The sequence below is a fragment of the Mustelus asterias genome, chromosome 9 (genome assembly GCF_964213995.1).
Source record: "Mustelus asterias chromosome 9, sMusAst1.hap1.1, whole genome shotgun sequence".
Taxonomy (NCBI): domain Eukaryota; kingdom Metazoa; phylum Chordata; class Chondrichthyes; order Carcharhiniformes; family Triakidae; genus Mustelus; species Mustelus asterias.
The window spans coordinates 75,167,116-75,311,294 of NC_135809.1; the positions used below are offsets into that span (position 1 = coordinate 75,167,116).

General features: G+C 48.1%; 1 protein-coding gene across 1 annotated transcript; it reads left to right on the plus strand.

Annotated features, from left to right (window-relative positions):
- The first annotated feature begins 5,084 nt into the window (after window positions 1-5,084).
- Window positions 5,085-116,360, plus strand: LOC144499250 (high choriolytic enzyme 1-like). Its single transcript, XM_078221366.1, has 5 exons — window positions 5,085-5,188; window positions 17,022-17,200; window positions 76,852-76,933; window positions 112,964-113,088; window positions 116,326-116,360. The coding sequence occupies exons 1-5, from the start codon at window positions 5,085-5,087 to the stop codon at window positions 116,358-116,360; spliced, it is 525 nt and encodes a 174-aa protein (XP_078077492.1).
- The last annotated feature ends 27,819 nt before the right edge of the window (window positions 116,361-144,179 follow it).

The window sequence follows — 144,179 nt, forward strand, 5'->3', positions numbered from 1 at the left end:
TGACCACCTCTTCCGCAAGAGAAAATAGAATACAGTTGGCCAGATAAAGAGCAGCCCTGCCGCACACCTCTCTCGTAGCAAACAGGCACCATCAGGGACCCATTAACCTTAACAAAACACTTTGCGGCAGTGTACAGTAATCGGATCCAGGTGACAAAGTGCGTCCCGAACCCAAATGCCTGCAGAGTCCCTAGGAGATACTCGTGATCCACCCTGTTGAACGCCTTCTCTTGTTCAAGCAACAGGAAGGCGCTTGACAGACCAGCTCTCTGGGAATGGTGGATGAGGTCCCAGACCAGATGAAGATTACTGTGGCTGTTCCTACATGGTCCGGGACCATGTAGGACTGATCGGGGTGGATAAAATGGTCCAGCACAGTGCCAAGGTGAGATGACATTGCGTTGACAATGACTTACAGTCCATACGGAGGAGGGAGACTGGGCGCCAGTATTTGAGGTGGCAGAGATCCCCTTTCTTGGGCAGCAGGACATCACAAAGGGGAATCTCCCTGGTAACAATATTCTTCCCCCGGACCGTTGCATAGTTGTTCCCAGGATGCCCCAGAATACCCTGAAGAATTCCACTGTCAGCCTGTCTAGCCCCAGGGCCTTTCCCATTGAGAGATTGTTGACCGAGGGTGCTGGTCAGCTTCTCCAGGTGGATAGGAGCTTGAGGCCTACTGGCGCCCTCTGGGCCAACCTGCGGCAGGTCCTCCCACAAATCTCTATGGGCATCCTCGCTGGATGGATCTAGAGGGAAAAGTGTAACCATTTTGGGCAAGAGCCCTGATGTCCTCTGGATCTGAGAAAAGGGATCCGTCACGGCTAGCAGCGTAAGGAGCTGCTGACGGATCCCATGTCTATTTTCCAACAAGTGGAAGAAACGAGAGCCGCGGTCCAGGTCCGCATGGATCCAGATCTGTAACCTTACGTATGCATCCTTTTCACTGCACACCAACCACAGGTTCTCACTGGGCTGACCAGGTTGAAAACGGAATGAGATCCACCCACACCAGGTGGTGATCCGAGCATGGCACCTGCTGTACAGGGGCTGATGGAATGCCAGACACTTATGCCTTTGAAATGTTAAGGTGGTTGAATCTGGATGCTCCAGCTCCAGGTCCCACAAAAGTGAAGGCTCTGGAGCCAGGATAGAGATGTCTCCACGCGTCCACCAAGTTGAGGGATCCGATCAGGTCCCGCAACTTCACCATCGCCGGTGTGCAGTTCAAGGGGCTGGTGCAGTCCCGGGCCTCAAGGATGCAGTTGAAATCTCCCCCCCCCCCCCCCCCCCCCCGCACCCACCCCCCCAGCCACCCCCCCCTTTCCCCCCCCCCCCCCCACCACTCCCAACCCCAGACGATGCATTCACCCATATCGATGGTGCCAAGGTGAGTGGACACTTGTGGAAAGCCATTTGCTGCAGCCCAGCATTTGGAGCGTAGACATTTACAAAGTGAAACAACACTCCCCCCTCGTGAACAGCAATCGGCCTGGCACTGACTCCTTGACCCCCAAGATCTCTGGCTGAAAATGTGGGGCCAACAACATGGCCACCCCACTAGAATTAGGTGCTAGGTGGCTCAAGTAGAACCCCTTTGCCACTCCGGAGGCCATGTGGCTTTGTCTCCCGGACTGGTGTGGGTTTCTTGCAGAGGGCACGCTGCATACTTCCTGTCCTGGAGGACCGAGAAGTTCTGGAACCTGCCATTGTGCCTCACTGCCGCCATTGATGTTGAGGCTGTCTATGGATTCCTTCATGTCAAAAGCATGGTGCAACCAACACCACTTTCGAGTGCTGGAGGGAGAGGGGGTGCAAGGCGCGCCCTTCCACTCCCTCAGGAATCCTGCGAGGAACCCTTCAAGCAGCGCTGCTCATTATGGTCCGTGTTCAGTGCCACGTTTGAGCAGCATTGAGCTTGAGTAGTTTGAGTTTGCAGCACCAGATCCAACCAGCAGGGCTAGCTGGACCCTGTCCTGGCGACTGCAATATTCAATTAAAAATTCCCAGAGTTCCCCGGGGAATGAGTACCAACTTGATGGTGAGCATGAATAAGTCCACTGCCTCGCTGCTAATGACTCCAAATTGTCCTCCATTGTCCTCTGCCAGGCAGTCACCGTCCAGATCTGATTCCCCTGCCACAGTGCATACAACAGGTGGCACGGATCCACCAATTGGCCCTAGCTCCACCTCATTTCCACTCCCAGGATCGATGGAGGAGGGGTCCTCTTTGGGCTCCACCCTGATCATTGGGTCACAGGCTGGCAGCGGCTCAGAACCCCACTCAGCCCCAGACTTCAGATTACCCTGGGTCTCTGGAGAAAACTCCAATTCCGTGACAGGGATGCCCATGCTAGAAGATGGAGATGGAGGACCCTCCTTGCCACCACCACCCAAAGGTCCAAATAATTTTAGGAATGAGTCATAGAGTCATCGAGGTTTACAGCGAGGAAACAGGTCCTTCGGCCCAACTTGTCCATGCCAACCTTTTCTTTAGCCACTAAGCTAGTCCCAATTGTCCGCGTTTGGCTCATATCCCTCTATACCCATCTTACCCATGTAACTGTCTAAATGCTTTATAAAAGATAAAATTGTACCTGCCTCTATAATTACCTCGAGCAGTTTGTGAAAAAATTTCCCCTCTGGACCCTTTTGTATCTCTCCCCTCTCACCTTAAACTTATGTCCTCTAGTTTTAAGCTCCCCTACTTTTGGGAAAAGATCATAGAATCATGATGACTATCTAGCTGATCTCTGCCCCTCATTATTTTATGTACCTCAATAAGATCACCCCTCAACCTTCTACGCTGCAGGGAAAAAAGTCCCAGTCTATCCAACTCTCCTTATAACTCAAACCATCAAGTCCCGGTAGCAGCTGAGTAAATCTTTTCTTCACTCTTTCTGGTTCAGTAATATCCTTTCTATTATAGGGTGACCAGAACTGTACACAGTATTCCAAGTGTGGCCTTACTAATGTCTTGTACAACTTCAACAAGACGTCCCAACTCCTGTATTCAATATTCTGAACAATGAAACCAAGCATGCCGAATGCCTTCTTCACCACCCTGTCCACCTGTGGCTCCACTTTCAAGGAGTTTTGAGCCTGTACCCTTCGATCTCTTTGTTCTCTAACTCTCCCCAGTGCCCTACCATTAGCTGAGTAAGTCCTGCCCTTGTTCAATGTACCAAAATGCACCTGAATTAAACTCCATCTGCCATTCATCAGTTCACTGGCCCAATTGATCAAGATCCAATAACCATCTTCATTATCCACAATGCCACCAATCTTGGTGTCATCTGCAAACTTACTAACCATGCCTCCTAAATTCTCATCCAAATCATTAATATAAATGACAAATAACAGTGGACCCAGAACCAACCGATCCCTGAGGCACACCACTGGCCACAGGCCTCCAGTTTGAAAATCAACCCTCTACAACTAACATCTGTCTTCTGTCATCAAGCCAATTTTGTATCCATTCGGCTACCTCACCCTGGATCCCGTAAGATTTAACCTTATGCAACAACCTACTATGCGGTACCTTGTCAAAGGGCTTGCTAAAGTACATGTAGACAACACCAACTACACTGCCCTCATCTACCTTCTTGGTTACCCCTTCAAAAAACACAATCAAATTTGTGAGACATGATTTTCCACTCACAAAGCCATGCTGACTGTCCCTAATCAGTCCTTGCCTCTCTAAATGCCTGTAGATCTGTGTTTCAGAATACCTTCTAACAACTTACCCGCTACTGACATTAGGCTCACTGGCCTGTAGTTCCCAGGCTTTTTCCTGCAGCCCTTCTGAAACCAAGGCACGACATTTGCCACCCTCCAATCTTCAGGCATCTCACCTGTGGCTGTCGATGATTCAAAAATCTCTGATAGGGGACCCACAATTTCCTCCCTGGGATGCACTTCATCAGGTCCTGGGATTTATCTACCTTGATGCGCTTTAAGACTTCCAGCACTTCCTTCTCTGTAATATGTACATTCCTCAAGACATCACTATTTATTTCCCCAAGTTCCCTTACATCCATGTCTTTCTCAATAGTAAATACTGATGAGAAATATTCATTTAGGATCTCACCCATCTCTTGTGAATCCGCAAATAGATGACCTTCCTGAACCTTAGGAGGCCTTACTCTCCCTAGTTATTCTTTTGGCCTTTATGTATTTGTAGAAGCTCTTTGGATTCTCCTTTGCCTTATCTATCAAAGCAACCTCGTGTCCCCTTTTTGCCCTCCTGATTTCTCTCTTAACTTTATTCTGACCACCTTTATACTCTTCAAGGGATCCACTTGATCCCAGCTGCCTATGCATATCATATGCCTCCTTCTTCTTCTTGACCAGGGCCGCAATATCCCGGGTCATCCAGGGTTCCCTACTTCCCACAGTCTGAAAGACACGCTGGTTACGTGCATTGCCCGAGCAGGTGCTGGAGTGTGGTGACTAGGGGAATTTCACAGTAACTTCATTGCAGTGTTAATGTAAGCCTTACTTGTGACTAATAAATCAGGTGTGGTGCCACAGGCCTGGCTGCTGGTCTTTTAGGGCAAACCAAATTAACCAACTTAGAAGAACTCAGGGACAAAGGAAAAAGGGCAGTTCCCCAAAAGGAGGGGGAAAAGCCCGAACGGAACAGAAGTGCAAAGGAAACTTAAAACATCAAATCATAATATGATTCTCGGGGTTTATAATGCACCCCAACCCCTGTGGTGCCCAACGGGCGCGGAAGGACAGGCCTGGCTGCTGCTGGTATTTTCCCCTGGGTTAACAGGCCTTCCAATTAAGTCATCATTTGATGTCAATTATTCAATAGAAGTCACTGCTATATAAAAGGACCACAGGTGGCACTGTTGGTTGATGGAGAATTGTGTGTGGAGTTGGATCAAAGAAATAAAGGTATTTTATGAAGAAGCAGAACTTGTGTCCCTTTTACAGCAACCGAGAAGCTCAAATAATGGTAGCAGAAGATGATTATTGGTTCCAAGTAAAGGGCTGCAAGTTACAACTTTTTCAGATAAAAAGGACGACTTCATTCAAATTTGAAGTCAACAAAGGAGTAAGTAGGAGGCAACAAAATGGCTGAACACAGAATAAAAATGTCAGGATATGACTATCACCATTATTTTCAGAAACTGAACCTTATGACCAATGGAGATGTGAAGTCACCAGGTGAACTATGGTAACTGCTTTGGGAAAAAGGAAACAAGATATGGCATTGGCTATTTCTTTACCATATGGAAGTAAAATCAGACGCAAAGTGTTTTCCGAATTGGAGTTGGAACATTTGAACTCGGAAGAAGGTCTGGATAATTTATTAAACTTCATAGATAAGATTCATCAAAAGGATGACTTATTAAGTGTGTATGAAGCCTGGTCAGAATTTGATAGATTTCTGAAATCAGATGATATTTCTATTGAAGAGTATATGATGGAATTTAGTAGACTATAGAAGGCTGCAAAAACACCACCTGGGATTTCCACAGTCCCTGTTGCCATTTAAGCTACTGGACTGTGCTAAAGTTACCAATATGGATAGGTCCTGGTTTTGACAGGAGTTAATTTGCAGATAATCATACCTTATTTGATAAAATGTCAGAGGCCTCAAAAAACTTTTTGTGGAAACATTCTATTCCTATGGCTTTTATGATACAAATGGGTCAGTCAGTGATAAAACAGAATGTAGAAGATACACTGTTGACAGGATGGTGAGATCATATGGGCACAAGCAGGCTATGAGAGTATGGCAGAAGATTGGGACCCAGAAATTGAGGACAGAAACCCCTTTAATACCTATAACTGGAGGAGGATATGGAGAATGGTAACAGGAAAATTAAATGCCCAGGGTATGATAAATTGGTATTTTCAATGTGACTTTAAATTTCGTTATGCTTTCAACTGTCTGAAATGGATTTAATAGAGCGTTTGAAGCTACAATGACCTGAAAGAATCAGAAGAGGAAAGAGCTCATGACCAGAAAGAATGAATTGTCCTATTAGTGAAAAGTTTTACTCCTGTAATGAGATTTGGTTGCAGAGTCCTTTAATTGTGCTGTATTAGACAGTGGCTGCACGAGACGTGGGGAGACCCATGTGTGGAATTGACTGGTTAAAATGTTACCTGGACTCTTCAAATGCTGAAAATCGGATCAAGGTTAAAGAATTTGAAAGTTACACAAGTTTCGGGTTTGGGGATGATAATACCCTGAAGTCACTGAAATCCCTTGCAATGTTGCCGGAGTGAATCATTTCATTAGCACAGATGTTGTGTCAAGCGATACCTTTGCTTCTGAGTAAACTCTTGATTAAGAAAGCACACATGAAACTGGATATGGGAAATGATAAGGCAAGTTTTTGGAAAAACGGTGGACTTACAATTTACACAGTCGGAACACTATTGTATTCCGTTAATGACAAATAATTTTTCAGATAAAAAAGTTAAGGAAGTCTTATTAGTATCTGGAAATGGGATTTTAGCTGATAAAAAGCTCATTGTGTTGAAGCTGTATTGGCAATTTGCACACCCCTCTCCTTGGAGGCTGCAAAATTTATTAAAGAATGCAGGGGTAAGGGATGAAGACTTTACTAAGCTGATATAACAGGTCAGTGACTACTGTGAGGTTTGTAGGAAGTACAGAAGGACACTATCATGACTGATGGTATCTCTACCCTTGGCCAGAGATTTTAACAACATTGTAGCCATGGACCTTAAGATCTGGGATAAAACAAACAATATATTTATTTTGCACTTTGTAAATTATAGACCAGTTTTAGTCAATCAACCATTGTATGTAGTAAAGAAAATTCTGGATCAGATCATGGAAAAATGGACAGGGATAGGATTGGGGCCACTGGCAAAGTTCCTTACCGACAATGGGGGGGCGGGGGGGGCGGAAATTGCTAATGATGAGTTTAGGGATGTGTGAAAACATGAGTATCATAGTCATGAATATGGCTGTGGAAAGCCCATTTAGTAATGGGGTGTGAGAGAAACTATGTGGTAATAGATGCTCCGGAAAATTTTGGCACATAGACCAAATTTCAGGTTGAATTCAGCCTTCGCATGTACATGCAAAGATTTTGTTGCAGATGGGTCGGGGCTATAGCTGCTATCAATTAGTATTTGGTAGAAATCCTAAAATTCCATCTATTTTGAATGACCAGCCTCCAGCTTGAAGGGACTACAATTAGCTCTACCTTTGCTGAGCAGTTAAATGCTTTGCCTATAAGTAGAAGAGCATTTTTGGAAGAGAAGTCTCTGAAAGAATTCACAGAGCTTTAAGGCACAATGTATGGCCATCAAACACTGTTTTTCAGCAAGGAGACGTAGTATACTATAAGAGAGACAATTTTAATGATTGGAAAGGCCCAGGGAAGGTTATAGGCATAGATGGCATAAAAATTGTTTTGCAACATGGTAATCAGACTGTTAGGATACATTCATCAAGGATATAGGTTGCAGATTACAAACTTGTGAATTTAACAAGAGTAGATGAACATGATGAGGAACCAGGGTCATCTGATACTCATGTGTTACAGACCTATGAGGACCAATTCATGGAAATCGACAGGATACCTGTAGAGGAATGCAATATTTCTGATGAACTAGAACTAGCCATTCGTCTGAAAGGCCAACTGGCAAAAGTTGGTTTAAAAGTAATATACTTGTCTGAAGGGTCCAGTCAATGGAAGGATGCAACTGTCATTAGTAGAGCAGGGAAGGCCACTGGAAAGTATAAACACTGATTTAAATTTACAGAATACAGGGGAGGCCATCAAGACCATGGATTGGGAACACAAAGTTCAAAAATGGAGGGCACAGAAACATAGTGCCAGTTTCGATAGTAAGTCTGATAGTGAACATCCAGGCATTTCTCCTGGGTCAGGTGGATGAAGACCTGGTGCCAGAAGGAATACATGTGTCTTAGGGAGGCTTCTTTTAGGCTGAGCGGGCTGGGGACCACGGTAGCACAGTGGTTAGCACTGCTGCTTCACAGCTCCAGGGTCCCGGGTTCGATTCCCGGCTCGGGTCACTGTCTGTGTGGAGTTTGCACATTCTCCTCGTGTCTGCGTGGGTTTCCTCCGGGTGCTCCGGTTTCCTCCCACAGTCCAAAGATGTGCGGGTTAGGTTGATTGGCCAGGTTAAAAATTGCCCCTTAGAGTCCTGGGATGTGTAGGTTAGAGGGATTAGCGGGTAAATATGTGGGGTGGGATTGTGGTCGGTGCAGACTCGATGGGCCGAATGGCCTCCTTCTACACTGTAGGGTTTCTATGATTCTATGACCACCTTGGACCTCACCTCCCCCAGCCAAAAGAGGGGGGAGGGGAGGAGGATCTCTATGGGAATTGTGGTAAACCACTGTTAGCTTATTGTGTGTGCGACATGCCCCTGCCGGCACTGCCTGGGACTCCTCCCCCTGCTGGTCCAGGTATAAAGGTGACTACTCCCCACCCCCTGCCTCTGTCTCTGGACCAGTTCATCAGCATAGGTGTGCTCCAAGTCTTTTGCGAATAAAAGCCTATTTGTTCTTGCATACAAACTAGTATTTGCTTGATAGTGCATCAATTTTATTAGCAAAGGTTTTGGTATGGAGCAGATACTAAAACCCGATAGACTAGAATTGGATCCTCAAGCTGTAGGAGCCTCTAACAGCTTTGATCACTGGCTGCGATGTTTCGAAACTTTCCTCTCCGCCTCTGCCTCTGTCGTCCGGACCGAAACCGACAAGCTACACGTGCTGCATGCCGGGGTAAGCGATCAAGTATTCTCGATGATTAGAGATGCTGAAACTTACAAGGACACGATCGAACTTTTAAAAGGCCAGTACAACAAACAGTCTAATGAAATCTACGCCAGATATCTTCTGGCTACTCGCAGACAACAGACAGGAGAATCGGGCGATCAATTCCTGCGTGCGTTGCGAGCACTTGGCAGGGCCTGCAACTGCAAGGCCATAACAGCCGCCCAAAACACTGGGGACTTAATCAGAGATGCCTATGTCACGGTATCAGGTCAAACTATATCCGACAACGACTGCTGGAACAGGGTGGGCTGGACCTACAAAAGACTGTGGCGCTTGCCGACTCATTAGAGGTGGCCTTCCGTAATCTTGAGGCCTACACCCCCGACCACGGGGGCGCATCATGGACACCGCGTTCGCCGCCACCTCTGTACTCAGGAGGGCTGCAGGCCTACACCACGCCATATCCCACCAATGACCTGACCGCTGTGGCAGTCTCCGGACGCCCGAAGTGCTACTTCTGCGGCCTGGGGAAGCACCCCCGACAACGCTGCCCGGCGAAGGATGCGATCTGCTCCGGGTGTGGAAAGAAGGGCCATTACACGAAGGTATGCAGGGCGAAATCGGCCTCCAAGCCCAGTAGTGCCGCGTGCGACCCGCAGGGGCCGCCATCTTGGGTGCCGGTAGCTGCGTGCGAGCTGCCATCTTGGATGCCCTCAGCTGCGTGTGAGCCGTGCGGGCCGCCATCTTGGACGCCGTCAGCCGTGTCACAAAATCCAACTGTGGCTTCGGTTATGCTGGACCAATCCAGGCCTCGCTGCCTCGCCAGGTCCATGATGGACATCGAGGTAACCGGTCGCACTACAAACTGTTTATTTGACTGTGGGAGTATGGACAGCTTTATTCACCCTAACAGTGAGTCGCTACGCCCTCTTCAGTACTGCCAGTGAAGCAAACGATCTCCATGGTTTCAAAGTCCCACTCGGTGGATGTCCTTGGGTACTGAGTGGCGACCCTGACTGTACGGGGCACAGTGTACAAAAACTTCAGGCTCCTCGTGCTGCCACAACTCTGTGCTGTCGTACTCCTGGGGCTAGATTTCCTGTGTCACCTTAAGAGCGTCACCATGGAGAATAATGGGCCTTTTCCCCCGCTCTCCGTTTGCAATCAGCAGTTCTTAGATCGCCCACCGCGCACCACCTGCAGCCTCTCGACCCTTAAAGTCACCCCCCCGTCACTGTTTGAAAATCTCACACCCGATTGCAAGCCTATCGCCACCAAGAACAGATGGTACAGTGCTGGAGACAGAGCTTTTATCAGGTCCGAAGTGCAACAGCTCCTAGGGTAGGGGATCATTGAGGCCAGTACCAGCCCCTGGAGAGCCCAAGTAGTAGTTGTTAAGACTGGGGAGAAACATCGCATGGTCATTGACTACAGTCAGACCATTAACCGATAACCACAGCTGGACACGTACCCCCTTCCCCACATATCTGACATGGTTAATCAGATTGCGCAATATCGGGTGTTCTCCACCATCTACTTAAAATCTGCATACCACCAGCTCCCTATCCACCCGGAAGACCACCAAAATACTGCCTTTGAGGCGGATGGCCGCCTCTATCACTTCCTTAGGGTCCCCTTCGGCGTCACCAATGGGGTTTCGGTTTTCCAGCGTGAGATGGACCGAATGGTAGACCAGAACGGGCTGCGGGCCACCTTCCCGTACCTGGATAACGTCACCATCTGCGGCCATGATCAGTAGGACCACGATGCCAACCTCCAAAAATTCCTCAACACCGCCACACTCCTAAATCTGACCTATAATAAGGAGAAGTGCGTATTCCGCACACACCGCCTCGCCATCCTTGGTTGTGTTGTGGAAAACGGGGTCATCGGTCCCGATCCCGACCGCATGCGTCCCCTCCTGGAACTCCCCCTCCCCACCAGCCTCAAAGCACTGAGGAGATGCCTGGCCTTCTCGTATTACGCCCAGTGGGTCCCCAATTATGCGGATAAAGCCCGTCCACTCATCAGATTCACCTCTTTTCCCCTGACGGCAGAGGCCCGCCTGGCCTTCGACTGCATCAAAGCAGACATCGTGAAGGCCACGATGCACGCTGTAGACGAATCCATCCCGTTCCAGGTGGAGAGCGATGTGTCGGACCCCCTGGTCGAAAGGGTCCAACTCCTCCACGCCAACCCCCAGTACGCCTATGTGGCGTACCCCAACGGGCGGGAGGACACTGAATCTATTTGAGACCTGGCACCCGCAGGTGCCCCAGGGACCACTACGACCCACAACCCCACACCCCTCAACTCTGTATACAGCATGCCTGAGCCCCAGGAGCCACCACCACGCACCCGACAATCGGAAAGGACTACAGACGACTTGAGCGACTATGGCCTGGCGCCTGAACCAACACCACGGATACTGGAACCGACACCACAACCGGCACTACGGCGGTCGCAGCAGCAGATCAAGCCCCCAGAGAGACTAAATTTGTAATTCTGTAAATATTGTTCCACCCACCTCACCCCTGCCGGACCCCTTTTTAAAAGCAGGGGGTGAATGTGGTAAACCACTGGTGCATGCGCGTGCGGCCCTGCTCCCCCCCTGTCCAGGTATAAAGGTCTCTGGACCAGTCTTTGCTTGATAGTGCATCAGGAATGAAGGACGGGGCATTGAATATTATAAACCTTTGGGTGGTGGCCCCCGAGGATCCATCGCCAGGAAGGTCCCACCCACTGTGAGCCTTTTTGAGGGCAAGTTGGACTGCAGTCAGCCTTCAAAGTAGATGGCTTTCCTGTGCATCTTTGAGGCCACTACTATGGCCGAGGGGCCGACAACCCCAGACATTGCCTTTATGCAGGTCTCTATGTTCATGGTTGGGTGGGTGTAGCATTTAACCCCCAAGCATTTGGTCAAAAGTCTAAAATGTGATTGGGCTGTGGGAGTGGCGGGGACTCGGAAACTTGGAGGGCCCCGCCAATGCTGTAGATGATGCCATTGCCATTGGGTTGTACGACACCCATCCCAGGTACGTGTTTTGGAAAAGGTGGGGTATATGGAGCAGGGGTTCCCTCCCCAGATGGTAGGTCACCTGGTGGGCAGAGAGGGACAGATGGAGGAGCAGGATGGAGGATGAGGGGTGGGACACCAAGGTGGACAAGTGCCCCAGGTCAGTGGGGGAGGGGGGGGATTGCTTGAGGGGACTGGTACAATGTTCCTTGGTCAGCAGACAGCAGGGGTGAGAGGACTTAGGATCAGGAACAGGGGCAGGTGACTGAGGATCCAGTGACTCCGACAGTTCAGAACTCGCATGTCATTTGAACAACAGTCGGACAGCATGTGTTGCCTCAGGCTCCAACTCTGCAAGGAGATAGTGTGGCACCTGTGCCATCTCCTGCAAGACTTGACACCTCAGGACATAGGGGGATACCCATACCCTGTGGTGGTGACGCTCACGGCATCTCTGAACCTTTATGCCACCGGGTCCTTCCTGGCTGCCAGTGGGGATCTCTGTGGGATCTTGCAGTTCTCTATCCACAAGTGTGAGAGAGGTGATGGAAGTAAAAGCAAAATACTGCGGATGCTGTAATTTGAAACAAAAACAGAAAATGCTACAAAATCTCAGCAGGTCTGAGAGCATCTGTCGAGAGAGAATAGAGCCAAAGTTTTGAGACTAGATGACCCTTCGTCAGAGATGACGGAGACCCTGGGCAGTACATCAGTTTCAACCTGGGCCATGCCCAGGAAGTCCAGGCTGTAGAATTTGTTGCCATTGCGGGGATGCTCAATGTGCAGGAGGCCGTTGACTGCACACACGTTGCCCTGGGGTCCCCTGACCAGAACTCTGTGGTTCATCAACAGAAAGGCATTTCACTCACTAAATGTGCACCTGGTGTGTAACCACTGGATGGATATCACGCAGGTGTGCGCCTGACACCCTGCAGCATATATGATAGCTTTATACTGTGGAGCTCTGACATCCCCGAAGCATTTGAGGCACAGCCCAAGCTGCAGGGATGGCTCATGGGGGACACGGGATACCCACTGAGGACTTGGCTGATGACACCAGTGCAGTGGCCAATGACTGAGGCGGAGATGCATTATAATGAGACCCATGCTGCCACCCAATCAATCATTGAACAGTGCATTGGCTCCTCAAGATGCACTTCCTGTGCCTGGATCATTCTGGTAGGGCTCTGCAGCACCCTGTAAAAATGTCCTGCATAGTGGTTGTCTACTGTATGTTACACAACCTGCAGCAGTAGTGGACTCGCCAACATTAAGGGCATTTAAATGGTCATTGGATGAACATATGGATGATATTGGAATAGTATAGGTTAGATGGACTTTAGATTGGTTTCACTGGTCAGCGCAACATCGAGGACCGAAGGGCCTGTAGCGCTGTAATGTTCTAACTTGTCACAGCAACGGGGAGACTTTGTAGAGGAGGAGGTGGAGGGTGGCCAGCTCGGGGCGCTGGGGAGGAGGTGGCCTTGGAGGAGGATGACGACCATCTGGGCCATGTAGCACAGGTGACGAGGTCCAGCATTCCAGGGCAATGAGGGATGGCTTTGAGCGCCTCGATTGTAAGTGCAGTGATGGGCAAATAACACGCATCTAGATTTGGGGATCACAGTAGTGGTGTGCCAAGAGCCCTCCCCCTGCGCACAATGATATTCACATTTCTCCGGCTAAGGTCAGGGTATGGTCATCCCTGCTAGAGGATAATCTGAGACATTCGTCACAACTGGGGGAGTGCAAATACATTTATTTTTCTCAAGTGTGCAATAACTCAGTGTTTATACTTGTGCTCATGAAACCTAACTGTGCCAAATTCCCTCAACCTAGGTGATACACTTTCTCCCGTGCCATCTTGGTGATCCTTCAACTTTCTAACTTTAAGTGGCCTACCACTATGTCTAGGTGTGCTCCAGGATGTACATTAGAGGTGGAGGTGGTCAGCTGCATTCCATGGCCTGTGATGCCCTTGCCAGCTGTCTCCTGCAGGCCTGGGGCCGGGAGGGCCTCCACCGGTTTTCTGGTGTGACAGATGTATCCATTCCATCCTGTTCATCCCGTTGCCCTTGAGATGCACTGGAATCAGGAAGGGGGGAGTCAGAAGGTGTAGTGACAGCTGCAGTCTCCTGGGTGGAAAGCCCGGCACGGGCTGCAGTCCTTCTTCCTTCCTTGGGGTGCCAATGGGCCCCTGGGTTGCTTCATGGGATGGCGGTGCTTCTGGGCTGAGCTCAAAGCTCTGGCCCTGCCAGTCCTTGAGGCCCACCTGCATACGCACCATGGTGGGTGAACCCCTTCAGATGGCCCTATGCACCTAGGGCCACATGTCAATGGCAGCAGTAAGTCCCCTCTGAGACTGAGCCACCTTCTGCAGTCCCTCATCTATGCCCCACTGAGTGGGCCATGCTCTCAAGGCCATAACCCACTGTGTTTCAGTGCTGTCCCGCTGGGTCTCCGGCAATCTCTCAAGCCTCTCAACCATGGGCTGCAGAGTCTCAATTAAGCTGCCCAGTGGCCTGCTGTGACTCAGCCGCAGCCCTCTGGGACTTCACCGCAGCTTGCTGCAGCTCTGCCATGGGTTTGGACCCTACCACTCATGGCAATTATTTCTGCTCCAGGCTTTCCACTGCAGACACCACCCTTGCAGTGTTGACCTGGCTACCATGGAATACCAGCAATAACTGCTCCCCCTGAAAGCCCTGGGACTCCTCCCAACAACCTCGCAGTTGCTATAGTGATGCCGACACTCCTTTCTGCATTCCCCAGCTCTGTTGCCACATCTCCAACAGCTGAGGGAGAACTAATCACAGAGGCCAAACATCTGGCATTGGGCTAGTTCAGTCCTTGCCTCCGGTAGGCCTCTGCACGCCAGAGAAACTGGGGCTGGCCTTGGAGGTTTCCTCGTGCCCTTCCTCTGAGGAATCTTACAAGCTGTCATGAGTTTCCACAGGAGCAGTGGGAAGGTGCGATGCCTAGACTGGCCTGATGCGTCGGAGTAGTTTCCTGCAACACAGAACACAAGGGTGAATGCGAGGAAGGGACAGGAACCTGGGCTGCATGCAACTTGAGATATCTCAAAGATTTGGAGGATTGGCAAGTGCTCACATCTGTGACGCAGCCCCACCTGGCTGTCACCAATGGTGCAGTCGTCATCCTCGCTCAAAGATTGAGTGTCGTCTCCTCGATAGCTGTTATTACTCTTAGTTCTGGTAGACCATCCCTGCCCGCCCCTGACTTCTGCTGCTCCCATTTACTTTGGGCATTCTTTGCCTGTCGGGACTGAAGGAGGCATGTAAAGGCTGATGGCTGGAAGCATGTAGAGTGTCAGGGGTTGGCCCTCTGAGGGCAGAGGTTGTATGGAGGATGGGAGGTGGAGGTAGTTGCTAGGGGTCAGGAGCTCGAAGCAATGGGACCCTCCTGATGAGTCCCCTGTCATGAACCCTTCCATGGCCAACCTTGCATGCTCCCCACTTTGCTGGTCTCCTCACGTCCGGTCTTCACTGAAGAAGACCAGCTGTGATTCTTGCCAGTGTGAAGACTGACGGGTGAAGAAGTAAGTTTAAATAAGCTGAGACGATGCCGTCCAGGACTTGTTAATGACATGCAAAGCATATTTAAATTGGCTTTGCGCCCTTTCTGGGCGGTCTTGCTCGAAAAACAGGGCCAAGAAGATACATGTGGGGCCTTCATGGCAGGCGTGAATGGATTTTTAGCCTCATGTAATTTTACCAGTTTGCCATGCCAATTGACTGGCATGACGAGCCAGTAAGATCATGCCCAGTAAGTATGAGGGATGAGTTGGCTCAGGTAGATTGGGAAACTACATAATAATAAAAAAGCTATGGCTCATGCATAAGCTATGGTTTGGCTGGCACAGTGGTTAGCACTGCTACCTCAGCGTCAGGGACCTGGGTTCGATTCCCGGCTTTGGTGACTGTGTGGAGTCTGCAGGTTCTCCCTGTGCTTGTGTAGGTTTCCTCCCACAGTCCAAAGATGTGCGGGTTAGGTGGATTGGTCATGCTTAAATTTCCCCTTAGTGTCAAGGGGACTAGCTAGTGTAAATGCATGGAGTTATGGGGATAGAGTCTGGGATTGTGATCAGGGCAGGCTTGATTGGCTGAATGGCCTCCTTCTGCGCTGTAGGATTCTATAAAGAATTAATAATGATTTACAATAATTCATCCCCTAATGTTCATCCAACGCCCTCCTAACTCTGCCTTCCCATCCCTCACAACATGCACCACTCCCTCTACCCCTAATTTCCCATGTATCTCACTCCTTTGCCTACCCTCCTCAGCTTTCTCCACAACACCCATCTTTCCACCCCCCACTCAGTCCCCAATTTGTATCCTTCAAACCGCATTTCTGAACCCACCTACACCCTTAACTTCTACCCTCTCCAACCCCATCCCTTATTCAATAGCTCACCCAGCCCCATCTCACCCTTTATCCACTTCATGCTTTTACTGTTTAAGGTAAATGATCTGCTATTTAAGATGGAAAAGAGGAGAATTGTTTTCTCTTAGATGGTCATGAATCTTTGGAACTCTCTTCTCCAGAAAGCAGAGGAAACAGAGTAATTGAATATTTTTAAAGGCAGAGGTAGATAGATTATTGACTAACAAGGGAAGTAAAAGTTATTGGGATAGGCTGAAATGTGGAGTTAGTCCACAATCAAAATAGGCAATTATCTTATTAAATGGTGGAGCAGGCTTGAGCGATCAAATCACCTACTCCTATCTCTAATTAATATGTTCATATACTTGGACATAAGAAAGGAATTCTATTCTAGTGACGAGCATCGCAATAGACAAATGTGGATGAAACTTGCATTCACTGGGGGAAAGGCCTGTGCATTATTTATAAACAGCACTTGGACAGATATCCAGTCCCTACAAGCCAGTCCCTGAATGGCAAGTCCCCTGCCCACCACTGATTGTTTGTCCGGTGACAGAATGAGACCCTCATTTGGCCATGAAGGCCTTCCTGCCCTGAGCTTGATTAGGGGTGTGGTGGGGTTCCTGTCCTGCACCAGCACCCCCACCTGCTTCCACATTAAATTTCGCCCAGCCAAAGCAGTTGATATATTGAAGTGGATTGAATGTGCTGCTGTTTGAACAGTTTAAGTGTAGGATGAAGGACATGTGGTATGAATGTGGAAATGCGTGTTTCCTCCAGATTTTAATATATATTGTTTTAATTTCTCCTGTAGGAAAATGTTTTTATATTTTTAACTCTTTACTTTCTTAGGTGTTATTCATATGTAGGATACAGAAAAAATGCACGGACATTATCACTGAAAATTCCAGGCTGTCTACATTTTGGTTTAGTAGCACATGAATTTCTACATGCAATTGGTTTTCAGCATGAGCACTCCAGGAGTGACCGTGACAAATATATCAAGATCATACCAGAAAATATTAAAGGAGGTAAGAAAATTGAAAATAACCATTTGATTATCAATATATTACTGACATTTTCATTTATTTTATGTATATTGAGTTCAATTTCTTTTAAATCACTTGTAACTGTTGAATACTGGTAGCTGCTTCCTGGTTGACTGTTCTTCTGACAATTGAACCTCATAAATCTATAATGAATAGTGAGAAATCTTAAATTGTGTGAGGCTCAGAATTAAATTTATTCTTGACAGTTCAGAATTAGAGGGCTTGAAATGCAATTGGACAGGCTTTTTCTATAATTATTTAATGGAGTAAATGAACAGAAGGTTTTTCTTGAGGTTTTGAAATGAGAATTTAGCCTGATACAACATACATTTTTAAGTATAGTATTTAGAAATGGCATAGAAATCCTTTTGATATGCATAGTCTGACATATTTGACCAGAATTGTATTCTCAGTACAGTGCATACAAATAGTATCGAGAGAGATGGATAACAATCTGAAACAGCAGCAGATAGAGACAAGCCTCATTGGTGCAGGGGGCTTCTTCGTTACTTGACTAGTTTGGTAGTTGAATAATTTTGGACAACTTAAGTGGGCAACATTTACCCAAAGGAGGGTGCTTCCCCCAAAATAATATTACACTATATGAAACAATAATCTGCTAAAGGAGTGAGACCGTTACAGGAAAATAATGGTAAAATGGTACTGGTGTCAGATTCATGAAAATAGAAAGCCTTATTTGCAGTCATGACTTGGACTCTGCACAATATGCTGCTTCATTGGTGACACAATGAAAGATATTATAGAACACGTTGAAACGTCTCTGGAAAGCAAAAAAAGTCTTGCATTTCTAGGTCTTCAAGTATTGGAGGGAGCTCTGGAACAAGGAAAGACAATACTGAAATGTTAATCTGAACCTTGATGTAATTGGCACTTATAATGTTGCTATGAGTTTATGGAAAAGTGGAAAGAATTTAAACTGGTATAAAAGAGATGGTGGACATTTAAATTTGATGTGACTGGAGCAAGATTAGTAACGCTGTTAAAGCAGAATTGAATCATTTAGCTGAAATAATGAGAACTATCAAAGGAGAAAGAAAAAGGTTGTGAGATGGTATGATGTTTTATAAATACTTGTGGAAAGAAAAAGGGAAATGAAAAAAACTGACAAAACATAAAATGCAAAGGATCAATTTTCTTAAAAAATTTGTGTCTCTCGGTGGCACAGTGGTTAGCACTGCTGCGTCATCGCATCAGGGACCCGGGTTCGATTCCGGCCTTGGGCGACTGTGTGGAGTTTACACGTTCTCCCCATGTCTCCGTTTCCTCCTACAGTCCAAACACATGCAGGTTAGTGGATTGACCATTGTCCCTTAGTGTCCCAAGATGTGTAGATTAGGGGGAATGGTAGGGTAAATATGTGGGGATAGGATTTGGGTGTGATGCTGTACTGAAGGGTCGGTTTAGACTTGATGGGCCGAATGACCACCTCTATTCTGTAGGGATTCTATGATACTTCTCCAGTTCTGTGTTATAATGTAACCGATGATAACATTACAATCTGTTACAATGTAACTAATGGTAACATGCTGTGAATAGACAATGTAACCAATGGCAGAGCGGAGGAGGTTGAGGGGAGACTTAATAGAGGTTTATAAAATGATGAAGGGGATAGATAGAGTGAACGTTCAAAGACTATTTCCTCGGGTGGATGGAGCTATTACAAGGGGGCATAACTATAGGGTTCATGGTGGGAGATATAGGAAGGATATCAGAGGTAGGTTCTTTACGCAGAGAGTGGTTGGGGTGTGGAATGGACTGCCTGCAGTGATAGTGGAGCCAGACACTTTAGGAACATTTAAGCGGTTATTGGATAGGCAGATGGAGCACACCAGGATGATAGGGAGTGGGATAGCTTGATCTTAGTTTCAGATAAAGCTCGGCACAACATCGTGGGCCGAAGGGCCAGTTCTGTGTTGTACTGTTCTATGTTCTATATGGTGGTCAGCTGACATGGTATAAATAGAAAGCAGATGGGGATTGTGGGAGCTTGTGTGGTCCAAGTGTTGTGTAATGAAGTTTCCTAATTAAACCTTTCTTCTTTGATTTACTTTGTGAAGTTAGTTCTTTTATTGCTTGCAACTGAAGACCCTGACTGCCGGATGAACATTGGTAGCAGAGGATAACCATCAAAGCTTGGTGCTTGTTTTGTAAGGCTTGAAGAGGTGCTATAAACTCGGGACATGGCCATGGCAGAAGGTAAAAGCAAACTTGCGTTGTATGATTGCCCCCCTGTCTTTTTGGATGCTGAACCATACTGGCAATGGAAGGTAGAAGTGGAAATGTGGACCCTTGTTACTACAATACCAAGGAGAAAGCAACACATGGCCTTAGCTTTGTCACTTCCAGCTAGAAGTAAGATGAGGAGCAAATTGCTTTCTGACTGGACTTCAGATGCCCTAAATAAAGAAGAAGGGTTACAGCTCTTGTTGCAATATCTAGATAAGTTTTATCAAAAAGGAGTTTTTGGAGAATTGTGAAGGGTGGGTGATTAGAAGACCAGAAAACCAGTCCGTAGAGGAATATATCAAGGAATTCGATAAGAGCTGTAACTGGCTAATTAACTTTAATATGGAGATTCTAGATGTGGTATTGGCTTTTAAATTGTTGGACTGTCTGTCTCAGATGGATAATCTTCTGGTAATGACTGGAGTACAATTTAAGGGAACAGAGCCCCTTTTTGATCGAATGGACAAAAAGATTATTATTTTGAAACTTCATAAGCGGTTTGACCATCCAGCACCACAGAGACTGAAAGCACTGCTTCAGGATGTAGGTGTGCTGGATAATGGCTATAATGATTTCATAAAGCAAATATCAGCTCGATGTGAGATTTGTACAAAATATAGGATGCCTCCATGTCCAGTCGTGAGTCTACCATTGACTCAGGATTTCAATGATGTAGTGGCGATGGATTTGGGATAACGACAAAGGCATCTATTTACTACACTTCGAGAACATGGCCACCCGATTCAGCATATCTACAGTGATTTATAGCAAAGACAAAAAGACTATTGTGGACAAAATTATGACTTACTGGATTGGAACAGGGTTGGGGGCACCATCTATATTGACGGACAACAGGGGTGAATTTACGAGTGACGAGTTCCAAGATGTGTGAATGGGGGTTATAGTCTGTATCAATTGGTATATGGGAGGAACCCAAAATTATCATCAGTATTGACATATGCTCCTCCAGCATTAGTAGGAACAAGCATAGCTCCAATTTTTTCTTCATATCTGAATGCCATGCATGCAGGGAGAAAGGCCTTCATTAAGGTTGAGGTTTCAGAACAGATACAATGAGCTCGAAGGCATCACATAAAACCGTCAGTAGTATATTTTGAAAAAGGTGATATGATCCACTTTAAAAGAGTGGATAGGGGCAGGTAACCAGACAATGCAAGTCCATCTTTGAGAGTAGTGGGATTTGATTATAAATTTGGAGCATCTGAACAATATGTAGAAATACAAAAAGCACTTTGTACCTCACATGCACATACCTTGAGCGACTGTGATGATCAGACAGCTAGCTATAGATGAGATGAAATCTGATCAGCTAAGTAACGGTGGAGGCAGGAGATGAAGCCAATACTTCAAAGGTTCAGTTACCCAAAGTGGGTACAGTGGTATCATATATACCAAAGGTCAAGTGTGTGGAGGGATGCCACTAATTGGAACAGCAGGAAAATATACACACTGGCTCAATGTCCAAGAGCAAGGGCAAAAAGTGAAAGCTAGAGATTGGGGAAAATGGGGTGGAAAGATGGAAGCCAAAGAAGCAAGATTTAAGTTCTGAGGATGAGCCAGTGAGCACTTGTGAACCCAGGAATAGGTTACAAATCTGTGACCGAAGTTACATTAGCAAAGAACAGGTCTGAGTAGTAGACCTGACAGACGGACACAGCTGTAGAGGTCGGAGTTTAATAGGGAAGGCTAGGAATCATAGAACATAGGACAGTACAGCACAGAACAGGCCCTTCGGCCCACGATGTTGTGCCGAGCTTTGTCTGAAACCCAGATCAAGCTATTTACTCCCTATCATCCCGAAGTACTCCATGTGCCTATCCAATAGCTTCTTAAATGTTCCTAAAGTTTCTGATTCCACTATCCCTGCAGGCAGTCCATTCCACACCCCAACCACTCTGAGTAAAACAACCTACCTCGGACATCCTTCCTATATCTCCCACCATGAACCCTATAGTTATGCCCCCTAGTTACCGCTCCATTCACCCGAGGAAATAGTCTTTGAACGTTCACTCTATCTATCCCCCTCATCATCTTATAAACCTCTATCAAGTCTCCTCTCAACCTCCTCCGCTCTAAAGAGAAAAGCCCAAGTTCCCTCAACCTTTCCTCATAAGACCTACCTTCCAACCCAGGCAGCATCCTGGTAAATCTCCTTTGCACTCTTTCCAGTGTCTCCACATCCTTCTTGTAGTGAGGTGACCAGAACTGCACACAATATTCCAAATGTGGTCTCACCAAGATCCTGTACAGTTGCAGCATAACCCCACGGCTCTTAAACTCCAACCCCCTGTTAATGAACGCCAACACACTATAGGCCTTCTTCACGGCTCTATCCACTTGAGTGGCAACCTTCAGAGATCTATGGATATGAACCCCAAGATCTCTCTGTTCCTCCACATTCTTCAGAACCCTACCTTTGACCCTGTAATCCACATTTAAATTTGTCCTACCAAAATGAATCACCTCGCATTTGTCAGGGTTAAACTCCATTTGCCATTTTTCAGCCCAGCTCTGCATCCTATCTATATCTCTTTGCAGCCTACAACAGCCCTCCACCTCATCCACTACTCCACCAATCTTGGTGTCATCAGCAAATTTACTGATCCACCCTTCAGCCCCCTCCTCCAAGTCATTTATAAAAATGACAAATAGCAGAGGACCAAGCACTGATCCCTGTGGCACTCTGCTGGTAACCGGTTTCCAGTCCGAAAATTTTCCATCCACCACCACCCTCTGTCTTCTGTTAGATAGCCAGTTACCTATCCAATCGGCCAAACTTCCCTCTATCCCACACATCCTTACTTTCTCCATAAGCCGACCGTGGGGGACTTTATCAAACGCCTTACTAAAATCCATGTATATGACGTCAACTGCACTACCTTCATCTACACACTTAGTTACCTCCTCAAAAAATTCTATCAAATTTGTGAGGCAAGACTTGCCCTTCACAAATCCGTGCTGACTAACCTGGATTAAGCTGCATCTTTCTAAATGGTCGTAAATCCTATCCCTAAGGACCTTTTCCATCAACTTACCGACCACCGAAGTAAGACTAACCGGCCTCTAATTACCAGGGTCATTTCTATTCCCTTTCTTAAACAGAGGAACCACATTCGCCACTCTCCAGTCCTCTGGCACCACCCCTGTGGACAGTGAGGACGCAAAGATCAATGCCAAAGGCTCTGCTATCTCATCCTTTGCCTCCCAAAGAATCCTAGGATATATTTCATCAGGCCCAGGGGACTTATCAACTTTCAGTTTATTCAAAATTGCTAGTACATCTTCCCTCCGAACATCTACTTCCTCCAGCCTATCAGCCTGTGACACCATCTCTTCCTCAAAAACATGGCCCCTCTCCTTGGTGAACACCGAAGAAAAGTATTCATTTATCACCTCTCCTATCTCTTCTGACTCCATGCACAAATTCCCACTGCCGTCCTTGACCGGCCCCAGCCTCACCCTGGTCATTCTTTTATTCCTCAAGAGTAAAAAGCCTTGGTTTTCCTTGATCCGACCCGCCAAGGACTTCTCATGCCCCCTCCTAGCTCTCCTAAGCCCCTTTTTCAGCTCATTTCTTGCTAGCTTGTAACCCTCCATCGAGCCAACTGAACCTTGTTTTCTCAACCTAACATACGCTTCCTTCTTCCTCTTGACGAGACATTCCACCTCTTTTGTGAACCATGGTTCCCTCACTCGGCCATTTCCTCTCTGCCTGGCAGGGACATACCTATCAAGGACACGCAGTTACCCTTCAATTTCGAATCCTTGTTCTTTCCCAGTGCACTCTGAGGAAGGGGAAAAAGGGTTCAGTGTTCTATTGGAGCAATTCTTTTTCTTTGTAGCAGTAAGTTTTATATGGAGGGGATGGAAATGAAGGCAGTGCAATGTACCTCCTGCAGAATGTTTGAGGTGAGGGACACCGTCAGTGTCCCTGCTGATTACACCTGTGGGAGGTGCACCCATCTGCAACTCCTCCAAGACCGCGTTAGGGAGCTGGAGCTGAAGTTGGATGAGCTTAGGGTCATCAGGGAGGCAGAGAGGGCCATAGACACAAGCTTCAGGGATATAGTTGCTCCAGGGAATGAAAATAGATGGGTGACAGTGAGAGGGGCTGGGAGGAAGCAGTCGGTGCGGGGATCCCCTGTGGTCGTTCCCCTTAGCAACAAGTATTCCACTTTGGATACAGGTGAGGAGGGCGACCTACCAGTGGTAAGCCGCAGTGATCAGATCGCCAGTGCTGAGTCCGTCCCTGTGGCTCAGAAGGGAAAGGGGGAGAGCGGTAGAGCTATAGTTATTGGGGACTCTTTTGTTAGAGGGATAGATAGGAGGTTCTGTGGCAACAAGAGAGACTCACGGATGGTATGTTGCCTCCCGGATGCCAGGGTCCGTGACATCTCCGACCGTGTCTTCAGGATTCTAAAGGGGGAGGGGGAACAGTCACGAGTCGTGGTGTACGTCGGCACCAAAGACATAGGTGTGGTGAACCATCGTTGGTTCCCACTGGATAGTACTGAGCCAGGGTCTGGCCAGTACTACAAGGATGTACATATGTTACTGTTGGGTTGTGCTACTTGTTGCTGTTGGGGTTAGGGTGGGGTTGTTACACCTTTGTACTGTAGTGTTGTGGTACATCCCAGTCGGGCTCTGCCTCCTGGGAGAGGTATAAAGGTCCCTGCTCTGGCTGGGACCCCTCAGTCTGGGATCATGTAGATAATTATTGGCTGCTTCATTACAGTAAATAAAAGCCTTTATTTCCCGAGCATCTAGCCTCGTGTTTGATAACGCGCATCAATAGGTAAGAGAGGGGACGGGGATTTAAAACTGCAGGAAGTGCACCCAATTACAGCTCCTTACAGACCGCATGGGTAGGTTGGAGCAGCAGCTGGATGCACTTAGGAGCACGAAGGAGGCGGAAAGCATCATAGATAGGAGCTTTAGAGGCATGGTCACACCGAAGGTTCAGGCAGATAGATGGATGACCGCCAGAAGGGGTAGGCAGTCAGTGCAGGAGTCCTCTGTGGTCATCCCCCTTTCTAACAAGTATATCATTTTGGATACGGTTGGGGGAGATGGGTTATCAGGGGATACCAGCAGCAGCAGCCAAAGCAGTGGTACCATGGCTGACTCTGTTATTAAGCAGGGAGGGACAAAGAGCACTAGAGCAATAGTTATAGGGGATTCTATAGTTAGTGGTGCAGATAGGTGTTTCTGTGGACATGAAAGAGACTCCAGGATGGTATGTTGCGTTCCTGGTGCCAGGGTCCGGGATATCTCTGAATGGACAGAAAGCATTCTGAAAGGAGAGGGTGAACAGCCAGAGGTCATGGTACATATTGGTACTAACGACATAGGCAGGAAGAGTGATGAGGTCCTGCAGCAGCAGTTTAGGGAGTTAGGTAGAAAGTTAAAAAGCAGGACCTCTCGGGTTGTAATCTCAGGATTACTCCCTGTGCCACGTGCTAGTGAGGCTAGGAATAGGAAGATAGTGCAGCTCAACACGTGGCTAAACAGCTGGTGTAGGAAGGAGGGTTTCAGGTATCTAGACCATTGGGGCCTCTTCCGGGGCAGATGGGACCTGTACAAGAAGGACGGGTTGCATCTAAACTGGAAGGGCACAAATATTCTGGCTGGGAGGTTTGCTAGTGTCACATGGGAGGATTTAAACTAGTTTGGCAGGGGGGTGGGAACCAAAGCAAAGGTGAATTAGCTGAAAGGGAACCAGAGAGTAGGGCCAGCAAGACTCAGAGAAACAGCAGGCAGGGTGGGATTGCTATTCAGAGAGGGTGTGGTGGACTGAAGTGCATTTGTTTCAATGCAAGAAGTGTAACAGGTAAGGCAGATGAATTTAGAGCTTTTGGATTAGTACTAGGAACTACGGTGTTGTTGCCATTACAGAGATTTGGTTAAGGGAAGGACAGAATTGGCAGCTTAACATTCCAGGATACAGATGTTTCAGGCGGGATAGAGGGGGATGTAAAAGGGGTGGGGGAGTTGCACTACTGGTTAAAGAGAATATCACAGCTGTACTCCGGGAGGACACCTCGGAGGGTTCATACAGTGAGGCAATATGGGTAGAACTCAGGAATAGGAAAGCTGTAGTCACAATGTTGGGGGCTTACTATAGGCCACCCAACTGCCAGCGGGAGATTGAGGAACAGATATGTCGGCAGATTTTGGCAAAGTGTAAAAGTAACAGGGTTGTTGTGGTGGGAGATTTTAATTTCCCCTATATTGACTGGGACTCACTTAGTGCGAGGGGTGTGGATGGGGCAGAGTTTGTAAGGAACATCCAGGAGGGCTTCCTGAAACACTATGGAGATAATCCAACTGGGGAAGGGGCCACACTGGACCTGGTATTGGGGAATGAGCCCAGCCAGGTGGTCGATGTTTCAGTAGGGGAGCAGTTTGGGAACAGTGACCACAATTCAGTAAGCTTTAAGGTACTGATGGATAAAGGTAAGTGTAGTCCTCAAGTAAGGTGCTAAACTGGGGGAAGGCTAATTACAACAATATTAGGCAGGAACTGAAGAATGTAGATTGGGGGCAGATGTTTGAGGGCAAATCAACATCTGGCATGTGGGAGGCTTTCAAGTATAAGTTGATAGGGATTCAGGACCGGCACATTCCTGTAAGGATGAAGGATAAGTATGGGAAGTTTTGGGAACCTTGGATAACGAGAGATATTGTGAGCCTAGTCAAAGAGAAAAAGGAAGCGGTTGTCAAAGCTAGGAGGCTGGGAACGCATGAAGCAAGTGTGGAATACAAGGAAAGTAGAAAGAAACTTAAGCAAGGAGTAAGAAGGGCTAAAAGTGGTCATGAAAAAGCATTGGCCAGCAAGATTAAGGAAAATCCCAAGGCTTTTTATACATATATAAAGAGCAAGAGGGTAGCCAGGGAGAGGGTTGGCCCACTCGACGACAAGGGAAGGAATCTATGCATGGAGCCAGAGGAAATGGGCGAGGTATTAAATGAGTACTTTGCATCAGTATTCACCAAAGAGAAGGACTTGGTGGATGATGAGTCTGGGAAAGGATGTGTAGATAGTTTGTGTCATATTGAGATCAAAAAGGAGGTGGTATTGGGGTTCTTGAGAAACATTAAGGTAGACAAGTCCCCAGGGCCTGATGGGATATACCCCAAAATGCTGAGAGGCAAGGGAGGAAATTGCTGGGGCCTTGAGAGAAATCTTTGTATCCTCACTGGCTACAGGGGAGGTACAGTAAGAAGTTTAACAACACCAGGTTAAAGTCCAACAGGTTTATTTGGTAGCAAAAGCCACAAGCTTTCTGAGCCTTAACTCCTTCAGGTGAGTGGGAATTCTTTTCACAAACAGGGCATATGAAGACACAAACTCAATTTACAGAATAATGGTTGGAATGTGAATACTTACAGCTAATCAAGTCTTCAAGGTACAATGTGAGTGGAGAGAGCATGAAGACAGGTTAAAGAGATGTGTATTGTCTCCAGACAGGACAGCCAGTGAGACTCTGCAAGTCCAGGCAAGCTGTGGGGATTACAGATAGTGTGACATGAACCCAATATCCCGGTTGAGGCCGTCCTCATGTGTGCGGAACTTGGCTATCAGTTTCTGCTCAGCGACTCTGCGCCGTCGTGTGTCGTGAAGGCCGCCTTGAAGAACGCTTACCCGAATATCGGAGGCCGAATGCCCGTGCCTGCTGAAGTGCTCCCCAACAGGAAGAGAACAGTCTTGCCTGGTGATTGTCGAGCGGTGTTCATTCATCCGTTGTCGCAGCGTCTGCATGGTTTCTCCAATGTACCATGCCTCGGGATATCCTTTCCTGCAGCGTATCAGGTAGACAATGTTGGCCGAGTTGCAAGAGTATGTACCGTGTGCCTGGTGGATGGTGTTCTCACGTGAGATGATGGCATCTGTGTCGATGATCCGGCACGTCTTGCAGAGGTTGCTGTGGCAGGGTTGTGTGGTGTCGTGGTCACTGTTCTCCTGAAGGCTGGGTAGTTTGCTGCGGACAATGGTCTGAGGTTGTGCGGTTGTTTGAAGGCAAGAAGTGGGGGTGTGGGGATGGCGTTGGCGAGATGTTCGTCGTCTTCAATGATATGTTGAAGGCTCCGGAGGAGATGTCGTAGCTTCTCCGCTCCGGGGAAGTACTGGACGACGAATGGTACTCTGTCCACCGTGTCCCGTGTTTATCTTCTGAGGAGGTCGGTGCAGTTTTTCACGTGAGCCTTCAGGAGAACAGTGACCAGGACACCACACAACCCTGCCACAGCAACCTCTGCAAGACGTGCTGGATCATCGACACAGATGCCACCATCTCACGTGAGAACACCATCTACCAGGTACATGGTACATACTCTTGCAACTCGGCCAACGTTGTCTACCTGATAGGCTGCAGGAAAGGATGTCCCGAGGCATGGTACATTGGGGAAACCATGCAGACGCTGCGGCAACGGATGAATGAAAACCGCTCGACAGTCACCAGGCAAGACTTCTCTTCCTGTTGGGGAGCACTTCAGCGGTCACGGGCATTCGGCCTCTGATATTCGGGTAAGCGTTCTCCAAGGCGGCCTTCACGACACACGACGGTGCAGAGTCGCTGAGCAGAAACTGATAGCCAAGTTCCGCACACATGTGGACGGCCTCAACCCGGATATTGGGTTCATGTCAGACTATCTGTAATCCCCACAGCTTGCCTGGACTTGCAGAGTCTCACTGGCTGTCCTGTCTGGAGACAATACACATCTCTTTAACCTGTCTCAATGCTCTCTCCACTCACATTGTTTGTACCTTTAAGACTTGATTAGCTGTAAGTATTTGCATTCCAACCATTATTCTGTAAATTGAGTTTGTATCTTTATAAGCCCTGTTTGTGAACAGAATTCCCACTCACCTGAAGAAGGAGCTTAAGGCTCCGAAAGCTTGTGGCTTTTGCTACCAAATAAACCTGTTGGACTTTAACCTGGTGTTGTTAAACATCTTACTGTGTTTACCCCAGTCCAACACCGGCATCTCCACATCATGACTACAAGGGAGGTCCCAGAGGATTGGAGAATAGCCAATGTTGTTCCTTTGTTTAAGAAGGGGAGCAAGAATAATCCAGGTAATTACAGGCTGGTGAGCCTTACATCAGTGGTAGGGAAATTATTGGAGAGGATTCTTTTGAGACAGGCTTTATTCCCACTTGGAAATAAGTGGACGTATTAGTGAGAGGCAACATGGTTTTGTGAATTGGAGGTCGTGTCTCACGAACTTGATCAAGTTTTTCGAGGAAGTGACGAAGATGATTGATGAGGGTAGGGCAGTGGATGTTGTCTACATGGACCTCAGTAAGGCCTTTGACAAGGTCCCTCATGGCAGACTGGTGCAGGAGGTGAAGTTGCATGGGATCAGAGGTGAGCTGGCAAGGTGGATACAAAACTGGCTCGGTCAAAGAAGAGAGAGGGTAGCAGTGGAAGGGTGCAATTCTGAATGGAGGGCTCGACAAGTGGTGTTCCTCAGGGATCAGTGCTGGGACCTTTGCTGTTTGTAATATGTATAAATGATTTGGAGGAAATGTAACCGGATTGGTTAGTAAGTTTGCGGACGACACAAAGGTTGGTGGATTTGTGGATAGCGATGAGGACCATCAGAGGATACAGCAGGATATAGATCAGTTGGAGACTTAGTTGAAGGTCTAATTACTGAGACTCAGTTGAAGGTCTAATACAGATAGAAAATATACAGTAAATGGCAGAACTCTTAAGAGTATTGATAGGCAAAGGGATCTAGGTGTACAGGTACACAGATCACTGAAAGTGGCAATGCAGGTGGAGAAGATAGTCAAGAAGACATATGGCATACTTGCCTTCATCGGCCGGGGTATTGAATTTAAAAATTGGCAAGTCATGTTGCAGCTTTATAGAACCTTAGTTAGGCTGCACTTGGAATATAGTGTTCAATTCTGGTCACCACACTACCAGAAGGATGTGGAGGCTTTGGAGAGGATACAGAAAAGATTTACCAGTATGTTGCCTGGTATGGAGAGCATTAGCTATGATGAGAGGTTGGAGAAACTTGGTTTGTTCTCACTGGAGCGACGGAGGTTAAGGGGAAACCTGATAGAAGTCTACAAGATTATGAGAGGCATGGACAGAGTGGATAGTCAGAAGCTTTTTCCCAGGATGGAAGAGTCAATTACTAGGGGGCATAGGTTTAAGGTGCGAGGGGCAAGGTTTAAAGGAGATGTACGAGGCAGATTTTTTACACAGAGTAGTGGGTGCCTGGAACTCGTTGCCGGGGGAGATAGTGGAAGCGGATATGGTAGTAAAGGGTGTCTTGACAAGTACATGAATAGGATGGGAATGGAGGGATATGGTCCCCAGAAGAGTAGGGGGTTTTAGTTAAATCGGGAAGCATGGTCAGTGCAGGCTTGGAGGGCCAAAGGGCCTGTTCCTGTGCTGTAATTTTCTTTGTTCTTTGGCAGTGTCTGTTGCTGGGCTGGGGGCAAGCCGATTTCCTTAACCTCTCCATCTGTCTCTTTCCTTCTCCAAATACCCCCCAACCCTTCAGATTGACGAGATGGCTTTTGCGATGCAACCAATTGACCTTATTGTTCTTTTGGTTGCTACTGGAGCTGAGGAGGAGGAGGAGCAGAAGGATGAATTGCGGGTGGATGAGACCCAGGCCTTACCACTTGCAGAGGGAGATGGCCATAGGAGGCAGGATGTGGCCACCATTCGACCAGAGGGGGGGTGCAGGAGAAGGAGGGAGCAGAGACCTCGGTAGCTCTGCATGTGAGTGTCCTTTGAACAACTGTCGGACACTGTGTGCCGCCGACGGCTCCAGTTCCGAAAGGAGACAGTGCAAACCTGTGCCATTTGTTGCAGGACCTGGCACCTTGGGGCGGGGTTGTTGCCCACTTTCGGTGGCTGTGAAATTGATGGCCACTTTAAACTTTTACGCCACCGGATCCTTCCAGACCCCCAGTGGAGATCTATGAAGTATTTCGCAGTCAGCTGTCCACAACTGTGTGAAGGAGGTCACGGATGCCCTGTATGCCTGGGCTGGCCAGTATCTCAAATTTTACCTGGACCAGGACCAGCAGGAAGCCTGGGCTGCAGCATTTGCAGCCATCGTGGGGATGCCAAATGTGTAGGGGGATATGGACTGCACACATGTTGCCCTCAAGGCCCTGGTTCAGAATCCACGATGATTCATGAATAGAAAGGACTTCCATTCCCTAAATGTGCAATTGGTGTGTGACCATAAGATGAATATCATGCACGTCTGTGCCAGACACCCTGGCAGCGTGCATGACAGCTTCATATTGGGGAGATCAGATATCCCAGAGGTCTTTGAGGAGGAGCCCAGGGTGCAGAAATGGCTTGTGGGGGACCTGGGATACCTGCTTTGGTCTTGGCTGATGACGCCTGTGGGGAGGCGGAGACTGATGCGGAGACCCAGTATAATAGGGTTCAATAGTGGAGAAGTGCATAAGGCTCCTCAAAATGCGGTTCAGGTGCCTGGACCGCTCTGGCGGGGCTCTGCAATACAACCCCCTGATTTCTTCCCACATTGTGGTGGCCTGCTGTGCCCTTCACAACCTGGTGCAGCAGAGAGGAGACCTGCTGGAGGAGGATGTGGAGGCCGACCAGCCAGGCATTGCTGGGGAGGAGGCCACCCAGCAGGATGAAGAAGAGGAGGACAATGCTGAGCAACACCACCCAGGCACTGGAGGCTGGCAGCAAGGATCGAGGGCGGTGAGGGAGGCCCTGAACTCACTTTACTCACTGGGGACCTGTTGCTGCATATGGGTTCCATTCCGCCCTCCCAAATTCCTACTATCTCCTGCAACAATGTAACACCATAGTGGTGGGCCCGGGCACGCTGTGTTAGTGAGTTTCTTTGGCAGGCAGGAGGGTGATGACTACTCGCTAAGCACCATTATGATGATGCCCTGGTGCAAACTAATCTGACTCCTACCTGAGCTCCATATGCACGATGGCACCTGGGCCCACGCTTGTGTAGTGGGTAAAGGATCAGTAAACCCCCATACAGAGCCTCGGAGCAGGTGGTGTGAGGGAATCTCTCATAGGCTCAGGGGATGCTATGCCTTCATTTTCTCAGTGACATAGCATTGAGGGACCTCCCCCACTGACATCAACATGAAGGGTCCCTTGGCAACTGTCAGGGTTAGAGCATTCCTGTTAGAGGCAAATCTGAGACAAATTAGTCTCAGGTGGGTGGTGAAAAAACATTTATTGCTGACGATAAAAGTGTCCAATTGATAAGTGCTAACATAAACATGTGAACAGGAAATGTTAAAGTGCTTAAATATCTAACTCGTGCTGCCCTTTACCCATGCCACCTTAGTGCTGCTACAACTTCTTAACCTTACATGGCCTAGTACTACGTTTTGGTGTCTCCCCAGAATGTACATTGGAGTTGGAGGGGGCCAGCTGCTTACCAGGCCCCATTGCCTGTGAAGCGCATGGCGGGCGTCCTCTGGAGGGCCTGGACCTTGAGGGCCCTGGGTGGCTTCCAGGTGTCTGGGATGTATCCATGACACCCTCTTCATCCCGCTGACCCTGAGATGTCCTGATGTCAGGAAGGGGGGAGTCAGAAGGTGTAGCCTCAACTGCAGTCTCCTGGCTGGAAGGCTCCGACATAGGCCTGAGCCCTTCCTCGTCCTTCGGGGTTCCTGTGGGCCCCTGGGTCACTCCATCGGTTGGCAATACTCCTGCAGTGAACTCCAGAAGCTCCAGCATCATCTGGAGGACAACCTGGGTTCTAGCCATGATGGTTGAGCCCTTTGCGATGGCCACTTGAGTCGGGGGCCATCTGTCAATGGCAACAGCAAGTGCCCTCTAGGACTGGGTCATGCTCTGCAGCCCCTCAGCCATGACCCCCTGTGACTGGTCCACGTTCTCAAGGGCTGCTGCAGCAGCCCGCTGTGTCTCTGCGCTGTCCCACTGGGTCTCCTGCAAGCTCTCGAGCCTCTCAGCCATGGGCCACAGAATCTCGAGAAGCCGATTGAGTCCTACACCTGTGGCCCACTGTGACTCAGCTGTGACCCTCTGGGATCCGCTGTGGCCTGCTATGACTCGGCCATTGCTTGGAACCTGCCACTCATGGTAAGGATTCCCTGCCCCAGGCTTTCCACCGTGGACACCTCCTTGCATTATTGGTCTGGGATCCACAAAAGACAGGCAATAGCTGGTCCACCTGTGATGCACTATCAATCAAGCAAAGACTAGTTTGTATGCAAGAACAAATAGGCTTTTATTAGCAAAAGACTTGGAGCACACCCATGCCGATGAACTGGTCCAGAGACTGAGGCAGGGGGTGGGGAGCAGTCACCTTTATACCTGGACCAGGGGGGGAGGAGTCCCAGGCAGGGCTGACAGGGGCATGTCACACACACACAGGCAATAAGCTAACAGTGGTTTACCACAACTTGAAAGCTTGGGACTCCTCCCAACAGCCTCGCAGTTTGTCCAGTGTGGCTGTCAGCCCGTCCTGCATTCCCTGGCTCCGTTGCTGCATCTCCAGAAGCTGAGGGAGAAGTGATCTCAGAGGCCCAGCATGTAGCCTGGGGCTAGCTGAGTCCTCGCCTTTGGCAGGCCTCAGCGTGCCAAAGGCCTCAGACGTTCCCTCCTTCACCCAATGTACATCAGCAAATGTGTTGTGCTCACCAGAGAGTTACCCAGATGCCTCAGCACTAACTGAACCCACTGATGAGAGTTTGAGGTGGAAGCTGATGCCAGAACTGTGCTGTTCTCTGAGGACTCTTCATTCGCTTCCTCTGAGGAGTCTTTGGAGCTGTCAGGGGCTGGATGGGCAGTGGCAGCAGTGGGGCTGTGATGCCTCATGGCCCTGGAGCATTCATTACCTCTTGCAACATAGGACAAGGTTAAATGCAAGGGAGGGAGAGGAATCTTGGATGCAAGAAACTTACTTGACATTTTTCTATTGAACATTGAACAAAGAAAATTACAGTACAGGAACAGGCACTTTGGCCCTCCAAACCTGCACCAATCATGCTGTCCATCTGAATTAAAACCCCCCACCCTTCCTGGGACCATATCCCTCCATTCCCATCCCATTCATGTATTTGGCAAGGCATCCCTTAAAAATCACTATCGTATCTGCTTCCACTATGTCCCCCACCAATGAGTTCCAGGTACCTACCACACTCTGTGTAAAAACACTCGCCTCGTACATCTCCTTTAAAACTTTCCCCTCACACATTAAACTATGCCCCTAGTAATTGACTCAAATTGAGTGGAGGATTGACAGGTGCTCACTTCTTGACTCCAGCCCAACCATGCTGTCACTGATGACCTGGATATCCTCCTCTCCCGAAAGCTCCAGCACCTGATCCTCAAAGGGGGCGAGGACTTGCCGTAGCTTCTCCGCTCCGGGGAAGTACTGGACAACGAAGGGTACTCTATCCACTGTGTCCCGTGTTACAAATCTCCTCCGGAGCCTTCAACATGTCATTGATGAAGACGAACATCTCGCCAAGGCCATCCCCACACCCCCACTTCTTGCCTTCAAACAACCGCACAACCTCAAACAGACCATTGTCCGCAGCAAACTACCCAGCCTTCAGGAGAACAGTGACCATGACACCACACAACCCTGCCACAGCAACCTCTGCAAGACGTGCCGGATCATCGACACAGATGCCATCATCTCACGTGAGAACACCATCCACCAGGTACACGGTACATACTCTTGCAACTCGGCCAACGTTGTCTACCTGATACGCTGCAAGAAAGGATGTCCCGAGGCATGGTACATTGGGGAAACTATGCAGACGCTGCGACAACGGATGAATGAACACCGCTCGACAATCACCAGGCAAGACTGTTCTCTTCCTGTTGGGGAGCACTTCAGCGGTCACGGGCATTCGGCCTCTGATATTCGGGTAAGCGTTCTCCAAGGCGGCCTTCGCGACACACGACGGCGCAGAGTCGCTGAGCAGAAACTGATAGCCAAGTTCCGCACACACGAGGACGGCCTCAACCGGGATATTGGGTTCATGTCACACTATCTGTAACCCCCACAGAGTTTCACTGGCTGTCTTGTCTGGAGACAATGCACGTCTTTTTAGCCTGTCTTGATGCTCTCTCCACTCACATTGTTTTGTTTCTTAAAGACTTGATTAGTTGTAAGTATTCGCATTCCAACCATTATTCATGTAAATTGAGTCTGTGTCTTTATATGCTCTGTTTGTGAACAGAATTCCCACTCGCCTGAAGAAGGGGCTTGCAGCTCAGAAAGCTTGTGTGGCTTTTGCTACCAAATAAACCTGTTGGACTTTAACCTGGTGTTGTTAAACTTCTTACTGTGTTTACCCCAGTCCAACGCCGGCATCTCCACATCGGGACAGAAGGAGCCAGGAAAAAAAATGATGGCGTGACTCCTGCAGAGGTGGGGTGATCTGGGGGTGATTTGGGGAAGATGCTAGATGGGGTTAAACACTCACCCTTGCTGCCCGGATGAGGTCATTGACCTTTTTCAGCACTGCTTCCCTGTTTTTTTGGCCAGTGCCATGGCACTAATAGAAACAGTCATTACCTCCCAAGCCACTTTCCCATCATTTCCCCTTGGATGACATCCTGCTGGGGGGAAGAGGGTGTCCTGCCTTGCCTTCTCACTTCCTTCAATATCCTTGGATGCATCTCATCTGGTCCCGGTGCCTTGTCAACAAGTACCAACAACCTATTCAACACTTCCTCCTTACCAATTTTGAATTCTTCTATAGATAGAATTTCCTTGTTTGCTGCCATGGTCTGGGTAACATCTACCTAATTGGTAAAGGTGGATGCAAGTATTATTTCAATACCTCATCCATGCCAACAACTTCCATGGGTAAATTCCCTTTTACATCCCTAATTTGATCTACTCCTCCTTTTACTAACCTTTTATGATTTATATGCCAAAAAAAGACTTTTGCATTCCTTTCCATGTTGACTGCCAGTCCTTTCTTACAATCACTCTTCGGTTCTCTGATGTACGTTTTTGTCTCTCCTCTGAATCTTCTGTATACCTCTTTGCTCTTAACTGTATTTTCTACCTGACAGTGTCATAAGTGCACTATTTCTCAATCTTAATTTCTATCTCTTTTTTTTAAATTTCTGGATTTGTTTGATAAAGGAAAAATACTGTGGATGCTGGAATCTGAAACAAAAAGAGAAAATGCTGGAGAAACTCAGGTCAGACAGCATCTGTGGAGAGAGAATAGAGTCAATGTTTTGAGTCTGGAAGGTTGGCTGTATTCTCTCTCTACAGATGCTGTCAGACCTGCTGAGTTTCTCCAGCATTTTCTGGATTTGTCCGCCCTACCTTTCCCTTGTCAGGGTATACAACCTGACTGTGTCTGGACCATTTCATTGTTCAGCAACAGCTTTTCCTGCCAACAGTTTGTCCCAATCTAACTGGCCCAGCTCTTTCTTGCCCTGTAGAAGTTGGCTCTCCCCCAGTTAACTATTACTACTCTGGAATGTTACCCTTTTCCATCATCATCTTAAACCTTATGATACAATGATCACTGTCTCTGATGTGTTGTCCCACTGACACTTGATCTGCTTGGCCCACCTCATTTCCAAGGACCAGGTTAACAGTGCATCCTTTCTTGCTGGACTGGGCACATACTGCTGCAGAAAACTTTCCTGAACACCATCTTTTCCTTGGAACAAAGAAGGCTGAGTTGATTGAGGAGTTCAAAATTATGAGGGGAAGAGATAGAGTGGGCAGGATAAAATTGCTTTCCTTGGTGGAGAGTTCTAGAACCAGAGGACATAAATTCAAGATAAGTGGCAAATGGTGTCGAGGGGACATGAGGAATAACCTTTTAATGCAGAGGTTAGTGAGAGTCTGGAATTTGCTGCGCCAGTTGGTAGTGGAGGCAGAGACCGTAAACTATTTTAAAAAGTACCTGAATCTGCACTTTAAACGCTGTATGATACAGGGCTATGGGCCAGGTGCAGGAAGGTGGGATCAGAAAGGGCACCTGGGTATCCTTTGGCTGGCATGGACAAGATAAACTAAATGGCCTCCTTCTGTGCTGTAACTTTTCTATGGTTTTAATCTCGGAACGTTTAGCCTCTCTGCCCTTTACACTACCACATCCCAGTCTATGTTAGGGTAAAGTCCCTCATTATAACGATTTTATAATGTTTCCATCTCTTTGTAATTTCCTTGCAAATTTGTTCTTCTACATCTTTTTCAGTCGTTGGCAGTCAATAAAATTGCACCCTGTTTTGTTCATTAGCTCTAGCCAAATTGATTCTGTCCTTGAACCCCCTTGGACATCCTCTTTTTCCAGCACTGAAATTCTCTCCTTAATCAATACAACCATCCTTCCTCCTTTCCTATCTTTTCTGAACACCATGTACCAAGGAAGATTTAACACCCAGGCCTGCCCTTCCTTGAGCCAGATCGCTGTTATCGCCACAACATCATATGTTCAAATGACAATCTGCACCTGAGCTCCCCACTCTTATTTATTATACTCCATGTATTCGCATACATGCACAGTAACACTGATTTAGTCATTGTTACTTTCTCACTTAATCTGATTTCACCTATTGACTTACTATTCTCTGTACTAGTGCTTTATGATCCTCCCAGTATTTTGAGCATTCAGGTATTCCTCGAATATTTTCTCTTGGTTCCCGTAAACCGGCATAGTTAGGTTAAAGCCCCCACAAAAGCACTAGCAAAACGCCCACAAGAAACGCAGTCCCAGTTCTGTTCAAGTGCAACCCATCTGGCTTGTACAGGTGCCAGCTCCCCCAGAGCCAGTCAGTGTTCTAGGAGTCTAATGCCCTCCCTCCTGTACCATTTTCCCAATCACTAATTCACCTGCCTTACCCCTCTATTTCTGTACTCAGTTGCATGAGGCACTGATAGTAATGTGGAGGTTACTACATTTGAGGTCCTGCTTGCTAATTTTCTACCTAGCTCCCTAAATTCTAATTGCAGGACTCCATCCCGACTTTTACTTAAGTTAGTGGTACCAATGTGAACCACATAACCCCTGGCTGTTAACCCTCCCCCTCGAATGTCCTGCAGCTGTGACATCCTTGGCCCTGGCATCAGGGAAGGAATATACCATCCTGGAGTCATATCTATGGCCTGTCTATTGCCCTACTTAATGAATCCCCTTTTACTTTTGCTCTCCCCTTCATCTTCCTCCCCTCATGTGCAGCTGAACCGCTCGTGGTGCCACAAACCGGGTTCTGACTGCACTCCTCTGAGGAACCAGTGCCCTCACCAACATCTAAAATGGAAAAAAATAATTTTAGGTCCCCTTTTTGTTGATTTGGTTTTCTTTAAAAGAGTATAAAGAGACACTCCCTATTTCATTATCTGAGGGTGCTCCTACTCAATTTTTGGTTTCACTTCAGTCTCATTTTCCTGATCTTTTACAACCAATTTGGAGGGGGCTGGTGGGATGGTAGAAGGATCTCCTTTTATGTCTGCTCCTAGGCCTTGCTAAATTGGTCCAAACAGCATATGGTTGAAGAGGTTCTCCAATCCAACTGTCTACGCTTCTTCCATGGCTCCGTTTGTGGCCAGGTGCCCCTGAAGAGCAATCTTGGTCAGAAATCATTGTTTTCCACAGTATAGTGGAAATTATATTGAGAGATCATGTGATAAACCTTTATTAAATCTAACATAGTTTGCTTTGGGTAATATTACTGAAATTTTACAGTTTCAGTAATCTGTAACATCTGTAAGGGATTGTTGCCTGAAAGGTATTTATTTGTCATTATGAGCAAGTAGGGTGTCTGTTACAAAGCAAAAATGTGGGTAAATGTACCCTGGCTAACCTTGACCAGTTTGCAGTAACCTTTTTTAACTCAGGTGCTTGCATGGTGAGATACAAAGGGGAAAAGGATTAGGTGAAGGTCCAACACAATTTTATCAAACACTTTATCAAGGAAAAACATGCAATCTCTTCACGGGACTCTTCAGAAAACAGTCTTAAATCTCTCAGTAAACAGTCTCAAATTTACACTAGCTTGTAACACACATGTCCAAGGATTTGCTACACCCTATCACTATATTTTAACTGTCTGTCTGAAAAGACTGGTAATACCTATTCAATAAGGCTGTTCCTCAGTCTTTGAGTGTTGGCAGATGTTTCATAGTCTGCAATTGTCAATTTGGGCTTTCCCCCTCGTCAAGGGCTGTTTTGGTCTTCAGTTCATCTCACCGGGGTGGTCTGCTGGATCTGATCAGCCTGTTGATGCTCACCACGAGGTACAAGGAGCTGGAGATGTGGTGCTGCTTGACTGCCAGTTGAAGGTGCTCTTTGGAGATGCCAATGAAGAATGTGAAAAAGTGCAGAGAGAGTGAGCTAAAGCTCTTCACACTGACAATACTGTGCCTTTACGAAATGTATTTTAGTTATGTTTCTGTTTTAACAGTCTGTTCTAGCCAGTGCTGATGGGTCTGGTATTGTTATGGCAAGTATTGTTACTGCACAGCAAAATTGCTCCTAATTGGTCGAATGTTTGTTTTAATGTTGTCCTGTTGTTTTTAGTTTTCCCCTGGGGTTTTGCAGAGTACGACTTGATTAAGTTGATTGACAGTAACGTCAGGTAACTAGGTGGAGCTAGGCTTACACAGAGAATTCAAGGGCAGTCTGCTGCTTGGAGTCTTTAGAGAGAGGTTTCTTTCTCTGTGTCTCTTTCTCTGGAGTTGGAGACTGCAATATGCTCGGAAATAAATCTCTTTCTCTGAGATTCTGCTGTTTGGGGTGGATGTTTGTTTGGAGGTGGTTGTATGAGCGTTAGAACACAGGTGTCCATTTGGATTTCTGTCCAGAGGTATAAAAAAGCTGGAAATCTAGCATCCATGTGAACATATCTATTTCTGATACTAACTGTTCTGAAGCAGGTGTTTATGTCTATGGGGTACTGCTCAAATTGGAGCAATAGAAATGGATAGTTGTTAAGCATTATACTTTGTCATGTTTAAGCACTTAAATTTGTAAAAGCTATGCTAATTCTTTTTGTTATATTCTAACTGTTCTTAAAAATAAAGTTTGTTTTGATAAAAGCTTCCTAGTGGGTCAATTGAATCATACCTGGAGTGGAATACCTTATGCTCATCTTATGTCAAAATCATAAAGGTTTGAGTCTAGGGTAACTCCATAACGTACCTTGGGGTTTCTGATCTGGTCTCTAACAACACTCTTCTCCAAGATTCTGTGATCTGTGCCCAATCATTGTCATATTATGCTTCTGGCCTCATATTGAGCTGGGTGCCACCAGGTCTGCATAGCATTCTTCTAACAAAGCTGGTTCACTGAAGGTGTAAACAAAGATTCATTCTAAAATAATATGGCTGTAGTACCTGACCAGGCAGTTCCACTGACAAGCCTGACTAGATTCAATGGGAAATTGAAGGCTTTGCTGCATGCAAACTGTTGTGAAAGCTGGCTGTTCCAGCTCTGCAGTTTGCAAATTACAGAGCCTGGCTGGGTTTAAACTTGGCTTCCACGTTTCAAATTTTTATCCATGCTCATGAAAAAAAATCAATATTTCTAAGGCAATCCTGGCGGTCATGGGTCACCTGACCACATGTATTTTAGGTGTAATGTATTGTAAGACTAATTTTTTATGTAACTGTAAACTTCTGTGCTTAAGTTTTCTTTTTTTCCTTGCAAATAATCCTTTTAGTTTTAATTTTTGAAATCCCAAGAGTGTTAGTGGACTTCTTGCTGCTGTGATCATCATTTTTCTTTTCGTTTTCAGAATGAGAAAAAGGGAATTGCCCTTTTTCCTGTTGCCATGTTTTCTTCTGAGATTTGGGGTGAAATTCTTCCAGTCTGCCTGTGGCGGGTTTGATGTCAGATCTACGTGCAGAATCTGGTGGGAGCCAAAAAGTCAGAAACCTACCAGCGTAAAATATGTTGCTATTCTCCTAATGGCGTGTCAGTCATTCTGCTGGCAGGTGGCACAAATGCAATTTGCATTCATTTGTGTCTCATGATGTTCACCGGTGTCCCATCAGGCTTTCCAATCTGGCGTGATGTCAGCAGAAAATCACGTTGGCATCAAACATGATTGATAAGGCTAGCGTGCACAAGAATATTTACTATTGATTTAAGAATATTGCGAGTTTGGACTGCCTCTTAATGAAATGTTGTGAGACAGATTGGTATGTGGTATAAGTGACTTAACCATCCAAAATAAGTTATTGGCAGAATTTAATTTGGACTTAAAAAGCCATTGAAATAGCCTTATCATTTGAGAATCCAGAAAAGGGGGCTCAGGAACTACAGAGGGCAAAAGGCAGCAATGTCCTCCAACTGGGAAGAGTGACTTCATGTAATCAGTCCTCAATGGAGAGTGCTTGTATAAATCAAGTGTTAAGGGTCAATTTCAATATAGGAACCCTAACGTCACCAACAGACAGGTTGTCACTGTCTTTCCTTGACTAAGAGTATTAGAGAAAGGACTCCAGAAAGGTCAGTTGTCAGATGATGGATTATTGAAAGCACTGTCAAAAGACACAGCCAAAGCAAAGTTTCAGGAACATGTGCTACCAGTTAAAAAGCCAAGGCCAGTACCTGAGCGTACAGTGCAGGTATCCCCCCTTCCAGAGACAGGGTCATTGGGACTGGATTGTATCATCACAACAAAAGTTATCACAACATGGTAGAATTACCGTTGAATGGCCATCCCTTGAAGATGGAGGTGTACGCGGGAGCTGCGGTCTCCATTATCTGAGAACAGGCATATAAGTCTCACGAATCTGGCATCTAATTTCTGAGTCTGGAAGATACAAAGACCAGACTAGTCACCTACATGGGGGGACCTTTACTAATGAAAGGTACTGCAATGACCCTATTAACTTATGGGCAGCAATCAGCTCGTCTCCCACTCATTGTTGTACGGGGGACACAGACCAAGCCTTATCGGGAAAAATTGGCTCCAGCAGATCCAACTGAACTGGTTGGAGATCTTCAGACTAGGTGTGGGGGGATTGTACAAAGCTATTTGTAAATACCCTGGAATTTTTCACCAGTGTCTGGAAAAAATAAAAGGGGTAAAGGCTAAGACCTCTGTTGACCCCGACGCTACACCTTTGTATTTTAGAGCAAGACCAATCCAATACTCCATGCTGAACAAGATTCAAACTGAACTAGGGCACCTTGAAAGTTTAGATATAATAAGGTTCATGCAGTTTGCAGAATTGCACAGTAGTCCCAGTTTTTAAACCCAACAAATCGGTTCGTGTTTGTGGGGACAACAAATTGGGTCACCCAATTCATAGGTACCATGCCATGAATTGAATATTTGTATGCTAGGTTAAGAGACAGCAAGTAAAATGGGCGGCACAGTGGCAGAGTAGTTAGCACTGCTGTTTCACAGCACCAGGGACCAGGGTTTGATTCCTGACTTGGGTCACTATCTGTGTGGAGTCTGCACATTCTCCCCTTGTCTGCTTGGGTTTCCTCCAGATGTGCTGGTTTCCTCCCACAGTCCAAAAGATGTGCTGGTCAGGTGCATTGGCCATGCTAAATTCTTCCTCAGTGTACTTGAACAGGTGCTGGAGTGTGGCGACTAGGGGATTTTCACAGTAACTTCGTTGCAGTGTTAATGTAAGCCTACTTGTGATAACAATGAATAAACTTTAACTTTTAAAAACATTCTTCAAGTTGGACATGAACCACACTATCTTTAACTTGAATTGGGCGAGAACTCCTGAAAATATGTGACGATAAACATACATAAGGGACTCGCTTACTCTTTGGGGTTTTGTCAGTGTATGCCATCTTCCCTGTGGTGAACCATCGTTGGTTACCACTGTGGGGTTATTCTAATGTTGTTGTTGGGCTAGGGTGTTCACACTGTGGGGTTGTTATAATGTTGTTGTTGGGCTAGGGTGTTTACACTGTGGGATTAATATACCTGTGGTGGTTGCTGTTGTGGCACATCCCAGTCGGGCCCCGCCTCCTGGGAGAGGTATAAGACCCTCTGCTCGGGCGGGACCCCTCCAGTCTGGAATGGTGTACTCGTGTTTAAATAGTTCCATTGTTAGACAATAAAAGCCTTCAATTACAGAAGCCTTGTGTCTCGTGCTCGATTGTCGTGCATCATTCCCAAAGAGCTTTGGAGAACCTCCTTCCAGGCCAATCAAGGTAACACTTTACTTAGATGATGTTTTGGTCACAGGGGCTTCAGAACAGGAACACTGACCAATTTAGAAGAAATCTTGCAGAGATTTTCTAGAGCGGGAGTTTGTTTGAAGAGGAAGAAATGGATTTTTCAAGTAGACGGCAAGGCATTATGTCCAATTGAGGATAAGATAAAGGCCATCAAGGAAGCACCAACCCCAAAGAAAACCAGGGAGATGAAAACTTTCCTGGATTAGTGAATTATGTTGGAAAGTTTATCCCGAACTTGGCTTACATGCTGTCCCCCTTGCACACCCTGCTACAAAAATACCAGTGATGGTCCTGGGAGGCTCCACTGGCAGAGGCTTTTTCTGAGGTTAAACGTTAGCTACTGTCATCTAACCCCCTACTGACCCATTTTGACTCTAAGAGAGACTTTCTATTGACTTCTATTGATGGTTCCCCATGTGGGGTTGGAACAGTGCTGTCAAATTGCTGGAAAGACGAAATGGAAAAGCCCATTGCATATGCCCCCAGGACCCCTTTAGATGTGGAATGAAGGTATTGAATGGTTGATGATCCTATCATCTGAAAACGTTCCATCAATTATTCTCTGTTAGATTTTTTTGTAGTTACTAACCATAAACCCTTACTGGGCCTTTTGAAAGAGGACAAGGTGTTGCAATGTTGGTGTTTGTAAAATTGTCTCTTAAAAAGGTGTTTTTTTTTTGGTGTATAAGAGACAGCTTTCAGCTCGAGAGAGACAGACAGCAACTGCTCTCTGCCAGCAACTGCTCTCAGCCACAGCTAAAAGCCTCATCTGAATAGAAAAGGTACTAAAAGAAGCCTGAGATTCCAGAAAGAAGACAGAAGATTCCAGAAGATACAACCAGATTTTATCTTGAGAGTGACTAAAAGAAAACAATTCTATATTTTTTGTTGATAAGTGGGAATTGTATTTATCTAAACAGCATTCCATTGGAGTAGTGTTTTATTCAGTTTGTTATTAGTTTAGTTAACCTGTTCACTGTTAGTTGGATAAATAAATTATTACTTGTTGATTTTACAGAGAGAGTGTCAGGTAGTTATTTTGATTTAACCACTAAAAGTTGCTGAAGAGCAGATCGTACTATTTTTCACACACTTTTAGCAGATTATAGAGCGAGGTACTTTGAGTGGTTAAGTGTTAATTATCAAAGAGGGAACCAACCTTCCCTTTATAACAGATTGTTGCAAAGTTGGTGTTGTAAAGCTGTCTGTTAAAAAGGTGGTGTTTTCTTTCTGTACTTAGATTTAAAAGAAAGAGATGCAGGTGCATGTGGAGTACACAGACTGAAACATTGTATCGAGAGGCTAGGCAATAGTGTTGCCAAGACAACGGGCTGTTTTGAATTTTAACCATTCAATTCAAACTAGGGATTTGAATAACAGCAGCCTATCCAATTTGAATTTGATGTTTTGGTAACCTGAGAACCAATCCTCTTGTGGGGATGTTGGTATGTCCTGAGGGGTATAAGAGGCAGCTCTCAGCTCGAGAGGGACAGACAGCAACTGCTCCCTGCCAGCAATTACTCTCTCTGCCACAGCCAAAAGCTTTTAGCTCAAAGCCTCACCTGAATAGAAAAGGTACCAAAAGAAGCCAGACATTCCAGATAGAAGATTCCAGAAGATAAAACCTGGTTGTATTTTGAGAGTGACTAAAAAATAATTCTATTTTTTTTGTTAAAAAGTGGGAATTGTGCTTATCTAAACAGCATTCCATTAGAATAGTGATTTATCTGGTTTGTTAATAATTTAGTTGACCTATTCACTATTAATTAGATAAATAAAGTGTTACTTACAGAGAGAGTCTCAGGTAATTATTTTGATTTAACCAATAGAAGTTGCCAAAGAGCAGATCATGCTGTTTCTCTTTTAACAGATTATAAAGTGAGGTACTTTTCTTTGAGTGGTTAAGTGTTTATCTCAGAGGGGATCAACTGCCCCTTTATAACAGATTGGGGAGCAACCCCCCAATGCATCCACTCAAATACAGTGTTAGGCTTTGTTATTGGCGACCTACGAATACATTCTAGAACACCGCCCTGGAACCCGGACAGCCAATGCTGATGCAGTGAGTCGCCTCCATTGCCCACAGGCTTGGCCCCTTTACCAGCATTGAAGGAGGTTGTGAAGACTCTGATTTTTCTAGAGACTTTGCTAGTGTCAGCAAGGCATATTAAGGTCTGGACCCAAAAAGATCCAACCTTACCTAAAATAAGGCACATGATTCTACATGGTAGATTTTAAGGACCACCCTGCGAAGAAATGAGACATTATCTTATTAAGAAAGATGAACTGAATGTTGAAGGCGAGATTATTCTTTGGGGGATCCTAAGTAATTGTTTCACCCCCAGGATGACACCAAATATTAATGGAACGACATAATGGCTACCTGGGAGTCTCAACAAAGAAAATGCTGGCTAGGAGTTTCATCTGGTGGCCTGGTCTTGATTCTGACATCACAAACTTGGTAAAGCGGTGTGACTTGTGCCAGGAAAATCAAAAACTCCCTCCCTCAGCCTCCCTACGCCCATGGGAGTGACCTGGCAGGCCATGGATGTGTGTACATGTAGACTTCGCAGGGCCCTTTATGGGTTCCATGTTTTTAATCATGGTCGACGCATACTCCAAGTGGCTGGAGGTGCACTCCATAAGTGCCACAACATTTCAGGCTACGATAAAGATATGACAAAACTTCAGTACACACAGAATACTGGAGATCCTGGTTTCTGATAACAACATGGCCTTCACCAGCAGTTTCCAGAACTTCGTGCTCTTCAATGGTATCCAATGGATTTTGACCTAGCAGCAGTAAAGCGATCATGATACATTTCCAGGTCAAGATGGTGACTGGCTTGGGAAGAACTTCAAGGTGGTGATGTTCCCATCCCTGCTGCTCTTGTCCTTATAGATGGTAGTGGTCATGGGTTTGGAAGGTACTATTTAAGAAGCCTTGGTATGTACCCATAGCGCATCTTGTGTCAGGTCACTGTGCTTTGGATGTGGAAGGAGTGAATGTTTGTGGATGGGGTGCCAACGCGACAGGTTGCTTCAAACTGGATGGTGACCAGCTTCTTGAATGTCCTTGTAGCTGCACTCTCCCAGGCAAGTGGAGAATATTCCATCATACTCAGGAGGTGAGTTAACGTGCTGCAGAACTCCTAATTTCTGTCCTGTTCTTGTAGCTAGGATATTTATGTAGCTAGTTTAGTTCAATTTCTGGTGAATGGTAAGCCCCAGGATGTTAGGATTCCCCCATGGATTCATGGTAATGCTTTTGAATGTCAAGGAGCGGTCGTCTTTCTGTAGCATGAATGTTACTTGCCACTTGTCAGCCCAAGCCTGGATATGGTCCAGGTCTCTCTGCATTAGGACATGGACTGCTTTGAAGCGTCCAGTGACTGGAGGGGCACAATGATTGTGAAACATGCAAGAAAAGCTACTGGCAGCTTTAAATATTAGTTAAGTGTTCAATGTGTAATGATGAGGTAACGTTTTATGTCTGAGTGGTAATATAATCTGTAATTTCACCAGCTGATCAAAGTTATATTGAACTGTTATAAAAAAGACTTTATAAAATCAAGAAATACACTGGATTACAATGACTGCCACACAGCACCTGATGTCTGCAATTACAAGTTGACCTTTTTCTGGAAAATTCTAACGAGAATTAGAGTTCCATCATACCCAGACCCCATCATGGAATTTCACACCTAAGCATGTCAAGAAGTACTTCCAAAGTATTTGCTGAAAAATACACTAGATCTAATATTTACATTTCTATAAAACTACCTCTCCAGTGGAGACAGAATATTTGCTCGAAAAATAGTTATAAGAAAGATGTTTTCCTGTCTCATCAAGATGAATAGTGAGTCAATTAGGGGTTAATGGCTGGGACATGACATAATCTAGTTACAACTGGCCATGAACCTTTATAACCACAGACAATCTGCTAAAGACAGAAGTAGTTAATATTCTGGAAAAACTGCCAATGAAACAGTAACAAGCTTCCTTCTCTCCTCTCTCAAGTCAACACCCCTTTGCTACTTGAAAACGAATGTGTCATCCTGTTTGAGAAGCCAAAATGACCAGAAACTTGCCAGTGAATAGATAACCCAAAATAATTTCAACATCTACAACTCATAACATCTAAGAAGCTCGCTATGCTAAATGGGCTGCAATGTTTAAAATCTACGCCTTAAAGAAAATCAATGGACACTTAACCATGTATTATTTTTCCTTTTCTTGTTTGACTTAAAGAACCCAATTCAAGTTTTGCCCATTTTCAGGCACAAAAAATTAATAAAGTTGGGCGTGAGGCGAGTAGCGCAATCTGCGTCCGCCTCCGCACAGGTTCCCCCTATACCAAGGCCCGAAAATGGCCGCGATGGGGACAACACCCGAAATGGGCGCGACGGCCATTTAAATGCATTTCCTTTACCACTGAGTTTGCCCATCCAGATTCAGCACAAAACAGACATGTTCTACAAAAGTCCGATTCCAGCGCTCCAGCTACCGAGGAGGTAAGTGCTGAGTGCCCAACGGTTCTCTCCTTGAGGTCGATAGCAGGGTGGGGGGGGGAAGATGGGTCCGATGGCTCTCTGCTTCAGATCGGTGGGGGGGTAGGGGGAAGAGGGGCTCCACTGTCACTCTGCCTGTGATCTGTGAGGCAGAAGGGGGTGTCCATTGCTACTCTGCCTGAGATCGGTGGGGGGGGAATGGGGAGTCTGCTGCTACTCTGCCTGTGATCAGTAAGGGAGAAGGGGGGTCCGCTGCCACTCTGCTTGAGATCAGTGGGGGGAAGGGGGAGGGGCCCGCGATCGGTCTGGGTGGTGGGTGGGTAGGGAGAAAAAGGGGGTCAGTAATGTTGTGGGGGTGGGGCAATGTCTGTGGGGGCCAGGGCATTATCCGGCCCAGGAGCAATGTGGCAGGGGAGACACATTCTATCACTTTTTTCTGCGCAGGTGCAGTTGGAGGCGCCGATCAGAGCTGCAGGGTTTTGGGCACGTTAAACCCCGCCCACAGGCTTCGACAGCATGATTCGGAATCGCTGATATTTTTTCAGGCAGAGTGTGTATGCGGGTGCCTGAAAATGGATCTAAAAGCCAGATCTGAAACACTCCCAGTTTCAAGTTCGCCCAGCACTTGGGGTCCTATTTTACCATTTTGATTCTAAGTCCCCTTATTTGTGAGACCTGTGTGTGTGAGCACCAGTGATTACATGAGGAGCAGAATGCAAGATGTTGACTGTAATTCTCCTGAATCTAAAGGGGTGGGGGCGGTGGGGGGGGTGCGTATTCAACAGCTCTGTTTGCTGATGGTGCGAATCCTGATTGCCTGCTGAATCGGGCATTGGAGCTAAAATTAGGATTCCTGTCGTGTGTGAGGGATATCGGGTCACCTCACTGATCCTGATTGGGTTCCCACCCAGAGTGGGCGGTGATCTATGCAAATCTGCTAATTGTAATACAATTAGGGAATTTGATAGCCCATTCACCATCCCCCTGCCATGCACCCTGTCCCTCAGCGGGATTGCATTGGGAGAGCTTTGCTGTTGGTCATGTGGACATGGTGTGCTGCATCCTGAGGGTCCAGGGGAGCTCCAGAAACCATGCAGAAAAGAGGGCATCCTCCCCTCACCACTCAAATCAAGGATCACCATCCCCCCACACCACCCAGGCAGAAAAAAGTCAACTTGTAATTGCAGACATCAGGTGATATGTGGCAGCCATTGTAATCCAGGGTGACCTAACCTGATCCCCCCCCCCCGCCCGCCAGCCCCTCAGCCTGCCTCTCCCCTCAGACCCCATGTCAGGCCCTCCTTCAGAAAATATGCCCTAACAGTGCCAATGGTGCACTATGCCCTGGCACTGACACCCTGGCCTGGTGCCTTGGGCCCTGAAGCCGGGGGGGGGGGGCGTCAAGGAGTAGCCCCTCTGCTACTGCCAAGCTGCAGAGGAAGGGTCTTCAAGGGTCTTGGAGTTGGCTGGGCTTGGCCTGGTTGTGAGACCAGGGATGGGGATCTCCTGTCTGTACTGCCCCTTATAGACCAGGCAGACCTGACAATCACCCCTGGAATGGATATCCCATGGACATCGGGGACCACCCCACCCCATGATTACTGACCCCCTTCCCCCCCCTCCCCCCACTCCTGGATTCCCTTACACAAGTTCCCCTCATCAATACCTCTGGCCCCGATTGCTGACTGGTTAATATGACCAGTTCCACCTATAGCACAGGAGGCTTTTGCATCCCAGCCCTGTGATCAACATCTTTATTCCTGCCTGTCAGCTGTGAACATTTTGAAGTGGCCAGGTCACTTTAATCTCCAGGCCTCCTGGCCATCTGGCAACCTTTAATATCTCTGCAGCAGTTTATGGAGTGGGCAATTCCCATTGTGCCAGTAGTCAAACCTGATGAGACCATACAAATATACAGAGACTACAAAGTAACAGTAAACCGGGCAGCAAAATTAGACAGCTACCCTATACTTAAAAAAGAAGACGTGTACAGAAACATACATCAAATTAAACACGAGTCATGCATACCAGCAGCTGAAACTGGCTTCCAGGGAACTTGTCACAATTAACACACATAAAAGCCTGTACCAGTATAACAGATTCCCATTTAGAGTCTCATCTGTTTGTGCAACTTTTCAATGCACAATGGAGAGCTTATTGCAAGCTTTACCTCAAGTAATTGCTTACTTGGATGTGTGCTAATCACAGGAGCCACAGAAGAGGAGCATCTAACTAACCTGGAGGAGGTTTTGAAAAGGTTCTGGAAACCTAGAGTAAGACTAAAGGAAGAGAAATGTACTTTGTGTGACAGTGAGGTGACTTATTTGGAGTTTAGAGTGGATACACAAGAATTGCATCTGATGGAAGATAAAGTTAGGGCCATGAAAGAAGCAGCAGCCCCAAAGAATATTCGAGCTAAAGCCCTTCCTTGGAATGGCAAATTGCTATGGGAGATTCATTTCAAACTTGTCTAGGATGCTGGCACCTCTACACCAAAAAAACCCCAAAGATACTGGAAGACGCAGAAAAAGAAGCCTTCAGACAACTGAAGCAAGTCCTACAGCCAACCTGCCTTTTAGTCCACTTCAATCATTCTAAACAAATCATTCTTATTTGTGATGCGGCTCCTTGAAACTGTTCTGTAATGTTGAATGACAGGTTAGAAAGGCTCATTGGCTTTGCATCAAGGAACCTAACTGATGCAGAGGAGACATACTCACAGATCAGGAAAGAGGCCATCATCTTCAGGATAACAAAATTCCACCATCATGTTTAGACTGTTTAGAGAAGATAAGGCAATCCCTCCATTGGCATCTGCAAGGATATGGCATTAGGCCTTCATGTTGGCCGCTTATGAATACACCTTCCAACATTGACCAGGGGCACATTTATCAAATGTAGACGGCTTGAGCTATTTCCTGTTGCCAGAAGGCATGCTGCCCCCAGAGTGCCACAAGAAATGATCTTAGCCTTGAATATACTTTATACATTACCTGTACCTGTGCATCAGATCAAATAATGCACTCAAAGAGATCTAATATTATCCAAAATAAAGCATATGATGCTTCATGGCTGGTGTTATAAAAGAGGGCGGAATTTTACGAGACTTTTTCTAAGTGTCCAGCTAGCGTGAAGATGGGAGAGTTTCTGATCCGTTTTTCGGGTTAGTTTTCACACCCAATCTAATGCACTCAGTCTTTGAAAATATGGGCTAGAGCGTTTCTAGCCGCTACAAGCAGTGGGTGGGGCCTAATTCACCAGACAGCCAGCAGCTCAGATCGGAGTCACAAACTGTGCATGCACAGGAAAAGTGAAAAAAACTCATCTGGCAGATACACCGGGCCAGATACAGCCTCCCCCTCCCTCCCATGGACATCGGGGACCACCCCACCCCAACATTACTGACCCCCTTGCTCCCCCACACTGCTGGAGTCCCTTGCACATGTCCCCGTCCTTAACCCTCCGGCCCTGATTGCTGACTGGTTAATTGTGACCAGTCCCGCCTACAGAGCGGGAGGCTTTTGGATCCTAGCGCTGGAAACTCCTATTTACAGAGGGGAGCATCTTGGGCATCCGGTGGCACAGTGATTAGCACTGCTGCCTCACAGCGCAGGGTCCCACATTCAATTCTGGCCTCTGGTCACTGTCTGTGTGGAGTTTGCACTTTCCGTGTCTGCATGGGTTTCCTCCAGGTGCTCCGGTTTCCCTCTACAGTCCAAAGGTGTGCAGGTTAGGTTGATTGGCCATACTAAATTGACCCTATTGTCAGGGAGATTAGCAGGGTAAATGCATGGGGTTACGGGAATAGGGCCTGGGTGGGATTGTGGGGTCGGTGCAGACCCAGTGGACCGAATGGCCTCATTCTGTACTGTAGGGATTCTATGATTCCATGACATGACCCTCCCTTTCCCCTGCCACTGATCATCACAGAGGCACAAATCCCCCCCACCTCCATCAGCACACCTGCAAGTGTTGACTTGGCTTCCCCTCCATGGTAACAAGACAAACTGCTTTAAACTCTCTGGAATGCTCTAACGGGTGAGTGACTTGCCCAAACTGTCTCCAGCTGATCTGCCCTAACAAGGGGCATCTTCATAAAAACCCCAAGGATGGACAGGCAGGCAGGCAGTGCAGGAAGAAATGGCCTCCAGGAACTCAGCGCCCCGTTTTTCAGATGCTGATCTTGCCAGGTTGCTGGAGGTGGTGGAGGCAAGGCGGGCCACCCTGTTCCCCTAGCAGGCGCTGTCCCAGGGGAAGGGATGAAAATAGTCTGGAAGGCTGTGGCTACGTGTGATAGTGCCAGGACACTGGTCAGGAGAACCGGAAAGCAGTGCTGCAGAAAACGGAATGACCTTATCCGGGCAGCAAGGTGAGTGTTTAATCTCATCTAGCATCTTCCCCCTAAATGACCCCCAGATTCCCCCATCCTTAGCACCCTGCATGTTTCAGCCACTGACCCCCAGGCACCTCCCTTCTCCCCTGCAAGAGTATCCCAACACTTGTCCTCTGAGGGCCACCCCCTGAATCCCTGCAGGACTCATGCCATCAGATTTTACATGACTCCTTCTGTCCACACAGGAGAAGAATGCCCATAATTGCAGGGAGAGGGCAAAGACAGGGGTGGTGTGCCTGAGATCTTGGTCCTCACACCCTTTGAGGAGCAGAACTGGAGCTTGCTGGAGAGAAGGTGATCCGCACCATTAGAGACAGCAAGGCTGGACTGGAGCATAGAAGTGAGCATCTGCCAATCCTTCATTTGTTGGAGAAATCTCAAGTAAGTTGCATGCAGCCCAGATTCCTCTCCCTCCCTTGCACTTAACCTTGTGTCCTGTGTGGCAGGAAGGGACCTGCGTCTGGGCCATCTGGTGGCCTCCACTGCTGCTCCCACCCATCCTGCCCCTGACAGCTCGGAAGACTCTTCGGAAGAAGCCAATGAACATAAGAATATAAGAACATAACATGAAGGGACCTCTGAGGCCGGCACCAGTTTTGCATTAGCTTCCACCTCGCAATTCACCATTCCAGAGACTCTCACATCAGTGGGTCAAGTTAGTACCGAGGCATCTGGTTCACTCTCTGGTGCACAAGACACATCTGCTGATGTACATAGGTGGAGGAGGGAATGTCCGAGGCCTCTGGCACGCAGGGGCCTGCCGGGGGTGAGGATTTAGTTGGAGAAGCAGCAACAGAGCCAGGGAATGCAGGAAGGGCTGATTGACTGGACCAACTGTGATGCTGTTGGGAGGAGTCCCAAAGCTTTCAGGCGGACTAGCTATTGCGTATCTTGCATGGTGCCCAGGCCAACACGGCAAGAGTGGCATCTGCGGTGGAAAGCCTGAGGCAGGAAATCCTCACCATGAGTGGCAGTGTCCAAACGAGGCCATGGCTGAATCACAGTAGGTGCAGTTGAGGGCCTCAACAGGCTTCTCGGGATTCTGCGGCCCATGGCTGAGAGGCTCAAGAGCTTGCAGGCGACCTGGCGGGATAGTGCCGAGACACAGTGAGCTATGGCAGCAGCCTTTGAGAACGTGGTCCAGTCACAAAGGGTCATGGCTGAGGGGCTGCAGAGTGTAGCCCAGTCTCAGAGGTCACTTGCTGCTGCCATTGATACGTGGCCCCTGACTCAGAGGGCTATTGAAGAGGGCTTGGCCACCACAGCAAGAACGCAGGTGGTCCTCCAGGACTGGCAGGGCCAGATGATGTCAGAGCTTCTGGAGCTCACTGCAGAAGCACCGCCATCCCATGGAGTGACCCAGGAGCCAACAGGAAACCCAAGGGAGGAGGAAGGGCTCGGGCTCAGGCCAGTGTCAGAGCCTTCCACCCAGGAGACGGCGGCTGTGGTGACAACTTCTGACTCCCCCCTTCCTGACACCAGGGCATCTCAGGGGCAGCAGGATGAAGAGGGCATCATGGATATGTCCCTTACACCTGGAAGCTGACCAGGATCCTCAAGGTCCAGGCCCTCCAGAGGGTGATCACCAAGGGCATCACAGGCCACGGGGCGCAGTAGGCAGCTGGCCACCTCCACCCCTGATGTACATCTTGCAGAGACACCGAGGTGTCGTGGTAAGCCAAGTAAAGTAAAGAATTGTAGTGGCACTAAAATGGCACAGGTGAAGGGCAACACGAAGTAGATAAAATATTTAGACACTTTAAAGTCTCATGTTCACATGTTTTTATACGATCACTTATTTTGAAAGCACATTTATTGGCACCGATAAATGTTATTTCACCCCACACCTGTGACTAATTTGTCTCTAATTAACCTCTATCAGGAATGCACTTACCCCGATATTCAACGGAATGACCCTGCATGTTGGTATTAGTGGGGGAGGCCCTTCAACGCAATACTACTGAGAAAATCAAGGCCCCCAATAATTCACTGGCTACAGTGGGGGGCATGCATTGGTAGCGACTTACACCATCTGCCATAGCATTCCCAGAATCCACAAGAGATTCCCTCCAACACCCCCCCCCCCCCACCCCGGGGCCCTGCATGGGGGTTTAGAGCTCCGTTCGCCACCACACACACATGGGCTCAGGTGCCAATGTGTATGCGGAGCTCAGGCAGGAGTTGCACTAGCGCACAGTGAGTCATCATCACTCTCCTACCTACCACAGAAACTCACTAACACAGCATACCCAGGCCCATCACCCTGGTGTTGCAATGTTGCAGGAGATTGTAGGACTCCAAGGGCAGGGAGGGGGGGAAGAATGGAACCCACGTGCGATGACACAGGCCCCTAGTGACCAAAGCATGTGGTGATCAAGGCCGCTCTTGCATGCCTGACCCTTGTTGCTGCCAGCCGTCCAACATCTGGGTGGTGTTGCTCGTAGTCCTCCTCTTCATTCTCCTCTTCTTTCTCTTCTTCGTCCTCATCCTGCTTGGTGGCCTCCTTCCCAGTGACGCCCAGCTGGTTGGCCTCCACGTCCTCCACCTCCAAAATGTCTTGATGCTGCGCCAGGTTATCTAAGGCACAGCACACCACCACAATGCAGGACGATATCAGGGGGCTATATTGGAGGGCCTTGCCAGAGCAGGAAAGGTATCTAAACCGCATTTTGAGGAGCACTATGCATTGCTCCATTATTGAACGGGTGGCAACGTGGCCCCACTATATTGGGTCTCCACATCAGTCTGAGGCCTCCGCACAGGCGTCATCAGCCAAGTCCGAAGCGGGTACTCCATGTCCCACACAGAGCCATCCCTGCACCCTGGGCTCCTCTTCAAAGATGCCATGCACACTGCCGGGGTGTCTGGTGCAGACATGCATGATATTCAGCCGATGGTCACACACCAATTGAACACTTATTGAATGGAAGCCCTTTCTGAACCATCGTGGATTCCTCATTGGGCCTTGAGGGCAATGTGTATCTATAGCCCCCTGCACAATGGGCATACCCATGATGGCTGTGAATCCTGCGGCCCGGGTTTCCTGCTGTGCCTGGTCCAGATCCAATTTAATATACTGGCCAGCCCGGGCATACAGGGCATCCGTGACCTCCTTGACACACTTGCAGATGGATGATTGTGAAATGCCACAAAGGTCTCTACTGCTGGTCTGGAAGGACCCAGTGGCGTAAAAGTTTAAAGTGGCCATCACTTTCACAGCCACTGGGAGTGCATGCCCCCCCATGCCCTGAGGTGCCAGATCCTGCAACAAGTGGCACAGGTGTTGCACTGTTTCCTTTCAGAGCTGGAGCTGCCAGCGGCACACGATGCCCAACAGTTTCTCAGAGGACACTTGGGTGCGGAACTGCCCGGGTCTCCGCTCATTCCTTCTCCTGACCCCCACCTCAGGGCGATTGTCAGCCACGCCCTGCCTCCGGTGGCTGACTCCCTCTACTCCTGTGAGTGGTAAGGCCTGGGCCTCTTCTGTTTGCAATTCATCCTTCTTCTTCTCCTCCTCAGCTCCAGCAGCAACCAAAAGAACAGCAAGATCAATGGGTTGCATTGCAAAAGCCATCTCATCAATCTGAAGACGGGAGGGGTGGAATTTGGGGAAGGGGAGAGACAGATGGAGAGGGTAACGAACACTACTTGCTACCAGCCCATCAACACACATTCCCTATACCCCTCACAAACATCCAGCAAAACACACTCCCCATATATCCCCACACAGACCCCGAGCAACCTACACTTGCCATACCCCCTCCACAGACACCCAGCAACACACACTCCCCATACACCCCCACAGATACCAGAATGGCACACAGCCGCCCCTGCTGCTTGACAAGTCCTGAGGCTGCAGCACTGCCCCAGCATATCCACCACCACCATCAGTGCTTGCTGCTGCCACCACTAGGACACAGAGTTGGTGCTAAGACCCGAGGTCAGTGCTCTGAGCCAGGTCCGTCCTCAGAGGCTGAAATCGGACCCTGGGAGTAACAGCAACACCCGACCCCCCCCAACACACTCACAGGCTCCCCTGACCCAAAACTCAACGTGGCACGGCACAGTTTGAAAGCAGGCGCCTGAATGTGACTTTTATACTTGAGGCCTTTTCCTGACCGATCCAGCTGCAGCAAACAACACCTTTAAGGCAGGTGAACCAGGACAATTGGGAGTGAAGCTCACTGTGTGAAGTTGTCTGTGTGGAGTTTGCACATTCTCCTTGTGTCTGTGTGGGTTTCCTCCCACAGTCCAAAGATGTGCGGGTTAGGTTGATTGGCCATGCTAAAATTGCCCTTAGTGTCCTGGGATGCGTAGGTTAGAGGGATTAGTGGGTAAATATGTAGGGATATGGGGATAGGGCCTGGGTGGGATTGTGGTCGCTGCAGACTCGATGGGCCGAATGGCCTCTTTCTGTGCTGTAGGGTTTATAAGATTTATTATAAGACTAATTACATTGTGATGAATGCAAAAAAATGCAAATTGGAATTTTGTCCATTTTGAACAGGGTCCCAATTGTGCTGATTCTTTTCTTGGTAAAATGGGAATGGGTGCAAAAACGGGTGCTATTTCTGCTAGTCGCATCACGCCCGATTTTATGACATTGTCCCACTGCAAAATGGGTGCGATGAGGTCGTAAAATTCTGCCCAGAATGTCTGAACAACTAAAAGCCTTTCAAACAAGGAAGGCTGAACTGAGCTGTGAAGATGTTGTCCTCTTGTGGGGAACAAGAGTGGTCCCCATGCCTGGCAGGAAGTTGGTACTTGAGGAATTACAAAGTGCTCACCCAGGTGTGTTCAAGATGAAAATGTTGGTTTGAAGCCACGTTTGATGACCTGGAGTAGATGCAGACATTGGGCAAAGTTTTACCAAAAGAAAATGGCGGAGAACAAAGAAGGAAGAAAAGTACAGAACAGGAATAGGCCCTTCCTTCCTCTAAGCCTGTGCCGATGATAATGCCCTAACTAAACTAAAAAAAAACCTCCTGCCCTCATTCAGTCCACATCCTTCTATTCCCTCCCTATTTATGTACCCATCCAGCTGCCTCCTAAATGTTGCTAATGTAAATGTGTCCACCATATCCTCTGGCAGCACATTCCAGGCACCCACCACTCTCTGCGTGAAAAACTTCCCCTGCACATCTCCCGTAAACTTTCTCTCAGCTTGAACCTGTGCCCTCTTGCAATTGACAATTACACTCTGGAAAAAAGCCTCTGAGTATCCACCCTCTCTATGCCTCTCATAATTTTGTAGACCTTTAGTCTTCACCTTTCTAATGAAAACAATCCTAGTTTATTCAACCTCTCCTCCTAGTCAACGCCCTCAAGACCAGGCAACATTCTCGCACTCTCTGCAAAGCTTCCATGTCCTTCTGGTAGTATGGTGACCAAAACTGCATGCAATACTCCAAATGCGGCCTGACCAAGGTTTTATATAGCTGCAACATGATTTCCCAACTCTTGCACTCAATACCCTGACTGTTGAGGGCAAGCATGCCACATGCCCTACTTAATCACCCTGGCCACCTGTGTGGCCACTTTTCGGGAACTTTGGACCTGCACGCCCAGATCCCTCTGTAGGTTAATGTTCCTTGGGTTTCTGCCATTTACAATATAATTCACATCTAAATTTGATCCTCCAAAATGCATTATCTTGCATTTGTCTGGAATAAACTCCATCTACCATTTCTGTGCCCGAGTCTCCAATCTACCTATATCCTGTTGTATCCTTTGACAATCTCCGGCACCATCAGCAACTCCACCAATCCTCGTGTCATTGCAAACCTACTAATCAGACCAACCATATTTTCCTTCAGATCATTGATATATACTACAAACAACAAAGGTCTCAGCACTGATCCCTGCGGAACACCATTAGCTATGGATCTCCATTCTGAAAAACACCCTCACACCGCGACTCTCTGGGCCCCATTGTACCATTTTAATTCTAAGTGCTGGGCGGACTTGAAACTGGGAGTGTTTCAGATCTGACTTTTAGAACCGTTCTCAGGCACCCCCATACGCACATTGCCTGAAAAAATAGCGGCGATTCTGAATGTTGCTGGGGCTTAACGTGCCCGAAGCACTGCAGCTCCGATCGGCGCATAGCAAAATGCTCCCCTGCCACATCGCTCCTAGGCCATATAATGCCCTGGCCCTCGCAGACATTGCCCCACCCCCCTGCTACCCAGACCGATCGCGGACCACCGGCCCCCCTTTCCCCCCATTGATCGCATGCAGAGTGGCAGCAGGCCCCCCTTCCCCCCCACTAATCACATGCAGAGTGTCAGCGGACACCCCCTTCCTCCCCACCGATCGCACACAGAGTGGCAGTGGACCCCCCTACCCCTGGCCTCCCGCCCCCCCATCAGAGAGCCATCTGACCCACTTCCCTTCCCCCACCAGAGAGTCATCTGACCCACCTCCCTCTCCCCACCAGAGAGCCATCTGACCCGCCTCCCTCCCCCCAACCAGAGAGTCAGCTGGCCCACCTCCCTGCCCCCACCAGAAAGCCATCTGACCCACCTCCCTGCCCCTACCAGAGAGCCATTTGAGCTGCCTCCCTGCCCCCACCAGAGAGCCATCTGACCCACCTCCCTCCCCCTTGCCAGAGAGCCATCTGACTGCCTCCCTCCCCCCACCAGAGAGCCATCTGAACCACCTCCCTGCCCCCACCAGAGAGCCATTTGAGCCGCCTCCCTGCCCTCACCAAAGAGCCATCTGACCAACCTCCCTCCCCCCCACCACCAGAGAGCCACCTGACCCGCCTCCCTTCCCCCCACCAGAGAGCCATCTGATCTGCCTCCCTCCCCTCCACCACCAATCTGAGTCAGAGAACTACCGGAAGCTCTGAACTTACCTCCTCAGAAGCTGGAGTGCCAGAATTGGAACTTTGTGGACCATGTCTGTTTCGCGCCGAATCTGGATGGGCAAACGTGGTGGTAAAGGGGGAAATGCCGGTAAGTTTGGGCATGCAGTCCATTAAGTCAATTTAAATGCATGCAAATGGCCGCTGTCGGGACCGCCCGTAAAGGGCGCCACGTCAATTTGAATGCATGCAAATGCCATTGGTAAAGGGGGAACGGGCACGGAGGAGGTCGCGGATCGCGCTACTTGCCTCACGCCCGACTTTACCAAGTTTTCGTGCCTGAAAATGGGCGCAACTTGATGGTAAAGTTGGACCCTTTGTCTTCTATGACCAAGCTAGTTCCGTGTCCATCTGGCCAGCCCATCCTGAATCCCATGTCATTTTAGTTTATGTACCAGTGTTGATTCCAGTGAAATAAAGTGATCCCCACCGAGGGCGCCAAATCTTATACCTCATGTTATAACTCAGGCAGAAACTCCATGGTGTTTTCTGAGCCTGGACTCTCAATTTTTGCCTTTGAATTTGGCATGGGTGGGTATAAGGTTTTCCACTCCAGGTATGATTCAAATGGCCCATGAGGAAGCTTTGAACAAGCAAAGTTTATTTAAGAACACAGTTAACATATAGTAAGAAAAGTTAGCACTACTTTTACCATTTACAGGAATCAACCATGATAAAGTAGAAATCTTAACAGACAACTATGATGTTCCGAGTCAAACAATATCCCACAAGCATGCACCACCTCTTTCTAGGCTTGGCACAAAAAAACAGGTGTGCTCATGTGATGCTGGATTTTGTAGCTTTTTAACACTTGTTGTGAATTGTTCCCTTGAGTTGATCAAAACTCTGAGGCTTCCCAGACCTGGAACTTTCAGCAAGTCTTCTGGAGAGAGAGAGACAGAAACACACTGGCTTCTTCCAATAGCTTCTAGCAGCAACTCACAGTCAACAGCTGTTCCAACTCCAGAGAGAGGGAAAAATAAGAGCTACTGCTTTCTGTCTCACAAACAAACAGCATTTGAGAAACTAAAACCTTGGATTTTTCTGTGGGAAATAACTGTCCCCAGGGCAGCATCATGCTCCATCCAACAATTCCAAAAGGACCATAAAACCTCAGGACACAGTATTAGTCCAGATTAAAAAATCTGGCATCATCAGCCATCTCACTAGTGGGTTGCCTTGTCCCTGAAGAGCCATCCCTTGAGCCACCCCACCTCTCTCTGTTAAAAACTGCTGGGATCTGAAAACTCCCCAGATGACCAGTGCCAAGCACTTGCATACCAGTGGTGAGCCACAGTGAGAGGATCTCCAGCACTGTGTCCGTCTCTGTGGCTCGGGAGGGTAAGGGAGAGAGCGGGAGGGCAATAGTTATTGGGGACTCGTTAGTTAGAGGGATAGATAGGAGGTTCTGTGGCAGCAAAAGAGACTCACGGATGGTATGTTGCCTACCGGATGCCAAGGTCCGTGACATCTCGGACTGTGTCTTCCGGATTCTTAAGGGGGAGGGAAACAGTCACAAGTCATGGTACACATTGGTACCAACGACATAGGTAAGAGAAGGGATGGGGATTTAAAACAGGAATTTCGGGAGCTGGGCTGGAAGCTGAGGGCCAAGACAAAACATGTGGTCATCTCTGGTATGTTGCCGATGCCACGTGATAGCAAGTTGAGGAACAGGGAGAGAGTGCAGTTAAACATGTGGTTGCAGGGATGGTGTAGGAGGGAGGGTTTCAGATACGTGGATAATTGGAACACATTCTGGGGAAGGTGGGACCTGTACAAACAGGACGAGGTGCACCTGAACCAGAGGGGCACCAATATCCTGGGAGGGAAATTTGATAGGGCTCTTCAGGGGGGTTTAAACTAATTTGTCAGGGGAGTGGGAAAAGGAGTTGTAGTCCAGAAGTCAGCGTTGAGGGTGGTGAGGTATTGGGGAAGGTATCAGGGTCAAGGGTGGGTACCGGTAGACAGGTAGGTAGGTTGAAGTGTGTCTACTTCAATGCAAGGAGCATCCGGAACAAGGTAGATGAACTTGGGGCGTGGACTGGTACTTGGGACTACGATGTTGTGGCCATTACGGAGACGTGGGTAGAACAAGGACAGGAATGGTTGTTGGACGTTCCGGGTTATAGATGTTTCAGTAAGTGTAGGGAAGCTGGTAAAAGAGGTGGAGGAGTGGCATTGTTAATCAAGGATAGTTTAACGGCTGCGGAAAGTGACCACAATTCGGTGTCTTTTGTTATTGCAATGGAGAGGGATAGGGCCGTACGGCAGGGCAAGGTTTACAATTGGGGGAGAGGTAATTATGATGCGATTAGGCAAGAATTAGGGGGCATAAGTTGGGAACAGAAACTGTCAGGGAAAGGCACTAATGAAAAGTGGAACTTTTTCAAGGAACGAATACTGGGTGTCCTTGATAGGTATGTCCCTGTCAGGCAGGGAGGAAATGGCCGAGTGAGGGAACCATGGTTCACGAAAGAGGTGGAATGTCTTGTGAAAAGGAAGAGGAAAGCTTATGTAGGGATGAGGAAACAAGGTTCAGATGGCTCGACTGAGGGTTACAAGTTAGCAAGGAACGAGCTGAAAAAGGGGCTTAGGAGAGCTAGGAGGGGGCATGAGAAGTCCTTGGCGGGTCGGATCAAGGAAAAACCCAAGACTTTTTACTCTTATGTGAGGAATAAAAGAATGACCAGGGTGAGGTTAGGGCCGGTCAAGGACAGTAGTGGGAACCTGTGTATGGAGTCAGTAGAGATAGGCGAGGTGATGAATGAATACTTTTCTTCAGTGTTCACCAAGGAGAGGGGCCATGTTTTTGAGGAAGAGAAGGTGTTTCAGGCTAATATGCTGGAGGCAATAGATGTTCGGAGGGAGGATGTCCTGGCAGTTTTGAATAAACTGAAGGTCGATAAGTCCCCTGGGCCGGATGAAATATATCCTAGGATTCTTTGGGAGGCAAGGGATGAGATTGCAGAGCCTTTGGCTTGATCTTTGGGTCCTCACTGTCCATGGGGATGGTGCCAGAAGACTGGAGAATGGCGAATGTTGTTCCTCTGTTTAAGAAAGGGAATAGAAATGACCCTGGTAATCATAGACCGGTTAGTCTTACTTCGGTGGTTGGTAAATTGATGGAAAAGGTCCTTATGGATGGGATTTACGACCATTTAGAAAGATGCGGATTAATCCGGGATAGTCAGCACGGATTCACGAAGGGGAAGTCGTGCCTCACAAATTTGACAGAATTTTTTGAGGAGGTAACTAAGTGTGTTGATGAAGGTAGGGCAGTTGATGTCATATACATGGATTTTAGTAAGGCGTTTGATAAGGTCCCCCATGGTCGGCTTATGATGAAAGTGAGGAGGTGTGGGATAGAGGGAAAGTTGGCCGATTGGATAGGTAACTGGCTGTCTGATCGAAGACAGAGGGTGGTGGTGGATGGAAAATTTTCGGATTGGAGGCAGGTTGCTAGCGGAGTGCCACAGGGATCAGTGCTTGGTCCTCTGCTCTTTGTGATTTTTATTAATGACTTAGAGGAGGGGGCTGAAGGGTGGATCAGTAAATTTGCTGATGACACCAAGATTGGTGGAGTAGTGGATGAGGTGGAGGGCTGTTGTAGGCTGCAAAGAGACATAGATAGGATGCAAAGCTGGGCTGAAAAATGGCAAATGGAGTTTAACCCTGATAAATGTGAGGTGATTCATTTTGGTAGGACTAATTTAAATGTGGATTACAGGGTCAAAGGTAGGGTTCTGAAGACTGTGGAGGAACAGAGAGATCTTGGGGTCCATATCCATAGATCTCTAAAGGTTGCCACTCAAGTGGATAGAGCTGTGAAGAAAGCCTATAGTGTGTTAGCTTTTATGAACAGGGGGTTGGAGTTTAAGAGCCGTGGGGTTATGCTGCAACTGTACAGGACCTTGGTGAGACCACATTTGCAATATTGTGTGCAGTTCTGGTCACCTCACTATAAGAAGGATGTGGAAGCGCTGGAAAGAGTGCAGAGGAGATTTACCAGGATGCTGCCTGGTTTGGAGGGTAGGTCTTTTGAGGAAAGGTTGAGGGAGCTAGGGCTGTTCTCTCTGGAGTGGAGGAGGCTGAGGAGAGACTTAATAGAGGTTTATAAAATGATGAAGGGGATAGATAGAGTGAACATTCAAAGACTATTTCCTCGGGTGGATGGAGCTATTACAAGGGGGCATAACTATAGGGTTTGTGGTGGGAGATATAGGAAGGATATCAGAGGTAGGTTCTTTACGCAGAGAGTTGTTGGGGTGTGGAATGGACTGCCTGCAGTGATAGTGGAGTCAGACACTTTAGGAACATTTAAGCGGTTATTGGATAGGCATATGGAGCACACCAGGATGATAGGGAGTGGGATAGCTTGATCTTGGTTTCAGATAAAGCTCGGCACAACATCGTGGGCTGAAGGGCCTGTTCTGTGCTGTACTGTTCTATGTCTATGTATGACAGCGTGGTCACGGCTGCTGCCCAAGAAATGGGCACAGACCTACATGAAGCGCATCGTGTGGACACAGACAAGCTGCACATTGAGGGAGTGAAATCCCATGGAGTCCATGAATGGTGACGCATGCAGCCCTGGAGCACCCAGGGTCACATGGTTGCAATCAATCAAACCTTGCACTGGGACAAGCCTGCTAAGCTGACAAAGCCCATCGTCCTGGCAACTTAGCTCGCCTAGTTCTGGTCCAAGTTAATCTACATGTGAGCCCTCGCATAAAGGATACCCTTTTGCCCGACCCCACTAAGGATGATACTCCCTCAGTTGCAATATGGACAGGGATTCAAAACAGGGGACATGGGAAGCGTCTGCCTACCAGTCTTCACAACCCCTTTAAAGGAAGTGGCACCCCAACCTGAAGGGAAGGTAAGGCCTGCAAGTGACTCCTCCTGATCCCTCTCCCCGAAATGGCGATTCTGGGACCCCCAAACACATCCCCGAGTTGAACTTATCTGTGTCCTCTGAGTTCTCTACAATGCCCCCTGAGCAGTGCATCATATGGAGAGTTCTGCCTTCCTGAGAGCTCATCTCCGAACTCCCCCTAAGAGGTGAAGATGCATAGTTCACACTTATGTAGACCTGTTGTATATAGCACCAACGTGATGTCTCACGGGCACCCGCTAAATATCCAGTGAGGGGAGATGTCCCGAGTGCATGCTTGCTAATGACATGCTAATGTATTAAAATGAGCTTTCTGCGGTCCCGCAGCATGTTTTCCGCCACTCCATCGGCGAGGGACCAGGAAGATTGGAACGCAGAAACCCATCGGCTTGAATCACGCTTTCTGGATTCTGAGCACGCGCTGCCATTCTAGCAGATGGAGAGTGCGGGCTCAAAATCGCCCCCATAGAGAGCATGGTTAAGCAGCACGACCAATGCCAGATGTAATAAAAGTTACCATCCATTGCTCTGTTGCACCCTTGGGAATGGTCAGGTTGGCCATGGGTGAGACTTTATGTGGATTTTATAAGCCCATTTGTGGGTACAATGTTCCTGCTTATAGTGGATGCACACTCAAAATGGCTGGATAATTATGAAATGAAGTCCACAACTCATTTTGCAACAAAAAGTTAAGGCAAAGCTTTGGGCATGGGTTGCCGAAGGTGTTGGTTTCAGAATATTGAACAGCATTTAACAGTGAGGAATTCCAACATTTCATGTAGTCAAATAGCAGTAAACATATACATATTGTACTTCATCAAATGGACCCGCTGAGCGAGTTGTACAAACCTTTAAGGCAGCCATATAAAAGCAACCATTAGTATCCCTGCAGACAACATTAGCATGTTTTCTCATTGACTATAGGACAACACCACACATGATCACTGGAGTAACTTCTACCGAGTGTCTGATGGGTTGATGCATGAGGACCAAGTTGGACCTAGTATTTCCCAATTTGCAAAGTGTTCAAAAGTGTTCAACAAGTCTTCAGAGGACGTTCAAAGTTGATGGTCTAGTGTATATCAAGTTTTGGGACTAGTCCGAGTTGGATCCCAGGTGTTGTCCTGGCCAGAAGTGGGCCCGGTATCATATAACAACAAAGAACAAAGAACAATACAGCACAGGAACAGGCCCTTCGGCCCTCCAAGCCCGTGCCGCTCCCTGGTTCAAACGAGACCATTCTTTTGTATCCCGCCATTCCCACTCCGTTCATATGGCTATCTAGATAAGTCTTAAACGTTCCCAGTGTGTCCGCCTCCACCACCTTTCCTGGCAACGCATTCCAGGCCCCCACCACCCTCTGTGTAAAATATGTCCTTCTGATATCTGTGTTAAACTTCCCCCCCCTTCACCTTGAACCTATGACCCCTCGTGAACATCACCACCGACCTGGGGAAAAGCTTCCCACCGTTCACCCTATCTATGCCTTTCATAATTTTATACACCTCTATTAAGTCTCCCCTCATCCTCCGTCTTTCCAGGGAGAACAACTCCAGTTTACCCAATCTCTCCTCATAACTAAGCCCCTCCATACCAGGCAACATCCTGGTAAACCTCCTCTGTACTCTCTCCAAAGCCTCCACGTCCTTCTGGTAGTGTGGCGACCAGAACTGGACGCAGTATTCCAAATGCGGCCGAACCAACGTTCTATACATCTGCAACATCAGACCCCAACTTTTGTACTCTATGCCCCGTCCTATAAAGGCAAGCATGCCATATGCCTTCTTCACCACCTTCTCCACCTGTGACGTCACCTTCAAGGATCTGTGGACTTACACACCCAGGTCCCTCTGCATATCTACACCCTTTATGGTTCTGCCATTTATCGTATAGCTCCTCCCTACATTATTTCTACCAAAATGCATCACTTCACATTTATCAGGATTGAACTCCATCTGTCATTTCTTTGCCCAAATTTCCAGCCTATCTATATCCTTCTGTAGCTTCTGACAATGTTCCTCACTATCTGCAAGTCCTGCCAATTTTGTGTCATCCGCAAACTTACTGATCACCCCAGTTACACCTTCTTCCAGATCGTTTATATAAATCACGAACAGCAGAGGTCCCAATACAGAGCCCTGCGGAACACCACTAGTCACAGGCCTCCAGCCGGAAAAAGACCCTTCCACTACCACCCTCTGTCTTCTGTGACCAAGCCAGTTCTCCACCCATCTAGCCACCTCCCCCTTTATCCCATGAGATCCAACCTTTTTCACCAGCCTACCATGAGGGACTTTGTCAAACGCTTTACTAAAGTCCATATAGACGACATCCACGGCCCTTCCCTCGTCAACCATTCTGGTCACTTCTTCAAAAAACTCCACCAGGTTAGTGAGGCATGACCTCCTTCTCACAATGGAAGGTGGAAGTTCAAGATAAATTCCTTTAAAAGTTTTTAGATCACATGAGAAGAAGAGAGTCACATATGGAACCAGTGGGGCAGTTATATCTGAGTAATGTTGTTGTGAGTGAAAGAAGTATAGAAGCAAAACAACCTGAGGAAGGGCTGACTAGTGCTCCTGTGGGGACTGAAGAAGTAATGAGCACAGATGCACCTTTACAAGTTGAAAGTCCAATTTCTGAAAGTCAAACTGGAGCTATCCTTGCTGTGGAGACACCACTTGCTGAACTATGTTGTTCCCAGAGGAAGAGAAAGAGAAAGTCCCCTGACAGACAGCTTATGACGGACAGTGTTAAATAACTTGTTTTATTACTGTTTTATTCTAAATAGTTTAACTTGTTTGTATATGGTAATAAGGGTCTTAAAGAGGGAAAGAATTAGGAGCGAGACCCTTTTCGGAGTATGGTTTTGGGGATCATGTGATCCAATTGACCAATTGGGCCAAAGCATGCAGATCCTGGGGCTGAGTTTGCGCTTTCCCAGTTAGTCTGAGATTGAAGTCGAAGTTGTTGGAAGTACATTTCTTGCAATCTGTGCATAGTTCATTTATTACAATAAATAATTTGCTTAGTTACTAAACTTGGTGGTCACCAATCTTTTGGGATATCACAAAACTGCAATAATGTTCCAAGTCAAGATGGTGTGTGGCTTGGAGGGGAACGTGCAGATGTCAGTGCTCCCATCTGCCTGCTGTCCTTGTGCTTCTATATGTAGAACTTGTGGTTTTGAAAGGTGTTTTCAGGCTTGGCATGTTACTGCAGTGTGTCTTTTATACCGTATGCTCCTGCTGTGTCAGTGGTGGAGGATGGTGGATGCTGTGGTGACCCTGGTCCAACATGCCCAGTTTCTGCTGGAGATGTGTGCAGATCTGCAATCCATTGCTGTTGCCATGGGTGAGTCCCTGTAGTGGCAACATGAGAGGAGAACAGGATACCTCAATGTTCTTCCAGATGCCCCTTCCTAGTCAAGCTGGGGCCGTCGGGCACCTGAAAGGAGGAGGAGCAACAACTTGATACCCCTGGGCCATCCTCTGGCACAGCAGATGGTGCAGCTGGCCCATCAGTGGAAAGCCAAAGTTTGCCGGGACCTTCCAAGCCTTGGCTTTTCGAGGATGGCCACCAAATTCATTGAAGGCAATAGAGAAGACAACTGCACAGACTGCTGCCACCTCTGCTGCAGATGTCATGGTGGTACTTAGAAGTAGTTGGCCACGAAAAATAAAGAAATTGTGATAATCAGTTCTTCCATCGGTGAACACTGTCACTGTATTACCTGGAGATATCATAGAATCATAGAAACCCTACAGTGCAGAAAGAGGCCATTTGGCCCATCGAATCTGCACCGACCACAATCCCACCCAGGCCTTACCCCCATATCCCTACATATTTACCTCTAACCTACGCATCTCAGGACACTAAGGGGCAATTTTAGCACGGCCAATCAACCTAACTCGCACATCTTTGGACTGTGGGAGGAAACCGGAGCACCCGGAGGAAACCCAGGAGATATATTCAATGTCACTAAATAATGTCTAGTGTTGTCTTTTTCAGAGTCATTGAACAGGCATTATGAGGCCTCCCATCCCTCCCCCACACTCGCAGTTCAGCAGTATGCAGCTACAGCATGCGTGATTCTGGAGGGAAAAATGTCTGTGGCAGGGCCTTTCACAGCCTGGTTCAAACATTCCCCATGCACACAGATCGTCCATCCATCACACTCATCTGACTACCCAGAGTTTTTTCAATGCCTGCTGCTGGGGTTCTCTTTCAGTTGTCCTCCTGACTTGACCTGCATCTCTGCCCATGCAATCTCTCAGAGCACCTGCGTCCATCCAACACGTACCTCCAATCAGCTTTGATTTTGTAAAGATGGCAATAGTTACCTATTTCATTTGCTGCTCCCACACTGTCTTTCCCCTCCCATGCACTGCCTTCCCCACATCACACATGTCATTTCCCCATTCTCCATTACCCACCCCGGCATAACCTTCGAGTTCTCCTCCTTACACTACAGCCCAAACCCATCTCCTTCAACAATTTCCAGGTGAACATGCACATTTTCTGCCTTTCTGAACTCCACACCCTCATCCATATTGATCTCTCCGCCTCCTCTGTCCCACCTCCAGGGTCCATGCAACTCTTCAAGTCCACACCAACCACCCTCAGCACATTTTCTACTGTTATTGATGCATGCTTATCCACCATCTGGCTCCCTTTGCCCTCTCCAGTACTCACCTTTCGATCCTTTCATGTCCACCCTCAGTTTAGTCCCCAACAGGCAAGAAGCCTCTCTGTTGCACATCCACCTGGACATTTTATCCCAACTTACTCCAATCTCCCCTCCTATTTCTTCCTCCCCCTCACACCTATCTCCCAACTTGTATCCTTTCCCCATTACCCCTTCCTCCATCATGACACATTCTCCCTGTGACGTGCTTCCCCTTCTTGCAACTTCACCTCCCCCTGATACGTTCATCCCTCATCCTTCCAGTTTCACACCCAAACACCTTCCTTCTTCCACAGCTTCATCCATTGACACCTTCACCACCACCCCAATTCCATTACAGCTCACTCTCCTTCCGTAAGACTGTCCTCTCCCACCCACACCAATCTTTTTTCCCTTTTGCTGCATCCTCTCAAGTGTATGCCAAAGATCCTGAAGTTCCATAACAGGTCTGAAAAATCAGTGAAAACCACGGAAAATACTGCCAATTGCATAGTAACAACCCTGAAGTTTGGAAGCAGGTACAAAATCAATGAAGCTGAAGCTGCTGCGTGGAGGCCTCTCAAATTCTGAGACATGCTTCATCGCAGCACCATATGCATGAAGATCCATCTCCCATTTGAAGCCTGATGTGTTAACATGGTTGTGAAAGGAAAATCATGTTAACCAACTTAGTGGAGTTCTTGGAAGAAGTAACGTATGCTGTAAATAAAGAGGAACTGGTACTGTATTTAGATTTCCAGAAGACTTTTGATAAAGTGCCACATCAAAAGGTTATTGCAGGAAATAAAACTTTATGTTGTAGGGGGTAGCATATTGACATGGATTGAAGATTGGCTCATTAACAGGAAGCAGAGAGTAGGCAAAAGTGGGTCTTTTTCCTGCTGGCAAGGTATGACGAGTAGTGTGCCACATGGACCATTATTGGGATTCCAGCTGTTCCAATTTATATAAATGATTTGGATGAAGGGCTGGTTGCTATATTTGCTGATGCCGCAAAGAGGTAGGAATGTAAATTGTGAAGAAAGTAAGTTGTGGAGGCTGCTAAAAGGCATAGATAGGTTAAATGCATGGGCAAAAATCTAGCAAATGGAGTATAAAATGGAAAAGTGTGAAATTTTGGCAGGAGGAATAAAATGATTCATTTTATCGAAATGGTGAGGGATTACGGAGTTCTGAGGTGCAGAGGGGTCTGGGTGTGCCAGTGCTCACCACTCTTTAGTTGAAGAAATGTCTCCTCATCTCCATCCTAAATGGTCTACCCTGAATCCTCAGACTGTGACCCCTGATTCTGGATTCCTCCACCATTGGGAACATCCTCCCTGCATCTACCCTGTCCAGTCCTGTTGGAATTTTATAAGTTTCTATGAGAACCACCCCCCCCCCCCTCCCCACCCCCCACCTCCATTCATCTGAACACCAGTGAAAACAATCCTAACCTAGTCAATCTCTCCTCATACATCAGTCCTGCCATCTCCAGAATCAACCTGGTAAACCTTCGTTGCATTGCTCTGACGTACATCCTCCTCAGAGACCAAAACTGCACATAATATTCTAGGTGTGGCCCCACCATGGCCCTGTATTATTGCCTGATCCTGTACTCGAAACCTCGCACAATGAAGGCCAACATACCATTTGCCTTCTTTACTGCTGCATCTAAATGCTTACCTTCTGCGACTGGAGCACAAGGACGCCCAGGTCCTGCTGCACACTCCCCTCCCAATTTACAGCCATTCAGGTAATAATCTGTCTTCTTGTTTTTGTTTCCAAAGTGAATAACCTCACATTTATCCAAATTATACTGCACCTGCCATTGATTTGCCCACGCACCCAACCTGTCCAGATCATGCTGAAGGATCTCTGCACCCTCGTCATAGTTCACTCTCCCACCCAACTTAGCATCATCTGCAAACTTTGAGGTGTTACATTTTGTTCCCTCATCCAAATCAATTAATATATATTGTGAATAGCTGGGGTCCCAGCACTGATCCCTGTGGCACCCCACTCCTTACTGCCTGCTAATTTGAAAAGGACCCATTAATTCCGACTCTTTGTTTCCTCTCTGCCAACCAGTTTTCTATCCATTTTAATACACTTCCCCCAATCCCATGCGCTTTAATCTTGCTACTGTTACGCCGCTGTTTAAAAAAGGAAGTAGACAAAAGGCGGGTAACTACAGGCCGGTTAGCTTAACGTCCGTAGTTGGGAAGATGCTGGAGTCCATCATTAAAGAGGAAATAGCAGAGCACCTGGATAAGAATGGTTCGATCAAACAGACACAGCATGGATTCATGAAGGGAAAGTCGTGTTTGACGAATTTACTGGATTTTTATGAAGATGTGACGAGTGCGGTTGACAGAGGGGAACTGGTGGATGTGGTGTTTTTAGATTTCCAGAAGGCATTCGATAAGGTGCCTCACAAAAGGTTGATGCAGAAGATTGGGGTACACGGAGTTGGGGGTAAGGTGTTGGCGTGGATTGGGGATTGGCTATCTAACAGGAAGCAGAGAGTTGGAATAAATGGGTGCTTTTCTGGTTGGCAGTTGCTGACCAGTGGCGTGCCGCAGGGATTGGTGCTGGGGCCTCAAATGTTTACCATTTACATAGAAGATCTGGAGGAGGGGACTGAGTGCAGGGTATCAAAGTTTGCTGCTGACATGAAGATGAGTGGGAAAGCAAATTGCGTGGAGGACGCGGAAAGTCTGCAGAGAGATTTGGATAGGCTGAGCAAGTGGGTGAGGATCTGGCAGATGGAATATAACGTTGGCAAATGTGAGGTTATCCACTTTGGAAGAAATAATAGTAAATTGGAATATTATTTAAATGGAGAAAAATTACATCATGCTACTGTGCAGAGGGACCTGGGGGTCCTTGTGCACGAATCGCAAAAACTCAGTCTGCAGGTGCAGCAGGTGATCAAGAAGGCGAATGGAATGTTGGCCTTTATCGCAAGGGGGATAGAATATAAAAGCAGAGAGTTCTTGCTGCAACTATACAAGGCACTGGTGAGGCCGCAACTGGAGTACTGTGTGCAGTTTTGGTCCCCTTATTTGCGAAAGGATATATTGGCCTTGGAGGGAGTGCAGAGAAGGTTCACCAGATTGATACCGGAGATGAGGGGTGTAGCTTATGAAGCGAGATTGAACAGATTGGGTCTGTACTCATTGGAGTTTAGAAGGCTGAGGGGTGACCTTATAGAGACATATAAGATAATGAAGGGGCTGGATAGGGTAGAGGTAGAGAGATTCTTTCCACTTAGAAGGGAAACCAGAACTAGAGGGCACAGCCTCAAAATAAGTGGGGGCCGGTTCAGAACAGAGTTGAGGGGGAACTTCTTCTCTCAGGGGGTAGTGAATCTCTGGAATTCTCTGCCCATTGAAGTGGTGGAGGCTACCTTGTTGAATATGTTTAAATCACGGGTAGATAGATTTCTGATCGATAAGGGAATTAAGGGATATGGGGAGCAGGCGGGTAAGTGGAACTGATTTGCCTCAGATCAGCCATGAACTTGTTGAATGGCGGGGCAGGCATGAGGGGCTAGATGGCCTACTCCTGCTCCTATTTCTTATGTTCTTATGATAATCTCTTATGCAGGACTTTTTCAAACGCTTTCCAGAAGTCCAAATATACCATATTGATTGGCTCCCCCTTGTCAACTCTACTAGCTACGTCTTCAAAGAATTCCAACAGATTTGACAAGTGTGATTTCCCCTTCAGTGCTGTTTGCTTTCTTTACCCATTATGAATTACCCAGGGAGCTTCAGTCAGACCAAGGGTCCAATTTTACTGCCAAATTATGCCAAATTATTTAAGCAGGTCATGGATAGTTTCGGCAACAGACACTTTACACCGAGTGTGTACCATCCTGAATCCCAGGGAGCATTGGAAAGGTAGCATCAGACCCTAAAGACCATGTTGGGGACTTACTGCCAGGATTACCCAAATGATTGGGATAAAGGTATCCCATTTGTATTATTTGCTATGAGAGATGCAATGAATCGACTCAGTTTACTCCATTTGAGTTGATATTCGAACATGAAGTAAGAGGTCCTTTAAATTAATCAAGGAAAAGTTGGTAGGTCTGAAGTCAGAGATCTCACAGTTAGATTATGTATCTGAGGTGAGAGAAGGATTATACAGAGTGGGTGAATTAGCTAGACAACATTTGAAGGTGGCCCAGCACCTAATGAAACAAGAAGCAGATAAGAAATCTAAAAATCATGTTTGCCCGTGGGGATGAAGTATTGGTGCTATCAGATCCCTATCAGATTGAGAAGAAATTAAGTCAGGTGAATTATCTGGCAAAGATGCCGATAGGAAAAAATTGTATAGGGTATGTCATATGAACATGCTGAAACAGTACGATGACAGGGAAAGGGAACCGGAGAAACAGGTACAGTGCGGCCCCATTATAACGTGATGGTTGGGGTCCATAAAATGTTATCACAAACAAAGCGGGATCACGCTAAATCCGGGTCATGCTAAATTTGTCAATCATGAGCGGAAAAAAAGGGTCCAATGATTCATCGCGTTATATCCGAATTCGCGCTAAATCGGGGCGCGTTAAATCGGGGTTCCACTGTATTAGTTATTGCCACTCAGAGTGAGGGATCAAATCCAGATGATGCGGATTTTGATGTGCCTCAGGATAAATTGAATAATGAAGAAGTCCTTAAGGAATGGAATAGGATGGTGAGTAATCTGTCTCAGGGACAGAGAACTGAATTGAAAGACTTGTTACAATGCAATGAGGATCTATGTCGGAATAGCATGGGGAGGACTAATGATATAGTACATGAGGTTGACGTCGGGAATGCTGTTCTGATAAAACAACACCCCTATTGTCTTAATCCTCTCAAGGCAGCACAGGTTCAGAAGGAAGTGGAAGCGATGCTACAAGACGACATCATAGATTTGAGTCAAGCGAGTGGAATTCGCTGATTGTGTTTGTCCCCAAACCGGATGGTATTCAATAATCCTGCGTAGGTCAATACTGTGACTAAATCTGATTCAAACCCAATTCCAAGGCTGGAGGATTGTGTGGAAAAAGTACGACAGACTACTTACATCACAAAATTGGACTTACTTCGCGGTTACAGACAAGTACCTTTGTCAGAGAGAACAAAAGAAGTTTCTGCCTTTGTAACCCCAAATGGGCTATATAAATTTAAAGTAATGCCCCTTGGGATGAAAAACACACCAGCTACTTCTAAAGGAATATGAACAGAATTCTTGCAGGATTGACTAATTGTGCTGTCTACATAGATGACTTAGTGATCTTTCGTCATTCATGGAAAGATCACATGGAGGATTTGGCAGAGCTCTTCGAGAGACTATGGAAGGGAAAGTTGGTCATAAGCTTGGCAAAAACAGGATTTGCAGAAGTGACATTCTTAGGACACAACATCAGGACGGATGATAACTTGAAGACAAAGGCCATCGAGGAATTTCCAAGTCCATAATCGAAGAAGGTAGTGTTACAAGCTTTGGGATTGAGCGGACTCTACAGAAAATTTGTTCCAAACATTAGTAGCATAGTGGCACCATTGACAGATTTGTTAAAAAAGAACATTAAATTTCAGTGGACAGAACAATGCCAGGAGGCATTTGAGAATTTGAAAGCAGTGTTAACCACCACACCAAATTTTTTGAAACCCTTTAAAGTCACCATCGATGCCAGCAATGTAGGTGTTGGAGCTGTGTTGTTACAGGAGGATGATTGTGTAATTGAAAGGCCAATTGGTTATTTTTCAAAAAAACGCAATATCCACCAGCCAAAATTTTCCACAATTGAAAAGGAGTTATTGAGTTTAGTAATGGCCTCACAACATTTTAATGTTTACATTACAAACAATGCATCTGAAATGATTGTGTATATCTATCACAATCCTTTGATATTTCTGGAAAGATTCAAGGACAAGAACGCCAGACTATTTCATTGGAGCCTTATATTACAAACATTTAATTTACAGATTGTACATGTTGTGGGTCGTGAAAATATTATTGCAAATGCTTTATCGTGAGTTTAAAAGAAAAGGAAAATGAAGCCATGATGATAGTTCTTTTTTTCTTAAGGGGGATGTTGTGAAGTTTGTGTTTGTAATATTATAAAAAAACTTGTAAAATGCTAAGAGAAGAAAGCATTTCATGGTTCTGTTAAAAAAGGTAGTTTTGTTTCTGTACTGAAGAGATGCAAATGCATATGGAGTACACATATGTATCACGTGGCTAGGCAATAGAGTTGCCAAAACAACAGGCTGTTTTTGAAGTCTGACCAATCAGTTTAAACTAGGCATTTGAATAACAGCAGTCTGTCAGATTTGAATTTGAAGTTTTGGTAACCTGTAAACCAATTCTATTGTGGGGATTTTGGTATGTCATCAAGGGTATAATAGCCAGCTCTCAGCTCCAGAGAGCCAGAGAGCAACTGCCTCTGCCAGAGCACATTTATGTCTCAAAAGAAAGCCTCATCTCGATAGTGAAGACAGAAGAAATCAGCAAAGAAGACAAAAGATTCCGGAAGATAAAACCTGGTTATATTTTGAGAGTGACTAAAAATTTTATTTTTTTTGTTAGTAAGTGGGAATTGTATTATCTAAACATCATTCCATTAGAGTATTATTTTATTCGGTTTGTTATTAGTTTAGTTAACCTGTTCACTGTTGGTTAGATCAATAAAGTGTTACTTGTTGCTTTTACAGAGAGAGTCTCAGGTAGTTATTTTGATTGAACCATGAAAAGTTGCTGAAGCACAGATATTAGCCCTTCTCACACACTATTTAACAGATTATGAAGGGTGGTATTTCGCTTTGAGTGGTTGAGTTTTAGTTCTCAGAGAGGAGATCAACCTTCCCCTTTGTAACACCTCCCTTGTGTTTTCTCTTGGCACAGCCCTCCTTCCACATTTCCCCCTTTGTATTTGTCAAGCAACCTCCACCACTCCACCCCCCCCCCCCCCCCCCCCGCCACCCCCGCAACCACCTTAGGCCTCACCTCGCACCCAACCCCTAGTCAAACTTCAGACCTTTGTGGGGGCGGCTACATGAGTCCTGCAGCACTGTACTGTCCAGATAGTCATTAGTATGTGGAACTAAGGGGAAGGAAATCTCTGTACTCCCCAACCCCAGGTACAGTACTGATTTGAGTAAGTGACACAGGAGGGTTCATGGGTTCAGGAGCATGGTGCTGTCCATGAAGACCAATTGGCATAGAAATAAAAGGCCAAAACTGATCTGTCCAGCAGAGAAACATCCAGGAGCAGTGCAGCACCATGTCAGTTGGGCTTTGTATGTTGCACTCACCTCACAGTTTCTTTCAAACTGAGGACCACCTTGCCACTCTTTATCAATTGAGTTTGAGACCGTCATAATTTCCCGTTAGTTTGATGCAAGATTGGAAAGCCTGATGGGATTCTAGCAGCTAGCTGTTTTGATTAGCATTCATGAAATGCTCGTGAATGCAAATTGTGTTCATGACGCCTGTTAGTGGAATCACTGACCTGCTATTACCCCACAACTGGGAGAATTGCAACATGCTTTTACACTAGCAGATTTCTCACTTTTTGATTCTCTGTGAGTATCTGCCATGATTGGGATGGAGAATTCAGCCCAATATTTTGGAGAAATACTTCACTACTGATTACTATTGATTAATTAATCACAGCTACATTTAGATTAATATCTACCAGGTATGATTCGATGCAAAATAATGTTAAGTATTCATTATAGGATTAAAATCAAGAGCAAAAGAGAAATTAAATGCAAAAATATAACATTGCAGATATTAGTGGCTGCAGACTTCAGACCTAGAACACTTCTTGATGTCACACTCTGTCAAATGCTGCCTTGGCACAGTGGTTAGCATTGCTGCATTACAGTGCCAGGGACCCAGGTTTGATTCCTGATTTGGGTCACTGTCTATGCAGATTTAACACATTCCCACTGTGTGTGGGTTTGCTCCAGTCTCCTCCACAATCTGAAAAGATGCGCTGATTAGGTGCATTGGCTCTGCTAAAATTCTCCCTCAGTGCACCCAAACAGGTGCCAGAGTGTGGTGACAAGGGGATTTTTACAGTAACTTCATTGCAGTATTAATGTATGCCTACTAATAAACACTAATAACTTTAAGAACTTGATGTCAAAGGCAGTCCCTTTCACTTCACCTCTTGAATTCAATTATTTTGCCCATGTTTGGAGAAAGACTAATGAGCTCAGGAGCTGACTGGCGCTGGCAGAACCTGAACTGAGCATTGGTAACCAAGGCATTGATGTGTAAGTGCTGCTTAATAGCATAGTCTATGACAACTTCCATCACATTGGTGATAATCAAGGGTAGATTGATTGGACAGTAATTGGCCAGATTGGTTTTGACCTGATTTTCCTGGACAGGAGACAATTTTGCACATTGTTGGGTGGATTCAAGTGTTGTAACTGTGCTGGTACAGCTTGACTCAGTGCACAGCTAATTCTGAAATACAGGTCTTCACTACTAGTGTTGGGATGTTTTGGAGACTGTAATCTCCCCATTCTTTCAGCCATTTCATGGTAGCATGTGAAGTGAATTGAATTGACTGGAGACGAGTATCCTTGATTGTGGGAAGGAAGCTAAAATGGATTACCCTCTCAGCATTTATAGTTGAAGATTGTTGCAAATGTTTTTGCTTTGTGTTTTACACAAAATTTCTGGTACTTATCTTCACTGTCAACAGACCAATAGCCGGGACTGTTTTTAGTTTGTTAACTTGGTGCCAAACTTTTTATGGCTGACCGTCAACTTCTACAAATTTTCTAGGTTGGTATTTATAGACCTATGCACAAAGTTTAATGTGAATTAATTCTGGGTGTATTATTTTTACAGGACAAGAACATAATTTTAATGTGTTGGACACAAATAATCTAGGCACAGTATATGATTATGGCTCAATCATGCAGTATTCCAGGTGAGTTCGAGACTAGTGTTTGCCTCTATATATATTTACATATACATGACTTTCCATTTGTTCATTCATTTGATTTATGAATATCATTTTGCTAATACATCTCACTCAGACTTTACCACTGACGTTATAGAGAAAGGGAAACATTCACACCCTTTGGCCAGAAGCTGAACTGGACTAGCCATATAAATATTGTGGCTACAAGAGCAGGTAAAAGGCTAGGGCCGGAGTTTTCTGGTCCTGTCCCCGACTGTGCAGTCCCTTTAACAATGACGGGACCAGAAGATCTGGCAGTCAGTGAATGGCACACAATCTCCTGCCGCAGGAAACTCGCTGCAGAAAGGCAAGAAAATCCAACCCAAGGAATCCTGCAGTGAATAACTCACCTCCTCATATCCCAAAACCTGTCCACTATCTACAAGGCACAAGTCAGGAATGTGATGGAATACTTTCCACTTGCCTAAATTAGCGCAGCTTCAACAATACTGCAGATGATTGACACCATCCAGGACAAAGCAACCCGCTTGATTGGTACCCCACCCACAAACATTCAATCCCTCCACCATTGACAGTGGCAACCGTGTGTACTATCTACAAGATGCAATGTGGGAACTTGCCAAGGCTCCTTGGGCAGCACTTTCCAAACCCATGACCATTACCATCTGGAAGGACAAAAGCAGCAGATACTTTGGAATACCACCACCTGGAGGTTCCCCTCCAATCATTCACTATCCTTAATTGGAAATATATCGCCATTCCTTCACTGTCACTGGGTCAAAATCCTGAAACTCGGTCCCTAACAGCACTGTGGGTGTATTAACATCTCAGGGACTGCAAAGGTTCAAGAAGGCAGCACACCACCACCTTCTCAAGGTCAATTAGGGATGGGCAATAAATACTGGCCTTGTCAGCGATGCCCACATCCCATAAATGAGCAAAAAAAAATTGAATTAATGGCCACTTACAGACTTCCTACTGCTGCTGCAGTTACTTTATCTATGGCACAGTGTGAAGGTGCCAGATAAACCTTGTGGTCTGATTGTGGTGCAGGGAGCGTTTCCTCCAGTCCAGATATCCTGTGTTCAGTGGATGCACCACAGCCTGGAAAAGGCTTGAAACACTCCTAGGCGTTTCCGGCTGCACTCGCCCCAAGGCCGGACATTTCACCTGAGGTCAATGGACCTTTGCCTGGTCCGTGTCCCGCCTGCGATGATTCCCATGCCAGGCGAGATGGGAAAATTCCACCCCCTGCCTCCTGATTGCTGGTGCCTGCCCACCACCCGTTGTTGTGGCATGGCTGATTAGCTGAGAGGCTGCTCCAGTCGGCTTGTACTCCTGATCCACGCTGCTACTGCTATGAGACCGACTCCTATCTCAACATTCGTCACTGCTCTCAGAGGCAGTGCTGATACATGGAGGGCTGCCAGCCACTTGATTTGCCAGGAGCTCTTAGGGGTAGGAAATCTTCCTGGGACAGAATCCACAATCTCAGGCAATTCACTGCTAGACGATCGTAAAATCCATGTGTGACTTCCTAGATTGGTGGAGGTGGCCTGGCACTCAACTTCAATCAGTGGGAGAGACCACCACCCTCTCTTAAAATTTAGCTCTCTGGTTTGATTATCCTTTGCTTGGTTTAGCACAGGTCCTCCCCATGTTCCGAACATTCTAGTTTACCACTGAATGTATCAAGATCCTGGACTTTACAGGAGACCATTTGGCCTACTGAGTCCATGACAACACTCTGTGGAGAAATCTAGTCAGTCCCATTCTCCCATTCAATCACTATAACCATGCAAGTTTAATTTAATTAAGTGCCCATCCAGTAATTTTAAATCATTGTTCACTTCTGCTTCTACCATTCTCATAGACAGCAAGTTCCATGCCATTACTACTTGCTGCGTAAAAATATTCTCTCTCGCAGCCCCCTTATCTTTTCCCTAAAACCTTAAATCCATGAGTCCTATAGTCCTTTTCAGCTATTGGGAACAGTTTTTCATCATCAACCTTACCTAAACCTATCATAATCTTCCCTGAATTTGCTTTGCTCCAAGAGCAACTCCAAATTGCCCAACCTAACCCTGTAGCTAAAATCCCTCATTCCTGAAACCATTCTGGAAATATATCGCTGTTTCTTCACTGTCACTGGGTCAAAATCCTGGGACTTTCTCCCTAACAGCACTCTGGGTGTACCGACACTTCAGGAACTGCAAAAGCAGGGTTTTTCAAGCAGGGGCAACCTTTTCCAGTCTGGGATGCATCCATTGAACGTAGGATACCTGGACTGAAGGTAGCACTCCCTGTGTCATAGCCAGGCTGCAAGGTGCCTTTACATTATGCCATAGATAAAGTAACTAAAGTAAAGGTAAAGTTTATTTATTAGTCACAAGTAAGGCTTACATTAACACTGCAATGAAGTTATTGTGAAATTCCCCTAGTCGCCACACTTCGGCACCTGTTCGGGTCAATACACCTAACCAGCAGGTCTTAATTCACCACTTAAGCCCCAATTGTTTTTAACTAATTTCTGGGATTTGGGTATTGCTGTCCAAGCTAGCATTTATTGACCATCCCTAATTGCCCTTGAAAAGGTGGTGGTGAGCTGCCTTCTTGAACATTTGCAGTCCACATTCCTGGAACCATTTGGTGGTCCCCTCTGGACCCCCTCAAGGATCATTACATCCTTCCTAACGGATGATGAATTGGATGATTACTCTAGTTCTGGCCTAACTAGTTTTCTAACTGTTCAGCATTTGTTCTGCTTTTGTACTCAATACCTCTATCCACGAAGGCCAAGATCATAGAAACATAGAAACTAGAAGCAGGAGTAGGCCATTCGGCCATTTGTGCCTGCTCCACTATTCATTTTGATCACAGCTGATCATCGAATTCAATATCCTGATCCCCCTTCCTTCTGTATCCCTTGATCCCTTTCGCCTCAAGAGCTATATCTAATTTCTTCTTGAAATCAGACAACGTGTTGGCCTCAACTATACTCTGTGCTTGTGAATTCCACACATTCACCACCCTCTGGGTGAAGAAATTTCTCCTCATCTCAGTTCTAAAATGTTGGCCCCTTATCCTCAAACTATGGCCCCTAGTTCTGGACTCCCCCACCATATGGAACATTTTTTCTGCATCTACCTAGTTAGAATTTTGTAAGTTTCTATGAGAACTCCTCTCACGCTTCTAAACTCCAGTGAATTTAATCCTAACTGACTTAGTCTCTCCTTATATGACAGACCTGCCATCTCAGGAATCAGCCAGGTAACCCTTTGCTGTATTCCCTCGATAGCAAGGACATCCTTCCTCAAATAAGGACACCAAAACTGCACACAATACTCCAGGTGTGGCCTCACCAATGCTCTATGCAATTGCAGCAAAACAGCTCTATCCCTATACTCAAATCCTCTCACTATGAAGGCCAACATACCATTTGCTTTCTTTACTGCCTGTTGTACCTGCACGCTTACTTTCAGTGACTGATGCACGAGGACTCCAAGGTCTTGTTGATTATCCACCTATCTCAATTTACACCTATTCAAGTAATCATCTGTCTTCCTATTATTGCTACGAAAGTGGATAACCTCATATTTATCCACATTATACTGCATCTGCCATGCACATGCTAACACACTCAGCTTGTCCAAAAATAGCTGGAGCATCTCTGCACCTTTCTAACAGCTCAGCCTCCCGCCCAACTTTGTATCATCTGCAAATTTGGAGATAATACATTCAGTTCCCTCTTCCAAATCATTAATATATAATGTGAACAGTTGGGATCTGAGCACAGATCCCTGCAGAACCCCCGAGTCACTGACTGCCGATCAGAAAAAGACCCATTTTGCCAACTCTTTGCTTCCTATCTGCTAACTAGCTTTCTATCCATCTAATATGGCTAGTCATAAAGGTTTACAGCATGGAAGCAGGCCCTCCGGCCCAACTTGTCCATGCCGCCCTTTTTTTTTAAAACCCTAAGCTAATCTCAATTGCCCGCATTTGGCCCTTATCCCTCTATACCCATCTTACCCGTATAACTGTTTAAGTGCTTTTTAGAACCATGGAACCATAGAAAATTACAGCTCAGAAACAGGCCTTTTGGCCCTTCTTGTCTGTGCCGAACCATTTTTTGCCTAGTCCCACTGACCTGCACTTGGACCATATCCCTCCACACCCCTCTCATCCATGAACCCGTCCAAGTTTTTCTTAAATGTTAAAAGTGACCCCACATTTACCACTTTATCCGGCAGCTCATTCCACACTCCCACCACTCTCTGCATGAAGAAGCCTCCCCTAATATTCCCTTTAAACTTTTCTCCTTTCACCCTGAACCCATGCCCTCTGGTTTCTTTCTCCCCTAGCCTCAGCGGAAAAAGCCTGCTTGCATTCACTCTATCTATACCCATCAAAATCTTATACACCTCTATCAAATCTCCCCTCAATCTTCTACGCTCCAGGGAATAAAGTCCCAACCTATTCAATCTCTCTCTGTGACTCAGCTTCTCAAGTCCCAGCAACATCCTTGTGAACCTTCTCCGCACTCTTTCAACCTTATTTACATCCTTCCTGTAACTAGGTGACCAAAACTGTACACAATACTCCAAATTCGGCCTCACCAATGCCTTATATAACCTTACCACATAACACTCCAACTTTTATACTTGATACTCCGATTTATAAAGGCCAATGTACCAAAGGCACTCTTTACGACCCTATCCACCTGTGACGTCACTTTTAGGGAATTCTGTACCTGTATTCCCAGATCCCTCTGTTCAACTGCACTCTTCAGAGTCCTACCATTTACCCTGTACGTTCTACTTTGGTTTGTCCTTCCAATGTGCAATATCTCACACTTGTCTGCGTTAAATTCCATTTGCCATTTTTGAGCCCATTTTTCTAGTTGGTCCAAATCCCTCTGCAAGCTTTGAAAACCTTCCTCACTGTCCACTACACCTCCAATCTTTGTGTCATCAGCAAACTTGCTGATCCAATTTACCACATTATCATCCAGATCATTGATATAGATGACAAACAACAATGGACCCAACACCGATCCCTGCGGCACACCACTAGTCACAGGCCTCCACTCAGAGAAGCAATCCTCCACAGCCACTCTCTGGCTTCTTCCATTGAGCCAGTGTCTAATCCAATTTACTACCTCCCCATGTATACCTAGCAATTGAACCTTCCTAACTAACCTCCCATGAGGGACCTTGTCAAAGGCCTTGCTGAAATCCAGGTAGACAACATCCACCGCCTTCCCTTCATCCACTTTCCTGGTAACCTCCTCGAAAAACTCTAATAGATTGGTCAAACATGACCTACCACGCACAAAGCCATGTAGACTCTCCCTAATAAGTCCCTGTCTATCCAAATATTTGTAGATCCTATCCCTTATCACACCTTCCAATAACTTGCCCACCACCGACGTCAAACTTACTGGCCTATAATTTCCCGGATTTCTTTTGGAACCTTTTTTAAACAACGGAACAACATGAGCCACCCTCCAATCATCCGGCACCTCCCCCGTGAATACTGACATTTTAAATATGTCTGCCAGGGCCCCTGCAAGTTCAACACTAGCTTCCCTCAAGGTCCGTGGGAATACCCTGTCTGGTCCTGGGGATTTATCCACTCTGATTTGCCTCAAGACAGCGAGCGCCTCCTCCCCTTTAATCTGTAAAGGTTCCATGACCTCCCTACCTGTTGCCCTATTTCCGTAGACTCCATGCCCATTTCCTCAGTAAATACGGATGCAAAAAAAACATTTAGTATCTCCCCCATCTCTTTTGGTTCCATACACAGTCTACCACTCTGGTCTTCAAGAGGACCAATTTTATCCCTCACTATCCTTTTGCTCCTAACATACCTATAGAAGCTCTTTGGATTTTCCTTCACCCTGTCTGACAAAATCGTACCCGCCTCTACTACTATCTCTGGCATCTTGTTCCAGACACTCACCATCCTCTGTGTGAAAAAAGTGCCCCTCTGGACACTTTTGTATCTCTCCCCTCTCACCTTAAACCTATGCCCTCTAGTTTTAGACTCCCCTACCTTTGGGAAAAGATATTGACTATCAAGCTGTTCTGTGCCCCTCATTATTTTATAGACCTCTATAAGATCACCCATCAGCCTCCTACGCTCCAGAGAAAAAAGTCCCAGTCTATCCAGCCTCTCCTTATAGCTCAAACCATCAAGTCCCAGTAGCATCCTAGTAAATCTTTTCTGCACTCTTTCTAGTTTAATAATATCCTTTTTATAATAGGGTGACCAGAACTGTACACAGTATTCCAAGTGTGGCCTTACCAATGTCTTGTACAACTTCAACAAGACGTCCCAACTCCTGTATTCAATATTCTGATGTGGAGATGCCGGCGTTGGACTGGGGTAAGCACAGTAAGAAGTCTCACAATCTACACCAGGTACACGGTACCAGGTACCAGGTACACGGTACATACTCTTGCAACTCGGCCAACGTTGTCTACCTGATACGCTGCAGGAAAGGATGTCCCGAGGCATGGTACATTGGGGAAACTATGCAGACGCTACGACAACGGATGAATGAACACCGCTCGACAATCACCAGGCAAGACTGTTCTCTTCCTGTGGGGGAGCACTTCAGCAGTCACGGGCATTCAGCCTTGGATCTTCAGGTAAGCGTTCTCCAAGGCGGCCTTCACGACACACGACAGCGCAGAGTCGCTGAGCAGAAACTGATAGCCAAGTTCCGCATACATGAGGACGGCCTAAACCGGGATGTTGGATTTATGTCACATTATCAGTAACCCCCACAGCTTGCCCCTGGTCTTGCATAATCTCACCAGCTGTTCTGTCTGGAGACAATACACATCTCTTTAACCTGTGTTTAAAATTCCCTCCGACCACATTATCTGTACCTTTTAAGACCTGGCTGGCTGTAGAGATTTGCATTCTAATTAGTATTCTGTAACTTGATTTCTGTGTCTGTGCACTGTTGGAGAACAGAGACCACTCCATCTGACGAAGGAGCAGCAAGCTCCGAAAGCTTATGGTATTTGCTACCAAATAAACCTGTTGGACTTTAACCTGGTGTTGTGAGACTTCTTACTGTTCAATATTCTGACCAGTGAAACCAAGCATGCTGAACGCCTTCTTCACCATTCTGTCCACCTGTGACTCCACTTTCAAGGAGCTATGAACATGTACTCCTAAACCTCTTTGTTCTGTAACTCTCCCCAATGCCCTCCCATTAACTGAGTAAGTCCTGTCCTAGTTCAATTGACCAAAATGCATCACTTCTCATTTATCTAAATTAAACTCCATCTGCCATTCGTCAACCCACTGGCCCAATTGGTCAAGATCCTGTTGCAATCAGTGATAACGTTCTTCACTGTCCACTATGCCACCAATCTTGGTGTCATCTGCAAACTTACTAACCATGCCTTTATGTGCCTCTCACCAATTCCATCGTTGATGCTTCTTCAAAAGCTGGTGTAATGGGGCTAACGTTGTAGACATGCTTTGGAGGAAATTGATGCAATAATTCATCATCCCTAGGAATGAATAAAATTCCAACATTTTTAAGCTATGGTACTTCCTTTATGGCTTTAACTTTTTCCTCCAAGAGATGTAGGCCAATGGTGTATACACAGAAATCCAGTTCTGTATCTTCATCCACCTGAAAAGTGCATTTCTCTCATTTTAAATGGATGCCCGCTTCTTTAAATCTTTTTAGGACCTCTTCTAGATTTGCCCTGCGCTCCTCAGTAATTAGGACATCATCCAGGTACACCACTACTTTGAGGATATCCTGCAATAAACTTTCTGTCGCATGCTGGAAAAGGCCGATGTGATTCCAAAGGGTAAAGATGTGCATTGGTATAACCCTTTGTGGGTGTTGATAGTAATCAACCTCTGGGAATCTTCATCCAACTCCAGCTGCCAGTAGGCATGACTGAGATCTAACTTGGTGTACTTAAAGCCCCTTGCTAATTTTGCACAGAGATCCTTGATTCTTGCATTGGGGTATCTATCTATCTGGGCTCCATGGTTTACAGTTAATGTATAATCCCCACAGATTCTTACAGTGCAATCTGGCTTCAAAAAAGGGATTATGGGCATAGCCCATTCAGAGAACTGTACAGGTTTTAATGCAAGTTTTCCTATCTTCCTAGCTCCACTTCTACTTGAAAGAATTTAGGCATTGCCTCGGCGTTCAAATAAATTTTGGCGTTAGCCCCTTTTATTTGCCCCAGTTCAGTCTGGCTATGAACCCAAAGATCATCTCCCCTGGCTCCCTCACAGCAGAATGAAACTTATACCTCAATATAATGATTGAAGGTTGGAGTTTAAAATGGTCGTTGACCATTTCCACTGTCTAGTCAAAAGACTTCGGGTGTGATTTTACCAGCCGTTCATGCCACGCTCCCACTGCAGTGAAGTCGGAGAATTTGAAGCCCAACCAAGTCTCCATTCAGTGCAGTGGGGTGAACATGCTGTAACATTCCAGCCTTTGTTAATGGAACATCAGGTTAGGAGTGTTAGATTCCTCAGTAGGCTGTAGGTTTGTAGGCCACAGTCTGTGAGGCTAGTGTCAGCTTTCATTTTTCTCTGCTGTCATTTCATCAGCTAAGCACAAATAACCCAACATTTTGATATATTCCCCCTAGCTCTCATCTTCTGGGTCAAAAGACTCAATTGTCCTGATTAAAGGCATTTTTAAGGTATCACTACCTATTTCTTCCTAGCCTCAATGATCACTCTTCTCCCCCTCTAACTGTGCACTGCGATCTCCTGACAACTGATGTAGTTTTTCCTCAGCACCAGTGTAATAAATTTGAAGGCAACTTGTTGTGGCTACAGCAAAGAATGGTTTATTAACTAATATCATATATATACAAGGTAAGGGTCTGACAGAATTAATACACAAGTCTATTATCTTCTCTCTGGTTCCAACTGAGGTTCCTCCTCATTCCAGGAAGCCCTGCCTTGCTCCTAATTGGCTTGGCTTCCCACATGGCATCTCCATAAGGTGCAGCCCGATCAACTGGCCCACAAAGGATTGCCCCCTTAAAGGGGTCACGTTGCCACAGGTTGGCTTGTATGCTGAGTGTATGCAAAAAATGGTATTTGGAGCAGAAAAAGCTGTTTGTTACACATGAACTGCAACAATTCAACAAGGTAGCTCACCGTCACCTTCTCAAGAACTAATGCTGGTAGCTCACATCCCATGAGTACATTTTTAAAAATACGATTGTGGTGCTGTGACAAAGAGTCATCCAGACTCAAAGTGTTAGATCTGTTCTCTCTCCACAGATGTTGTCAGACCTGCTGAGATTTTCCAGCATTTTCTGTTTTTGTTATGAACTTGTTTCAATTGTATTTGTCTTTAACATCAGGTTAACTAATATGTTAAAATCTACAGTACATCTATGTCCTATTGCAGCCCCTTTTTGCATGTCATCACAGCTCTGATGAAGGATCATCCAGACTCAAAACTTTGGCTCTATTCTCGCTCCACAGATGTTGTCAGACCTGCTGAGATTTTCCAGGGTTTTCTGTTTTTGTTTCAGATTCCAGCATTCGCGATATTTTGCTTTTATCATTTATATAGATGTCCCCTCACTGTCTGTCATCCTCCAATCTGAAAACCAAACATTTACCATGACTCACAGTTTTCTGTCCGTACCCTAACTTTTTATTCAAGCTGACACTGACCTTCATGATCTTCAATTTTGTGAACCAGCTTTTTTCTTTAAAGGGGTATTGTAACAAAAGACAAATTTTTAAAGCAAACTTAACTAACAAGTTTAAATGTTGTTTTGGGAGCTGATGATGCAGCCCATGTGGTTGCAGAAGGCCTCAAGCATACCAGTGAATACCATGTGCTCTCTCTCCAGGACCACCCAGCCGTGAACATAGCCAGGTAGAAGAGTTGACAGTAAGGTCGGAGGACCCCACATTCGACTGCCCACTACCTGGACCTGTTGATGGCCACCTTGGACAGGATCAGGAGGAGGCTTACGAAGAGGTCCTCCTCCTTCCCCACCTTCCTCCGCACCAGGTAAAGACTCCCCTTATACTCTGACAAAAATCAGTAAATTAAGCACAAATGAGAAGGATAACAGCCCCTGGTGAGGCACAAAAATAAAACATCAAAGGGAAATTAACTAACTAAACCGAAGTAGCACATCTGTGGGTAATGATGAACCCTTGGCCCTGAAGTGCCCACAAGTCACAGAAGGCCTGTAGCATACCTGTGGACATTATGTACTCACTCTCCAGGGCCACCCAGCTATTAATATAGCCATGGGAGAAGGATAGCGAGTCGGCCGGATGATCCACTTGATTGCCTGGACCTATTGATGACCACCTTGGCCAGGTCAAGGAACAAGCTTACGAGGAGGTTATCCTCCCTCCCTCCACAATGGCTAAAGAATCTTTTTATACCCAAGTTTGACCAAACAAACTAAATGATAAATTAAGGAGAAAATTAAAATGCTGCCCTGCTGAAAGGTAATTTAAAACACAAAATCAAGTTGTAACTAAAGGGGTCAAGAAAACACCTCAGTCCCCACCAGGCATGGAAGGCTTTCAGCGTGCCACCAGATAGCGTGTGCTCCAACTCTAAGGACACCCCACCATGAACATAGCTGTGGAAGAAGGGTAGACAGTTAGGCTAGACAACTCCCTCAATCACTCACTGCTTGGACTATTGATGCCACTTTGGCCAGGCCCAGGAGCAGAGGAAAAAAAAGGTCATCCCTGCTCCTTGCAGCTCTGCACATCAGGTGAAGACTCTCTTTATACTCTTTAAATAAATGAGTGATCAGTAAATTAAACAAAAATGGCAGGGATGACAGCTCCTAAGTAAAACAAATGTCAAAGGAAATTTAATTAACTAAGCCAAATATCATTTCATAAGACGGTAAGACATAGCAGTAGATATAGGTCATTCGGCCATTGAGTCTGCTGTGCATTCAATGAGATCATGACTGATTTGATAATCCTCAACTCCACTTTCTCACCTTATCCCCATAATTCTTGATTTGTTTACTGATTGTAAACCTGACTACCTCAGTCTTGACCCATTATAGAACATAGAAAAAATACAGCTCAAACAGGCCCTTCGGCCCACATGTTGCGCCAGTCATGTCCCTACCTACCTCAGCTTATATATAGGCTTACCTATAACCCTCAATCCTATTAAGTCCCATGTACTCATCCAGAAGTCTCTTAAAAGACTCTATCGAGTTTACCTCCACCACCACTGACGGCAGCCGATTCCACTCACCCACCACCCTTTGAGTGAAAAATGTATTCTTCTCTGCACCCTTTCAATCATTTCCACATCCCTCCTGTAATGAGGCGACCAGAACTGAGCACAGTACTCCAAGTGGGGTCTGACGAGGGTCTTATAAAGCTGCATCATTATCTCCCGACTCCTAAACTCAATCCCTCGATTGATGAAGGCCAGCACACCATACGCCTTCTTAACCACCTCCTCTACCTGCGAGACCGATTTAAAAGTCCTATGGAACCGGACCCCAAGGTCCTTCTGATCCTCTACACTGCTAAGAGTCTTATCCTTGATATTATACTCCTTCATCCCATTTGACCTGCCAAAATGGACCACTACACATTTATCCAGGTTGAAGTCCATCTGCCACTTCTCCGCCCAGTCTTGCATCCTATCTATGTCATGCTGCAGCTTCTGATATCCCTCCAACCTATCCACAACACCACCAACCTTCGTGTCATCGGCACACTTACCAACCCATCCCTCCACTTCCTCATCCAGGTCATTTATGAAAATGACAAACAGCAAGGGTCCCAGAACAGATCCCTGGGGCACACCACCTGGTGACCGACCTCCATTTAGAAAAAGACCCATCTATACACACTCTCTGCCTCCTTTGGGCAAGCCAGTTCTGGATCCACAGGGCAGCAGCCCCTTGGATTCCATGCCCTCTCACTTTTTTGAGAAGCCTTGCATGAGGGACTTTATCGAACGCCTTGCTAAAATCCATATAAACCACATCTACCGCTTTCCCTTCGTCAATGTGCTTAGTCACATTTTCGAAGAACTCCACCAGGCTCGTAAGGCACGATCTGCCTTTGACAAAGCCATGCTGAGTATTCTTGAGCATATTAAACCTCTCTAAATGCTCATAAATCTTGTCCCTCAGGATCTTCTCCATCAGCTTACCAACCACTGAGGTTAGACTCACTGGTAATTTCCTGGGCTATCTCTATTCCCCTTCTTGAAAATAGGAACCACATCCGCAATCCTCCAATCCTCCGGCATCTCTCCCGTCTCCATCGACGACGCAAAGGTCATTGCCAGAGGCTCTGCAATCTCTTCCCTTGTCTCCCACAGTAACCTGGGGTACATCCCATCCGGACCCGGCGTCTTATCTATCTTGATGCCATTCAAAGATTCCAGCACAACCTCTTTGTTAAACTCCACATACTCAATCTTCTGACCTTCATTCAGAAAAAGACCCATCTACAACCACTCTCTGCCTTCTGCAGGCAAGCCAGTTCTGGATCCACAAGGCAACAGCCCCTTGGATCCCATGCCCTCTCACTTTCTCGAGAAGTTTTGCATATCTACAGCCCTTTGCAGTAAGAAATTTCACAAATTCCCTACCCTCTAAGAAAGTAAATTCTTCTTCGTGTTGATCTTAAATGGGTAACCCCTTACTCTGGTCCTAGGCTCTCCCAAAAGGACAAACAACCTTTCAGCATTTACCATGTCAAGCCTCCTGAGAATATTATATGTCCTAATAAGGTTGCTTCTCATTTTTCCAACCTCCTGGTACAAAAACTAAAATCACGTGGGATTCGAGGTGGGCTGGCTAGATGGATACAAAACTGGCTTGGTTATAGAAGACAGAGAGTAGCGGTGTTTTTCAGAATGGAGATCTGTAGCTAGTAGTGTTCCGCAGGGATCAGTGCTGGGACCTCTGTTGTTTGGAGTATATATAAATGACTTGGAGGAAAATGTAGATGCTCTGATTAGTTTGCGGATGACACAAAGATTGGCGGAATTGCTGATAGTGCTGAGGATTGTCAGAGGATAAAACAGGATGGAGATAATTGGAGACCTGGGCATAGAAATGGCAGATGGAGTTTAATCTGGCCAAATGCAAGGTGATTCATTTTAGAGGGTCAAATTTAGGTATGAATTATACTCTAAATGGCAAAACCCTTAGGAACATTAACATACAGAGGGATCTAGGCATGCAGGTCCACAGTTCCCTAAAAGTGGCAACACAGGTGTCAAAGATGATTAAGAAGGCATATGGCATACTTGCCTTCAACAGCCAGGGCATTGAGTACAGGAGTTGAGAAATCATGTTGTAGCTATATAAAGCCTTGGTTAGGCCGCATTTGGAGTATTGCGTGCAGTTCTGGTCACCACATTATCAGAAGGATGTGGAAGCTTTGAAGTGCAAAGGTTCACCAGAATGTTGCCTTGTCTTAAGGGTGTTGGCTATGAGGGGAGGTTGAATAAACTTGAATTGTTTTCACCAGAAAGATGGAGGCTGAGAGGAGACTTGATAGAGGTCTACAAAATTATGAGAGGCATATACAGGGTGGATTGTCAGAGGCTTTTTCCAAGGGTGGAAGTGTTAATGGTGGGCACAGATTCAAGGTGAGAGGGGGAAAGTTTAAGGGAGATGTGCAGGGGAATTTTTTCACACAGAGTGGTGGGTGCCCTGGAACGCATTGTCAAAGGATGTGGTGGAAGCAGGCACATTAGCAACATTTAAGAGGCATCTGGATGGGTACATGAATAAGAAGGAAATGGAGGGATATGGACCAAGTAAGGGCAGAATGTTCTTTTTGTTTAGTTAGGGCATCATGATCAGCACAGGCGTGGAGGGCCAAAGGGCCTGTTCCTGCACTGTATTTTTCTTTGTTCTTTGTTCTCCAATGAGTTCGGGTCCAACCTACTCAATGTCTCCTCATAAAAAATCCCTCCATACCTGGGATCAACCTCGTGAACCTTCTTTTGACTGCCTCTAATAGCAGTATATCTTTCATTCGATAAAGGAACAAAACTGTTCACTGTATTCCAGGTGCAGTCCAACTAATTCCTTTTGAGTTTTAGGAAAACTTCCCTATTTTTATACTCTATTCTTTTTGCAAAAAAGGCTAATATTCCATTTGCCTTCCCTATGGCATGCTACCTTTTTGAGCTTTATGCATGAGGATCCCCAAATCTCTCTGTGCTGCAGCTTTCTGCAATCTTTCAATATTTAAATAATATTCAAATCCTTTATTCTTCCTACCAAAGTGCATAACTTCAGATTTGCCCACATTATATTTCATCTATCAAATATTTTGCCCACTCACTTAATCTGTCTATATCCCTCTATAGATGCTTTGTATCATCCTCGCCATTTGTCTTCCCACTTATTTTTGTGTCATCCACAAAATTAGCAATAGTACATTCACTTTCCTCTTCCAAGTCATTCATATATATATAGTAAATAATTTTTACCCTAGCATTGATCCCTGTGGCACTCCACTAGTTACATGCCATCCTTGTGCCTCTCTTATCCCAACTCTCCATCTTCTGTTAGTTAGCCAATCCTCTATCCATGTTAATCTACTACCTCCAACATGATTGTCTCTTATCTTCCTCCGCCTTTTGTGCGGTACCTTATCAAATGCATCTTGGTTCCTCTTTATCTCTCCTGCTTGTTACCACAATAAAGAATTCTAATAAATTTGTCAGGCATGATTTCCCCTTCATGAAGCCATGCTGACTCTGTTTGATTATTTTTATTTGATTAGATTTGATTTATTGTTGTCACATGTACTGGGATACCGTGAAAAGTATTGGTTCTTGCACGCTATACAGGCAAAACATACCATTCATAAAGTACATAGGGGAACGGAAAAGGATAGGGTGCAGAATATAGTGTTGCAGTTACAGGCAGGGTGAAAAGAAAGATCAGCTTAATAATATGATGGGACCATTCAAAAGTCTGATGGCAGCAGGGAAGAAGCTGTTCTTGAATCTGTTGGTACGTGTTCTCAGAGTTTTGTATCTTTTTCCTGATGGAAGAAGGTGGAAGAGAATATGTCCAGGGTGCGTGGGGGTCCTTGGTTATGCTGGCTGCTATCCCGAGGCAATGGGAAGTGTAGACGGAGTCAAGAGATGGGAGGCTGGTATGCATGATTGACTGGGCTACTTGTACTTTCTTGCTGTCTTTGTCAGAGCAGGAGTCATATTTTCAAATGTCACAATATCATAGAGCCATAGAAAATCTATGGTGCAATAAGAGGCCATTCAGCCTATTTTGTTGCACCACCAACAAAGACTAATTTTAATCCCGCTTTCCAGCACTTGGTCCATAGCCTTGCAGGTTACAGCACTTCAGATGCAGATCCAGATTCACCTTTTAAATTAATTGAGTGTTTTGACGTCAGCCACCAACTCCAGATGCCCATCATCCTCTGGGTGAAAAAGTTTTTCCTCATGTCCCCTATTGATCATAGAGTCATAGAGGTTTACAGCATGAAAACAGGCCCTTCGGCCCAACTTGTCCATGCCGCCCTTTTTTTTAAATCCCTGAAGCTAGTCCCAATTGCCCGCATTTGGCCCATATCCCTCTATACCCATCTTACCCATGTAACTGTCTAAATGCTTTTTAAAGTATAAAATTGTACCCGCCTCTATTACTACCTCTGGCAGTTTGTTCCAGACACTCACCACCCTCTGTGTGAAAAAATTGTTCCTCTGTACACTTTTGTATCTCTCTCCTCTCACCTTAAACCTATGCCCTCTAGTTTTAGACTCCCCTACCTTTGGGAAAAGATATTGACTATCTGGCTGATCTGTGCCCCTCATTATTTTATAGATCTCTATAAGATCAACCCTCAGCCTTCTACGCTCCAGAGAAAAAAGTCCCAGTCTATCCAGCTTCTCCTTATAACTCAAACCATCAAGTCCCAGTAGCATCCTAGTAAATCTTTTCTGCACTCTTTCTAGTTTAATAATATCCTTTCTATAATAGGGTAACCAGAACTGTACACAGTATTCCAAGTGTGGCCTTACCAATGTCTTGTACAACTTCAACAAGACGTCCCAACTCCTGTATTCAATGTTCTGACCAATGAAACCAAGCATGCTGAATGCCTTCTTCACCACTCTGTCCACCTGTGACTCCACTTTCAAGGAGCTATGAACATGTATCCCTGGATCTCTTTGTTCTGTAACTCCCCCCAATGCCCTACCATTAACTGAGTAAGTCCTGCCCTGGTTCAATCCACCAAAATGTATCACTTCGCATTTATCTAAATTAAACTCCAACTGCCATTCGTCAGCCCACTGGCCCAATTGATCAAGATTCCATTGTAATACGAGATAACCTTCTTCACTGTCCACTATGCTACCAATCTTGGTGTCATTTGCAAACTTACTAACCATGCCTCTATATTCTCATCCAAATCATTAATATAAATGACAAATAACAGTGGACCCAGTACTGATCCCTGAGGCACACCACTGGTCACAGGCCTCCAGTTTGAAAAACAACCCTCTACAACCACCCTTTGGCTTCTGTCATCAAGCCAACTTTGTATCCATTTCGCTACTTCACGCTGGATCCTGTATAATTCTTATGCCAATCATTTTAACTCTATGCTCCCTGGTAATTGACCTGTCAGCTAGGGGAAACAAGTATTTTGCTGCCTACACTATACAAACCCTTGATAATTTTGTAGACCTCAGTAGGTCATATCTTAGCCTCTTCTGTTCCATGGAAACCCCAGCCTATCCAATCACACTTCAAAGCTGCAATTTTCAATCCCTGGTAACATTTTTGTAAACCTCCTCTGCACTCTCTCCAGAGCAATTATGTCCTTCCTACAAAGTGGTGGCCAGAACCAGCACAACATTTGAGCTGTGGCCTAATCAGCATTTCATACAGTTCCATCATTACATCTCTGCTTTTGTATCCAATATCTTGCCAAATAGAGTAAAGCGTTCTACTTGCTTTCTTGGCCACCTTGTTGCCACTTTCAAGGACATGTGGACAGCCCTCTCACTTACTAAAGTCTTCTCACTTATTAACTATTCGCTTGCTTTGTTTGTCCTCGCCAAATGCATTACCTCACACTTTTGCGGATTGAATTCTATTTGCCACTTCTCCACCCAGTCAAGCAAACCATTGAAATAGGGTGTAATTCCACCACCTTGTCACGTCTGGTGATCAGCATGGTGAGCTGGGAAAATAGCATATGAAGCTAAAAATCCTATCTGCGCCAGTTGCAAAATGGTTTGCTACCTTCTTAGCCCCTTTTTAATGGTGTGAACCGTTTCACACCCAAATGGATGCGCAGCTGGTTAACATGAATTTGACTGGATTTGACTGGTATATGCATGGCACCTGGAGAGCACGCATGATAGCTACATCCTGTGTAGTTCAGACCACCCCAGGCTGCTGGGATTACGTGTGAGGAACAAGGGCTACCCCCTGCGGTTATGGCTGTTGATGCCAGTGCAGAGCCCTGAGACCAAGGAGAAGACCTGTTGTAATGAGATCCAAGCTGTCATCTGGTCCGTCACCTAGTGATGCATGGGGCTGCTGAAGATGCGGTTCTGCTGCCTGGACTGCTCTAGCGGGGCCCTCCACTACAGTGCCCTGATGATCTCCTTGACATTGTGGTCTGCTGCGCTCCACAGCCTAGTGTAGCAGCAGGGAGACATCCTGGAGCAGGAGGAGGGCTAATCGAATGCCCTTGAGGGGGAGGTGGCCCAGGAGGATGTGGAGGACGAGTCTAAAGAGCAGCCAGAGGATAGAACAGGTAGGTGTTTTCTTCGGAGCTATCCTCTGAGCTGTGCTTGGAACTTTCCTCTGAGGTGCCGACAAGGATCTCAGCGGGGGCGCCAACTCTTGAGGACCTGGGCTTAACTGCGTTGCCCCTTGCAAAACAAAACACATGGTTCAGTGCAAGGGAGGGACAAATATCAGGGCAACTTGCAACTTACTTGAGATAGATTATATGAATTGACATATGCAACATGACATTAACGCATTCAGCACAGCTGTTTATAGTCTCACTGACTCATACAATCTCGCTGGTCGAAACTCACACTGGCGAAAATCACTCAAGGTCTCCACCAGAGGAAACCATGCTAGGGGGATCAGAGGCCATTGAAGGCCAAGGTAGTCCAGGGCACATCGGGCAGTATCAGAATGGCAGTGTCCACCTGGCATCCTGGCACTGCCCACTGAGCATCATAACTTTGAAAAGGACAGTGCCATGGGGGTGGGGCCTGAGTGGGGTGGGGCCTAAGTGAGGGTAGGGCACTGAGAGATCAGGGTGCATATGCAATGGCGTCCCTCGAACTCAGCGTTCAGCTTACCAGTGTGAATCGGCTCCGCCCACTCCTACTTGCGAGAATCACATTTAGGCCCCAATCTCCCAGTTAACTGGTAGGTTTCCTGCCATCCCTCCAGCACCACCCCCACCTCTCCAACCCCGATGGGCATCGGGAATCTCCATATGAACATCGGGACTCCCCCCATGTCAATCGCCCCCAGTGCCAGTCTCCCAGCCCCCGCCCACCTTCTTCCCCAATTGTTCCCTCTGCAGAGTTGCCTCCTTCCCACCTCAATCACCACCCCTTTTGCAAAGTTCCCTCTCTCCCACCCCAATCACCACCCCTTGGGCACAAAATTTATTTGCATGAATTCGAATACATTTCAATATCATTAGCGAGATTGGCACACTATCGTTTCCCCCTCCTGGAATTTTCCCACCTCACTGGATGACGTCACACTGGCACGAATCATTTCTGCTCTCCAAAAGTATGGGTCAGGCACAGCAGAAGTGAAAGGGAGCGAGGAAGACTGAGCACCAATCCACCATGGTGCAGGGATGTGGTGGGGAAGGCTATGGAGGGCTTTTGCCAGTATTGGGGTCCTCAGGTCAGGAGTTGTTGTTGGCTTGGGGCTTGTGTTACATGTACTCCCCCGTGCTGAGAACCCACCCCCCTGCCCCGCCCCAAGAGATTGCTTATGAAGGTGACTCCCAACTCCACTGATCATAGAATCTTGACAGTGCAGGCCATTCAACCCATTGAGCCTGCACCAACAAAGATTCTACTCAGGCTCTATCCCCGCAACTCCACATATTTTCCCTGTTAATCCCCTGACACTAAGGGTCAACTTAGCATGACCAATCAACCTAACCCGCATATCTTTGGACTGTGGGAGGAAACCAGAGCACCCGGAGGAAAACCAAGCAGACATGGGGAGAATGTGAAAATTTCACACAGTCACCTGAGGCCTGAAATGAACCCGGTTCCCTGGTGCTGTGAGGCAGCAGTGCTAATCACTGTGCCATTGAGCCGTCATGTTGCTATGGTTGCCCTGCCATCTGTCTGCTGGACTGGCACTGTGGTTTATTGCAGACATTCCATCTCCGGACCCACTAACTGTAACAATCAAGGGAGCTTGGCTGGTGTTTACATGGATCCTCACACTGCATGGATTCTGCAGTGTTTCCTTCGATGGGAACCCATCCTGCGCTAGTCATTAGGGTGCCCTGCCCCTGTCTGTCTGACCTGCTATCCATTCCTGGAAGCCATTGCATCAGACATATGGGTGGGTATACTCATGTCGATAATGCAGGAGTTCCCAATGGGGACTGCGTCACAGACACCCATGTGCCCCATATGTTCGCCATGGCAATGATGTGGCGGTGGTCAGCAGTCCTTTAAGGAAGCGCATGGCACCGGGGATGGTGTCAGGTTGCCAGTGTCCAGACACACGGGACACTGGTTGCTGAGAGGGAGTGAGGGGCCCAGGATGGATAACCTTATGGACTGTCTCTCTCTCTCTCTCCTCTTCCTTCCCCCACACCCACCCCATAGATATCATGGATTTTGCTATGAGGCCAATTGAGCTGGCCTTGATACTTGAGGCTGTGGAGGATGGGGAGGAGATGTGTGACCATGGCAAGGCCAGCCCAGGCCAGAGGTCAGAAGTGGGTCAGAGGACATCGGAGACCGAGACCCCGATGCTGCAGGACTCGTGTGTCCTTCAAAGGACTGTCGGGTGCCACGTGTTGCCGTTGACTGCGTCTCGGCAAGGAGATAGTGCAGCACCTGTGTCATGTCCTTGCAGGCCTGGCACTTCATGGGATGGGAGGGCACCTGCTCCCATTAGCAGTGAAAGTCATGGCGGCCCTCAACTAGTACGTTAATGGGTCCTTCCAGGTCGTCAGTAGAGATCTTTGCGACATCTCCCAGACATCCATACACAAGTGTGCCCACGAGTTGACTGCTGTCCTGTATGCCCGGGCAGGTGACTATATCAATTGCAATGTGGGCCAGGCCCAACAGGAAGCCTGGGCTGCAGGCTTTGCCAATGTCGCCAGGATGCCTCACGTGCAAGAGGCTATTGATGGGATACACATCGCCATGCGGGCCCTGTGCCATCAAATGATGCGGAATGTTAACAAAATGGGTTCCACTACCTTAATGCACAGGTAGTCTGTGACCACCGCTTTAGCATTATGCATGTGTGTGCAGGTCACCAAGGAAGCGTGCATGATAGTTACATCAAGTGCAGCTCTGACATCTCTGGCCTTTTCAAGGGCCAGCTCAGGCTGCCGTGATGACGCCAAGGAAACAAGGTCTACCCGCTGAGGTCTTGGCTGATGACGCCAGAGCAGAGGCCCAAGACCAGCGTGGAGACCCACTTCAATGAGGCCCACGTTGCCACCTGGGCTGTCGTTGAGTGGTGCATCAGGCAGTCGAAGATGCCTAGACTGCTCTGGTACAGCCCCCTGAGGGTCTCCTGCATTATGGTGGTCTGCTATGCACTCTACAACCCGGAACACCAGTGGGGAGACATCCTGGAGGAGCAAGAAGAGGACCAAGCAGATGCCCCGGGAGAGGAGGGGGAGGAGGAAGGGGCCTAGGAGGATGTGGAGGCATAGCAGGAACCAGAGGATGATGTTCAGGCAGCAACAAGGGTCTAACAGGGTGGTGAGGGAGACCGTCATCGCTACAATGTTCACTGAGTAGGGGGCATGGGGTACCGATACTCCAACCGCACCCACCCACACAACCCTGGGAGCCTTCAGCACCCCCACTCCCCCCACCATTTGTTCACATCCCCCACCATGGGTCCAATTGACACCACACCAGGGCAATTTTTTAAAGTTTAAAGTTTATTTATTAGTGTCACAAGTAGGCCTAGATTAACACAAAAATGAAGTTACTGTGAAAATCTCCTAGTCGCCATACTCCGGCACCTGTTCAGGTACAGTGAGGGAGAATTTAGCATGGCCAATGCACTGAACCAACACGTCTTTCAGACTGTGAGAGGAAACCGAAGCACCTGGAGGAAACACACGCAGACATAGGGAGAACATGCAGACTCCGCACAGACAGTGATCCAAGCTGGGACTTGAACCCGGGTCCCTGGCATTGTGAGGCTGATGCGCGATTAATTCACTCGGGAGGCTGCATCGTACCCGGGAAATAAAGGCTTTTATTAGCAACAAGAATAGAGCATACTGCTTAACAATACAATCCCAGACTAAAGGGTCACTAGGGAGTGCAGTGACCTTTATACTCCTATAGGAAGGCGGAGCCAACCGGAGTGTACCACAGAACAATACCAACAGGTGGTGACCGTGGTGTCCCTCTCTCCAAGGTGGTGTCCAGTGACTCCTCCAGTTCCTCACGGACGGGTGGACCTCGAGGTGGCGACATTCTCCTGGACTCAGGCAAGCTGTACACGGGAGTAAGAGGATTAAGTGGAGGTCCCGATACTGCCTGCGCCGTGTCAGGAGGGGAGATAATGGGCAAAGGAACCCTAACCAGGGGTGCGTGAGCGACGGGGGTTTCCAGGTCCCCTGCAGGCGCCTGATCTCGGATAGAGACTGAGTCCTCTCGCCCGTCAGGATATGCTACATAGGCATATTGAGGGTTGGCGTGGAGGAGATGGACCTGTTCAACCAAAGGGTCGGACTTGCGGGTCCTTACATGCCGCCGCAGGAGGACAGGTCCTGAGTACGTCACCCAAGACGGCAGTGAGGTCCCAGAGGAAGACTTCCGAGGGAAGGTATACATCCGCTCATGTGGGGTAGCGTTGGTTGCCGTACACAGGAGGGGCCGGATTGAATGGAGCGCATCAGAAAGTACCTCTTGCCAACGGGAGACTGGAAGACCCCTAGACCTCAACGCCAGTAAGACAGCCTTCCAGACTGTAGCGTTTTCTCTTTCGACGTGCCCGTTACCCCTGGGGTTGTAACTCGTAGTCCTACTTCAGGCAATTCCTTTAGAGAGTAGGTATTGCCTCAAGTCATCGCTCATAAACGACGAACCCCTATCACTGTGGATATAACTGGGGTAGCCGAACAGGATAAAAAGACTCCGCAAGGCTTTGATGACCGTGGCAGCGGACATGTCTGAACAGGGAATGGGAAAAGGGAATCGGGAGTACTCGTCAACCACGTTGAGGAAGTACACATTCCGATCTGTCGAAGGAAGGGGGCCCTTGAAATCAACACTCAGTCATTCAAAAGGACGAGTGGCCTTAATGAGGTGTGCCCTGTCAGGTCGGTAGAAGTGCGGCTTGCATTCAGCACAAACCTGGCAGCTTCGAGTTATCGACCTGACATCCTCTATGGAGTAGGGCAGATTCCGGGCCTTTACAAAATGGAAGAGCCGAGTGATCCCCGGATGGCAGAGATCATTGTGGAGGGCCTGTAGCCGGTCCTCCTGCACACTGGCACATGTTCCACGCGACAGGGCATCTGAGGGCTCATTGAGCTTCCCCGGACGGTACATGATATCATAGTTGTAGGTGGAGAGTTCAATTCTCCACCTCAAGATTTTATCATTCTTGATTTTACCCCTTAACGTGTTGTCGAACATGAATGCCACGGACCGCTGGTCCGTGAGCAGGGTAAATCGTTTTCCAGCCAAATAATGGCGCCAATGCCGGATGGCCTCCACAATGGCCTGAGCCTCTTTTTCCACAGAGGAGTGCCGAATTTCAGGGCCTTGGAGGGTGCGAGAGAAAAAGGCGACGGGCCTGCCCGCCTGGTTAAGTGTGGCGGCCAGGGCAAAATCAGATGCATCACTCTCCACCTGGAAGGGGATGGACTCATCGACAACGTGCATCGTGGCTTTCGCGATGTCAGCTTTTATCCCTTCAAAGGCTAAGCGAGCCTCTGCTGCCAGGGGAAAAGAGGGAGATTTTATGAGCGGACAGGCTTTGTCAGCATAATTGGGAACCCACTGTGTGTAATACGAAAAGAAGCCTAAGCATCTTCTCAGTGCTTTGATGCTAGTGGGTAGGGGAAGTTCAAGGAGGGGACGCATACGGTCTGGATCAGGGCCGAGGACCCCGTTTTCCTCCACGTATCCGAGAATTGCTAGGCGGTGCTTGCTGAATACACACTTCTCCCTGTTATAGGTCAGATTCAGGAGAGACGCAGTGCGTAAAAACTTCAGGAGGTTTGCATCGTGGTCCTGCTGGTCATGGCCGCAGATAGTGACGTTGTCCAGGTACGGGAAGGTAGCCCGTAGCCCGTTTTGGTCCACCATTCGGTCCATTTCACGCTGGAAGACTGAGACCCCATTAGTGACGCCAAAAGGGACCCTTAAGAAGTGGTAGAGATGGCCATCCGCCTCAAAGGCCGTGTATTTTCGGTCCTCTGGGCGAATGGGGAGCTGGTGGTAGGCTGACTTCAAGTCGATGGTGGAGAACACCCGGTACTGCGCAATCTGATTGACCATGTCAGATATGCGTGGGAGAGGGTACGCGTCCAGCTGCGTGTACCTATTAATGGTCTGACTATAGTCTATGACCATCCGGGGCTAGTCTCCAGTCTTAACCACCACGACTTGTGCTAGTGCTAGGTTGAATGATCCCTTCCCTGAGGAGCCGCTGAACCTCAGATCGAATAAAGATCCAATCCTCAGCGCTGTAATGCCTGCTTTTAGTTGTGATGGGCTTGCAGCCTGGCACGAGATTTTCAAATAAAGACGGCGGGGTGATTTTGAGTGTCGAGAGACTGCACGTGGAGCGCGCTGGGCAATTTGGAGGCTGCTGTTCTCCCACTGAAAGTGGAGGGAGTGGCCCATTGTACTGCAGGGTCACACTCCTCAGGTGGACCATAAAGTCTAGTCCCAGGAGTACCGGAGCGCAAAGGTGCGGTAACACGAGGAGCCTGAAGTTCTCATAAACTGTGTCCCTCACCGTTAGATTTACCACGCAGCACCCAAGAACGGTAACAGATCGGGACCTCGACGCCATAGAAATTGTCTGCCTGACAGTCTGTACTCGGAGACCGCACCGTTTCACAGTGTCAGGATGAATGAAACTCTCCATGCTCCCGCTGTCAAACAGACAATGTATCAGGTGTCCATTTACCTCTATGTCCATCATGGACTTGTCGAGTCTGTGAGGCTTGGCCTGGTCCAGGATGATTGACGTCACCGTTGAATCCGAGTGCAACTGCAGGCAGCTGAGATGGTCGATGATGAGGACCCCTGCTGGTCGTCTGCGGTCGGTGTCGACCAAAATGGCTGCGCCCATGGATCGCACGTGGTCGATGGCGTTGAAAGTGGCGGCACTCGCAGGTCGCACGTGTCTTGCGTCGTCGTCCTCAGGAATGGTGGCGCCTGTGAATCGCACGTGCTTGAAGACATCGACGAAGCTGGAGACGAGGAGACGGATCCTGGGGAGTCACACGCAGCACTGCTTGGCTTCGAAGGTGGTTTCGCTCGGCACACTTTAGCATAGTGCCCTTTCTTCCCACAAGCGGAGCAAAATACCGTCCTGGCCGGACATCGCTGACGAGGGTGCTTCGCCAATCCACAGAAATAGCACCGTGGGCCTCCTGGAGCTGCCGCAGCCGTCAGGTCCAAGGTTGAAAGAACGATCATGCAGTTCCTAGGAGCTGCTGGGTAGAGTTGAGTCGGTGGCTGTACTTGCCACGATGTTCCCACGTGGTCGGTGGGGTAAGTTTCAAGACTTCTGGAGGCCGTTTCCATCGCATCAGCCAAATCCACCGTCTAGGCTAGGTCCAAGTTACCTTGCTCTAGCAGCCGCAGGCGAATATAGGATGAGCTGATTCCCGCCACGAACGCATCTCGGATCAGATCGTTAGTGTATTGAGTAGCCGACACTGGCTTGCAATTGCAGGCTCTGGCTAGCTGCTGAATTTCGCGCAGGTACTGTCCCGTCATTTCGCCGGGCTGCCGCCGTCGAGTGGCTAGTAGGTGCGAGCATGAATCTCATTTGGCGGTTTATGGTACAGCTTCTTGAGTAGTTCGATGGCCTCTTTGTAGTCTTGTGAATCGCGGATTGTTGCATACACAGTGTCGCTTACCCTTGCGTGGAGGACCCGCAATCTGTTGGCGTTGCTTTGGACTGCTGTTGAGGCGTCGATATAATCCTGGAAACACTTCAACCAATGGTCGAAAGTGTTCGACGCTCCAGCGGCACGTGGATCTAAGGTAAGCTGATCAGGTTTTCACATTTGCTCCATGGTTTTTTTTTTCAAAACAAAAATTGTTGCTAATAGAATTGATGCGCGATTAATTCACTCGGGAGGCTGGATCGTACCCGGGAAATAAAGGCTTTTATTAGCAACAAGAATAGAGCATACTGCTTAACAATACAATCCCAGACTAAAGGGCCACTAGGGAGTGCAGTGACCTTTATACTCCTATAGGAAGGCGGAGCCAACCGGAGTGTACCACAGAACAATACCAACAGGTGGAACACCCCAACCCTAACCCCAACAGTAACAAGAGTAACATATGTACAAGTACCCATAGTGGTAACCATCGATGGTTCACCACAGAGGCTATAGTACTAACCACTGTGGCACCAGGCCACGTGGCTGGGGCTTGGGTTAGCTGTGTTAGCGAGTAACTGGTCAAGGCAGGAGGGTAATGACAACTCACTATGTGGCAAACTTTGATGCAGCCCTGGTGCCACACAAGTTTGACTTCTACCTGGCCTCTGACTGCACTCTGGCGCCTGGAACCACACCTGCTTAGTGTTGGGGGCACCATAGTCCGGTCAAATGCCCCAGCAGTTGGGAGGGGGCTGGAGGTGGTCCCAGTGCCCGGTGAGTGCTGAGGTTGCCATGCCACGCTGTCTGTCACTATTGGCTCACAAGGTCCCCACTGCTGCAGCTGCTTTGTATGAGCGCATATAGAGTGCCATGGCAGACAGAAGTCTGACACAGGTAGGGATCGCACACATGGTGGGTCAAAGGGAGTGTGTTATGCAGCACAACGCTCTGCATCTATATGTGTGGGATCGGGGTGTGGTCATCCCTGTGTGAAGCAGATCACAGACAGATTAGTCATAGATGTGGGATGCAATTAAATTTATTAATGATTTTCTAAGTGCCAATTAACCAAACCCTAACTAATGCATGTTTTCACCCGTGCTGTGTTGATGACCTTACAACTTCTTAATCTTCAGTGGTCTACCACTACATCTAAGTGCCCCCCACAGGATGCACATCAAAGGTGGTGGCGGTCAGCTGTGTTCCAACTGCCATGGCCTGTGATCCGCTTGGCAAGCGTCCCCTGGGGGCCATGACCTGGAGGGCCCCGGTTGACTTTCGGATTTCACGGATGGTGCCGTGCCATCCTGTTCATCCCACTGCCCTTGAGGTGTACTGGTATCAGGTAGAAGGGATTCAGATGGGCTGGGAACGGCCAGGGTCTCCTGGATGGAAGGCCCCGGAAAAGGCTCCAGCACTTCGTCCTGCCTCAGGGTGCTAATTGGCCCCTGGGACACTCCATGGGACTGAGGAATGACTAGATTGAACTCCAGGGGCCTCAACATCACCTGACTCTCCCAGTCCTGGAGGCCCAAATCCATCTGCCCCATGGTGTGCAAGCCCTTAGCGATGGCTGGACCAAGCTCTGGATGCGTACAGCGATAGAGCTCTGAGACCGTGCCAAGCTCTGGAACGCCTCAGCAAGTGCCCTCTGAGACTGGGCCAAGCTCTCGAAGCATGCAGCCATGGCCCGCTGTGTCTCGAGCATACCTCTGAGACCCTCAACCATGGTCCAAGCGACTCAGCGATGCCTTGGACCCTGCACCCATGACAACCATGACAACAGGGCGGCACGGTAGCACAGTGATTAGCACTGCTGCTTCACAGCTCCAGGGACCTGGGTTCGAATCCCGGCTCGGGTCACTGTCTGTGTGGAGTTTGCACATTCTCCCTGTGTCTGCGTGGGTTTCCTCCGGGTGCTCCGGTTTCCTCCCACAGTCCAAAGATGTGCGGGCGAGGTTGATTGGCCATTCTAAATTGCCCCTTAGTGTCCCGGGATGCATAGGTTAGAGGGATTAGTGGGTAAATCGGACCTCTCAGGGACAAAAGTGGGGAATTATGCTTGGAGCCCAAAGAAGTAGGGGAGATCCTAAATGAATACTTTGCGTCGGTATTCACAAAGGAGAGGGATGTGTTGACTGGAAGTGTCTCGGAGGGGAGTGTTGAACCGTTGGAGAAAACCTCCATTACAAAGGAGGAAGTGTTAGGTTTGTTAGAGAATATAAAGACTGACAAATCCCCAGGGCCTGATGGAATCTATCCAAGGCTGCTCAGGGAGACGAGAGATGAAATCGCTGGGCCTCTGACGCAAATCTTTGTCTCGTCACTGGACGCAGGTGAGGTCCCAGAGGATTGGAGGATAGCTAATGTGGTCCCGTTATTTAAGAAGGGTAGGAAGGATAACCCGGGTAATTATAGGCCGGTGAGCTTGACGTCCGTGGTGGGGAAGTTGTTGGAGAAGATTCTTAGAGATAGGATGTATGCGTACTTAGAAAGGAATAAACTCATTAACGATAGTCAGCATGGTTTTGTGAGAGGGAGGTCATGCCTCACTAACCTGGTGGAGTTTTTTGAAGAAGTGACCAGAATGGTTGATGAGGGAAGGGCCGTGGATGTCGTCTATATGGACTTTAGTAAAGCGTTTGACAAAGTCCCTCATGGTAGGCTGGTGAAAAAGGTTGGATCTCATGGGATAAAGGGGGAGGTGGCTAGATGGGTGGAGAACTGGCTTGGTCACAGAAGACAGAGGGTGGTAGCGGAAGGGTCTTTTTCCGGCTGGAGGCCTGTGCCTAGTGGTGTTCCGCAGGGCTCTGTATTGGGACCTCTGCTGTTTGTGATTTATATAAATGATCTGGAAGAAGGTGTAACTGGGGTGATCAGTAAGTTTGCGGACGACACAAAATTGGCAGGACTTGCAGATAGTGAGGAGCATTGTCAGAAGCTACAGAAGGATATAGATAGGCTGGAAATTTGGGCAAAGAAATGACAGATGGAGTTCAATCCTGATAAATGCGAAGTGATGCATTTTGGTAGAAATAATGTAGGGAGGAGCTATACGATAAATGGCAGAACCATAAAGGGTGTACATACGCAGAGGGACCTGGGTGTGCAAGTCCACAGATCCTTGAAGGTGACGTCACAGGTGGAGAAGGTGGTGAAGAAGGCATATGGCATGCTTGCCTTTATAGGACGGGGCATAGAGTATAAAAGTTGGGGTCTGATGTTGCAGATGTATAGAACGTTGGTTCGGCCGCATTTGGAATACTGCGTCCAGTTCTGGTCGCCACACTACCAGAAGGACGTGGAGGCTTTGGAGAGAGTACAGAGGAGGTTTACCAGGATGTTGCCTGGTATGGAGGGGCTTAGTTATGAGGAGAGATTGGGTAAACTGGGGTTGTTCTCCCTGGAAAGGCGGAGGATGAGGGGAGACTTAATAGAGGTGTATAAAATTATGAAAGGCATAGATAGGGTGAACGGTGGGAAGCTTTTCCCCAGGTCGGTGGTGACGTTCACGAGGGGTCATAGGTTCAAGGTGAAGGGGGGGAGGTTTAACACAGATATCAGAAGCACATATTTTACACAGTGGGTGGTGGGGGCCTGGAATGCGCTGCCAGGCAAGGTGGTGGAGGCAGACACACTGGGAATGTTTAAGACTTATCTAGACAGCCATATGAACGGAGTGGGAATGGAGGGATACAAAAGAATGGTCTAGTTTGGACCAGGGAGCGGCACGGGCTTGGAGGGCCGAAGGGCCTGTTCCTGTGCTGTATTGTTCTTTGTAAATATGTAGGGATATGGGGATAGGGTCTGGGTGGGATTGTGGTTGGTGCAGACTCGATGGGCTGAATGGCCTCTTTCTGCACTGTAGGATTCTATGATTCTATGATTCTAACCATTTCCTCATCCAGGCTTTCCACTGAGGTCGCCACCCTTGCAGTGATGGCCTGGGTACCACGCAATGCCAGCACCATCTCCAGCTATTTCCTTGGCTCTGGCAGACCTCCAAGTGCCTGAGCCTTCGGACGTTCCAGCTTACACATGATGTGTATTAATGGCTGTGTAGTGCTCACCAGAAAGTGCCCTAGAAACCTCCGCAATAACTTGTCCCACCAAGGTGAGCATATCTGCACTGGTGGATGGTGCCTGTGATGCCTTTGCTGACTCATGGGTGCCTTCCTCGGAGTTGTCATCGAATCCTTCCTCCAAGGTGTCGACTGGGTTCTCCATGAGGGCATCAGGAGGGACACTGATTCCTGATAGCCTCGACCTGGTTGTTGGTCACAGTTCTCTCCTCTGACTCCCCTGATAATTCCATGGATCGCTCCTCAAATGCATTGAGTTCACAAACAGGGCATATATAGACACAGACTCAATTACAAGATAATGGTTGAAATGCAAGTCTTAACAGGCAATTAAGTCTTTACAGGTGCAGACAATGCGAGTGGAGAGAGGGTTAAGCACAGGTTAAAGAGGTGTGAATTGTCTCAAGCCAGGACAGTTAGTAAGATTTTGCAAGCCCAGGAAATAAACCTGTTGGACTTTAACCTGGTGTTGTGAGACTTCTTACTGTGTCTACCCGTCGGCATCTCCACATCAAATGCATTGAGGCTGCGCAGCTCTGGGATCTCACCTCCGCTCTTCACCTCCTGTTATAGGCTATCTTCTCCTGCAGGGACAGAAGGTGGGATTGAAAGACTGATGGCTGGAAGAGCATGAGTGTCGGGGGTGGGAGCGATTGCATGGTGTATACCGGAGCTGTGCCTCTGTAGTCAAGGGTTGTGAAGGAGGGTGCCAGCGGGATTATAAGAAGGTGCTAGGGTCCGGATGCTTGGAGGCCACAGGGTGTCAAGGAGTGGCTTGGCATGAACATTGCAGGCGCAACAGACTGGAATGATGTCCGGACAAGATGGACACTCACCCTTGCTACCCTAATTAGGTCATTCATTTTCTTCCAGCATTGGCCCCAGGTACTCCATGCCAGTGTGCGGCCACTTACTACCGCTGCCACCGCCTTCCAGGCCAGATTGCCGGCTTGACCCCTGGGCCAACAACTATCCACGAAGTCCAGCATTTGTCCCAGCACTCCCTCCATAATGCATGGGCCTGCTCTATGCTGGTGAAAATTGCACTTTGGTCCAAAAAAGTGACAGTGTCATAAGAATGCATTTTCAAATTCATCCAAAAAACAGGTCTGAAACTCTCAATTTCTCACTCGTTTGGCATTTAGAATATTGTTTGTAAGATTGCAGCCTAAGTGTTGTCTGAAAATAAGAGTTATTTGCACCAGTCTTTTCAGTCAGTCATCTTCCTGGTGTGAAACAACTGTGCGTGCATCATCAGTGTTTATATGAGCTCCCCCCGCCACATTTAACTGCTTAACGACGTAAAGCTGCGGTCAGTTTGGGCAAGTCATTGAATCCGCCAGGCTGGCGAGAATCGCATGGAGATTTTTTATTGCACTAAGTGTCAAACGATTGCAGTGTGGGACGCGCCAAAGAAACCAGTGCAGAGGAGTCCCGTTTTCAGTCTTTGATGATGCTTTGGGTGCAATCTTACGAACAAGATTCTAAATGCCGAATGAGAAATTAAGAGAGTTTCAGGCCTGTTTTTTGGGCAAGTTTGAAAATACAATCTTATGACACTCTGTCACCAAAGTGCAATTCTCACCAGTTGGTGGGTGGGGGGGCATGCCAAACCTCGCCGGTGAAACCGGCTGCAGACTGCCTGGGGCACCATTGTTCAGGCACCCCGATCTCCCAGTGAACTGAGACAGGTCCTGTCACCCACCCAACATGGACACCATGGACATCACCCCGCATAGCTGGGGAATTGGCAGGCAGTGCCCCTGTGTTCAGTGCAGGATGGCAGTGCCCAAATGGGCACCCTGGCACTGTCCACCGAGCACCATAACGGCAGTGCTAAGGGCCTGAGTTGGGGTGGGGCTATGACAGCGGGGTGTCAGTTTGCGGGACCCCCACAGTACTGCCCCTCCCGACACCCCCACGGCCTGATCGTGGCCCCCACAAACATTCCCGAGTCAGCCTCGACCACCCCTCCCCATCACGGAGTGCCCCAATCTTCAGCCCCCCCCAGCATTGACGATTCCCCCTCCTGAGAGGCAGCCCCCTCCTCCGCCATGGGAGGTATACCATCCCCACAGACCCCTCACCCCATGGCACCAATTCTGTGGCAGGAGTGTAAACCCCCCCATGACCTGGTCGCAGGCATCAGGGCATTGGGTTTTCCCGATGAGTCCCCTGTTGCCACCCTCTCCACTGCCCATCTTTTTCCGGTCTCCACGAATTAATCCCCCGGCCGCTCAGCACCACCCCACCCCCCACCCCTGTCCCCCTCAACCTTGAATACCTCTGCAGAGCTCCCACCCTGCAGAGCATCCCCCACTCTGCAGAACTTCCCCCTTGCTTCTCTACTGTCATAGCCCCACCCCAACTCAGGCCCTTAGCACTGCAGTTATTGTGCCTGGTGGGCAGTTCCAGGATGATCAATGGGGTAGTGCCAGAGTGCTCGATGAGCACTGCCATTCTGCACTGAACACGGGCACTGCCCGGCAATTCCCCGACCACCCAGGAGCTTCAATGGCCTCTGACCCTCCCAGTTGAACCATCACGTCCGGTCTGTGCCGGTGGAGACCAGCTGTGATTCTTGCTGGTGTGAGGTCCAACCAGCACGGAGGTGAGTACAAGTGAGCCCGGATGATGCCGTCCAGGATGCACTGCTGACATGTCGGGACGCGAAGTTGATCTCGCTGGCAAAACAGGGCTGGTAAGTTTGCATGAGGCGAGAAACCAGGCACAGACTGAATTTTCGTCTCTCACACAATCTTGCTTGTTCACCATGCCGATCAACGTGCAAACCGGTAAGATCACACCCTGATAACTTTTTTAGGTAGATTGCACCTTTTGTTGTTTTTTGGGGAGAGAAATCCACCCATAGACTAGAGAAGTAGAGAGTGGTGTCACTCAGCAGTTAGTATTGGGAGCACGGTGGGGGCGGGGGGCAATCCTCCCAAAAAAATTCTAAATGCTGAACTTGTGGGAAAACTGGTGTAAATCACGATTGTTTTTTCAGTGGGAGTTCACGCTTGACTCTTCCACACTCTATGCAATGCAAAGGTCACAATCGTGAATATCATTAAAAGCTCAGGGGGCAGGGCTTATTCACGCCAGAGTTTGACAGTTCCAGAACTCTGTGCATGCGCAGTGGCCCTGAACTGTCAGCCTGCAGTTTGCTGCTCAGTCCAATTGAACTGGCCAGCTCGGGACCCTCACAGTGCTGCCCCTCCCGAAACCCCCACGACCCGATTGTGACCCCCACAAGCATTCCCGAGCTAGCCCCGACCCCTCCCGGTCACGGAGTTCCCAGATCCCCAGCCCCCCCCTCCAGCAGTGATGATTCCCCCCCCCCCCCGAAAGGCAGCCCCCTCCCCCCCCCCCCCCCCACCCCCCCACAGGAGGTATACGATCTCCACAGACCCCCCACCTCATGGGAGGCAGACACCCCTCTATGGGAGGCAAACACACCCACCAGACCTCCCCATAGCCCAGCCCGATCACTGGCCTCCCTCCAGCCCTGATGGCAGAATGGCAGTGGGATGCCCCCCCTCCTTAGGCCCTGCCCCATCAGGCCCCACCCCTAAGCCTCGACACAATAGGCCACAGTCCTTGGTGCTCCTTGATGCCCAGTGGGCAGTGCCCCTTGGGCAGTGTCAGGGGCATCACTCTCAGTGCCCGGCCCCTGGGGAGCCCCGATTGTCCCCCCTTCACCTCAACCGGGTCTCCCACTTGTTCCCCGAAAGTGGGGAGGTACTCTAAACCCCTCCGGTGTGTACTTGTACTGGCAGGGTGGGAGATACTATCGGGCCCAGAGAATTTAGTCCCGAGCCCAACAATGACATTTAAATAACATTAAAAATAGATTAAAATTACTTACCTGGTCTTCCTGCCGGTTTCCTGTGTGGTTCCGACCACGCGGGATTTCCGGCGGTGGGAGATCTGCATATGTCGGGAATATATGTGCGAATCCCGTGAATCAGCGCACGCACGCATCTCTCGACCCAACCCGGCAAAAAATTAGCGGGTCAGAATCAGAGAATCGCCCCCCAGGTCTCTGATATAGAGGGCAAAATTTTCAATTTTTTCAGCTGACACAAACCTTGAAAATAGAGGAAACAATGACGAGGTGTGAGCTGATTTTGGACATAGCAGATTAAATTTAATGTTGATAAATGAGAAGTAATGAATTTTGGAAGAAAAAGTAACAAAAGGTATTACAAGATAAATAGTACAATTTTAAGGGGGAGCAGAATCATTCAGAACTTTGCATATAAAAGGACAGGTTGATTAAACTGTTTTTAAGATGAAGATAGGCTCTTTGTCTTTATAAATAAAAGCATAAGCTTTAATATTAACTCCTAGATTTACCAGAATGAAACAAGAAGTTAGTTAATTTAGATATGTGGAGAGTCTGGAGAAGTTAGACTCTCTTGCTCTTCTCAGAGCAAAAAAAGATTGGGGTTTTGAGAGTATAGTAGAAAAACTTATTTCCACTCACAGCAAAGTAACCAGAGGACATAGATCTAAGATTACTGACAAAAAAGGCATCAGAGAAATAAAGAGAATTTTTTTTTAATCATTGAGTTTTTCTCATCTGGAATGCATTGCTGAAAAAGATGGTAGATGCTCGTTCACTGGTAACTTCCAAAAAGGAGGTGACCATTTACTTAAAAAATACATATTTGCAGGAAAGCAAAACTAATTGAATAGCTTTTTGAAAGAGCTAGCACAGGTATAAGACCCAAATGGCGATCTCCTGGTCTGAATTAATTTATGATTCTGTGGCACCACAGGCAGATCTGCCCAACTTCAAAAATGAAAAACAAATTCCTCAAACCTTAAATTGTACAACCAAGCAATGCAGCAGCCCTCTTTGCTCAGCAGAGCCCAGATTGAATAAGTCAGAATAAGATTGTGTTTGGTCCTATATGACTGTATCCTTTATGAATTTCAAAGCACCATGTCAGTGCACAGTGTATCTTTGTACACAAACCTCAGATTACAAACTATTACTCTATTCTTACATGGAAATTCTTCATCCATGCACTGTTATATACCTTTCTATTCTGTCCTATTGTTTCTCCTCAGTGTTCAGAGTGGCACAGTGATTGGCACTGCTGCTTCACAGCGCCAGAGACCCAGGTTCGATTCCCGGCTTGATCACTGTCTGTGCAGAGTCTGCATGTTCTCCCCGTGTCTGCGTGGATTTCCTCCAGTTGCTCCGGTTTCCCCCACAGTCCAAAGATGTGCGGATTAGGTTGGTTGTCCATGTTGAATTGCCCCTTAGTGTCAGGAGGATTAGCAGGGTAAATGTATGGGGTTATGGGAATAGGGCCTGGGTGGGATTATTGTTGGTGCAGACTCGATGGGCCAAATGGCCTCCTTCTGCACTGTAAAGATTCTATGATATGAGGGATTAAATCACAGGATGTCATATCTGTCATTTCCAAACAAAAGGTTCAAGGGACTGAGTTAAAACTTTCATACAGTTGGCTTCTGGCTTGAAGCTGTTACTGGCTGTATCTGCACTGAGTCCTGCTGGACAGCCTGGCTTCACTTCCCACATTTCATCAGAGTGTCGCTTGAGAGGGGAAGCCTGAAGCCACCCCAGATGACATCAGCATGGGTCAGTGATCAATGAGAGAGCTGATCCAATTAAATCGATCATTGGATCCTGAAAACCCTGTGACATTGTGGTTGCAATGGATGTTTTGAATGGACTCATCTCGCATTAAGTTGATCTTTCTCTACACCCTAGCTATGACTGTAACACTACATTCTTCACTCTGTCCTTTACTTCTCTATGTACGGTATGCTTTGTATAACGTGCAAGAAACAATATTTTCACTGCATACTAATGCATGTGATAATAATAAATCAATTGGATAGGTTCCATTCTACCCTTTCTGTTTCCAAAGATGACATCTGTATATTCATATAGGGGCAAATACCAACTTGCCTCTGGCCACTTCTTGGACAGTTCTATTCAGCCACATATTCAAAATGTTCACTTTTGTGATATTATCATTAAAGACAGCTATCGACTTGAGAATTGCACCTATTAATTTCTACAAATGCTTGGAGATTTATCTCAGAGTTGGCCTATAGCTATATTCTATCTTTGAGATCTTGGACAAACATACAAGTATGGGCAATTAGATGCTTATCATTTTGCAGTATGTTCTACAATACTCTCACAACAAATCTACTGAACCAACGTATCTGAAAATAAAGCACCTTACTGAGATGCAAAAAAATTATTTCATGGCTAAATATTTAGACTGCTATGTATTCCATTCTTGGAGATCTCTTATTCAGTTGTTGCCTACTTCAAGTGCACTCAGTAAATTCCCCATCTCCATAAAGAATGTCAAAAGTGGCCCCCATTATGATTGCCCAATTCTGCCTATCCACTGGCATTTAATAGTGTACATATTTGGATTTGCTAATCTCTTTGATCCACTAAAGGTTCCAATTTCTTACTATTTAGAAATTATTCTAACTTACATTTCTTTTGTCCAAATATGAATGACTTCATGCCAGCATTAAACTTTGTTTATTTATTAAATGTCAAATTAAAAACTGTACAGTGAAATGTAACTGACTTTATTATTCTTTATTGCAGAACTGCTTTTACCAAGAATGGGAGACCTACCATGTTACCAATACCAGATCCAAATGTTGAAATTGGGCAAGCCCGAGGGCTTTCTACCAAAGATGTTTTAAAGATTAACAAGTTATATAACTGTGGTATGTGTAGACTACACATTGGTTTGAGTAGATTTTCCATAGGGACTTCATAACTAAACAAATACATAACAGTGTGATCCATCATAGGTGTGCTATATTTTCAAAGAGTGGATCCACCCATTGAACGTAACTCGCTTCAGCCTATCAAACTCACTATAAGTCTACTTGGGTTTCTTACGAGTGTTCTGAAACTGCAGCCTTGGTCTGTTCATTATTAATGGATAAGGCGTCAGGAGTGACGGAAGTTTCCACATCGCTCTCTTCAATCTTGGGAACAATTTGAGTATATTCAAGGTGTCAGAGGTTAGTTCTGGGGTAGTGGGATTTGGACAGTTACGAAGGAGAGAGATTTTCTTATCAAATTTCATCTATCTAATCTCTCTCTACCTTTGAGTTACTAACTTCATTTCCCAATTTTTGGAGATGGCATTCTTCTTTAATACCATTCTCTACGTCTTTCCCTCCTTTTCTCTTTCTCTCTCTCATTCTTTTTCCAGAAACAAGCTGCATTCTTTGATTTTCCAGTTCGAATTTGGCTAGAGGAAAGTGTTTGATGCCAGGGTTTAAATCTGGTTGATATGTGGGGTTCAAATGCTCGACCAGCAACTGCAGCTGATCATGTGATTTGATTTAATTTGATTTATTATTGTCACATGTATTAGTATACAGTAAACAGCATTGTTTCTTGCACGCTATACAAACAAAGCATACCGTACATAGAGAAGTAAAGGAGAGGGTGCAGAATGTAGTGTTACAGTCTTAGCTAGGGTGTAGAGAAAGATCAACTTAATGCGAGGTGGGTCCATTCAAGAGTCTGATGGGAGCAGGGAAGAAGCAGTTCTTGAATCGGTTGGTATGTGTCCTCAGACTTCTGTATCTTTTTCCCAATGGAAGAAGGTGGGAGAGTAGGTCCGGGGTGCGTGGGGTCCTTAATTATGCTGGCTATTTTTCCGAGGTAGCTGGAAGTGTAGACAGTGTCAATGGATGGGAGTCTGGTTTGAGTGATGGACTGGGCTTCGTTCACGACCCTTTGTCGTTTCTTGCAGTCTTGAAAAAAGCAGGAGTCATACCAAGTTGTGATACAATCAGAAAGAATGCTTCCTATGGTGCATCTGTAAATGTTGGTGAGAGTCGTAATTGACATGCCAAATTTCCTTAGTCTTCTGAGAAAGTAGAGGCATTGGTGATCTTTCTTCACTATACCATTGACATGGAAGGACCAGGATAGGTTGTTGGTGATCGGGACACATAAAAATCTGAAGCTCTTGACCATTTCTACTTTGTCCTCATTGATGTAGACAGGGGCACGTCCTCCACTACATTTCCTGAAGTCGATGACTATCTCCTTCCTTTTGTTGACATTGAGGGAGAGATTATTGTCATTGCATCAGTTCACCAGATTTTCTATCTCTTTCCTGTACTTCATCTCCTCATTGTTTGAGATCCAACCCACTACGGTAGTGTCATCAGCAAAGTTAAAAATCGAGTTGGAGGGGAATTTAGCCACACAGTCATAGGTGTATAGGAGTGTGGTGAACCATTGTTGGTTCCCACTAGGTAGTGCTGAGCCATGGTCTGGCCAGTACTATGAGTCTGTATATATGTTACTGTTGGGGTTAGGGTTGGGCTGTTCCACCTGTTAATATAGTTGTTATGGTACACCCCAGTCGGCTCCGCCTCCTGGGAGAGGTATAAAGGTACATGCTCTGCCTGGTGACCCTTTAGTCTGGGATCGTGTACTGTATATGGTAGCTCTGTTATTGTTGTCAATAAAAGCCTTTATTTCCCGAGTACATCACGCCTCTCGTGTGTTATATCGCGCATCAAGGAGTATAGTAAGGGGCTGAGGACTCAGCCTTATGGGGCACCGGTGTTGAGGATGATCGTGGAGGAGGTGTTGTTGCCTATCCCTACTGATTGCAGTCTGTGGATTAGGAAGTTCAGGATCCAATCGCAGAGGGGGGAGTCGAGCCCTAGGCCATAGAAGTTGGAGATGAGTTTTGTAGAAATAATGGTGTTGAAGGCTGAGCTGTAATCAGTAAATAGGAGTCTGACATAGGTGTCTTTGTTATCTAGGTATTCCAGGGTTGACTGCAGGGCCAGGGAGTCCGCTGTGGACCTGCTGCGGCAATAGGTGAACTGTACTGGATCCAGGTAGTCCGGGAGGCTGGAATTGATTCATGCCATGACTAACCTTTCGAAGCACTTCATAATAATGGATGTCAGAGCCACCAGACGATAGTCATTAAGGCACACTGCCTGGCCTTTCTTTGGTACTGGGATGATGGTCATCTTCTTGAAGCAGATAGGAACCTCAGATTGTTGTAAAGAGAGGTTTAGAGAATCCCCACAATACAGAAGGAGACCATTCGGTTCCTTGAGCCTGCCACGACAACAATCCCACCCTATCCCCATAACCCCAGATATTTACACTGCTAATCCCCCGAAACTAGGGTCAATTTAGCGTGGCCAATCAACCTAACCCACACATCTTTGGAGTGTGGGAGGAAACTGAAGCACCTGGAGGAAACCCATGCAGGCTCCGGGAGAATATGCAAACTCCACACAGACAGTGACCCAAGCCGGGAAGCAAACCCGGGTCCCTGGTGCTGTGATGCAGCAGTGTTAACCACTGCGCCACCATGCCGCCCCGGGTTGAAAATGTCTGCGAATACCCAAGCCAGCTGGTCCACGCAGGATCTCAGTGCTCATCCAGATACCACATCCGGGCCAGTGGCTTTCTGTGGGTTGACCTTCGAGAAGGCTGCTCTGACGTTTGCAATGGTGACCTCGGATACAGGTTCATCCCAGGCTTCTGGAGAGCGTGCTCATGCTGACCTAAAGTTTATTTTAAAGTTTATTTATGAGTCACAAGTAGGCTTACATTAACACAAAATGAAGTTGTGAAACTCCCCAAGTCGCCACACTCTGGCGCCTGTTCGGGTTCACTGAGGGAGAATTTAGTATGGCCATTGCACCTAGCCAGCACATCTTTGGAACTGTGAGAGGAAACCGGAGCACTTGGAGGAAACCCATGCAGACTCTGCACAGACAGTGACCCTAGTCAGAAATCCAACCTGAGTCCCTGGCGCTATGAGGCAGCAGTGCTAACCATGTGCCACTGTGCCTCTCCTCTTGCTCAAAACGGGTATAGAATGCACTGAGCTCATCAGGGACGGGTGCACTCGTGCTGGTGATTTTACATGCCTTCATCTTGTAGCCTGTTATGTCTTGCAGACCTGACCATTGTCAGCGGGAGTCCGTATGGCTAGCCCGGGACTCTAGCTTGGTCCACTACTGTCTTTTAGCGTCTTTGATGGATCTGGGGCGGCAGGCACGGTAGCACAGTGGTTAGCACTGCTGCTTCACAGCTCCAGGGTCCCGGGTTCGATTCCCGGCTCGGGTCACTGTCTGTGTGGAGTTTGCACATTCTCCTCGTGTCTGCGTGGGTTTCCTCCGGGTGCTCCGGTTTCCTCCCACAGTCCAAAGATGTGCGGGTTAGGTTGATTGGCTATGTTAAAATTGCCCCTTAGTGTCCTGGGATGCGTAGGTTAGAGGGATTAGCGGGTAAATATGTGGGGGTAGGGCCTGGGTGGGATTGTGGTCGGTGCAGACTCGATGGGCTGAATGGCCTCCTTCTGCACTGTAGGGTTTCTATGATTTCTATGATCTCCTTAGATCATATCCTTTGATCACTTAAGATCTCCTTATGTCACTTCTTTTAACCTTAGTAGGAAATTTTATTTGCATTTCCTAGTCGCAACTTTTAATTGTTCTGAGCTGAGGGATACAAGCATCTCGTTTTTTAAGTCTACTTCTGTTAGCAACATCTGTGCATCAAATCCTAAAATGCTGGATCTGGCAAACGAAGAGAAACCTGCCATTACTTCACCTGTTTTGTATTTCAATAAAACAAGAAAGGACAGAAGAAAAAACTTGAGCCAATGACCTCGCCCAAACCATCGACAAACAAGAGGCCAGTAGATGCCTCCAGTCCTGAAGATGCAGAAGATTTTGACAGAGATAATGGTAACTATCCTCCACCTGTTAAAGGAGAGAGATCTTTGCCTTTCACACAGATGTTCCCACGTTCACAGCCAGCAGAAGCCAGCAACTCTGACTCAGAGCCAGATGAGAAGAATGCTGGCTTTCAGTTGAAACCTCCAACTTCAATCCATGGCTAGACTCCCAGTGCTGGTCTTCCTAACCAGAAGTCCAAGGAGCAGCAGCAAAGTGTTTTATGTCCAGCTGACCTGTAGCCACCCCAGCCGAAGTCATTGACACAAAATAGTAACTGGTTGGAACTGCGATTCCAAAGAGAGTTCCAAAGGCTCACTAATCTCTGAGAGAAATTGATTCTCCTCATCACTGCCCTAAATGGGCAATCACTTACTTTTAAACAATGGCCTCTAGCACTGGATTCTCCCACAGGAGGAAATATCCACTCCACATCCACATTATCAACACCCCTCAAGATCTTATATGTTTCAATCAAGTTACCTCTTACTCAACTAAACTCTAGTGGGTACAAACCTCACCTGTGCAACTTTTCCTCAGAAGACAATCCGCTCAATCCAGGTATTAGTTTAGTAAACCTTGTCTGAACTGCTTCCAATGCATTTACATTGTTCTTTAAATAAAGAGATCAACACTGTACATAGCATTCCAGATGTGGTCTCACCAATGCCTTGTATATCTGAAGCATAATCTTCCTATTTTTGCATTTAATTCCCCTTGCAATAAATGATAGTGATCCATTACTTTTCCTATACACTTGCTGTATCTTCCCAATACCATTTTGTGATGCATGCATTAGGACATCTTGGTCACTTTGTAGCTCAGAGCCTTGCAATCTCTTACCATTTATGGTTCTTTAATTTTTTCCTACAAAAATGGACAATTTCAAATTTTCACATATTATACTCCATTTCCCATGTCTTTTTCCATTCACTTAACCTACCTATGTCCCTTTGTACCCTCCTTATATCCAGACCAGAATGTTCCTGATGGTGGGAGACTCCAGAACTAGGGGTCATAATTTGAAGATAAAGGGTAAAATTATTAGGACTGAGGTGTGGAGACATTTCTTCACCCAGAGAGTGGTGAATCTGTGAAATTCACTACCATTGGAAATAGTTGAGGCCAAAACATTGTGTGATTTCAAGAAGGAATTAGTTATAGCTCTTAGGGCTAAAAGGGCTCAAGGGATATGGGAGGAAGGCAGGTTCAGGATATTCAGGATATTGAATTTGGTGATCAACCGTGATCAAAATGAACGGCAGAGCAGGCCCGAAGGACCAAATGGCTTCCCCCTGCTTCAATTTTCTATGTATGTTTCTGTGGTGAACCATCGTTGGTTCCCACTAGGTAGTACTGAGCCAGGGTCTGGCCAGTACTACGAGTATGTATATATGTTGCTGTTGGGGTTAGGGATGGGTTGTTCTACTTGTTGCTGTTGGGGTTAGGGTTGGGCTGTTACACCTGTATTATAGTTATTATGGTACATCCCAGTCGGGCTCCGCCTCCTGGGAGAGGTATAAAGGTCACTGCTCTGTCTGGGACCCCTCAGTCTGGGATCGTGTACTATACATGGTAGCTTCGTTGTAATAGTAAATAAAAGCCTTTATTTCCTTGAGCATCTCAAGCCTCGTGTGTGATAACGCGCATCAATTTTATTTACTATTAATTAAACTCTCGTCGTTAAAAAAAAAGAAAACGATACAGAGAGTATGGAGCAAATGTTAAAACCCGAACGTCTTACACTGGATCCACGTGCGGCGGGCGCCTCTAACACCTTCGACCACTGGTTGAAATGTTTTGAGGACTACCTTGCAGCCTCCGCAGCGGTCACCACAGACGACGACAGACTCCGGGTCCTCCACGCGAGGGTAAGCGACACCGTATATCTCGCGATCCGTGCGGCCACCGACTACACAAGGGCCCTCGAGCTTCTTAAGAAGCATTACATTAAACCGCCAAACGAGATGCATGCTTGATACCTCTTAGCCACTTGACGACAGCAGCCCGGCGAAACGACGGAAGAGTACGCGAACGAGCTCCTACAGCTAGCCAGGGGCTGTAACTGCAAAGCAGTGTCGGCAGACCAGAACATGAACGACCTCGCTCGAGATGCGTTTGTGGCGGGAATCAGATCATCTTATATCCGAATCAGACTGTTGGAGCAAGGTAATCTTGATCTCACTAAGTCGATAGAACTAGCGGATACGTTGGAGACGGCCTCCAAAAGCCTAGTATTGTATCCCGAAGACCACGTGGAGACAACGTGGGAGGAGCAGTCACTGATCCCTCCTCGTCCCTCGGGTTCGAAAAGCTGCGTGATGGCGTGCCCACACTCGGGCCTGACGATGGCAGCAGCTCTGGGCGGCCCGCGGTGTTACTTCTGTGGGGGAGTGAAGCACACTCGGCAGCGATGTCCCGCTAAAGCTGTGTTGTGCTCCGCCTGCGGTAAGAAGGGGCACTATTCAAAGGTATGCCGATCCAAACTTACTTCCAGGAACAGCAGTGCGGCCTGCGACTCCCCGGAGCCCGGTTCTTCGTCGTCGGCATCGTCGAGGGTTTCGTCCACGTGCAAGGCCAGGACGCCGCCATTACAGTCGGCGGAGTCGCAAGAGATGCGCGACCACCAGGGGTCGCTGATTTTGGCGCCATCACCCACGTGCGACCTATGGGAGCAGCCATGTTGGTCGGCACCGACCGCGAACGACCAGCAGGGGTCATCTTCATCTATCTCAGCTGCCTGCAGTGGCGCTCACGAACCAACGGTGGCATCGATCATCCTGGACCAGCCCAAGCCTCACAGACTCGACAAGTCTATGATGGACATTCAGGTAAACAAACACTTGATTTATTGTCTGTTTGACAGCGGGAGCACTGAGAGTTTTATTCACCCAGACGCTGTGAAGCGGTGTGGCCTCCAGATCCAACCTGTCAAACAGACGATTTCGATGGCATCAAGGTCCCGGTCTGTCACCGTGCTAGGGAGTTGCGTGGTAAATTTAACGGTGCAGGGCACGGTTTACGAGCGCTTCAAGCTCCTGGTGTTACCGCACCTTTGCGCGCCAATACTCCTCGGACTAAATTTCATGGTCCACTTGAAGAGTGCAACCCTACAGTATGGAGACAACGTGGGAGGAGCAGTCACTGATCCCTCCTCATCCCTCGGGTTCGAAAAGCTGCGTGATGGCGTGCCCACACTCGGGCCTGACGACGGCAGCAGCCGTTTCAGTGGGAGAACAGCAGCTTCCAAATTGCCCAACGCCTGTAGCCTCTCGACGCTGAAGATTACCACACCCTCCCTGTTCCAGAATCTTGTGCCAGGCTGCAAGCCCATCGTGACTAAGAGTAGGCGTTACAGCGCTGAGGATCGGACCTTCATTCGATCTGAAGTTCAGCGGCTCCTCAAGGAAGGGATCATACAATCTAGCGCTAGTCCATGGAGAGTGCAGGTCGTGGTGGTCAAGAGTGGGAACAAACCCCGGATGGTCATTGACTATAGTCAGACCATTAATAGATACACGCAGCTGGATGCGTATCCCCTCCCGTGCATATCTGACATGGTCAACCAGATTGCGCAGTACCGGGTGTTCTCCACCATAGACCTCAAGTCTGCCTACCACCAACTCCCCATTCGCCCAGAGGACCGACAATACACGGCTTTTGAGGTGGATGGTCGCTTGTATCACTTTCTCAGGGTTCCTTTTGGTGTCACCAATGGGGTCTCGGTCTTCCAGCGTGCTATGGACCGAATGGTGGACCATAACGGACTGCGGGCTACCTTCCCGTACCTGGATAACGTCACCATCTGCGGCCATGACCAGCAGGACCATGACACAAATCTCCTGAAGTTCCCACGCACTGCATCTCGCCTGAATCTGACCTACAACAGGGAGAAGTGTGTATTTCGTACGCGCCGTTTAGCCATCCTCGGATACGTGGTGGAAAACGGGGTCATTGGCCCCGATCCAGACCGTATGCGTCCCCTCCTTGAACTTCCCCTGCCCACTAGCGCAAAAACACTGAGAAGATGCTTAGGCTTCTTCTCTTACTATGCACAGTGGGTTCCCAATTACGCGGACAAAGCCCGTCCGCTCATCAAGTCCACCTCTTTTCCCCTAACACCAGAGGCTCGATTGGCGTTTGATAAACTAAAAGCCGACATCGTGAAAGCCACGATGCACGCTGTTGATGAGTCCATCCCCTTTCAGGTGGAGAGTGATGCATCTGATTTCGCCCTGGCCGCCACACTTAACCAGGCGGGCAGGCCCGTCGCCTTTTTTTCCCGCACCCTCCAAGGCCCCGAAATTCGACATTCAGCGGTGGAAAAGGAGGCCCAGGCCATTGTGGAGGCCGTCAGGCATTGGCGCCACTACTTGGTGGGAAAACGGTTCACCCTGATCACGGACCAGCGGTCCGTGGCGTTCATGTTCAATAACACGCTGCGGGGCAAGATCAAGAACGACAAGATCTTGAGGTGGAGAATCGAACTCTCCACCTATAATTACGACATCATGTACCGTCCAGGGAAACTCAACGAGCCCTCGGATGCCCTGTCGCGTGGAACATGCGCCAGTATACAGGAGGATCGTTTGCAGGCTCTCCATAATGACCTATGCCATCCTGGGGTCACTCGGCTCTACCACTTCGTAAAAGCCCGCAATCTGCCCTACTCGGTGGAGGATGTCAGGTCCATAACGAGAAGTTGTCGGGTATGCGCGGAATGCAAACCGCACTTTTACCGACCTGACTGGGCACAACTAGTCAAGGCCACTCGTCCCATCGAAAGACTGAGTGTCGACTTTAAGGGCCCCCTTCCCTCGACAGATCCGAATGTGTACTTCCTCAACATCATTGATGAGTACTCGAGATTCCCTTTTGTTATTCCCTGCTCTGATACATCCGCTGCCACGGTTATCAAGGCATTCCGTGATCTTTTTACTCTGTTCTGGAACCCCTGCTACATTCACAGCGATAGGGGCTCGTCGTTCATGAGCGATGACTTGAGGCAATACCTGCTCTCATACGGGATTGCCTCTAGTAGAACCACGAGCTACAACCCTAGGGGTAACGGACAGGTGGAACGTGAGAATGCTACAGTCTGGAAGTCTGTCTTACTGGCGTTGAAGTCAAAAAGTCTTCCAGTCTCCCGTTGGCAAGAGGTGCTCCCTGATGCGCTCCATTCCATACGCTCACTCCTGTGTACGGCAACCAACGCTACTCCTCATGAGAGGCTGTTTTCATTCCCTCGGAAGTCTTCCTCTGGGACCTCATTACCGTCTTGGTTGACGTACTCAGGACCTGTCCTCCTGCGGCGACATGTAAGGGCCCGCAAGTCCGACCCGTTGGTCGAACAGGTCCATCTCCTCCACGCCAACCCTCAGTATGCCTATGTGGCATACCCTGACGGGCGAGAGGACACGGTCTCGATTCGAGACCTGGCGCCAGCAGGGGACGTAGAAACCCCTGTCGCTCCCATACCTCCTGTTAGAGACCCCCCAACTATTGTTTCCCCTCCTGACACAGCGCGGGCAGCATCGGGACCATTACTTAACCCTTTTACTCCCGTGTACAGCTTGCCTGAGTCCAGGAGATGGTCACCACTTCAGGGCGTGTCGGAACTCAACGGATTATCATCACCTCGGGTTCAGCCGGCCCGTGAGACTGTGGAGGAACCGTTGGACATCGCCTTGGGGAGAACGCCACCGCGAGTGCCTACTCCGGTGTCATCACCGGTGTTGAGGAGGTCACAACGACGGTGCGGTCCCCCTGACCGTCTGAACTTAAAGACTGATGACAAATTATTCTGTTTTTTTTGTACCCCGCCGGCCTTTGTCTTCAAAGGAGGGGTGAATGTGGCGAACCATCGTTAGTTCCCACTAGGTAGTACTGAGCCAGGGTCTGGCCAATTGCTGGCTTCCACTCCACCCTCCCAGCAATTATTGGCATGCACTTCTGCCCCCGAATACTGGCCTCCACCTCCCCACCGATTGCTGGCCTCCGGCCCCACTGGTCGCTGGCCTCCACCTCCCTTCTGATCGCTGGCCTCCACCAAGCCCCCCCCCCCCCCCCTCCCGCCATCGTTGGCCTCCACCTCCCCTCTGATTTCTGGCTGTGGTGAACCACTGTAGTGGTCTGTTTATAAGATAGTTTATGTGATATGCCTGGACACGCCCCTGCTGCCTCAATCCGGGGCTCTGCCCTTCTCGGGGTATAAAGGTGACTGCTCTCCACCCCTTTTGCCTCAGTTCGGATTAGCTATCGGTTCGGGTGTGCTCCAGTTCTTTGTTAATAAAAGCCTGTTATTTCGCAACAACGAGTCTTTGCGTAATCAATGGTGCATCAATTTTATGAACAAAGATTTTGGGATGGAGCAACTCTTGAAACCTGATAAATTGGACTTGGATCCACAGGCTGTTGGGGCCTCAAACTCTTTTGATCACTGGCTGCGCTGCTTTGAGGCCTTCATCGCCTCCTCCTCCGCCGTCGTCGTAACCGACATCGACAAACTACACGTGCTCCACGCCCGCGTCAGCGCTCACGTCTTCGCGATGATCCGAGACATGGAAACTTACCAGGAGGCAATCAATCTCCTAAAGAGCCAGTACAACCGGCAGCTGAATGAGGTCTACGCCAGACATCTGCTGGCCACTCGCAGAACAATTCTTGCGCGAACTGCGTGCACTCGGCAGAACCTGCAACTGCAAGGCCGTTTCAGCCACCCAAAACGCCGACGACCTGATCAGACATGCCTTTGTTGCAGGCATCAGGTCGACCTATATCCGACAGCGTCTGCTGGAACAAGGTGGGCTGGACCTGAAGAAAACTGTGGAGCTTGCCGGCTCGCTGGAGGTGGCTTTCCGGAACCTCGAAGCCTACACCCCCGACCACGAGGGCACACCGTGGACACCGCGACCCCAGCCATCTCTGTACCCGGGAGGGCCGCAAACCTACGCCACACCCCGTCCCGACGCCAAACTGACCACTGCGGCAGTCTCCAGAGGCCCGAGGTGCTACTCCTGCGGCCTGGAGAAGCACCCATGATGACGCTGCCCGACAAAAGACGCAATCTGCTCTGGCTCCGGTAAGAAGGGCCATTACCTGAAAGTTTGCAGGGCAAAATCGGCCCCCAGGCCCAGCAGTGCCGCGTGCGATCCGCGGGAGGCACTGCCTTCGATGCCATTGGCTGCGTGCGATCCACGGGAGCTGCCATTTTGGATGCCATTGGCCGTGAGCGACCCATGGAGGCCGCCATCTTGGACACCATCAGCAACGTGCGACCCACGGGAGCCGCCATCTTGGATGCATCAGCCGCGTCCGAGTCACGGGGCGGCCATTTTGGGAACGGTCCACCGCATCGCCTAATCCGACAGCGGCCTCGGTCGCGTTGAGTCCAGGCCTCACCAACTCGCCTGGTCTATGATGGACATCAAGGTAAATGGCCACACTACTAACTGCTTATTTGACAGTGGGAGTACGGAGAGTTTTATCCACCCTAACACGGTGAGGCACTACGCACTGCCAGTACTGCCAATGCAGCAATCAATCTCCATGGCTTCGACGTCCCAGTCGGTGAATGTCCTCGGCTGCTGTGTAGCAACTCTGACTGTACGGGGCACGGTGTACGAGAAGTGCAGGCTCCTCGTGCTGCCACAGCTCTGCGCTGCCGTACTACTGGGGCTAGATTTCATGTGTCACCTTGGGAGCGTCACCATGGTGTATAATGGACCTTTTCCCCCAATCCCCGTCCAAAATCCACAGTTATTAGACCAGCCACCGCGCACCACCTGTGGTCTCTCGAACCTTAAAGTCGCCCCTCCCTCGCTCTTTGAACACCTCACCCCCGATGCAAGCCCATTGCCACCAAAAGCAGACGGTACAGCGCTGAAGATAGAGCGTTTATTAAGTCCGAGGTGCGACGCCTCCTGGGGGAGGGGATCATTGAGGCCAGTACCAGCCCCTGGAGAGCCCAAGTGGTGGTTGTTAAGACTGGGGAGAAACATCGCATGGTTATTGACTACTGTCAGACCATCAACCGATGCACGCAGCTGGATGCGTATCCCCTTCCCCGCATCTCTGACATGGTCAATCAGATTGCACAATATCGGGTGTTCTCCACCATTGATTTGAAGTCTGCATACCACCAGCTCCCTATCTGCCCGGAAGACCGCCAATACACTGCCTTTGAGGCGGATGGCCGTCTCTATCACTTCCTTCGGGTCTCCTTCGGCGTCACCAACGGGGTCTCGGTTTTCCAGCGTGAGATGGACCGAATGGTGGACCAGAACGGGCTGCGGGCCACCTTCCCGTACCTGGATACTGTCACCATCTGCGGCCATGATCAGCAGGACCACGACGCCAACCTCCAAAAATTCCTCCACACTGCGGCACTCCTCAACCTGACCTATAATAAGGAGAAGTGCGTATTCCGCACGCGCCGCCTCGTCATCCTTGGTTGTGTTGTGGAGAATGGGGTCATCGGCCCCGATCCCGACCGCATGCGTCGCCTCCTGGAACTTCCCCTCCCCACCACCCTCAAAGCACTGAGGAGATGCCTAGGCTTCTTCTCATACTACGCCCAGTGGGTCCCCAATTATGCGGACAAAGCCCGTCCGCTCATCAAATCCACATCTTTTCCCTTAGCGGCGGAGGCTCGGCTGGCCTTTGACCGCATCAAAGTGGATATCGCGAAGGCCACGATGCACGCTGTAGACGAATCCACCCCATTCCAGGTGGAGAGCGATGCGTCTGACTTTGCCCTCGCCGCCACTCTTAACCAGGCGGGCAGACCCGTGGCCTTCTTCTCACGCACCCTCCAGGGCCCTGAAATTTGACACTCCTCTGTCGAAAAAGAGGCACAAGCCATCGTGGAGGCTGTGCGGCACTGGCACCACTACTTAGCTGGCAAACGGTTCACCCTGCTCACGGACCAACGGTCCGTTGCCTTTATGTTCAGTAACGCGCAGCGGGGCAAAATCAAGAATGATAAGATTTTGAGGTGGAGGATCGAGCTCTCCACCTACAATTATGACATTTTGTACCGGCCTGGGAAGCTCAATGAACCCCCAGACGCCCTGTCCAGGGGGACCTGTGCCAGCGCGAACCTAGACCGGTTACAGACTCTCCACGACGACCTCTGCCACCCGGGGGTGACCAGGTTCTTCCACTTCCTCAAGGCTCGAAACCTGCCCTATTCCATCAAGGAAGTCAGGTCTGTAACCAGGCACTGCCAAGTCTGCGCGGAGTGCAAGCCACACTTCTATCGGCCAGACAGAGCGCACCTCATCAAAGCCACCCGCCCTTTCGAACGCCTAAGCGTTGACTTCAAAGGCTCCCTCCCCTCTTCTGACTGCAACATATACTTCCTCAACGTCATTGATGAGTATTCGTGGTTCCCCTTCGCTATTCCCTGCCCGGATATGACCTCGGCCACGGTCGTCAGGGCCCTGCACAGCCTCTTCACCCTGTTTGGTTTCCCCAGCTATATTCATAGCGACCGGGGTTCCTCTTTTATGAGTGACGAGCTGCGCCAGGACCTACTCTCCAAAGGCATAGCCTCGAGTAGGACCACCAGCTACAACCCCAGGGGGAACGGACAGGTGGAGAGGGAGAATGCGACAGTCTGGAAGGCCATTTTATTAGCTCTCCGGTCTAAGGGTCTTCCAGTCTCCCGCTGGCACGAGGTCCTCCCTGATGCCCTACACTCAATTAGGTCACTACTGTGCATGGCTACCAACGTCACCCCTTATGAACGAATGTTTGTTTTCCCCAGGATGTCCTCCTCGGGGACCTCACTACCATCGTGGCTGACGTCCCCAGGCCCTGTCCTGCTCCGGAAGCATAAATCGGACCCCCTGGTCGAAATGGTCCGACTCCTCCACGCCAACCCCCAATACGCCTATGTGGCGTATCACGACGGGCGGGAGAACACGGTCTCCATTCGCGACCTGGCACCCGCAGGTACTACGTCCCACGGTCCCTCACCCCCAGCTCCCAATGTTGCCCATGATGCACCAGGGTCGCAGCACGCTCATTTAGCCCCCGTGTGCGGCACGCCTGAGCCCCAGGAGCAGCCTCCACACACCCGGCAGCCAGCATTTATTGCCCATCCCTAGTTGCTCTTAAGGTGGTGGCGAGCTGCCTTCTTGAATCGCTGCAGTCCATGTTCTGTGGGTTGACCCACAATGCCATAAGGGTGGGAATTCCAGGATTTTGACCCAGCAACTGTGAAGGAACGGCAATATATTTCCAAGTCAGGATGGTGAGTGGCTTGGAGGGGAACTTGCAGGTGGTGGTGTTCCCATTCATCTGCTGCCCTTGTCCTTCTAGATGGAAATGGTCATGGGTTTGGAAGGTGCTGTCTAAGGATCTTTGATGAATTGTTGCAGTGCATCTTGTAGATAGTACACACTGCTGCTATTGAGCATCGGTGGTGGAGGGATTAAAGGTTTATAGATGTGGTGCCAATCAAGCGGGCTGCTTTGTTCTGGATGGTGTCAAGCTTCTTGAGTGTTGTTGGAGCTGCACCCATCCAGGCAAGTGGGGAGTATTCCATCACACTCCTGACTTGTGCTTTTTAGATGGTGGATAGACTTTGGGGAGTCAGGAGGTGAGTTACTCGCCACAGTATTCCTAGCCTCTGACCTGCTCTTGTAGCCACTGTGTTTATGTGGTGAGTCCAGTCGAGTTTCTGGTCAATGGTAACTCCAAGGATGTTGACAGTGGGGGATTCAGTGATGGTAACACCATTAAATGTTAAGGGGCGGTGGTTGGAGGCGCTATGGACGGCTTCACCGATTATGGACTGGTGTCTGACTCATCACCGCGGCCTCCTGAACCGGCACCACAGCCGACACTACGGCAGTCGCAGCGACAGGTCAAGCCTTCGGAGAGACTGAACTTGTAACTCTGTGACTGTCGTTCCACCACCTCGCCCCCGCCGAACTTTTTTTAAACAGGGGGTGAATGTGGTAAACCACTGTAGTTGTCTGTTTATGTGATAATTTATGTGATATGCCTGGACACGCCCCTGCTGCCTCAATCCGGGGCTCCGCCCTTCTTGGGGTATAAAGGTGACTGCTCTCCGCCCCTTTTGCCTCAGTTCGGATTAGCTATTGGTTCGGGTGTGTTCCAGTTCTTTGTTAATAAAAGCCTGTTATTTCGCAACAACGAGTCTTTGCGTAATCAATGGTGCATCACTGGCCTCCACCTCCCCCGCGATCACTGGCCTCTATCCTCCGCTTCCTCCCGCCGATTGCCGCCCCTATACCCCTACCCCTCACCCCTGCTCCAGACGATCGCCATTGAACACCACCCCAGCAATCCTCAATTGCAGAACTCGCAGCTCCTCCCTGCCTACCCTTAGACCCAGTCCTATTCAGGTCCCGCCCCCTCCCTTCAGGCCCCGTCCTGGGCACTGCCTGGTGTCCAGTGGGCAATGCCAGGCTGGCACTGCCCCACGGGGCACTTTGCCGCCCCTGACCACTCTGGGGTCCTCAATGGCCTCCGGTCCCACCAAAAGGCCATCATGACAGGTCCCCATTGATGGGAACCAAATGTGATCCTCGTTGGTGAGGACATTCAAAGGCAAGGCTGTTAAGGCAAGTGAGCTCAGACGATTACGTCCCAGGCTCACTTATAATATTTAAATTCAAATTTAAATATTAATATCAGCTTTGCTTCCTAGGACTGCATTTATAGCCCATCCCTAATTGCCCTTGAGATGATGGTGGTGAGTTGTCTGGTTGAACGACTGCAGTCCATGTGCTGCAGGTACACTTCCAGTGCTGTTAGAGAGGGATTTTGACCCAGTGACTGTGAAGGACCAGTAATATATTTTCAAGTCAGGGTTATGAGTGGCTTGGAGAGGAACATCAAGGTAGTTAACACGTATCAGTTGCCTGTGTCCTTCTAGATGGCAGTGGTCATGTGTTTACAATGTGCTGTCTAATGAGCCTTAGTGAGTTAGTGCATCTTGTAGATAAAACACACTGCTACTATTGTACGTTGTTGGTGGAGGGAGTGAATATTTATGGATAAGTGCCAATCAGGTGCGCTGCTTTGTCCTGAATGGTGTCAAGCTTCTTGAGTGTTTTTGGAGCTGCACAAATCTAGGCAAGTGAAGTTGGGGAGCTGGAAGGATTCCTAGCCTTTGACTTGCGATGATAGCCATAGCATTTACATGGCTGTTCAGTTCAGGATGTTGATAATGGGAGATTCAGCTATGGCCATCTCAAGAGTGGTGGTTAGAGTCTCTCTTGTTGGATTGGGTCATTACCTGGCACTTGTGTAGCTTGCAACTTGTCAGCCCAAGCCTGGATATTGTCACAGTTTATTGCATTTGGACATGGATTCCTTCAGTATCTGAGGAGTTGTGAACGGTGTTGACAATTGTGCAATCATCAGTGAACACCCCCACATTCAACTTTACAATGGAAGGAAGGTCATTGATGAAGCAATTGAAGATAATTGATCATTGGACACTACCCTAAAGAACACCTGCAGTGATTTCCTCGAGCTGAGATGACACACCTCTAACAAAGGTTATAATCTCTGGATTTTTACCTGATCCATGTGAACATTGGCACAGGGTCCATAAAAATAAAGAGGTGAATTTGTGGCCCAAAAACTGGGTGGGACAAATGGGTCATTTTGTGGGACACTGGCACAAGTACTGGGGAAAGTTTGGGCTTAACCATTCTAAGGCCAGTGTTCTTGCGAATTGGATAACTGGGGAAGTAGAGAGTGCTTTAAATTAAATAGTGGGGCAAGGGATCACATGTTGAAAGATGTAGGGTGGAATTCGCTCTTAAAAATTCTAGGTGTCAAATTCACGTAAAAACTGGAGTAAATCCCAGTTGAGTTTTCAGTGGGATTCACACTGTGCACTGCAGAGTGCCTTAGCTGAATTCGCTAAAAATCAGGGGGCGGGGCCTATTCCCACTCGAGAGGCTGGCAGCATAGTGCTGAGCGAGCCACTGTGCATGCCCCGATCATTCAGCGCCGAGATTACGCATGCGTAGTAGCACCACACTGCCGGTCTCCCAATCACTGGCCGGCTCGATCACTAGCCAGCCGGCAACCTATCACTGTCCCTCCCCGACCCCCCGCACATGTCCAGGTCAGCCTTGACTCCCCAACCCCCCCGGCCCACCTCAATCTCCCTCCTCCACCCCGGCAGTCCCACCGTCCCACCCCCCCTGCAGCCCCGACCCCACCCCACTGCACTCCTGATGCCTCTGGCAGTGCCAAGTTGGCAATGCACAGGGGACAACCCCCTTAGTCCCAACCACCTGGGGGGCCTCAATGGCCCCTCTTCACTCCAGCAGGTTGGGCCACCAGTTCCCCGTAACTGGGGAGCTATTGCAAACCCCGCTGGGGTGAAACACTCCTGGTTGGGGGAGAGGCTAGTGGGCCCGGAGCTTTCAGTCCCAAGCCCACTAATTACATGTATCTGGCGATTAGCATGAATTATACAGCTCCGTGCTGATTTTTGGCACAGAGCTGACGCTGCCAAAAATCTGACGGTCAGAGACTCATGGAGGCCGTGGCGCCCAGTGGGGAACCTGCTAAATAGCATCCGCTTGAGTCTCCCAGACCGCTGTGCTGGGAGAATGCCCCTGTGGTATATCCAAGGATAGAGATGAGGGAAAAGAAGAACATAGTAATATGGGAAATGAAGGTCAGAGAATGGCAGGAAGGAACAGAGAGAAATACAATGCACAAAGAATCAAAACGAGATTTTACAAAGATAGAAAAAAGGCTAAATTTAAACGCTCTGTATCTAAATGCGCATAATATTCATAACAAAGTAAACAAGTTGGTAGCACATATCGAAGTGGTATCAATGAAGAAAAGGCAGTGGCACAGTGGTATTGGGCCGTATTTTACCATTTTGATTCTAAGGGGGGAATTTTTCCATTTGGAGTCTAAGGGACGGATCCGGGCATAATGCAGATCCGAGCCCGGAATCCTCTTTCCAGTGCGCCCATACGCTTTTTGCCGGCTTCAGTCCGCTCCGTGCAGTGAGCAGGGCTTAGCGCTGCCGGAACGATCGGAGCTCTGAACTGCGCATGCGCAGTTCGAAAAAAATCTGAAGCAGCGCGCCCGGGCGCGAAAGAAAAAAACAGCAGAGAGAGCAGAGAGGAGGGGAGGATGGACTGGGGAGAATCTGGCAAACTGAAAATAATGTAGCATCTTCTTTGTGCTGCCTCATTATCTATGGGAAAGGTAATTAAACTACAGTGTCCTAGTGAGCAATTAGTCACCTGTATAATACATTTGTGATCTGTAACTGGATTGTTGATGTCCCTGTAGCCATGAGCCAGGTGCTCAAATGTTCAGAGTCATGTGGTGAACTTGGAATATATATCCCCCATCCATATTTTGAAATATTTTCCCAAATATTTGACTGTCAGATTTTTAGTTCCTGCGATTATAATTTTGACATTATCTTACAAGGGGAATTCCTCTAATTCTGTACAATGTTCAGATGAAAACAAGATGACAGAAAGGATCCAAGGCTGCTCCAGAGGCAGATTAGCTGCACCCAATGTTGCCCATGCACATCACATTCATAAGTAGGGGCACATCTGCCATGGCATGTGAGAGAAGAGTTGCTAATACAAACCTCTTTTCACTATGGTTGATTTCCCAGATTTAGTAATCTCCTTGAATCTTATTTCCAACCAAGTTCCTCCACATGACTCTGAACATTTGAGCACCTGGCTCTTGGCTACAGGGACATCAACAATCCAGTTACAGATCACAAATGTATGATACAGGTCACTAATTGCTAACTAGGACACTGTAGTTTAATTACCTTTCCCATAGATAATTAGGCAGCACAAAGAAGATGCTACATTATTTTCAGTTTGCAAGATTCTCCCAAGTCCATCCTTCCCCGCCAACCAGAGATCCATCTGAGCCCGCCCCACTCCTCTGGCGGACGCCAGCGGAAGGCCAGGAAGGTGCTGCAGGCTCTCAAAGGACTGCAGGTCGGAAGGATGGTGGAGGGAGACCAGCAATCGAGGTAGGTTGGGGGTGTGCTCTGCCGAGGGGGGGGCCTGCCTCCCAGGGGGGTCCGATCCCAGGGGGGGTGCTCTGCTGAGGGGGGCCTGCCTCCCAGGAGGGTCTGATCCTGGGGGGGTGGGGTCTGCCGGGGTGGTTAGCGGGGGGGTCTGCGAAGGATGGTCGTGGAGGATGGGCTTCGGAGGTTCCCCTGCAGAATAGAAATCCGCTTCGGATTTTTATTCTGCAGGTCGCTTACAGCGCGGATCCGGAACGGACCAGAAGACGGTAAAGTGGGATTTGGCGGTAGAGTTGGGCGCGCGGTTCATTAAGTCGATTTAAATGCATGCTAATGCATTTAAATCGTCGGGCCGCCCGATTCGGGTGTGGACTGAACCCGTGCACGAATTGGGTGTCTGTAAAGCTGTGATCTGCTCGGATTCGGGTGCAGATCGTGTTAAAAGCCCGATGCCCGACTTTACCGAGGCGCAAATCTTTGGTAAAATAGGGCCCTAAGTGCAGGGCGGACTTGAATCTGGGAGTGTTTCAGATCCGACTTTTAGACTCATTCTCCGGCGCCCCAGACGCACTCTGCCTGCAAAATTATCAGCGAGTCCAAATTGCGCTGCACAAGCCTGTGGGCGGGGCCTAACACGCCCAAAACCTGCAGCTCCAATCAGCACCTCCAACTGAGAATGTGCAGAAAAAAAAAGATAGAATGCGGCTCCCCCGCCACATCCCTCCCGGGCTGGATAATGCCTCCCCCTGGCCCCTACAGACATTGTCCCACCCCCACAACATTACTGACTCCCTTATCCCCCCACCTACCTGCCACGCAGAACGGTCCCAGGCCCCTGCCCCCCTTCCCCATTGACCTCAAGCAGAGTGGCAAAGGACCCCCTTCCCCCACACCAATCTCAGGCAGAATGGCAATGGACCCCCCTTCCCCCCCAATAATTTCAGGCAGAGTGGCAGCAGACCCCTCTTCCCCCACAGCGATCTCAGGCAGAAAGATCCACCCTCCCCCTTCCATCCTACAGATATCAGGCAGGGTGATCCCCCTCACCCCAGCCCGGACACTCCCGTGCAAGGCACCCATCTCCTCTGGACTCCAATGGTTGTGTGACACCTCCCTCTCTCTCCCCTGTCCCCAATTATTGAGGCACTGATCCACTACCTTCACCCCCCCCCCGCTCCCCATCAGCACACCTGTAAGTGGTCACTTGCCTTCCCCTCAATGCAAACAATCAAACTACATGTAACTTGCTGGAATGCACTGCCAAACTGCCTGCAGCTGATCTGCCCTAACGAGGGGCAGCTCCACAAAAAACTCAAGAATGGATAGGCAGGCAGGCATTCCTGCACAAAATGTGCACACGACCAGCCCCACGATTATCTGAGGGCGACCTGGAGAGGCTACTGGATGCAGCAGAGGTGAGGCGGGACACCCTCTTCCCCCCAGGAGAGACCTGGGGGGGGCTTATGGAAATGCAGCCTGGGAGGAAGTCACTGCCTTGGTCAGTGCCAGGGCACTGGCCCCCCCGGACTCGGAAGCAGTGCTGGAAAAAAGTCAATTACCTCGTCCGTGCAGCAAGAGTGAGTATTGACCCCCAAGTTGCATCTTCCCTCAAATTTCCCCCAGATTCTCCCATCCCCAGCACCCTGCATGCTTCCATCTCCTGACCCTCAAGCACCTCCTTCCTATCCCCCCAAGAGCCCCACTGCGCTTGCCCTCTCAGGGCCACCACCTGATGCTCTGCAGGAGTCACGCCATCATTTCCTTCATGGCTCCTTCTGTCTTCACAGGAGAAGACCACAACACCCATGAGAGAGCAAAGACAGGGGATGGTGAGCCAGACCGCTGAGTCCTCACCCACTTTGAGGACTGGGCGCTGGAGCTCTCAAGGGAAGGGGAGATGCGGGTGTCAGCGACAGCATGGTCGGGCTGCCATCAAGATGTGAGCAACTGTCATTCCTCCTCTCACTTTGAAGCAACTTCTCGGGGGCACGAATTTTGGGTGCGAGGGGCAAAATTTAAAGAAGATGCATGAGGCATGTTTATTTGCACAGTGAGGGTAGTGGGTTCCTGGAACTTGTTGCCAGGGAGAGTTTGCGGATGCAGATATGATAGTGACCTACAGCTATGTGAATGAGATGGGAAGAGAGGCATATGGTACCCGAAACATAGCGGGCAACAAATCAGATGGGCAGCATGGTCGCTGCAAGCTTGGAGGGCTGAAGGCCTGTTCCTGTGATATAATTTTTTTGGTGTTTTGTTCTATGTTCAATGGAGAAATGTGAATCACGTGTTTGGCATCCCGGATGCCTTTCCCTCCCTTGCACTTAACCTTGTGTCCTGTGTTGCAGGGCTGATCTGGATGCCCTGGGGCCTTCTGGACTCCAGGCCAGTACTACAGCTCCCACTCATCCTGGTCCAGACAGCTATCCTTGGAGGATATGGATGAAGGGACCTCTGAGGGTGGCACAGTTTTGGCATCAACTTCCACCTCACAACTCACCATCCCAGATACTGACACGTCGGTGGGTCCAGTTAGTGGCGAGGCTTCTGGGTCACTCCCTGGTGAGCACGACACATCTGATAATGTACATCGGGTGGAGGAGGGACGCCCAAGGCCTCTGGCATGTGGGGGTTTGTCGGAGGTGAGGACTCAGCTGGCCCCAGGCTACATGCTGGGCCTCTGAGATCGCTTCTCCCTCAGCTGCTGGAGATGCAGCAACAGAGCCAGGGAATGCAGGAGGGGCTGACGGCCACACTGGATCCAAGGCTGTTGGGAGGAGTCCCAAAATTTTCAGGTGGACCAGCTACTACCTGTCTTGCAGCTTCCCAGGCCAATATTGCAAGGGTGACGTTTGCAGTGGAAAGCCTGGGGCAGGGAATCCTCACCATGAGTGGCAGGCTCCAAGCGATGGCCGAGTCACAGCAGGCCACAGCTGAGGGACTGAACAGGCTTCTCGAGATTCTGCGGCCCATGGCTGAGAGGTTCGAGAGCTTGCGGGACACCCAGTGGGACAGCGCTGAGACATGGCGGGCTATGGCAACAGCCCTTGAGAACGTGGCCCAGTCGCAGAGGGTCATGGCTGAGGGCTTGCAGAGCGCGGCCCAGTCTCAGAGGGCACTTGCTGCGGCCATTGGGAGGTGGCCCCTTACTCTAGTGGCCATCGCAGAGGGCTCGACCACCTTGGGTAGGACGCAGGTCGTCCTCCAGGCCTGGCAGTGCCAGGTGATGCCGGAGCTTCTGGAGCTCACTGCAGAACCACCACCGTCACATGGAGTGACCCAGGGGCCCACAGGAACCCCAAGGGAGGAGCAAGGGCGTGAGCCCATGGCGGGGCCTTCCAGCCAGGAGACTGCAGCTGCATCTTCTGACTCCCCCCTTCCTGACACCGGGGCATCTCAGGGACAGCAAGATGAAGAGGGTGTCATGGAAACATCCCAGATACCTGGAAGCAGGCCAAGGCCCGCAAGGTCCAGCGCCTCCAGAAGATGCCTGCCACACGCATCACAGGCCACACAACATGGTAGGCAGCTGGCCCCCTCTACCTCTGATGTACATTCTGGGGAGTCACTGAGACATAGTGATAGGCCACGTAAGGTTAGGAAGTTGTAGTTGCACTGAGATGGCACGGGTGAAGGGCTGCACTAGTTAGAAAGATATTTAAGCAACTTAACATTTTCTGTTCACAAATTGTTATGTTAGGACGTCTTATTTAAACACCTTTATTGCAATTAAATGTTTTTTCACCACCCTCCTGTGACTAATTTGTCTTGAATAGGAATCCTCTTCCATTGATGATCACCAGAGGGATGCTTAATGTTGATGTCAGTTTGGGATGCCCGCCAATGCTGTGCCACTGAGTAAAAGGAAGCCATTGGTTCCCCAGACTCCATGAGCGATTCCCTCCCATCCCCCACTCCACCCGCCCCAAGACCCTGCACCACGACATCATCATAATGGCGAGTCGTCATCATCCTCCTGCTTGCCAAAAACTCGCTAACACAGAATACCCAGGTCCACCACTCTGATGTGACAATGTGGCAGGATATAGAAGGAATTTTGGTGGGGTGGGGGACTGGAACCCACAGATATTTAGTGAGTGAACTGCCTGGTGATCAGGGCCTCCCTTGCCACCCTCACATGCCTCATTTGGGCTGTCAACCCTCCAGCATCTGGTTGGTGTTCCTCGGCATGGCCTTCCTCTTCTCCTCTTCCTCCTCCTCCTGCTGGTCATTCACCCCAGTGACGCCCGGATGGTCAGCCTTCACGTCCTCCTCCTCCTCCAATAGGTCACCTCTCTGTAAAGCCAGATTGTGCAAGGCACAGCACACGACCACTATGCGAGAAGAGATCACTGGGTTGTATTGTAGGGCCCTGTCAGATCGATCCAGGCACTGGAATCGCATTTTAAGGAGCCCAATGCACCTCTCCACTATTGCGCAGGTGGCTACATAGGCCTCATTATAGTGGGTCTCCATGTCAGACACAGGCCTCTGCACAGGTGTCATCAGCCATGTCCAAAGCGGGTAACCCATATCACCCAGGAGCCACCCCCGCAGTCTGGGCTCCTCCTCAAATGCCTCCAGGATGTCCGGCTCCTGACAATGAAGCTGTCGTGCACACTACCTGGATGTCTTGTGCAGGTATGCATAATGTTCATGTTATGGTCACACACAAGTTGAACATTCAAGGGGTTGAACCCCTTTCTATTGATGAATCTCCGTGGATAATGTAGGGGGGCCTTGAGGGCGACGTGTGTGCAGTCGATGGCCCCCTGTACGCTCGGCATCCCCGCAATGGCTGCGAACCCTGCAGCCCGGGCTTCCTGATGGGCCTGGTCCAGTCATAGAGTCACAGAGTCATCGAGGTTTACAACATGGAAACAGGCCCTTCGGCCCAACTTGTCCATGCCGCACTTTTTTTTTTAACCCCAAAGCTGGTCTCAATTGTTTGCATTTGGCCCATATCCCTCTATACCCATCTTACCCATGTAACTGTCTAAATGCTTTTTAAAAGACAAAATTGTACCCGCCTCCAGTACAACCTCTGGCAGCTTGTTTCAGACACTCACCACTCTCTGTGTGAAACAATTGCCCCTCTGGACCCTTTTGTATCTCTCTCCTCTCACCTTAAACCTATGCCCTCTAGTTTTAGACTCCCTACCTTTGGGAAAAGCTGATCGAGCTGATCGAGCCGATCTATGCCCCTCATTATTTTATAGACCTCTATAAGATCACCCATCAGCCTCCTACGCTCCAGAGAAAAACGTCCCAGTCTATCCAGCCTCTCCTTATAACTCAAACCATCAAGTCCCGGTGGCATCCTAGTAAATCTTTTCTGCACTCTTCCTAGTTTAATAATATCCTTTCTATAATAGGGTGACCAGAACTGTACACAGTATTCCAAGTGTGGCCTTACCAACGTCTTGTACAACTTCAACAAGTCGTCCCAACTCCTGTATTCAATGTTCTGACCAATGAAACCAAGCATGCTGAATGTCTTCTTCACCATTCTGTCCACCTGTGACTCCACTTTCAAGGAACTATGAACATGTACTCCTAGATCTCTTTGTTCTGTAACTCTCCCCAATGCCCTACCATTAACTGAGTAAGTCCTGCCCTGGTTCAATCTTCCAAAATGCATCACCTCACATTTATCTAAATTAAACTCTATCTGCCATTCGTCAGCCCACTGGCCTAATTGATCAAGAACCCGTTGCAATCTGAGATAACCTTCTTCACTGTCCTCTATGCCACCAATCTTGGTGTCATCTGCAAACTTGCTAACCATGCCTCCTATATTCTCATCCAAATCAATGATATAAATGACAAATAACAGTGGACCCAGCACCGATCCCCAAGTGCACTAAAATCCATGCTTTTCTCAAGAGTGCACACAGATGAGAAATGTTCATTTAGTATCTCACCCATCTCTTGTGGGTCCGCACATAGATGACCCTGTTGATCCCTAAGAGGCCCTCCTCTCTCCCTAGTTACTCTTTTGGCCTTTATGTATTTGTAGAAGCTCTTTGGATTCTGCTTTGCCTTATCTGCCAAAACAATCTCGTGTCCCTTTTTTGCCCTCCTGATTTCTCTCTTAATTCTCTTAACCCCCTATACTCTTCCATGGATTTACTTGATCCCAGCCGCCTATGCATGTCATGTGCCTCCTTCTTCTTCTTGACCAGGGCCTCAATATCCCGAGTCATCCAGGGTTCCCTACTTCTACCAGCCTTACACTTCACTCTAAGAGAAATGTGCTTACCGTGAACCCTAGTTAACACACTTTTGAAAGCCTCCCACTTACCAGATGCCCCTTTGCCTTCCCAAAGACTCCCCCACTTAACTTTTGAAAGTTCCTGCCTGATACCATCAAAATTGGCCTTGCCCCAATTTAGAATTTTAGCTTTTGGGCCAGAGCTATCATTCTCCATAGCTATCTTAAAACTAATGGAATTATGGTCACTGGTCCCAAAGTGATCACTTATTAACACTTCTGTCACCTGCCCTTCCTTATATCCCAAGAGGAGGTGAGGTTTTGCCCCCTCCCTCGTTGGGCCATCCACATACTGAATGAGAAATTCCTCCTGAATACACTCAACAAATTTCTCTCCATCCAACCCTCTGATACTATGGCTGTCCCAGTCAATGTTGGGAAAGTTAAAATCCCCTACCATTACTATCCTATTTTTTTGGTGCTATCTGAAATCCCTTTACATATTTGCTCCTCAATTTCCCGCTGTATATTTGGTGGTCTATAGTACAACCCTATCAAAGTGATTTACCCCTTCTGCTTCTCAGTTCTAACCATATACACTCAATGGGTTAACCCTCGGCTATATCTCCTCTCAGGATGTTTTCCCTAATCAAAAGTGCAACTCCCCCTCCTTTCTTACCTCCTGTTCTATCTTTCCTGTAGCATCTGTACCCTGGAACATTGAGCTGCCAGTCCTGTCCCTTCCTTAGCCATGTTTCAGTAATTGCTATAATATCCCAGTCCCACGTATCCATCCATGCCCTGAATTCCAAGTTAAATTTGATGTACTGCCCAGCCCGGGCATACAGGGCTTCTGTGACTTGCTTGAGACAGGTGTGCACGGCTGATTGGGAGATGCCACAGACATCTCCGCTAGGGGCCTGGAAGGAGCTAGTTGCATAAAAGTTCAGAGTGGCATCAATTTGACAGCCACCGAGAGTGGGTGCCCCCCCCCCCCCCCCCCCCACCTCTATCTGCCAGGTCCTGGAACAGGTTGCACAGGTGTTGCATTGCCTCCTTTCGGAGATGGAGACATCGGCAGCACACAGTGTCCGACATCTGTTTAAATGACATTCGTGCATGGAACTGCCGGGGTCTCTGTTCCCTCCTTCTCCTACGCCCCTCCCCTCTGGGTGAATGGTGGCCACCTCCTGCCTCTGGTGGTCGCCTCCTGTGGTGAACCATCGTTGGTTCCCACCAGGTAGTACTGAGCCAGGGTCTGGCCAGTATTATGAGTCTGTATATATGTTGTTGTTGGGGTTAGGGTTGGGTTGTTCGACATGTTACTGTTGGGGTTAGGGTTGGGCTGTTCTACCTGTAATATCGTTATTATGGTACATCCCAGTCGGGCTCCACCTCCTGGGAGAGGTATAAAGGTCACTGCTCTGTCTGGGACCCTTCAGTCTGGGATCGTGTATTATATATGGTAGCTCTATTGTAATAGTAAATAAAAGCCTTTATTTCCTCGAGCATCTCGAGCCTCGTGAGTTATATCGCGCATCAATTTTATTGACTACTAATTGAACTCTCGTCGTTGACAAAAAAAGAAAACGATACAGAGAGCATGGAGCAAATGTTAAAACCCGAACGTCTTACGCTGGACCCACGTGCGGCGGGCGCCTCCAACACCTTCGACCACTGGTTGAAATGTTTTCAGGATTACCTCGAAGCCTCCGCAGCGGTCACCACAGACAACGACAGACTCCGGGTCCTCCACGCGAGGGTAAGCGACGCTGTATATTTAGCGATCCGTGCGGCCACAGACTACAAAGGGGCCCTCGAGCTTCTTAAGAAGCGCTATATTAAACCACCAAACGAGATGCATGCTCGATATCTCTTAGCCACTCGACGACGGCAGCCCGGCGAAATGACGGAACAGTATGCGTGCGAGCTCCTACAGCTAGCCACGGACTGTAACTGCAAAGCAGTGTCGGCAGACCAGAACATGAACGACCTCGCTCGAGATGCGTTTGTGGCGGGAATCGGATCGTCTTATATCCGACTTCGGCTGTTGGAGCAAGGTAATCTCGATCTCACTAAATCTATAGAGCTAGCGGATACGCTAGAAACGGCCTCCAAAAGCCTGGCAATGTATCCCGAAGACCACGTGGAGACAGCGTGGCAGGAGCAGTCACAGACCCCACTTCGTCCAGCGGGTCCGAACAGCTGCGTGATGGCGTGCCCACCCTCGGGCCTGACGACGGCAGCAGCTCCAGGTGGCCCACGGTGTTACTTCTGTGGGGGAGTGAAGCACAATCGGCAGCAATGTCCCGCTAAAGCGGTGTTGTGCTCCGCCTGCGGCAAGAAGGGGCATTATTCGAAGGTATGTCGATCCAAACTTACATCCAGGAACAGCAGTGCGGCATGTGACTCCCCGGAGCCGGGTTCCTCGTCGTCGGCATCGTCAAGGGTTTCTTCCACGTGCGAGGCCAGGACGTCGCCATTCCTGACGACGGAGTCGCAAGAGACGCGCGACCACCAGGGGTCGCTGATTTTGGCGCCATCGCCCACGTGCGACCTATGGGAGCAGCCATTTTGGTCGGCACCGACCGCGAATGACCAGCAGGGGCCGCCATCATCCATCTCAGCTGCCTGCAGTGGCACTCACGAACCAACGGTGGCGCGATCATCCTGGACCAGGCAAAGCCTCACAGACTTGACAAGTCCATGATGGACATACAGGTAAACAAACGCACGATTTATTATCTGTTTGACAGCGGGAGCACGGAGAGCTTTATTCACCCAGACGCCGTGAAGCGGTGTGGCCTCCAGATCCAGCCTGTCAAGCAGACAATTTCAATGGCGTCAAGGTCCCGGTCTGTCACCGTGCTAGGGAGTTGCGTGGTAAATCTAACGGTGCAGGGCACGGTTTACGAGAGCTTCAAGCTCCTGGTGTTAACGCACCTTTGCGCGCCAATACTCCTCGGACTAATTTTCATGGTCCACTTGAAGAGTGTAACCCTACAGTACGGTGGGCCACTCCCTCCGCTTTCAGTGGGAGAACAGCAGCCTCCAAATTGCCCAATGCGCTCCACCTGTAGCCTTTCGACGCTTAACATTACCACACCCTCCTTATTCCAGAATCTCGTGCCAGGCTGCAAGCCCATCGTGACTAAGAGTAGGCGTTACAGCGCTAAGGATCGGATCTTCATTCGATCTGAGGTTCAGCGGCTCCTCAAGGAAGGGATCATACAACCTAGCGCTAGTCCTTGGAGAGCGCAGGTCGTGGTGGTCAAGAGTGGGAACAAACCCCGGATGGTCATTGACTATAGTCAGACCATTAACAGATACACGCAGCTGGATGCGTATCCCCTCCCACGCATTTCTGACATGGTCAACCAGATTGTGCAGTACCCGGTGTTCTCCACCATCGACCTAAAGTCTGCCTACCACCAGCTCCCCATTCGTCCAGAGGACCGACAATACACGGCTTTTGAGGCGGATGGTCGCTTGTACCATTTTCTAAGGGTTCCTTTTGGAGTCACCAATGGGGTCTCGGTCTTCCAGCGTGCTATGGACCGAATGGTGGACCATAACGGACTGCGGGCTACCTTCCCGTACCTGGATAACGTCACCAGCTGCGGCCATGACCAGCAGGACCACGATACTAACCTCCTTAGATTCCTACGCACTGCATCTCGCCTGAATCTGACCTACAACAGGGAGAAGTGTGTATTTCGCACGCGCCGCCTAGCTATCCTCGGATACGTGGTGGAAAACGGGGTCATTGGCCCTGATCCAGACCGTATGCGTCCCCTCCTCGAACTTCCCCTGCTCACTAGCGCAAAAGCACTGAGAAGATGCTTAGGCTTCTCCCAATGGGGGTGGGGGAGATGGAGAGGAACACATGTAGAGCTTAAGGAATGCTGCTTGCCCTTAGCACATCAACGCCACAGCGCCTCCCAATTCCCCCAGCCACATGCTCCCCACAATCACAGTGCCCTCAATTCCCCCAGCCACATGCTCCTCACAATCACAGCCCCCCCAATTACCCCAGCCACATGCTCCCCACAATCGCAGCCCCTCAATTCCCCCAACTACATGGTCCCCACAATCACAGCCCCCCCCCCCAATTCCCCCAGCCACAATCACAGATCCTCGCAAAGTTGAGAGGCTGCAGCAGTGCAATTTGCAAGGGCTTTGTGCACATCCTTCAGTTGGAAGTAAGCTGAGTGCACTTGGACCCAACAGCACTGCAAGACCTGAGGTCAGTGCTGAGACTCAGGTCTGTGCTGCAAGTCGGACATCGGACACCCTGCTGAGCAACAGCTCCCACTCCCCACTCACTCGCAGAGCCGCCACCGACCCGAGAAAGAAAATGGTCGCAATGAAAGGATACCCGTGAGCAGCAGAGAGCCGTCAGACGCTATGCACTTACCTCCTCACTAACCTCACTGATGGAGTGCCTGAATCGGACTTTTATGGAGCATGTCTGTTTTGCGCTGATTCCAGATTGGCAAACGCGGTGGTAAAGGGGGAAGTGCTGTAAAGTTGGGCATGCAGCCCATTAATTCAATTTAAATGCATTCAAAAGTGGGCGCAATTTGATGGTAAAATCGGGCCCATTGTTGCTGGATTAGTAATGCAAATTCCCAGGGTAATGCTCTCGGTATTCTGTTTTGAATTCTCCCATGCCAAATGGTGGGATTTAATTCCAATAAAATCTTGAATTAGAAGTGTAATGATGCTCATGAAATCATTGTCAATTTCCATTAAAACCTGACTGCGTCACTGATGTCCTTTTGGGAGGGAAACCTACATCCTTATCTGGCCTGGGCTGCATGTGACTCCAGACCCACAGGAATGGCTGACTCTTAAATGCCCTCTGAAATGGCCTAGCAAACCACTAAATTGCATCCAACAACTGCAAGACAACTAAAACGAATGAAACTGTAAGGATCATCTGGCATTTACCAAGAGTCCAGAAAGGACAACAGCAAACCCAGCCCTGTTGACCCTGCAAGGTCTTCCTTACTAACATCTGGGGACTTGCATTAAAATTGAGAGAACTGTCCCACAGACATCGTCATTATCACAGAATCATATCTTATAGATAATGTCTAGGCACCATCAACATCATAACTACCCATGGGACAGGACTCACCCAACAGAGGTGGAGGCACAGATAGCATGCAGTTGGAAGGGAGTTGCCCTGAGAGCCCACAACATCAACTCTGGACCCCATGAAGTCTCAAGGCACCATTTCCGGGTACTGGTGAATTAGTACTCTCCCATGTCGAACATCACTTGGAGGAAGCACTAAGCATGGCAAGGATTCAGAATGTTCTCTGGGTGAGGGACTTCAACATCCATCACCAAGAGTCACTCGATAAATGTCACCCTTGTGTCGATACTGAGCCTTTAAGAAATGCATTTTAATCAGGCTTCTTTGCAGGTTTCTCAAGCAGCTCCCAGCATTTTATTGTCACCATTTTGTCTGTAACTGGTGTCCTGCATTGTTAGTGAGGCAGTGTAAATGAGAGTCAGAGAATGGCAGGAAGGAACAGAGAGAAAAAAAATGTACAAAGAATCAAGACGAGATTTTACAAGGATAGAAAAAAGACTAAACTTAGAAACTCTGTATCTAAATGTGCATTTGTTCACTGTTCACAAAGCGAACAAATTGATAGCACACATTGAAGTGCTGTCAATGAAGAAAAGGCAGTGGCATAGTGGTATTATTGCTTGATTCGTAATCCAAAGATTCAGGATAATGTCATGGAGATTCGTGTTTGAATTCCCCCATGTCAGATGGTGGAATTTGTTTATTTTAAATCTGGCCTAATGCATTGTCCT

Coding starts and splice junctions, on each gene's coding strand:
- LOC144499250 (XM_078221366.1), top strand. CDS start 5,085: ATGGCTGAACACAGAATAAAAATGTCAGGATATGACTATCACCATTAT. Junction 17,201..76,851: donor ACCAGAAAATATTAAAGGAG/GTAAGAAAATTG, acceptor TTATTTTTACAG/GACAAGAACATAATTTTAAT. Junction 113,089..116,325: donor TAACAAGTTATATAACTGTG/GTATGTGTAGAC, acceptor TATGTCTTGCAG/ACCTGACCATTGTCAGCGGG.